The sequence below is a fragment of the Lactuca serriola genome, chromosome 1 (assembly GCF_051521515.1).
Source record: "Lactuca serriola cultivar US96UC23 chromosome 1, Lser_US96UC23_V15, whole genome shotgun sequence".
In the NCBI taxonomy this organism is placed as follows: Eukaryota; Viridiplantae; Streptophyta; class Magnoliopsida; order Asterales; family Asteraceae; genus Lactuca; species Lactuca serriola.
Window position 1 is genome coordinate 8,893,618 of NC_136408.1, and position 144,179 is coordinate 9,037,796.

The window sequence follows — 144,179 nt, forward strand, 5'->3', positions numbered from 1 at the left end:
CACATAATAATCAAGAGGATAATAATAATAATTGATTTTTAGTATATTTTCAATTAATTATTATATATTCGTCAAATCTTTATTTATAGTCGTTTAAGACAATGTACATTTCCTTTGTACACAATTATATCAAATAACACATTTTGTTATGGATATAGTGTCATTTTACGCTTTCTCAATATTTTCATGTACATATATACGACGAGTATTATAATTTATGATTCGTCGAATAACTTATATATTCATGTCAATCTACTTATAATCCAGTGATTTTTATTAATATTAATTAGTATATCACAACAATGTATAATTATATCATTTATAGCATTCTAATATAACTTATATAATTTATTAATGCTTTATACCTTTTAAATTGTTATTTTCATAACTCTTAACCAATAATAAAGTATGATATCATTTTATGTATAAGACTTGAAAATCATCAAACTTTAAATAGACGCTCATGTATTCTCCCCCAAATATTAAAACAGTAAAAGAGGGGCCGTAGAAACTCACATTCGATGCGTGATCTCGATCTAGGCTCGGTTTGTGAAGCTTGTCGTGAGGAACCGTAATTTACACCTTCATGAATTTGGAACAAACCATCGGGACTATTTTAATTAAAGTAAAAGAGAATCGGGTTTGATTTGTAGTTTAATTAAACAAAATGATAGTTTTGGTGAATCAAAACAAATGAGAGGGAGCTTTGGTGTATTTTAGCAACTGTAGGGCTGTTTTGGGAAATAATTTAACAAATGGGGGTTGTTTAGTAAATTCCTTAACCATAAGAGATCGGTTTTGATAAATCTTTTTAAATGTGTTTATTTTGGCACCACTCAACATTTGTAGGGGCTGATATGGCTATTTATTATAAACAAAGGATTTTAGGGCTTTTGTGCCCTCATCTTGCCCGATCGATCAAAAGAAAGAATCAGACGCGAGGAAGCAGCGCAAACGACACATACACACGTCTTCAGCGGCTCATCCGTCAAGCGAAGGGAAAAGAGATTGAAGGCGGCAGCAGGTGGCTCGGTGGAGGAGGCCAATCGCAAAGAGGAGGGAGAAGGGGTAGCCTATCTCCGGCAAACCTTCTCAGGGCTCTTTCTCGTCGCCGGCAGTAGGAACACAAATGGGCAACAACAACAACGGCTTGCGGCGGTGGAGCAGGAGTCGAAGTGGCTGTCGTCGGCGCCTTCTCCTTTTCTGGTCCGATTCGGTAACATACACAGCCAAAAGGAAAGAGATAGAAGGAATGGTGGTTGTGTGGGGATGCTCGACGAAGCAAGGGAGAGGGAGAGTCGAAATCTGAAATTGGTGGTGGCGGAGCAAAGTGGCAGGGGGCGTTCTCCGATGAAACCTTGTGGGTTCTTTTCTCGCTACAGGTTAGTCTAATGGGCAAAGCAATAGGAACAATAGGGTGTGTTTGGTTTGCTTCCATTGACAGGAAAGAGATGGAGGAAGAAAACGGGGATGCTGCCCCCTCTTGGTCTTCGCTGGAAACAGCTACCACCACCTGTGGTTTTTCTTTGAGTAGTCAATCACGAAGAAGAAAGAAACGAGAAGAGGCTGATGGCCTCTTTTTGATCTTGACAGCCACGATCTATGAACAAGAAAAGAGGAGGTGTGTGTTTGGCTGCTAGATGTGCTAGATGTTATGTTGACAGGAAAACCAAAGAGAATGGGTGTTGATGTTTTAGAGTGAATCTATGGTGCTTGTCTATTGATCATCCATAACCCACAAAAGATCTTATCATTGTATGTATTAATTTTAGCATTGAGTGTTGGTTTTGTTTGGGTGTGATTTTGGTCAAAGTGAATCTTGAAAGCAACATACTTGCATTATTGTACTTTGGGGTAAATTTAGAAGCAAGGTGTTGCTCAAATCATTCTATGTATTGGTGTATATGTATTGGTGCATGTATTACATGTATGTGTATAAACATGTATTTTGTATATTATTGAGTGATAGTGGTAGAAAATATAAATATAGATGTTATAGTTGTTTTGTTGGAAGTTTATATTCAACTATGCATGACTCAAAGTGTCAAAAGTACAATGTCATATTTGTAATATTTAAAATGATGATATTTTCTATCTTTCTCGATTTGTGTGCCCTCGATCCGGATATCAAATGATTTTTCTGAAAATGAAAAATGATAATCTCGGATATATGGTTTCCAAAAAGTCCGATGGAACTTAAATCCGATAAGTAGAACTCTAAGAAAATCCGTTTAAAGTTCCGCGATTTATAGAATTGGATTCGACAGATCTTTACGAATCTGTTTTCGGTTGATTTTAAAAATATTATAAAAATATAATAAAATAATAGACCATAGTCCGAATTCAAACACATGATCAAAAACATTTTACGAGACTCGTAACTGTTGTAAACGAAACAGTACGCGGTTCGTTTCAAGAAAATTAGATAAATATTGATTTTTATAACTTTAAAGAGTCGTAACTTTCTCATACGACTTCTGTTTTGGTCATTCTTTATATCCACGAAATTAGGAGAACATAACCTATTCAAATATCTTATCCATTTCTCTCAAGTAGATCTGATGCAAAAATTTATTTTTAACGCCACAAATAAATATTAAAATTTTTGGTGATTTTCAATCGATCTTCAACGATAGATACTTTGAATACAATACCTTTAATATATATTATAAATATAAATTTACACAATTGGTCATTAATGTCTAGGGGTTCGTGGTGGTTTGACCGCCGAACACTGACCGATTTTTACCAATTGTTACATTTTACCCAGAAACTGACCCATCCAAACTAGGAAATCGACCTATAATTAAAACCGACAAGTCACCCCAAGAAACCAACCCATCCAAACCGCGAAACCAACCCATACTTGATTGTGTTTTGGTTGTAATAGACTATTTTGGCTTTGGCTATAACTTGTAATAAACTATTTGGTTGTAAGACTCATGTTTTTTGAAGTATCTTTTTTAACAGCGGTAATTTTATATAAAAACTAGCAAGAAGCTAGAAAAGAACAATTACATAAGTAAAGTAGTAGAAGTTGGATTATGCAACCAAGAAGACCACCCAAACTTTGCTTTCCTACACCAATTAGAAATCGAAAAAAATGCCCTATGAACAATATCGTCAAAAAATATTTGGTTTCCTAGGAAGACTCTTGCCGAAAACCAAATTATTGTGGAAGTTCCATAAAGACCAAAAAGTAGTAAAAATCACCGCTTGAAAGACCTTCTGTTGACCATCCCTCAAAGAAAGCAAAGCTGACTAGGAAAGAAGAGATTACACTATAATCTGAGATGGAGTCTGAACACCCCACCAAATAGCAATACGCGACCATATGTCAATCAACTCACTACATCTAGAAAAAAGATGGTCAATTGTCTCAACATGACAATTACACACAGGACACAAGATGGAGTCCACCGTGATTCCTCTTTGAGAAAGTCTCTCTCGAGTGGGGATACTATGTAACCGAATTCTCCAAATAAGAATATTAATTTTGATGGGAATCCAATTATTCCATCGAGTCTTTGCCCCTCCCGAAAACAACATACCACCATCTAGAGAGGATCTAGCAGACGAAACCGAAAAAATATCTGAGACATTAAGGACCTAACCCAATCTATCCAGACGTGACTCCAAGTGAAGATCCTGTATCATGGAAATAAAATTATCCCATTGCGCCTGCTCGACACCACCTCTAGGAGCACGTCTAAAATTCTCTAAATTCCAACCAATGTCAACCCGGTCTCTAACTGAACAATAACGATGGTTATCAAGGGCATAAATTCAATGGAAAATAAGTGATAGGGGCGAATCTCCCGTCCACACATCATGCCAAAACGAAGTAAATCGCCCATCTCCGACTATAAAAGGACACATAGGCTGAAGATCAAGACCTTTATCCTGAAGCTGACCCATCATACGAACAATACCATTCCAAGGATCACAATAAGATCTTTTAGGTATCAAAGATCTAAAACCACCATTTGTACCATAAATAGATTTGATCAAAGCGAACCCATAATAAATTGGGGGAATGATAAAATCGCCACCACCACCGGAAAACCATAGCTCTATTATAAGAGAACAAACTACCAACATCTAACCCACCCTCTCCTCTAGATGCAAGGACTCTATCCCATCAAACCCAATGCATACGTCTCTCATCTAAGTCTGCACCCCACAAAAATTTGCCCTCAAAGCCTCCAAAGAGGAAATCACAGAAAGAAGAGTCATGAACATCGACTTCAAATAATTTCCGAGAGATCCCAAAACAGACTTGACCAAAGTAAGACGACCACCAATGGAGAGATTCTTAGCCTTACAGCCCGATAATCCACTCCTAAACCAATCTAGCAAAGGATCCCAAGCAGAGATCCTGTACATATTCTGACCAATTGTGATACCTAGATGAATGAAAGGAGGCATAATTGGATTACAACCAATCATATATGCCATCTCAACGACCTGATCATATAGAACCCCAACTCCAATCAATTTACTTTTATGTAAATTGATTCTAAGACCCGAATCCATATAAAAACATTTGAGAATTTGGTGTTTTTTGAAGTAATTAACTTCTTTCTTATTTATGGAAAATAGGTTTAAACCCAAAACCCATGGGTTTAAACCTAGAACCCGTGAGTGTATGGGTTGAACCCAGGAAACCGGAAAACTGTCCAAACCGGCCTCAAAACCCAAGAAACCGAATCGATAAAAACCGATCCTATTTGGTTATGAAAACCATAAACCGACCATTTATGGGTTGGATTGAATTTGGGTCCAAAAATCCAAACCGATCAATGCACAACCCTAAAGAAAAGCTTATGTCTAATGTCAAATTTATACAATAATCCATCGCTTATGAAGTCATATACTGCTTAATGCCATTGAGTGGCTACCATTAAGGCACTAACCCTCCTTTAGTCCTTTACAAAGAAATACTATTAATATACCGTTGGAAGAATTTATTTTTTGGTTGAGAAAAGGGAAAATGACTCTTGAGGGTAATTAACTTTTGCGTTTGTACTCATTTGGTCCCTTTCCTTTTTTTTGTATTCAATATACCATCGAACTTGTTGTTTGTGTTCACCATAACCCTTTTGACCGGCTTTTGACCTGTGATAGCCGGTCAAAGGGTTATGGTGAACACAAACAACAAGTTTGATGGTATATCGAGTACAAAAAAAAGGAAAAAGACCAAATGAGAACAAATGCAACAGTTGGTTACCCTCCTGATTCATATTCCCTTTACTCATTTACAGCAAATCCCACGTCATCTCCTACTAATATTAATGACTTTATGAGATTCATTCTTGCTTCTCTTCAAAACATAACCCACGAAAGAACATTATTCATACATGTACAACTTTGTAATGCACTTGAATATTTATTAGGGGAATCTTGACTAAGCATGCGCATTTCATGACTACATTTACATTTCCAATCAAATGATTTATCGTATCATGGATTCTAGACAAGTCTACAAACGAGTGGAATCACAAGTGCTGTGATTTTTTAGTTTACTTAGCTTTAAGATCGAACTCATGGGATAAGATAAAACATCAATATGTATAATATCATGCTGCTTTTGTAGACACATCACCATAATATACATTGAGGTAAACGTTTATGCTGATAAATATACCTCTCATACACAGTCATATCCTTTTATAGAGAGGTGTTGACAGCTAACCACAGTAAGCATAACATAGACCATGTTTTAACAAGGTTACCCCTTTGAAACACTCTTCATATACGTTATAGCCAAAGAAGGTTGCAGTCTTTGATAATTTTTCAACTTTAATTTCATTTAACTTTTCGGGGAAAATGACTCAGGAGGGTAACCAACTGTTGAGTTCGTTGTCATTTGGTCTTTTTTTTTGTACTCAATATATCATCGAACTTGTTGTTTGTGTTCATCATAACCCTTTGACCAACTATCACATGTCAAAAGCTGGTCAAAAAGGTTATGGTGAACGCAAACAATAAGTTCGATGGTATATTGAATAAAAAAAAAATAGACCAAATAAATACAAACACAAAAGTTAATTACCCTCAATAGTCATTTTTCCTTGATAAAATTATGTTTGAAAGCTTGAAGACAATAAACATGAAGACTACGTAGACAAAAATACTTATATTATAACAAAGTATAAGTTATTTATCAACAAACTAATATTGCAATGCCAATACAAACTTAATACGCAAATCGACAAAATTATGGTCAAACACTCGTCGGAAAGTATATCACGTCTTACAACAAAAAACGTTGAGAAATACCTTCTTTGCTAGGTAAAAAGTAAAACGCTTTTGTCGGCTTAAAGTATATTTTGTAGGGATCTTGCTAAGATATTGTAGTCCTCTAAAAATGTCACTTTTGTTAAATACATTCCATTTTTTAAAATCATTTTGGTAAATTTTTTCTAAAAATATGTTTGTCCACATATTAAAATTAACTATTTAACTTTAGATGATAAATATCATATAATCAAATTTAAAACACACATACAAACAACTTTTAATTAAAATCCGCTATTTTTGTTAGCCCTAGAAGTTTTTGTAAGTCCATTTGATATATAAAAAGTATAAACACATGCTTACCAAACATCTTGCCAAGAAAATAGGGTTTATAAAAGAAAACAAATCATTTTCTAACCCTAAATATACACTTTACAATTACATCCCTTTCAAGTTCAACATCAATATCCATTACACGCGTCTCCTTCGAATTCGAACCGACTGCTGGTGCAATAAGACCTGCTCCCACCGGCCGCTGCTATACTTCAACCTTATGATGGACCCAAAGTTCTCCGGGAACCCAGTCCCCACTTCACCATATTATGGTTGTGGTCGGACGGATATTGATCAGATGCCGGAGACACCCAACCGTGGGAACCACCACCGCCGGGCCATGTCGGAGACATTCTTCCGGTTCCCAGACGAAGACATCCTACTCGACGACGTCGTTGCTGACTTCAACTTCGCAAATATAGACCTCCCCTCGTTGTCCTGCGACGCTCCTGTCCCCACCACCACCGAAGATTCTTCATCGAAGTCGGAGAGAGAGTCCAACGACGTCAACGCTAGTAAATTGACGGCGAGGAAGCCGTTGGGGTACAGTTCCCATCTCAGAAGTCTCTCTGTGGGGTCTGATTTCTTTGATGGGCTTGGATTGAGCTCTCCGGCTGAGCCGGAAAAACTCGGCGTCGGTGTTGGTGCGTATCGTCATAGGCACAGTAATTCGATGGACGGGTCTGCTGCGACTTCGTTTGAAGGGGATTCCGTGTTGATGATGCTGGATAATTCGAAGAAAGCACTCGCACCTGATAAATTAGCTGAACTTTCTTTAATCGACCCCAAGAGAGCTAAAAGGTTGGTCTTTTCTCTTACTTCATTCTGGATTCTTTGTGCCATTTTGTTATGTTAAATTCTTCGATTGAATGCCTAAAAGGGCGTCTGATGTGGGTTTTGAGAATCATCACTGGATATTGAATAATCATAGTAAGGAAATAGGGTTTTGGGTGGATTTTGGGAATTACTTCCAAAAAGATAGAAAATACATAATCTTGTATATGTGGATTGTGATGTTTTGTAGGATTCTTGCGAATAGACAATCTGCTGCTCGATCAAAGGAGAGGAAAACAAGATATACCAGCGAATTGGAAAGGAAAGTGCAGACCCTCCAAACCGAAGCAACAACCCTTTCTGCAGAAGTCGCAAAGCTGCAGGTTACATGTTCAGCTTTGAATTTGCTTTATATATATGTGTTGTGTGTATGTTGATATATTAGTTAGTGTAAAACATTTGAGAGTGTTGGTTGATGTCACAATTTTGGGGATGCAAGACATATACCATCTTAGATATTTGGTAAAGTCATAAGGACAAGTTTTGAGATAAATGATGACATTATCAATAATTGCTAATCATATATTAGTATTATAGTTGATACATCTAGAATGCTCTAGAGATGAATTGACAATGACCTTTTCATGTGATTTAGCGGGATACAAGTGGCTTAACATCCGAAAACAAGGAGCTCAAACTCCGCTTAGAAGCAATGGAACAACATGCCCACCTTAGAGACGGTATATATTTTAATTTTTTAATATGTTTTCTTTGGAACTTCATTGATATCTGTCACTGTCTCTGTCAATATCTATTGTGTCCAGTCTACTGACACTGTCACTGTCACTGTCTTAGCTTTGAACGAAGCATTGAGAGAGGAAGTCCATCGTCTTAAACGTGAGGCAGGCCAACTGCCACTCAATAACGGGATGAACTATAACACATCATTGCCGCCTCAATACATGTCACACCGCCAACCACTTCATCACTTTGGTCAGCAGCCACAGCCACAGCCACAAAAGACGCAAATGCCCAGTTCAAATACCAATGGCAGGCTCAAACCTAGCTTCATGGACCTCAATTAAATGGTAAAAAACACAAAGCATGGTAACTTCTATCATCTTGTAGATAAGTAGTATTGAATATGGGATTATGTACAAGTATTTATTATAAGTAAAGTTTGGGAGGTTAGTCTTTGTACATAGCTTCTCTATTTATTTCTTCTGCAAATTGTTTGTGTATGTGAGTTTTATCCATCTTATGGCGATGCTATTGTTATAGGATGGATATTAATTTATAGAGATTTTATAGCTTCGGAATGTAAATGTTATGATGTAATGCTCATGTTAGTATACTCGTATGAATCGTATTATGTTCAATAAAGATTGCTAACTTTGTTTTTTTACAAGGTCAAAATCAACTTATATATATATTATGTAGATGGACCGAATAGTTCTCAAGACCCAGTTTGTGCATAAGATGATGCCCTTATATTGCATTTGTATTATTAGTAGCTTAATTTCAAGGTCATAAAAGGGGCAAATAATATATACACAGATTCGTCTTCTTTGTCTTTGGATGACACGAGAGATTTGGCACATATAAACTCGATGTTTTGAGGCTTGGTATCTAACACTGGCCTCACTTTATAGGATACCTTCAATCATTAAAAAAAAAATCTGTTTGCACACATGTACTCATTTCTGTAGTCTTAAATCTATACATTTTGTTTCAAACGAGAATTAACCCTTTAACTTTTAGTTGGACACATATCTATGAACTTCTATTCAATCGTATCATTTTATCTAGAATTTTCATTTGTCCGGCTTATTTGTTTTAAGATGACTTTAAGTTCAATGAATTGATGACATGATGTCAAGAATATGACACGACCATAATATTATTTTAATGCAAAAGGTATGGAAACTTGATCCATTGTTAGATCTAGTCAAATGTTTGCGTAGATTTAGCATTTGTTATGCATTTGGAAGAACATATATCATGGGTATCAACAATTTGGTCCATTTTCACTTTTTAGATCTAAAGTTAAATGATTGCACACTTTTATCCACAATTTGGCCCATTTTCACTTTTTAGATCCAAAGTTAAATGCTTACACACTTTTAGCACTTGTCCATTTCCATCTTTTAGTTACCAACTTGCTTCTCAAACAAACAATCCTTATTATTACGTAGGTGCATAAATGAACCGATGGAAAAGAACAATGGTTTGACCATATTCGTTTGTTAAAAACCGAACACGAAAAGATTAACGAACGAGTCTTCTTGTTTTGTCCTTTCGTTTTACATATTACTTTGTTCATTATGACCATTAAGACGCTAAGAAAACACACACACACACACACACACACACACACACACACATATATATATATATATATATATATATATATATATATATATATATATATATATATATAGAGAGAGAGAGAGAGAGAGAGAGCTAGGTTCAAATGTGGATTGACATTTATTGTGTGGACGTGTGGATAATGTTGTTATGTGAGAATTCCAAAGAAAATATGTTCTTTGATAATATGAATACGTTCAATCTTATATAATTATTTTAATTATTAAGTATTTTCACTAATTGAATCGTCTATAAAGTTATTATACATTTTTTTTTAATTATTCTCATTCTGTCAGAATATTATCAGGATGTTTATTTAATCGTATTCTTTAAGAATTAAAATAAATAAAAAACAATGAATGAGAACAAAATTGAATTAGAATTTGTGAGAATCCATTAAAATTACAATAGTTCTGTGAGATTGAACGTATTCACATTACTAAACAACATATTCTCTTAGTAATTTTCATAAAATAACATTATCCACACATCCACACAATAGTTGTTCATCCACATTATAACCTAGCGCTCTCTCTCTCTGTCTCTCTCTCTCTCTCTCTCTCTCTCTATATATATATATATATATATATATATATATATATATATATATATATATATATATATATAGCAGTTTTAAATTTAAAATCTAACAAACGTAACTACTAATACGCCTATAGGTAGTGTACCAAGTCAGATTTTAGTATAGAAAAGTAAGTCGGGTGTCGATCTCAGGAAACAAATTTAGCTAATAAATTAACTACTAAAAAATAACCTAAGAAAACAACTAAAGTAGGGTTTTTTTTATCTGATTTTGCAAGTTCATATTAACTTAATTTACTCAAATAACTTAAAATTAAAGCAAACAACTAACTAAAGACGACTGTAATCAAGAGAATAAAAGCACTTCCATTTAGCTTTTAATCCCTTTCCTTCTATAGTTAATTTCAAGACATGGATTAATTTAAGTTGGTTACCAGTATAAAAGTTATTAGAAGTCTTGGTCCGATCTCCTAATATTTTCACTAATTTATGAACTACTATGCAATGGTCTTACACAAGTGGATATTAAATTGATTATTAAGATTATTGGGCTATGTAAGATATAGATAAGATTAATTATCTATGATCTAGACAAATAACTAAACACAATTATGATCAAATTATGTTTTCTAGCACAGTTAAATTAACTATCTTTATTACCTACTAGGTGAATGTCCGCACCTTGCGCAGAAACACGTATATAGTTGAAGTATTCACAAATATATGTTTTATTAAATATAATAATAACGTTGTTGCTAAATTTGATATTAATTCATATACTAAGTTGATATTATATATTGATTATTTTGAATTATATGATAATATATACAACTATTAAAATTGCATAATTTCAATCGTTTTAAAATTTATGTACTTAATGTTTTAATTTCTATCATTGTAATTTTTTAAAAATCAAACATTATTTTTTGTTTTTAAAGGTAACAATATGATCATTTATATAGAGTTATTTTTAACTATTTTTATGGTAAATTATATTAGCTTATTTGAAAACTTTTAATGATTATAAAAATATCTTTAGGAAATATTTTAGTTAAATTGAGATTACAATTTAGTTTTTGTATTTAGCACTACAATTTATCACTTTTAACTATTCACAAAATATTCTTTGGGTTTTTTAAGAGGAATTGAAATTTATATTTAAGCTGACCATGTAATCTTATATTTAAATTAACAATTTAAGTATTTTATCCAAACTGTTCAAAAGTTGTAGCTTTAACTGATAATGGTTAAATACAACAACATATTAAATATAATATATTAAGTATAATATGTTAAAAGTTAAAGACATAACTTTATAAGTAGAAGTAAAAATATTATTTTTAATATTAAAATTTAGGTTATTTATGATTACACTTTAGGTTTGATATTTATTTAACCTTATTAAGCAACTTATAATCATTATTAGAAAGAAACTGAAAAGTCATGGGAGTTTCAAATGAATGTGATGAATGAAAAATAGTTGGGAGTTTCAAATTGATGTGGTTAAAGGAAAAATGTTTCCTTTATAGTATAGTATGATATGATATGATATGATGATTTTATGATTTGGTCAATCACTAGCTCTAGCAATTTAAGATTCATAAACAACTAGGTAAACAAGTTCATGTCATTAAAGTGATCATTCAGCTACACTAAACTTGAAGATGTAAGCAACAAAGATTGAAACTATTAACATGCTAGGATTTAATATATCAAACACAAGCTAAACCAACTTCATAAATCCATGAAAAGTAGAAACTAATATATAGTATTAGGGTTCATCATTAATAAATGAAAGCCTAATGATTTAGCTCATAATCGTAGAAGAAAAACACATAAACACATAGGAAATTAAGCTAGACATGATTAAATCTAAGCAAAGCGAATGAATGATGTGAAATCATGCTACAATCTGTCACACCCCCAAACCAGAACGGCGGAAACGTTCGGGGGCGGATGACGTCATGCTCAATATCATAACCATAGTGAAGAAAGTGAAACACAACCATCATAGATATAATTTAAAAAGATTACATTGTTTCCAAAATACATGTTCCAAAAATACATGTTCCAAAAATACATGTTTTCCAATTAAATTACATATGATGATAAAATGTAGCAAAATAATCTACGTCTTAGCATCTTGACTTCAGAAATCTTGCGGTTACCTGTATTACTGATTACCTGAGAACACAAGTTGTTTTGAAAAGAGAGTATCAGCATAAAGCTGGTGGTTCATAAGTATTTTATAAAAATGAATGTTGTTTCCTTAACGTTTGTTACAAGTTTGTTTCCAGAAGTTCCAATATTTTCTAAAAGATTTGTTGTAAACTGAAATGAAACAAGGCTTAGTATGTGTAAGTAAATCGTCATACTTATGTGTGTGTTTTATATTTAAATAGAACTCATTTGTATAAAGCCTTAGAATCTCCGTGAACTATATGATGTGTTAATATTCCAGGTGAGATGTTATAATCATACTAAAGACTAGATGGCCTTGAATGCGACGTTCTTCAGGCATCGAAAAGTTATGACACTTTTCACCACAGACCTGTCGGTCTAGCTGTTGCAAGCAACTCAGGTGCGGGTTTGTCAGACCCGGTATAGATCTATACACAACTATCACGTTCTCCCCCCAGGAGATTCTGATTGTAACTAAAGGACTTTTCTGTGGTACTTAGAGTACCCAGAAGGAGAATGTCTCACAAATATTCATTAACGAATTCACATAGTGTGTAGTGATAAATTTGTTTTGTAAATCGATAATGTTATTGTTTTCTTTGTTAAATGGAGTGTTCAAAACTATACCTATTATAGTTTATCAAAAGTGTTATATGATGGTATGAAACTTTGTTACGCATGTATATGTATTTCAAATAAAGGACATTGGAAATACTAAGTGTAAATCTTACACACCTTGCTCAACATGTTACAAGGTGTGAATAACTCTTAAATATGTATTTGACAGTCTTACCCTTAACTGTCACTGTTTTTTAGCATTGCGTAAGTCAAAAACTGAATCCACAAACTCTGAGTATTTGGAAAAAGTGTCTACTGTGTTCATAAATTTTCCCATAATTTTTGGTGGTCTCAAACTAGTGTGAAAATGTTCATTTTCACAACCTGGTCTGATTTTGTTGCTGCAGTGACATGCAGTTTTGTAAAAAATCACCATAAATTTTAGAAAAATCGTATGGAGATGTGAAAGTAGTCATTTTAAAGGTATAAACCTGAAATACTTGCATATTATACAGTTTTGAAAAATATTAAGTTTAAGTTGGGTAAAACAGTTCTTGAACAGGTCACAATTTTTCTGTCGTAAGCTGTCAAGTTGAGTTTTGAATATGTTTTGGTGTTTTAACTTGTATTTCCCCCATGAAATCTGAAGAAAACTAGAAAATGTAAGGGTATGAACTCACCTTGAGTGATGACTTGAAGAGTGGAAGGTTGAAGTTAAGGAATATCAAGTCAAGAGCACTTGGTGAACACGTGAAGACTTGGATGATCCTAAGAACGATTTTTGGCGTTAAGATATGAGTCAATGATCCAAGAGTGTTATGAAATTATGGAATAACACTTGAGTTTAGATGGAATACTTACCAAAAAGTGCATTAGCAACTCAAAAACACTTGCACAAGGTGGTGGAAAGTAGAGAGAAAGAAGCTTTCTTGAGGTGATATGAGAAGTGTGTATGTTTGAAATGAGCAAGTAAATCAAGAAATCCTCCAGGGATTTCTTTATATAGAAGGTTGCTGGAGCAACTTGTGAGTTTGAAGTGATGTGTGCATTTGTTTGTGTGATGTGGATAAGGTGGCAAATGAGAGGGTAACACATGGAAGGCAAGTGGGCACACTTGATCCACTTGTGGGGTAGAATACTCCTCTTATTATAAAATAATGATTTTTAATTAATAATCTTTGAAAAATAAATAAAACATGAGTTCTGGGGGTTAAAAATGGTAAAAATATGAATTTGGTGAAAAAATCCCATCAAAAACGTCAAAAACGGGCTTAGGAAGCGAATGTGGTTGAAAATCGGACAATAGGGACCAAACCTGCGAGGTTCGACTCTAAGAGGATGAGAACCGAGAGAAGGGAAGAAGGAACCGAGAGGGAAGGAGAAGGACCGAAGGTGCAAGGGGGAGGGCCGAAGGTCAGGTCTCGGTCCGAAGTAGCTGGGGAACCAAAATAGACCGAACCCTCGGTCCATTTCGGCTGAGAGGGTTTCGGTTCTGATGCATGTTCGGTCCGAGAATGGGAGGTTCGCTGCTGACAGGTTCGCTTCTGACAAGTTCGCTTCTGACAAGTTCGGCTCCTAAGAGGTTCGGTTCCAAACAGGGGTTTCGGTTCCTAAGAGGTTCGGCTCCTAACAAGGGTTTCGGTTCTATTTAGCTGTTTTTCGATATAACTCACAGTTTCGAGCGGTTTTTGGCCAAGTTAAGGGTTGGGATGACTATAAAAAGTTGAGAGAGATTTGGGAGAGATTTCACATACTTGGAGAGATTTGGGAGAGATTTCACATTCTTGGAGAGATTTGGGAGAGATTTCACATACTTGGAGAGATTTGGGAGAGATTTCACATACTTGGAGAGATTTGGGAGAGATTTAACCTTAGCCATTATTATCGTATAATCTCGTAATGCAAGGTTCGTGAACCCCGTTATGCTTCGTTTATGATTGTTTTAAGTCCCCGAAAGGGTCCTTAGTCGTGTTTTGATGCATTTAACTCCCATTGTAGGGTTTTTACATTGATAACACATAGATTCTTCGAGACACTTGAATCCTTGACATACAAATGCACATTTTTATACATAGAATAAGTTTTAACATTCAAGTACAAATTAAGTTGACCGGTTTTGACTTGTTGACCTTGACTTGAATTTGACGGTTGTCACATTATCCCCCCGTTAGAAGGAATTTCGTCTCGAAATTTGCATTTTGAGTGGGACTTCAAGGGTTGGGGAATAGATGTGGGTACTTTTGTTTCATTTGGTCCTCACGTTACCAAGTGAATTTGGGTCCTCGCTTGGCGTTCCACCGGACCTTTACGATGGGAATGCGGCTTTGTTTCGTCGATTTGACCTCTCGGTCCATGATTTCAACAGGTTCCTCTACAAAGTGGAGGTTCTCGTTGATCTCAATTTCTTCCAAAGAAATGACGAGGGTCTCATCAGACAAACATTTGTTCAGTTTTGACACATGAAAGGTAGGATGGGCGTGGTTGAGTTCCTGTGGTAATCGTAGCTTGTATGCCACCGGGCCAATCCTGCGCGAGGATTTCAAATGGCCCAATATACCTTGGATTTAATTTCCCACGTTTCCCAAAACGTATTAATCCCTTCCAAGGTGATACTTGTAGAAGTACTCAATCCCCAACTTGGAACTCCAAAGGTTTTCGTCTCTTATCCGCGTAGCTCTTTTGTCGGTCTTGCGAAGCCTTCATTCGCTCTCGAATTTGGACGATCTTCTCGGTTGTTTCCCTTATGATCTCCGGACCAGTGAGTGCGCTGTTAGGGACTTGCCCTTTTGCTAGTTGCGTATCGCCCACCTCAGCCCAACACAGGGGTGATCTGCACTTACGGCCATAGAGGGCTTCGAACGGAGCAACCTTAATGCTAGTGTGATAACTATTATTGTAGGAAAACTGAATAAGAGGTAAATGAGTATCCCAAGCTTTACCAAAGTCTATCGCACAAGCTCTTAGCATGTCCTCTAACGTTTGAATGGTTCTTTCACTCTGTTCGTCCGTTTGTGGGTGGTAGGCTGTGCTCATGTCCAGTCTAGTCCCCATCACTTTTCGTAGTGACTGCTAGAATCGTGATGTGAATCTACAATCTCTATCGGAGATAAAGGATATCGGTACTCCGTGAAGGCACACTATTTCTCTAATGTAGATCCTTGTCAGCTTCTCCATTTTGTTTGTCTCTTTTATTGGTATGAAGTGTGCGGATTTGGTTAATCTGTCGACGATTACCCAGATGGTGTCAAGTCTACCTGTGGTCTTAGGTAACTTGGTAATGAAATCCATCGTAATCCGATCCCACTTCCACTCGGGTATCTCTGGTTGTTGAAGTAGTCCCGACGGCTTTTGATATTCTACCTTAACCTTAGCGCAAGTCAGGCACTTGCCCACAAAGGTAGCTATTTCAGCTTTCATGTTCGGCCACCAATACATCTTCTTGAGGTCTAAGTACATCTTGTCTGAGCCGGGATGCACAGAGTAGCGAGTTTCATGAGCTTCGTCCATGACAACGTCCCTGAATCCACCAAATTTTGGTGTCCAGATTCGGTTCATGAGACAACAAACTCCGTCATCCTTAACTTCAAGATTTTTGTCCATTCCTCTCAATGCTTCACCTGTCACGTTCTCTGGCTCCAAGGCTTCTTCCTGAGCTTCCTTGATTTGTGCGGATAGGTGTGAGTGGATGGTCATGGTTAATGCCTTTACTCGGCGGCCCGAGTACTCCTTTCTGCTTAAAGCGTCTGCAACCACGTTGGCTTTCCCGGGTTGATAACGAATTTCGCATTCGTAATCATTTAGTAATTCTACCCATCGTCTTTGTCTCATCTTGAATTCTTTCTGATTGAGGATATGCTGGAGGCTGTTGTGATCGGTGAAGACGGTGCACCTGGTGCTGTAAAGGTAATGTCTCCAGACTTTTAGGGCGAAAACTACTGCTCCCAATTCAAGGTCGTGCGTCGTGTAGTTTACCTCGTGCATCTTCAGTTGTCTTCAGGCATAGGCAATGATTTTTCCTTGTTGCATTAACACACACCCTAGACCTTGGTTTGATGCATCGCGGTAAACCACAAAGTCTTCGGTTCCATCCGGTAGGGACAAGATCGGAGCACTGCACAGAGTTCGTTTTAGTGTTTGGAATGCAGGCTCTTGCTTATCTCCCTAGATGAACGCCGCTCCTTTTTAAGTCAGGGTGGTGAAGGGTTTGCGATTTTGGAGAAGTTTCGGATGAATCTTCGGTACTAACCGGCGAGTCCTAAAAATTGTCGGATCCCCGTGGGTGTTCTTGATGCTGCCCAGCTTTCAATCACCTTGATCTTTGAAGGGTAAACATGGATTCCTTCCTTTCTAACTACATGTCCGAGGAAATTCACCTCTCGAATCCAGAAATCGCACTTTGAGAATTTTGCGTACAATTTCTCCGCCCTCAGCGTCTCCAGGACTCGGCGTAAATGTTGGTTGTATTCTTCCTTACTTCGGGAGTAGACTAGTATATCATCGATGAAAACTATTACGAACTTGTCTAAGTAAGGTCGACACAACCGATTCATCGGGTCCATAAACGATGCAGGTGCATTTGTTAAGCCGAAATGCATCACTACAAATTCGTAGTGACCATAGCGCGTTCTAAACGTTGTCTTGGGAATATCCTCCTCTTGAACTCGTAGTTGATGGTATCCAGATCTAAGATCAATCTTCGAGAAGAAACTCGCTCCTTGTAGTTGGTCAAAGAGGTCATCGATTCGAGGAAAAGGGTATCGGTTTTCGATAGTGAGTTTGTTTAATTCGTGGTAGTCAATGCATATACAGAACGATCTGTCCTTCTTCTTAACGAACAAAACCGGTGCTCCCCAAGGCGAGAAGCTTGGTCTAATGAATCCTTTGCTCAGTAGTTCGTTCAGTTGAGTTGACAGTTCCTGCATCTCGGCTAGAGCTAGACGGTATGGCGATTTGGCTACGGGGGTAGCTCCGGGAATTAAGTCGATTCAGAATTCGACTTGTCGAGGAGGGGGCACTCCTGGAAGGTCTTCCGGGAATATATCGGGGAAATTGCAGACCTCCGGAATGTCCTTGATGTCTTTTATTCCTTGACCCTTATCTACAACATGGGCTAGGAAGGCATTGTACTCCTTGCGGAGATACTTTTGAGCCTTGATACAAGAGATGATCTGAAAGTTTGAGCTAGGTTTGTCGCCATAAACGACGAGAGCTTCGCCACTTGGCAAATTAAGGCGAACGACCTTTTCGTGACATAGGATTTCAGCATGGTAAGGGCATAACCAATCCATGCCAATGATAACATCAAAACGTTTTATGGTGACCAACATAAGATCGATTTGGAAATAGTGGTTGTTTAAGGTGAGGGTACACCCGGTGTAAATATCGTTAGTGTTCTCTGTTTTCCCGTTAGCCATTTCTACGGTGAATATGTCTTTTAGTGTTTGTGGTGTTTGATTAAGCAAGCGTTTAAATTGGTGTCTCAAGAAGCTTTTCTCCGTGCCATTATCGAAAAGAATGCATGCGTAGGTATTGTTGAGGGGAAGCGCACCGGTAACCACAGTTGGATCTGCGACGGCTTCCTCATGACCTATCGCCAGAACTCTGCCAACTTCGCCGGGGTTAGGGTTTCTTGCCTATGGGCAGTTACGTTTGAGGTGTCCTGCTTCTCCACATCCATAGCAGGTTTGGCTTGCTCCGACGTTGGCAGCTTGTGCGTTCGGTTGGGCTGGAGTTCTATAGAATCGGGCGATGTGCCCCTTTTTGTTACAGTTGGTGCAATGCATTTCACGACATGCACCGTTGTGGTGGTAGCTGCATTTGTTGCACTTGGGCAGGTTCCCGGCGTATTGCCTTATCGGAGTGCGGTTGGCAGTGGTTGTAACGGCGTGCACTGCAACCACTTGTTGTTTCTTAGCAGGGTCTTGATTAGGTTGGCCCTTTTTCTTATTCTAGAATTTTCTGTTGTTTTTCCCCCTTTTGCTTGCTCGGAGGTGGTCGTTATAGTGCCATGGTTGGCGTTATGGTCGATGAGTTGTTGTGCCACATCTTGGCACTGTCAAAGGTAGTTCGCTTTAAGGCCAATACGTGTCCTTGGAGTTGCTGTGATAATCCCCATATGTATCTTTCCACCTTCTTGCTTTCAGTAGGAACCATCTCGGGACACAGCATGGCTAGATCGTTGAACCTTGAGGTGTACGACAGGATGTCAGAGCCTGTCATTTTAAGACCCCAAAATTCTTCTTCCAGCTTCTATATCTCACCCCTGGGGCAGTACTCCTTCATTAACATGGTTTTTAGATCTTCCAATGTTATCGCATTAGCCACCGGGAGCATTAGTGCCTTGACGTGATCCTTCCACCAGGTGAGGGATCTTTCGGAGAATGTACATGAAGCAAATTTGACCTCGCTTGCTTCAGGGCATGTGCCTATTTCAAAAATGGTCTCGGTTTTCTCGAACCATTATAGCAACGCTATGACACCTCCGCTTCCGTTGAAGGTTTTGGGCTTGGCGTTAGTAAAGTCTTTGTAGGTACACTCTCTCGAGCGTCCCTGGCCGTCCCCGTTATTAGAATTCAAGGCACCACTGCCTGCACCTCCTGAATTTGTTGGGTTGATTTGGGCTATCACAGCTGCCACTGTGGCTGCCACCGCAGCCTGGAACATGGTTGGGTCGAACTGAGGAGGTGGTGGTGGGGGTGGTGCAGTCTCAGCTGCGTCGCCGCGTCTAGGATTTCTACGAGGTGTCATTTTCTGCCATAATCAAGAATGAAAAGACAATAAGTCTTTGATACAAGTCGAGTGTTAAACTAAACATTATTAGTTCTTTATATGCATCATGATTCCGACTTGTAAGAATGTTGTAAGAACTCATTCATACTAGAAGTCTATAAACAATGAAATATAGACTTTATGAATTTTGATAGTATTGATTCTCATTAAATGTCTGTGATAGTATCCATACCGGGTCCAACCAACAATCACTTGATGTATAATATTTACATGTAATTAAGATTAAATAAACTTTTGAATCTAATGGGTTTGCCCTGGGCCCACAACCAAACAAGGAACAGGATCCAAGGCGGAACCACCATTTCTAGGTCGACATGGTCTCAATTACATATAACTTTGATTTATACCTCGGGTGATCGTAGGTTGGTCACCAATAAATTTTTATCTGAAAACAATTCGTGTTATGAATTTGATGTAGTGTTCCCAATAAAATAATTAGCGCGTCAATATCATTGATATAACTTAGTATACAATACTTGGGAAAATTTGACCCTATAAGGGTCTAGGCTACATCAATGTATGGAAAATTTTTGACCGCCTAACAGACCCCAGAAGTGTAAACACTTAACTCGCGGGATCGGACATAGAATACTAGAAAATAATAGTAATATTTATCCGCAAACTAGATTAAACTGGAACGAGCAGTGCAATACTACTTGCAATGGTTGAAGCTCTGCTGATCACGAAATGAAGACACGAAGTTCCTCATTTTGGCTCTGGATTCAGCCGCCTAGCGTTCTGCGTCTATCATACGTCCTTCTAGAGCGGCTCAGTGTTCTCGGAGTTCTTGTACTTCAGCTCGGGTCGCAGCCATCTACCATCGAAGAAGCTCGATGCGGTCTCGAGTTCGATCGTGGTCATCATCCAACCAGCGAATACGAACGGAGTTGACTTGGCTGGTGGCACCAACTTCCATGAGATGTCAGGTGTGTACCCTAGTTTGCTCCTCGTGGCGTGCGACACGGTGAACCATGATAGGAAGGGCTCTGTCAGCTGACCCTCCTTGGATGAGGTCATAAAAACCTCGTTCCATACCATAGGGAGGTCGTTGACCTTGCTCTCTGCTCCATCGATGTATAGTTTCGGCCCATTGGGATGTCAACTCTTGGAAGTGTTGTGGAAGGATAGGGGCAGGGTGTGGGTTGTAAACTTTGGGTTATGAGTCGGTTCCATCTGAGGCTTCTTCCTCTTCACCATCTACAGATTCTTCCTCTTCCATGGGTTCTTCATCCTCCATGGGTTCCTCATCCTCCATGGGTTCCTCTTCAGAATCTTCCTCCGGGTCTTCCACAATCCAACCAACATTCCTTTGGTTGGGAAAGTAGGGATCACCCGGCAAGTGAAATCCTGCCATCGCGCTTATACGGGAATAGGGATAAGAAGGATATCACGAGAAATTTTGCTATAAGAAATTTGTTATCGTAATTATATAATGTGATTATTTATGTTAAAATATTCCTATAGTATTTTTTATGTTTGATTCTCAAGTTTGTTGGTAAGTTGAAGACTTGTTGCTCATCATGATCCTTCTTCGGCATACGTTGGTCATACCTTGGCTAAATATAGTTGATCAGGCTATATTCATCCAAGATTTGACTACATACTCCAAAGCTGGATCATGATGTCCAACTTGACTCAGTACTTTTATGTTATTGCCATTGTGATACTGAACTAGTGAGTGCGATTGTACGAATACTTTTATAAGAATATAACTTCTATTTTTAAAGTATTTTTGAAAAGCTACGTCAGAGAATTTTTTTGACCCGTTGTATTTATAGTATGTATATCTTACGTGGTTCGATATACTTAGTTCACTATAAACAAATCTCTTATACCAATCTGTCACACCCCCAAACCAGAACGACGGAAACGTTCGGGGGCGGATGACGTCATGCTCAATATCATAACCATAGTGAAGAAAGTGAAACAGAACCATCATAGATATAATTTAAAAATATTACATTGTTTCCAAAATACATGTTCCAAAAATACATGTTTTCCAATTAAATTACATATGATGATAAAATGTAGCAAAAGAATCTACGCCTTAGCGTCTTGACTTCAGAAATCTTGCGGTTACCTGTATTACTGATTACCTGAGAACACAAGTTGTTTTGAAAAGAGAGTATCAGCATAAAGCTGGTGGTTCATAAGTATTTTATAAAAATAAATGTTGTTTCCTTAACGTTTGTTACAAGTTTGTTTCCAGAAAATCCAATATTTTCTAAAAGATTTGTTGTAAACTGAAATGAAACAAGGCTTAGTATGTGTAAGTAAATCGTCATACTTATGTGTGTGTTTTATATTTAAATAGAACTCCTTTGTATAAAGCCTTAGAATCTCCGTGAACTATATGTTGTGTTAATATTCCAGGTGAGATGTTGTAATCATACTAAAGACTAGATGGCCTTGAATGCGACGTTCTTCAGGCGTCGAAAAGTTATGACACTTGTCACCACAGACCTGCCGGTCTAGCTGTTGCAAGCAGCTCAGGTGCGGGTTTGTTAGACCCGGTATAGATCTATACACAACTATCACGTTCTCCCCCCAGGAGATTCTGATTGTAACTAAAGGACTTTTCTGTGGTACTTAGAGTACCCAGAAGGAGAATGTCTCACAAATATTCATTAACGAATTCACATAGTGTGTAGTGATAAATTCGTTTTGTAAATCGATAATGTTATTGTTTTCTTTGTTAAATGGAGTGTTCAAAACTATACCTATTATAGTTTATCAAAAGTGTTATATGATGGTATGAAACTTTGTTACGCATGTATATGTATTTCAAATAAAGGACATTGGAAATACTAAGTGTAAATCTTACACACCTTGCTCAACATGTTACAAGGTGTGAATAACTCTTAAATATGTATTTGACAGTCTTACCCTTAACTGTCACTGTTTTTTTAGCATTGCGTAAGTCAAAAACTGAATCCACAAACTCTGAGTATTTGGAAAAAGTGTCTACTGTGTTCATAAATTTTCCCATAATTTTTGGTGGTCTCAAACTAGTGTGAAAATGTTCATTTTCACAACCTGGTCTGATTTTGTTGCTGCAGTGACATGCAGTTTTGTAAAAAATCACCATAAATTTTAGAAAAATCGTATGGAGATGTGAAAGTAGTCATTTTAAAGGTATAAACCTGAAATACTTGCATATTATACAGTTTTGAAAAATATTAAGTTTAAGTTGGGTAAAACAGTTCTTGAACAGGTCACAATTTTTCTGTCGTAAGCTGTCAAGTTGAGTTTTGAATATGTTTTGGTGTTTTAACTTGTATTTCCCCCATGAAATCTGAAGAAAACTAGAAAATGTAAGGGTATGAACTCACCTTGAGTGATGACTTGAAGAGTGGAAGGTTGAAGTTAAGGAATATCAAGTCAAGAGCACTTGGTGAACACGTGAAGACTTGGATGATCCTAAGAACGATTTTTGGCGTTAAGATATGAGTCAATGATCCAAGAGTGTTATGAAATTATGGAATAACACTTGAGTTTAGATGGAATACTTACCAAAAAGTGCATTAGCAACTCAAAAACACTTGCACAAGGTGGTGGAAAGTAGAGAGAAAGAAGCTTTCTTGAGGTGATATGAGAAGTGTGTATGTTTGAAATGAGCAAGTAAATCAAGAAATCCTCCAGGGATTTCTTTATATAGAAGGTTGCTGGAGCAACTTGTGAGTTTGAAGTGATGTGTGCATTTGTTTGTGTGATGTGGATAAGGTGGAAAATGAGAGGGTAACACATGGAAGGCAAGTGGGCACACTTGATCCACTTGTGGGGTAGAATACTCCTCTTATTATAAAATAATGATTTTTAATTAATAATCTTTGAAAAATAAATAAAACATGAGTTCTGGGGGTTAAAAATGGTAAAAATATGAATTTGGTGAAAAAATCCCATCAAAAACGTCAAAAACGGGCTTAGGAAGCGAATGTGGTTGAAAATCGGACAATAGGGACCAAATCTGCGAGGTTCGGCTCTAAGAGGATGAGAACCGAGAGAAGGGAAGAAGGAACCGAGAGGGAAGGAGAAGGACCGAAGGTGCAAGGGGGAGGGCCGAAGGTCAGGTCTCGGTCCGAAGTAGCTGGGGAACCAAAATAGACCGAACCCTCGGTCCATTTCGGCTGAGAGGGTTTCGGTTGTGATGCATGTTCGGTCCGAGAATGGGAGGTTTGCTTCTGATAAGTTCGGCTCCTAAGAGGTTGGGTTCCTAAGAGGGGTTTCGATTCCTAAGAGGGGTTTCAGTTCTATTTTGCGGTTTTTCGATATAACTCACTGTTTCGAGCGGTTTTTGGCCAAGTTAAGGGTCGGGATGACTATAAAAAGTTGAGAGAGATTTGGGAGAGATTTCACATACTTGGAGAGATTAGGGAGAGATTTCACTTAATTGGAGAGATTTCACATTCTTTGAGAGATTTGGGAGGGATTTCACATACTTGGAGAGATTTTGGAGAGATTTAACCTTAGCCATTATTCTCGTATAATCTCGTAATGCATGGTTTGTGAACCACGTTATGCTTCGTTTATGATTGTTTTAAGTCCCCGAAAGGGTCCTTAGTTGTGTTTTGATGCGTTTAACTCCCATTTTAGGGTTTTTACATTGATAACACATAGATTCTTCGAGACACTTGAATCCTTGACATACAAATGCACATTTTTATACATAGAATAAGTTTTAACATTCAAGTACAAATTAAGTTGACCAGTTTTGACTTATTGACCTTGACTTGAATTTGTTGTTGTCACACAATCTCTTAATTTCCAATCTTCTTATGCCTTCTAAGGGTCTTAACAAGGTATTTTCTGTTCTTCAATCGCAACTCGCTGCCTAATTTTGTCTTTCTATCCAATGTTCGGGATATTTATAGTTTCCTAATTCTTATCGCCACGACGTGGCAAATAGGTGCCACATTGTGGGAGTAATGGTAATCCTGTATATGTTAGTTAATCTGTGCTTTTCCATAGAATATTCTTGAACTAATACGTGTTTACGTAGTGACCAAGTAAGGGTCACATCGTGAGTTTGGATTAGTGCAGAAATTGAGAATCTTATGAATGCCACGTCTTGGGATTTGTAACTCCACGTCGTGGGAACTTCTTTTTGCACAATTTCTCTTCATTTTTCTCCTAGTTTTAGCTCCGTTCCTCCAAGTCTCTAGCTTTTTTCGATTTCAGTCTTTTTATTCAAGAATGTCTTTTTTTGGCTGCAACATACAATTTAACTTAATAAGTACAAAATATATTTGCAGTTTACCAAAATATAGCTTAAATATATTAAAATAATGCCTAAAAATGTGTATAAATATGGTAATATTAAAATATCACACACGTGTCTTTTGCTTGTCCTCAAGCAAAAACTTGTTTTTATATCACATGGAACTTTGTCTACCAATACAAAACAATCCGAATTGAACCCACTAATTACACACTACCTCAATGTATGTATCTGTGTCTAAATCCTAATTACCTTTCAATCCATGAATACCTACGATCCTCATAATCACTTCCACTTATTTTGAACGACATTTATTTTAAGCATCCCTCCGAATCTATCCCCAAAAAATTTCTTAACCTCAAGGTAATTTTTGGTTAAGTTTTAAAGCATACATATAGTAAAATAACATAGAAAGAAACATTATAATAAATAATGAGCCTTTGAATTTTGGCAAGTTTGTCTTATTATGCACTTTCTTCATATTAATTCTTCAATATTTGCAACTTTTGAACTTCTCTTCATGATTCTTGATCTTCATACTTTGTAATCTTTTATTCACTCAAACTTTTGCAACTTGTTTTTTCTTTACTATTTTCATAACACTTTTTTTCACTCAAAACTAAAAATCCTAAAAAGAAAAATATATGCTTAAGCAGAAGAGCTTAATTTCACCGTTATTGGTTAAAAATATTAGTCTAAAGTGCAATGACTACATAAGCGTTCATGTATATATTTTTGGTACATGATGTTAAACTTTTTATGTCCCTCAAACTACACAAGTTTGCGTTTTTATCTCACGATTTCACTAAGATTGGGAGGCCACAAATACACTATAACATATTGGTTCAACTAAATGTTAGAGTTCTCATCGAATCATCCCGCATAACACTAGCAAACTACCCCATATACAATAATATCAAAATTAAAAAATGATTATATTTATTAAACTATTTTTGCAAGCCAAAATAATAATTTTTTTTCTAATTTCTAGCATTTTTTCTAATTACTTTTATGCTTGAAAATCCTTTTTCGACCCCTACCCATCACTTATACAATACCCTCATTGTATGCATAAAACAATTAAAAGCACATAAAATGCAAATAAAATGGAGAAAAAGGAACAAACTTCTATGGGGTAGTAGACATGAGACCAAATTTGATTATTGTGGGCAAGCATAAACAACTAGGTTTTGCTGGAACTGGACTCCGACTGCTGCTCGTGAATGTGCCGGATAAAAATGAACCGAAGACTTGCGTCTTCGAAAAGTGTGGTACAAGAAACTTCAAAATAATGCATTGCACTTCAGTCACGACATGAAATAGTAAGCATCGCGTCATGATAACGAATATTAGAAATCCTGATCGCAATCATAAGAAATGTCATGACGTAAAAGTAAGGGTACCACGTCGTGGTTACTGGGATTCTTCAAAATTAACTTCGCGATAGAGTAAAATGTCACGGCGTGGGAAAGTATACGCCACATCATGATTACTGGAGGATCACAAATTACTTTCCTAGCCAAAATGTTATGTATGGATTTGTAACTCTTTTCACTTCTTGATGGCTATAGACCCATTCTAGACCTCTCTTGTGTAACTTCTCACTAGTTCTCCATCTCACTTGAATAGCGCCCCATATTTATCAAAAGTTATGGTCTTCAATTGTAAACTCCAAACTCTCATGGCTTTTTTTCTCTTGATATTTAAATAACTTTGCAATCAACAAAAATAAACAAAAATCCTAGGTTGAAATAAGAAAAAGAAACATCATACCATTCAGTTACATGTTTAAAATAAAAGCAAACCAAATAAAACACACCAAAATTAATAAAACCAAAAATTAAAAAAACTAAAGAAAAACTGAAAAGGATAGTCAATCATTTGTTATCATCTCCCTGTGCTCTACTAGTCCTTGCTCTAAAATTATTGAGCTCCCAAAGTTATTCCCAAGTAGGTATATAAGCCAAATGAGGCGACATGTTGGTTGGGCGTTCGATGTGGAAGTGTGAATATATCCCATTCAAGGATTGCCCTAAATAGCTCACTCCCCCCACATAGGTTATCAAGTTAAGTACCCACACGGTTTTGAAACGGGTCGGTTGTAACTCCTCCCATAGGTATATATTGGGGTTGTGGTTGTGCTCTATCATCTCATGGCCTCACATTTCTTCTTCCTCTTGGCCTTGGTTGTTCCTCTGCACCTTCAATCGGTACTTCTTCATTATCTGTCGGTATGCCATAAGTCCCCCATAAGTTCACCACCACACATGTAGTTTCCAAAAATTAAGTGGCAAGGTCAGTGCCTTGAGGCGTATCATCGTGCTAACCAAACCCATATGCAAAATTCCATAAGAACATGCTAAATGGGTCACCAAATGTCCTCCTGTGATAGGACTCTCAGATTGTGAGTTTACTATCGTCTCTCCCCCCCCCTCCCCCCAAAAAAAATCTTGCTAGCATATAAGGAATGTCGCAGAACACTCTAGACACAATGAGGCTCCATAGAAAAAAACAGTTTCTAGGAAGGCACCTTATTACCATGCTTCTTATGATTTATACTGAAAGTGATTAGGTGATGCAAAAAGTAGTGAAGGATCTTATGTGGCTTTCTCGAGCATCCTTTGAATCATAAGGATAACTGGTAACCAATCTCCAAAACCTAACATAGTCGGTTCCCGCGGTAAAATCTCTAACACAATTTTATAAAAAAAGGGAAAGAATTGAGATTATCTTTCATCTTGTAACATTCGAATTTATAAGGTATGAATTTTATAAAATTAATTTTATAGTTTGAAAATATGGTTGGCTACGACGCAGTGAAGCTATCACCACGACGTGGCAATTTGTTTAGGAACCACATATCGAGAATGAGTGCCACGGTGTGGCGATAGTATGGACACGACATGGCATCTGTTTTGGCCCAAGCCCATGATCTTTTAGGGTTTCCTTCGTAGTTAAACCCCGTTAGCTTGAATCTAGGGTTCCTTATCTGTAACATCCTGTTTTGAGAAGTCTCTTATTTTCGGATTTTGAATAATAAATGGATCAAGTAATGCCTTGGGCTTAAAGGGAATAAGATTAAGCCCTACTGAATGTTTTTAATATTGGTTATGAGATCCAAGTTGTAATGCTCGCAAGATAGGGCTAGATGATTAAAGAACAATAGGATAATTAATAGTCTCATCATAATTATACATTATCAAAGAAGGATTATTTAGGGAAAATAATAGTATTCGTTAAAACGAGAGAGTGCATATAAAAAAAGTCCAAATCTGACTTCATCAGAGGAAGTTATGATTTTTCGAAGTTTCGGTGCAACAGTATACAACTCAGAAACCGAAATAGAGATCGGTTGATTGTTAGGAAAAACAATCTAAATGAGAGTTGAAGATCTCATCCCTATAGTTTCATCGATATAAAGACAGTCGATAACGGATATCATATGAGAAAGTTATGAATTTTTGACAGACTTTAACAGTCTAAGCCTGTTAAAAATATAGCATTAAAAATAAAGTCAAAATTAGCCGACAGAGTCTAAACAAAAGTTGTAAATCTCATCGAGAGCTTTCTAGGGATATAAATAACGTCTATAATGGAGCTCGTATTAAGAAGATACGATTTTTGAAGTTCTCCAAGAAGCGTCACGCGCAGATGGGTTGCACTGCGCGCATCTTCTAGAAGGTAAGGCATGGACCACCATATTTGTGACACGTGGCAGAAAAATGGGAGAAAAAAGTCTCAGGTGTGCGCGGCACACACACTGGGCACGACGCGCAATTGTGCTATAAATAGACTTTGGCTGATCATTTGCTTCCTCACTCTCCGTCCTCCTCTCTACCAATTTTCTCTTGATTTTAGCTCATTTCCCTTAGTTTTAGCCTTCGGCGAAGCCCTGCAACACCCCCGAGTACTCATCTGAGTAATTGCCTTCAAGTAGGAGATACCGAGTCAAAATTATCCCCGCATAATTCCCAGCTTTTCGCTAAAAAGCTCTATAAGTAAAGCTACACTCTATCTTTTCAATGTAACTTATATTTATGGTCATAAGTCGTTATTATGAACCTATAAATAAGATTTATCAGTAATTACATGTTGTTATACTGATTGATCTACTTACGGTAGTGATGTTTAGGCTGGATTTAGTGAGGTGTTTATAATGGTCTTTCCAAACCGCATACTATGTATACCAAACAGATCCTACCTCCGATATGATCCTACCTGGTTATTCCTTATTTAGATATTGATGTAGAGATTGAGAGTATTGAGGAATCTAGAATACAATTATTATAGTCGTCAAGATTATGAAGCTAAACTAAGGCTTGGTACTTTATACGTCTAGGTTCTCGTTGGAAGTACGAAGCAAAGCGTTGTCGAAATCGCCAGTTACCCATTTTATCAAGTGAGTGCATAGTCCCTTCATGAACATGATTTAATACGAATATTAAATTAAAATATTAATTATCTACTAGAAGTTTTATGTGAATTATGTGCTTATTGCCTGGATTATATGCTAGGATTGTAACATCCCGAGAATTCAAGTATTTCTAAAATCATCCATTGGTTTTAATGTATGTTATTTTGGCCTTTGGATTGGAAAAAAGTAGTCATGGGAAGCCCAAGTGGCAAGTTTGTAATTTCGGGGCCAGGATGAGTACGCTAAGCGTACGTATGGGTATGCTGGGCGTACACGTATGTATGATGGGCATACTCGTGTTTGAAGGAAACCCTAAGTTTTAGGGTTTGTGGGGTATTTAAGCATCCTTATGGCTCATTTAGCCCCACCTTTTCAGCCTCCAAAGTCTTAGAGACGTTCTTGCAAAACCCTAGCCTCCTAGAGTGAGATTGAGATCCCTAAGGTGTGTTCTTGTTGTTTTAGAGGAATGAGAAGTGCATCAAGAAGCTTGGAAGCTTGAAGCAAGGATTAGATCTTGAATTTTGGCTCTCTTCTCCACCATCTAAAGGTATAAAGTCCACACCTTTATGGTTTTATTTGTTAGATCTCATGTTTGGGTCTTTTTATGTTTCTTTTTGGTCCCAAATACTCCATCTTGAGCATGAAATGTCCTGGATGTTTTGAGTCGCCCTTTCAGACCTTTGGAGGGGTCCTTAGTCACAAAAATGAGGTCCCAATGGCTAGAAGTGTCCCATGCATTTGGAAAAGGGATCTTAATAGATCAAGTCCTTGGATTAAGAACTTATGGACGTGTAAAGTCATAAAGTTGGAGACTTTATGACTCTAGGGTGCATTTGGACCACAAATATGTAGTTTGGGTTTAAGTGCTTAAGCCATTAAGCACATAATAAGACTATTGGATCTGCGAGGGTACGCCGCGCGTAGGGGGGAGTACGCCCCGCGTACTCCCCCCTATCCACCCCAATATGGGTCAATGAGAGGCTCGGTGTATGCCGTGTGTACCGTAGGAGTATGCCCTATGTACGACCGTCTATTGGATTTTGGAATTTGGGATTCAAGTTTTGGGCCAACTTTTGACCTTGAATGCTTGGGCCTTTATTGGACTATCTGAGTATGAGTGTTTTGGTGCAAGTTAAGGGTTGGACCTTAGGATAAGGCCCAACAAGGAGTTTGGGCCCAATTTGGAAAATTGGCCATTTATGAGTCTTGAATAATTTTGGGCTTTTGGATCAAGAATTGGGCCTAGGTGTTGGTCTAATTAGGGAAAGGGTAAAATGGCCATTTACCCCAAGTATGGTTTATTAGTCAAGGATGGTAATCCAATTATTAATTGGATGTTTATTTGTTGTGATAGATCAAGGATTTTAGTGAGCCAACAGCCGGAGGTTTTTAGTGTGATTCGTTAGTGTGAGGTGAGTTGTCTTCACTATAATCCCGGTTCGAAGGCACCAATGTCGGCCCTTTCGATTGTTATACTGGTTTATTGTATCCTTTCCATGTTGTAGTGATTTGTTAGATCGACATACTAGTAGATAGGATGTGATATGTTGTAGTGATCCGCTAGACCTGTATGACTGCATGTATATGCTAGCTATGTTTGATTATGTTATATGTGGATATGTGAAGGATGGTTGGGTTGAGGCAGTCCTGCTGTGTGCGAAAGGACAACAGACCATGGGCGGCCTGGAAAGACTAAAGGCCTGTGAGGCGGACCAGTCAGGCCGAAGGCTCGGGGTGGCAGTCCAGACATGATGAATGTTCTGTATGCATGTTGTTGCTGTGATATCTATGATTATGTGTTGTGGTGGTATTTTGGGGAAACTCACTAAGCATTGGGCTTACAGTTTTGGGTTATGTTTCAGGTACCTCAGATGATCGTGGGAAGGCAAAGGCTTGATTGTACACCTCCTCATTTTTTGTTACATGATTTTGGGTTTACTCTGATATTGCACTTGTTTTGAAAACTATTTGTAACAATGATGATTTTTGGATTGTTTTAAAAATTTTAAATTTTTCATGAATTTTATGGATGTTACAAGTTGGTATCAGAGCCTTGGTTTGAGTGAATTGGAGGAACACTCGTGTGAATCCAGTCTCAAACTAAGGAAATAGATTTTTAAAATAATTTTCAAATGGTTTTCAAAATAATAGAGGAGGATGCAAGGTGTACGATCAGTCGGAGCCAGTAAGTGACCCCAAATTACCAGACAAGTTATTTGAGATTATGTTATGTTATGATTAGAACAACATGCTAGTGATAGGATAGGGATCCTCAGGAATCGTATGATAGAATTGCTTGATATTTGATGCCTTATCTCTTATAGAGTACCCTATTTATTGTTGTATGACTCTTTCGTGTGGGAACTAGCTATTGAATGAATGTGCTAAGTCGCATACTGCATGGGTTAAATGGTCTTGGGGGTAGGGGAATTGGTCCTGCTACGTAGCTCTTGTTTGAGTCCAACAGTTGTGGGATTGAATCCTTTAGACTAAGATTGTTTAAGCCATGTAGTATGTAACGTCCCAAAATTCAAGACTAAAAATTTCTTTTAATAAAGTATCACTTAAAGTAAAATCATCATTTCAAAACATAAACAGAGTATTAGTTTTCAAAACACATGTTCATTATCAGAGTAAAACATCCCCAGGCTGACTAATCTATGGTGTGTGTCATGCGATCATCCCGAGCTCCATCATCCGCTACCGGAAGTACCTGAAACCAAAACTGAAAGCCGTAAGCACGAAGCTTAGTGATTTTCCCAGATACCACATACCATACAAACCATTCATATCCAATAGCTATACATAACCGACTTATCCATAATCAAATAAGGTGCTATGTGCCAAACATAGTCTTGCCATTATGCCACGGGCCGCGCGTAGTCTTCCTGGTCAAGCTTGGGCCGCTCCCTGGGTCTTACAGACAAGTGCCAAGGGCCACCCCCTGGTCTTACAGACATGTGCCAAGGGCCATCCCCTGGTCTTTTATGCAAGTATCACAAAGACAACCGTACATACTACTCTACTTAGCTAAATAGCATACAGTGTGCCAAAAGCCACCTCCTGGTCTTTCATATATAATAGCATACAATGCGCCAGGAGCCACCTCCTGGTCTTTCATACATATTGCCTAGGGCTAACCCCCGGGTCTTCCTGTCATCCATAATAACATACTGTGTGCCAGGAGCCACCCTCTGGTCTTTCATGCATATTGCCTAGGGCTAACCCCCGGGTCTTCCTATCATACATAATAACATACTGTGTGCCAGGAGCCGCTCCTGGTCTTTCATGCATATTCTAAATGGGCTGGCATTGGTGCCTTAGACCCATACAAACAGTGAGGAAACTCACCTCGCACTGCTGAACTCTGCTGATAATCCTCTGGCTGCTGACCGACAACTCTCTGAACTCCTGCTCCACTAGCTCCCCAAGCTACCAATATCAATGCAACCCTTAGTCTAACTATCTCCCGAAAGTCAACTAAGTCAACTCAGGTCAAAGTCAAAGTCCTGGTCAAAGTCAACCTTCCAGGTCAACCCTACTCGTCGAGTCACCATACTGACTCGTCGAGTTCATAAGTCCAGAGTCCTTCCACTCGCGACTCTACTCACCGAGTCAGTCCATGACTCGCCGAGTCTACCGATTTCCGAGTCCTGATCTGTCCAACTCACCGAGTCTCTAATCGACTCACTGATTCGAGTCTAAACTCGAAGGGTTTGGGGTTTCGCGACTTGACTCGCCGAGTCCAAGAACAGACTCGCCGAGTCCAAGACAATATTCATCCAACTCGCCGAGTTGTTCTTCCAACTCGCCGAGTTCATGCCCAACTTCATCCTACTCGACGAGCCGTTCATCCCACTCGTCGAGTTCCTCCTCATCTTCAAGCTGCTCGCCGAGTCCACTCAAAGGACTCGCCGAGTCCATCCGGTCCTTCATACATGCAGAGGACTTTTGAGTCATGCAGGGACTCAAATCTGTAGATCTACCCTTCCCAAGCCTATTCCTCACGTAAAGTTGCAAACTTTACGTGTAGAGAAAGAGATCTAAGCAAAATACACCATAAACTTAGGGTTTAAGGCCAAGGGGCTTCAACATTAACTCAAGGGCTGATACTTTATGCTTCTCTAGTCCATAACACACTTGGATCTGAAGTAGCAACTCAGATCCGGCTTCTAACTCAAATGGGTGTCAAACCATGGCTTAAAAGCCCCAAATCTCACAACCATGGAAGACCTAAAGGAGAGAGGGACGACTTATTACCTTCAATATCTCAGAAAGGCTCCACAAACTCCAGATCTATATTCCATTCTTGCTCCTCCAAGTTCCCTGTTCCTTCTCCAAGCTTTAATGCACCTTCCAAGGCAAAAAAAATGGCTCAATCAAAGGTTATGACGGCTAGGGTTTGGTATCCATGGATGAAGAGGCAGTAAGGGAACCCTAGGAAGAAGATTAAGACGTTTATATAGGCTCTAAGTCCCGAATTTAGGGTTTTCCACGCACAGACCATACTCGCAGAGTCACCTTGGCCTACTCGCCGAGTCGGTCACTTACTCCTTGACCCGGATCCCGCTCGGACTCGCCGAGTCCCCCCTATGGACTCGCCGAGTCGACCCCTAAACTTAGGGTTTTCTTTCCTTTCTTGGCCTTCAAAACTTTGGGTGTTACATAGTATGTGATAGTATTCATGTTATAGTTATGTGGAACTAATGGTAGGTCGTATAGCAGTTGGTGGTAGGATGAGTTATGTGGGGGTCAGTCGGCCAGTCACGATATGTGTAGCTTTCCTCTAGGTAGTGAGGTTAGAGAGCATGAGTATGCTAGGGTGCAGTATATTGTTAGGGTTGCTGTGATGATCCTCTGGGACAACTACGATTAGGTGTGGAAGGTAGTATGGGCTCGTACTACTGAAAGCACATGACCCGTACGTGTAGCAAGGAAGTCGCAACCCCTAGGGCTTTGTTGGGAGTTGGTTTCCCATTTTGATATGTGTGTTATCTGATATATATCCCTGGAGTATTTTCAGTATGGTGACTACGAGTCGATTTGAGATCGGATCCGGATCGGGATCAGGAGCTGGCAGGCAGATTCGATCAGATGAGTTGGATGCTAGGATTAGAAAGATTCTCCATGGGGAGGTTGTGGCCATCGTCCGAGATCACATACCAGAGTTATTTGGGTCTATTAAGACCGCAATGATGAAGTTCTTTGATGACAGATATGCAGTCGTTGTTGAGACTGCTACTGCTACTGCCTCCGCAGCCGTGACAGCTGCAGGTGTTGGACCAGGTCGGGTTTTTCAGTGTCGGGACTTCGATAATACGAAGCCCCTAACTTTCGATGGAGTTTAGGACCCGATCATAGCCATGAGGTGGCTATTTGATGTTATGGGATGCTTTTTCACCTGCTCTTGCCCAGCTGACCAGAAGGCCAGGTGTGCTCTGAACCTCTTGAGGTCCAGAGAGAAGGATTGGTGGAGACTTGTTACGGGATTGTATTCTGCTGAGCAGAGGGCTTCGATATCTTGGGAGCAGTTCATGGGGATGTTTCATACTCGATATTTGCCGCGGTAGAGCATGAGAGGTTGGCCCATGAGGTTTTGGATATGAGGCAAGGTACGGAGTCGGTGATGGAGATCACTAGGATGTTTACTGAGAGGGCTATGTTTTGCCTTGAGTTTGCTTCGGAGCAAGCTCAGATGACCCGTTACTTTGAGCATGCTCAAAACGGATATCAGGCAGTTTGTTTCCACCCAGCGATATGATTCCTTGCTGGAGTTGCAGGAGGCCGCCAGGCAGTGCGAGCTTGAGATATATCTTCAGTTGAGAGAGTAGAGACCAGCCCCGACACAGTCGCATCCGATGCTAAAGCGGTTCAAGGTTGCTAATTCTAGATCTGGGGTACAGCGAGGCCACACTTGTGGGAAGTGTTGTGCTAGGTTAAGAAAATTATGCTTGCCAAGTAACTACTACACCAAGGGCTTCCTTCTCCTTCAAAAATCACCAAAAAGTACCAAGAATGAGCTCACAACTTCAATGGAGGCTAGGGTTAGGGTTTATGAGTTTGAGAGGGTGATGGAGGCCGAAACCCTAGCCTTAATGTTCTTTATAAAGGGTCTAAAGCCAAAAATTAGGGGTTTTCATGAAAAACATCTACCACGCCATGGCACCTATGGCCACGTTGTGACGGGTCATTTAATTCCCATGGTCCAAAACATCTGCCACATCTTGGTGATGCTCCACCACGCCGTGGTCACCCTAATTTACAACATTTTTATGCAAAATGATATGTTTTGCATATCCATATATGTTTAGACATGAAATTGCTTTTAAATTTATGTTTGACACAAAATAACAACATAGTATGTCAATTTAAGTTTTATATGAAAACTGGACATAAAATGCCTTTGGTTAAATGAAACGTGGCATAGAGTATAAATACATGTATATTTGATAAAAAATATATGTTTTATGTGTTTTTATAAAAGATTTGTATAAAAATGGTCAAAACATGATTTCTATATAAAAGAGTTATGATTTTTTTTTATAAAAATGGGGTTTATACAAAGAGTGGCCCAAAGATGTGTTATCTGGGTTTTTATATAAAATAATGACAAACTATGTTAATAATTTTTTTTATATAAAAACAGAACGTGTTTAATGCTTGTTACTATGATGTATATGGATATATTCACATTTTTTTTTGCTAAAATGTGTATTATATATGTATATATTAAAGTGTTTAGCAAAAATTTAGTAAATAACAAATTTTGTACATGAAACAATAATTAATTTGATCACATATTTATATATTGATAATTATATAAGTATGTATTTTAGAATTTATATATATATATATATATATATATATATATATATAGGTTTACAAGGGTATAACATGTTGTACTTACACTTTTATAATTCATTAGTCTAAACACACTATTAATTATAAAAACACACATATTCAAAGTTATAAATAAAACTCTTTTTACTTGTATGTATTTTACAAGGGTTAACATGTTGCATTTTATACTTTAGTAATTCATGAGTCTAAACACACTTTTGATTGTAAAAACATACACAATCAAATCCTATAAAGCTCACCAACATTATTTTTGATGTATTGTTTTCAAACATATGTATCTTTAGGAACATAGGAGCTGGATGACACACCATGCGTATCGTGGTGAATAATACATTTCTTGTTTAAATGGTTGGCCGATCCGTTAGGCCTTTTGTTTCATTTGACTTACGTTTGTAGAACTTGTTCTAGTATTTATCGTCTTTAGATCGAAGACAATGTATTCTCCGCACCAAATTTATGGAAGAATGTAATGTTTGTATTATTCAATATATATTGTTTAACTGTGATCCAACGTTTACGTTGCAACTCCGATGTTTCCGCCGACGGTTGGGGTGTGACAATTATCGATTCCTAGCCAACAATTTCAACAAGCAATCGATTCCCACACAACAATTTTCATTATTGATTTCAACAATAAATCATTGATTTCCACAATAAATCATTGATTTCCACAAGAAATCGTTGATTTCAACAAGGAACAAAATACATACCTAAAGAAGCATCGAGCTCAACTGTGAGACGGTGTCACCAAAGGTGTGAAGGGTGAGATAACCAAATAGGAGCAATATGGAGGAGTGAAGTGTTGGTTGTAAGGAGAGAAAGAAGAGGGACATTTTTCTGTAAGGGGAGAGAGAAAAGGGTCGTTCGTGTGCGGGGCCGACAATGGGGTCGGTGGTGTTGTGCAAGGGAGACGATGAGAGGTGGTGGTCGACGATGGGAGGAGATGGTAGGCGCCGGAGTTGGTCGGAAGAGGGAGGAGACTGGAGGGATGAAGAAGGTGAGTATGTTTGATGGACGCATATGAGGGAAAAAAAGAGAATGACACGTTTCTTTTCTATTCAGATATAGGCTGAAGTCGAAAAGTTTAAGAGACTTTTGGAAAAGTAAGAGGTTTTAATTCATATGCTACCAAACACTCTTAATTTGAAGAATTAAATGATTACATCTTAATTTTTCAATTAAGAGGCTACCTAACAAGCCCTACATACTAGTTTTATGTTATTTTAGCATTTCATAAACGATAGGACCAAGTAAACAAAAAATAAATAAAATAAGAATTTTAATCTCTTGATGCTCTCTACCTCCCAATGTTTTTCTTTACCCTCCCGTTCCCCTAAGCCCCTATACCTACCACTTACATCCTACTTCGAACAACCTCAATAGAAAAACGCCACACACGTAACATATTTAGTTACCATTCATAACACTTCAACTAATTTACCAAATCTGATATCTATCATCTTCGGTGATGGATATTTGTGTATGGTAGATCTTTAACCAATATCACAGTGAAGACATATGTTTTGGTATACGTTTTCGTACAATACCATGATTTGCAGACAAGAACAACATCATCCTTACTAGTTTTCACGTTGTGATGTTAAGAAATCCAAAACGTTTTCAAAAACTTGATATGTGTATGGAACAAAATACACTATAGCACTGGCGACTGAGTTTATTGACTTACTAGCTATTCTATCGTCATCGTCAACGTCGTCTTCAGACATTTTCGATCACTATTTTTCATATAACCTTGAATTTAAATATGGAATAAGTTGTATCTAATAAAATGATGAAATATTTCTTTCTTTTTTTTTTTTTTTTTTTTTTAAATTAGAGAGTGAATCAAAACATGACATTAATGGTTTGAGGTTTTATTTCTCATCAATATAATGAGATTTATGATTGTTTATATACGAAATCTTATAGCTTCCCACAAGAATAAAACATAGACACACCGAAAGACTTTATTAGTAAATGTTTGATTTTTCTTTATGATGTATACATATCATATCATCATATCGAGAGTGTTATCACATCAACACCAAATAAACTCCACTTCTGCACCGCTTTATATAGGGATACTCACCGCTCCACATAACCACATCACTTTTATTTTTTATTTGGTTAATAAGAGTCAAATTTACTATAATTAAAAAATACAAGAAAGTTACGTGATAAAACTAAAAAGTACATTTTGTAAAAAGAAAGGTGTGGGTGGGTAAGATTTTTTTTTATTTTTAATTGGTAAAATAATGAAGTAATTATAAAGAAAAGGAAAAACTAGTATAAATCAATCATTTTAAGAATTTTCAAAAATTTATGGACCAAAGTGTCATAAAAACTCTATTTTAGACCAATTGTGTAAGTATAATGTTTTTTGGAATTCTACAAACCCATAAGGAGTATTTTTGAAATTTTGTCTAATTTAATTTAAAATCATATATTCTTGTAAAATATACCTTAATAAACGTTTTATATTTAGATGGAAAAATAGTGTCATAGTCAAAAATAATAATATATAAGACCTTTAAAAATGTTAAGGGAGGCATAATCCCGTGCCTGGTATACATTTCTGTATATGCAGCGTAGCAGATGTACAAGTAAAGTATAAAAAAAATCCACCCGACCATCACCGCCACCACCACCACCACCGGCGCCTCCGCAACCAACCCACTCTCTCAATCATCACGTATGCTTATTATATGTTCTAATAATATTTGATTCCAGCTTACTTTTTATTTGAGCACAAAAGAGTATCTTTTAATTTTATTTTGGGTCTGTACCCAGTTACGATCTGCTCCGCTGCTCTCCGCCGCCGTCGAAATGGAGAACATCTTTTCACAGCTCCCACAAGATATAATTCACCAGATCTTCTCCCGAATCTCTCTTCAGCAAGTCATCGTCTGCCGCTCCGTTTCCAAGATCCTTAACACCACACTTTCATCCCCTTCCTTCACGCATCTCCTTGCCACCACTTCCCCTTTCCCTCTACTCGCCCTCCGCCCTCCCCATCGCTACCACCACCTCTCTCCGTCCCCCGTCCTCCACCTCTTCGATCCAACCGAAAGTAAATGGCTTCATTTCTCGCTCTCCTTCCTCCCTTTCCCCTCTGCACATCCAATCGCATCGGCCTCCTCTCTGGGCCTCTTATACCTCTGGGCCGATTCCCCTTCCCCCGATTCCAATAAATCGCTTGTCGTTTGCAACCCGTTAACTCGACAATACAAAACCCTCCCGCAACTCGGTTCGGCGTGGTCGCGACACGGTTCCGTTCTGGTCGACTCAGTCAACAATCGAGTCATCGTTCTTAACGAACTCGCTGCTCTCTACTATTCAAACTCAACCGATTCATGGCTCAAATTCTCTTCCAACTTACCATCAAAACCCAGAAGTCCGATCCTCGTTAACGACTCGATTATCGCTTTATGCGACGTCGGATCTCCATGGCGAAGTCAGTGGAAGCTTTTTACCTCTACGATTCAAAATCTTCAAACATCTCAACCATGGAATACCCTTGAAAAATACGAATGGGGGGATGTGTTTGACATCCTGAAACGACCCCGCTTGTTGAAAGGATTTGGGAATATGATCTTGATGATTGGCGGATTGAAGTCGTCCTTTTCACTCAATGCTTCATGTTCCACTATTCTGATTTTGAAATTGGATTTGTGTACATTGGAATGGGGTGAAGCTGGGAGAATGCCTCTTGAAATGTTCAGATGTTTTCAAGAATCAAGCAAGTTTAAGGTGTTCGGAGGTGGGAATAAGGTTTGTTTTTCTGCAAAAAGGGTTGGGCGATTGGCTTTGTGGGAATCAAACGAGAAAGGGAAGGAGGAATGGAGGTGGATTGATGGTGTTCCAGGTAATGGTGATGGGTTGTATCGTGGCTTCTTGTTTGATGCTAGGCTTGATGCTTCACCTTAAATCTTAATGGAGGTCTGCAATTTCCCTTTTTGCATTACTTCAAACTTTTTCGACATTATTGACATTGCAGTTCAATAATATTATGATTATCTATTTTCAGTTGTTTAATTATCACTACTGATGCTAAATTTGCTTCTTTTCATACACGCTTTCATTAAATCTTGTGGCATTTAATGCATAAATTGATCATGAAGCCTTTTATCTAAAGCTTGTGTCTTTGTTGTTGATGCTTTACAAAGGGGGTGTTTGGATCAAGCAGTTAGTTGCTCATAGCTAGAAATAGTTAGATAACTTTAAGGATTTGTTAAGCCAATTCCTTACTTTTGACACTAAATAATCAGAGTTTCAACACACATTCCAACACCCTTAATGAAAAGTGAAACTAGTTGCATACAATTGCTGTAGCATGTTCTTGTTCATGTGTGAATTTAGGTCCCGATTTTGGACGACTTTAAGGATTTGTTGAGTTAGATCTTAAATTTGATTGATACATGTTGAAATTAATGAGGTGTTTGGTTCATTGGATTCCATGGGATTTGGCCAGAATTGGAATACAAATTCAATTACTGCATTTGATTGGAAATGAGTACGGAAGACATTCACAAAATCCTCTGACAAATGGATTTCAACATTCCATCCTAAAACTCATGATATTCGATTCCTAGAATTTCCTTCCTCTTGAAAATACTCAAATACCCTTTTAACTCTAGAATTTTACAAGTAAAAGCTTCTTGCCTCTCCATATTTTTCTTCCTTAATTTTCAAATCTTTCAAATTCCAATTCCTTTTAGAGATTCCAATTCATTCCAAAACCTTGTGTGAACCAAACACCTGTTTGGAAACTATAAGCAAAAGAACCATGTAGGGACTTCAAATGATCTTATTAGATATTCGTTTTCCCTTTTATGTGTATGGCATGAGTAGATATCAAGATCTTTTTTTTTTTTTGGTGAATATTATGATTTTGGGGTGGCTTCTTGCTACCGACCATATATTTTTCCAAGATTTTGGGCAGCGGAATTGGGTTGGTTGTACAGGTGTGGGTATAACAATCACGGATCCTAAAATAATGCACCCCTTTTCTTGTACATGTGGGGGTGGGGGTGGGGGATATATTGATCTCGTTTTTTATGTTTTTATAAAAAGTAAAAGAAAATAACTATAAATTTACTTCATGGATAACCAAGAGTAAAATTGCAACAAATTTATGTCTACATGCTAAAACTATATATGGAGACCAATTGAACTTATTACAAAGTTTCAACGGGCTCTAAATGATGCTCGTATTCCACATATATGGCATATATTTAAATAATATATACCAAAAACGTGAACTTAAGCGAATATGTGACGAATCTAAAAATTGAACAATAGCATTCTAGAATGTTGTCATCTTTTGGTATGAACATCATTCAAAAACGCCAATAAATTAGGTTCATGTTGGTAGTTTCATTGTTAATCTTTTAGAAAATAGTCACCTTTGCTTTTATAAAGACATTAATTATTAAAAGTTGAGATCCATATTAAAACTTGTTATCATACGCCATTGATCATACATACAAGAATAAGTTTAATTGGTAGGTAATTGGTGTTAATTGTATTATGCATACAAATTTTAGATTTTTATGGAACTCATGGCAACTAGTATCCAAGTGGCATGTTTATTCTTATCATTTCCCCGAACTTACGATTCGTGAGTGCTTTGCATAAGTCTTAAAACTAGGGACAAAACAAATTCCTTAAAAGTCTTCATATGGGTCAACATCATGGATAACCATTTTGGGGTATCGTAGATCTTCAAAAATCTCCAAACTTTTGTTTTGTTTTGTTTTTCTTTTTTAATTTTTATAAAATTATAAGATAAAAAAAAATATACAAATTTCATGTATGGTATTTACAATTTTAAAGAAAAGAAAATACAAACAAAATGGAAACTAATCTAAGTATTTATAGAAAACCTTGAGACGTCGAGATGAGGGGCAGTGTTCTCCTCAAATTTACATTTAAATCCACCAAATGGTTCCCCAACTATAATTTTTGTTTTGAACCGACCATCTGGTTCGGCCACCTCCTCGATTGGTATCAGAGCCATAGAATTTTTCTTGGCCGGAGAAACCTTATTCTTGAATTTAAATTTACATTTAAACTTAATACGTTTTCAACAAAATTTTTATATTTCTAATAATAATAGTCGTTTGTATTTCTATTAAATCTTTGTTGAAAACGTTGTATTAAGTTTAAATGTAAATTTAAATTCAAGAATAAGGTTTCTCCGGCCAAGAAAAATTCTATGACTCTGATACCAATCGAGGGGGTGGCCGAACCAGATGGTCGGTTCAAAACAAAAATTATAGTTGGGGAACCATTTGGTGGATTTACATGTAAATTTGAGGGGAACACTGCCCCCCTCATCTCGACGTTTCAAGGTTTTCTGTGGAACTTGGCACAATCTTATCGAGTCTCTCTCATTTTAGCACCTTCTTGACTGATATGAGCGATGTTTGGGAGGAGGTGGCGCTCAGCATTGCCGACACCACTCTTCATATCCTAATTACAAAAAGGCACCAACTTACAATGTACAGACATACCAAGCAACCAAACACACAATCATTATACGGCATGGGGCCTCTTTAAAGTGTAGGAGTCGACGTGGACAAGGATGTTCACACGTGAACACCACCCTCAAGGGTCGTAGATGGACCGGGGTATTCTAGGACTGTTACCGGAAGAAATTCGAAGCAAAATGGATTGTTGGTGTTTAAACAGTCACAAAATGACTATTTACCCTTATTAATCATCAAAATATCGTATTTACCCAACCTAATTTCTAAATATCATATTTCTCCAAACTCATTATTTTTAATATTTGATAATCTTCTTGTATATTTTAAAATCTTTATAATTATATATAAAACTTACTTAACCGTAATGCCCCTAGCTCTTATATGGATGGAATTTACTGTTTCACACCAAATTCTGCATATCCATGGCTATGGATGCTTCTTTGTAACCCTCATAGTACCCACCAACCAATCTTCTTCCTCAATACGTACAACTTAGGTGCATCTCTTTCTGATGGATCATGCATCCAAAGCAAAATTGCCATTTGTGACATAATTTTCAAAAGTCAAACCTAATATAATGCAAATTTAGAATTCACTTTGATACTTTTGTTGTTTATTTCAATTTTTCCAGCCTACAAGATTGAAGGGTAATCTCCAATTGTCCATCCATATCTATAACTAGATTATTCCTCTAGCCTACAAGATTGAAGGGTTATCACGTTTACACTCAAAGACAACGATCCAATTGAGTTTAAAATGCAACGAACGTTGATAAACCATTCATAGGGAAAATGACTTAAAAGCCCAATGAAGTTTTCAAACCGTTCAAAAAACCCCAATCATATTTTGTCTGTTCAAAAAAACCCAACAAACTTAACATTTTGTCTAAAAAGCCCAACGAAGCTACACTTTCCTGAGAGTCAAATAAGAGAAACAGATGACGTGGCTTATTACCGTATCAGAAAAGTGACTTGTTAGGCCAACGAAGTTTCCAAAACGTTTAAAAAAATCCAATCATGTTTTGACCGTTCAAAAAAAACCCAACGAACTTAAACAAAACAATATTGGGATTTTTTTTGTACGGTTTGGAACTTTGTTGGACTTTTTAGACAAAATGTTAAGTTCGTTGGATTTTTTTGAACAGACAAAACATGATTGGGGTTTTTTGAACAGTTTGAAAACTTCATTGGACTTTTAAGTCATTTTCCCACCATTCATATGCATGAATGTGTCCCATGTTAAGACATAATCTTGCTTCTGACTTGTTAAAGCATCTGAGCAATGATTGTGATTTTATTTTTTATTTTTTATTTATTTTGTATGTATGGAACCCCGATTTAGATGTCAAATTTTGGTACTTTGATGTGCAATTTTCTTGAAGTATCTTTGTCCGTAGGCAGTATATTGTAACGTGTTACAGGTAGGCATAATTTGGTGTCATCTAGTTTATTTCATTGTTACTAATGTTGTTGATTTCGATTTCGTCAATACTTCTTTTTGTTAGTACTTCCATTAACACCTTCTTTGCAAAGTGTTCGAAGGAAACAAAATCCGTTTTGTATAGCATGTCTACTTGCTTGTTTTTGAATGTGGTATTTTTTGTATCCGGAACATTTTTAGCCTACTGTTAGTTTCAAACGAGGTTTAGGTATTGTTGAATACGAGGCTCCTTTACTTTGTGTGTCACCGACACCTGATTAGCAACAAAAATTGAGTCATAGGATTTCTACACCTATTTCTGTTGTCAATCTTAAACTTGTTGTTAACCTCATTCAAATTCTTTGTTCAAAGTACAAAAGTCAAATTTCAAGACACAAGTGCCCTTATCACCTTTTGGGCTAGCCAACTAGTACAGCTTCTAGGCCTTCCTTGCGAGAAGCATCATCGATGTATAGTGTCTACTGTTGTATTGATCATTTTTTTAATGTCAATTAATTCATTGTTTGACGCTTATCCTTAGTGAGGTTGTTTCTTTAGGAAGTTGGCCATGTATTATCATTTAAGGCATCGTGTTGCCTATATCAATGATAATGAGAACTACTATGAAGTGTGTCTGAAAGTATCGAGGGAATTGATTTTTCTGGTGACCTTGCTATAAATTGTCTTAATGCTGTCAACTTTCCTACCAGCCTTTGCATATCTTTTAGCTGGTTTGATATTGGCATTTCTTGGTGGTCATTCATCCTGGTTAGACGTGGTTGAATTCCTTATTTGGTGATAAAATATCTAATGAATTGCCCTTCGTCCACCCTTAGTGAGCATTTTGTTGGATTAATTTTCATTTGAGCAATTCATAGTGTGGTGAAACGTTTCCTTGATATCTTACTATACGCATGTCGTCCGATCTATACTTCTATGTTTTGCCCAAATCTTTAAGTACCTTGTCAACTAGTCATTGGCATGTTGCTTTGGCGTTCTTAAGACTGAAAGACATTCTCAAGTAAGAGAATGTGTCATGATTTGTTAAAATTTATTATTTTCTTCGTCTTTTCTATGTAAATGAGCTTCAAATTATATATCCACGATCTGTGTAGAATAGATTATTTTCTTCATTTTACCGAATGAGATTCTCAAATCTCAAGTAAGAGAATGTACAATGATCTATGTGGAATACATTATTTTTTTCATCTTTTCTATGTAAATGAGCTCCAAATTATATAACCATATTTTAAATTATTATAAAATACTTATGAGTCCCTATATCAGTTTTATAACAGATTCTATGACCATATTTTAATTTATTATAAAACTAGTTGTGATACCCGTATATTATACGGGTTGGTTAAAACAAAATGTTAAAGATGAACAATTAAACAGGAAGTTTATTTGAATTTGAAATATGAAATAAATCAAAATTATAACAAAAAAACATGCAAAAAATAAATTAATTAAAATTATGTGTTTAGTTGTCTAATCCATATACTAAACGAGTTAATTGTAACAAAATATTAAATACAAAAGTTTAAATTGTAAAATGATTTGAAATTAAAAATTAAAATTAATAGTCATTATGATAGGTTTAATTTATGGAAACTAAATTAATGATATATTGAAAATGAAAAATGAAGTAAATGACAAATGTAAAGTAAATATATCTTATTATTATAATAAAATAACATGTGATAAAATTATTTTTATTTATTATGGTAGATATATACTTTTAGTAATAACTCGTTACAAATCAACTTTAATCTATAAAACGATGACAAATTGATTTTTTTTTTATAGATCGTAAGAGTTTCATTGCAATATATAAATTGATGGAAAAAATAAACATACTTATATGAATATACATTTAATCACAACATTACAATATTGATAAAGTCCATAAAACAAACTTGTCCTGTCCGTGATTTATTTTAAAGTTTTTGCCAATATTATGTGCTGTAAAGATTCATTTCACACCTCAACCATTTATTTTATTTGAATTAAATCCAAAATTAAGTTAAATTAATCTGATTAAGACAACTACCCTTATACTTCTAAGATAGCCTATCAAAACTCCCATATGTCAGCGAATTAAAAACCAGGAAGTCTTTCGTTTACGTTTTATATGCAGCGATAAAAGCATATAAAATGGAACAGGTTCACTTAATTTTATATAATTGATACAAATGTTTAAAATTTTAAAATTCACTTCCCAAAACTAAGAAATGAATTTACAATTTGAGACCATTTGTTTGTTCTGATTTATTTATTTATTTGCTTAGTCCTCTATAATTTTGTATTTTTGTTATTTGTAAGATTTTTTTTTTAAAATAAAGGTCTTATAATTACCAAGTAAAACAATTTATTATATAAAAAGACGTACATGCCTATTTTTTTCACATGTTGTTCGTTTGACATTTCAATCATTGTACGATGACAATTAAAATTTCCTTGTTGATAGTATTATATGTACATACCTATTTTTTTCACATGTTACATTAAATAGATCAAGTTGCTTTTTTCTTTTATACTTTTAGCTTAAAAATCAAAATTGTGTTATAAATTTGGTCAGCATTTTAAATTTTGCTACCAATTAGTTCTAACTCTTTGTTTGTTTGCTTGCTTTTTTTTTGTTTTTTGTTTTTTGTTTTTTTTTTCAAATTCGCTCAAAGATTTTATTTCATTTTTAAAAGTTCACTTTTTTCTTTACAAATTTTTTATAAACTTTTAAGGTCATTTTAAAAACCCATGGACTTTTTAATACTTTTTTAGAAATTTTTTTACAATATTTTTATATTCGCATTACAACTTTTAGAAATTTTCTTTTATATGTTTATACAACTTTTTTTAACTTTTTATTTTTTCATTTTTTACACTTTTTGTAGATTTTCTTTAAAACTTTTTCTACACCATTTTTTGAACATATATTACAATTTTTTTTTAAGAAAATCTTACTTATGTTTTCATGTTTAATACATTTTTTTAATAATTTTTTACAAAAAAAAAAAAAAAAACCAAGAATGTTGGTAACCAATACGTTTGATAACCAACATGTTTGGTTGATAGTACCATATCAATTGTGTAATCATATTACGGTAATGGTACTAAGTTTTCAATACCACAGTAGTACCATACCAATCAATTCAATATATATATATATATATATATATATATATATATATTGTATATTTAAAATGTTCTTATGTTTGATGTTTATGATTGATGAACTTTGATATTAACATTTACTGTATTAATAAAGTTTAAAGATTTAAACTTATATTGACATGTGCAAATTTCCACTACCGCTTTAACTTATAAATTCATGATAGTAATTAATAAAATCATTTTGGATTGAATTTCAGTCTCAACCATTATAAATTTTTATTCACAAAACCCTTATTTAAGTTTCATAATGCTTCAAAATACGAAAATCATCATCCACAAAACTTCCATAAATGTTGGTATATATCATTACCAATATGTACCAATCGAATTTATTGGTAGCCTAACAAATTGGTACCGATTATACTTAGTACGGTAGTGGTAGTAAAATTTTTATACAAACTGTAATTGATACGGTACACGATTTAATGAAAAAATGACTGGTATCGTATCAATGTCACCCCTAAAAAAAGGTACACTAACATGTAAAGCAACAAATGAAAAACATCAAAGAACTATAAAAAAAAAGTATAAAAATATAAAAAATAATTCAAAATTTGTAACACAAGCTTAAAAAGGCTATAAAATAATGTAATTTACGGCATAAAATTACATAAAAATGGTATAAAAATGTACAAAAAAAACCTTAAAAACGTAATAAAAAATTAAAGAAAAGTTACAAAAATTGATTTTTTTTTTGTTTGTTTGGAAAACTCCTTAAAAAGTTATAAAAATGGTTAATTTGTAAGAGGTAAAAATCAAAAATTATCAGTTCGTTTACATTTCTATTTAATAAATTGAGTTTGTTGATAAATTAAAGACAATCATTTACAAAGAAATGTTAAACCTTTTTTTTTTAATCCTTATTGGGGTTTGGTTCAATCTTATATATATTATGTCCCTTTATTTTGTTTCCGACATTGGCCGTTATTATGGTATCTTTTTTTTTGTTACGATTTTCGTCGGATGTTAAAAACTATAATACCAATTATGATTATTGGTTTGTATTTTTAGATTATTATTTTTCTTTTACCTGATTTTTTTTGTTAAGGCTCACTTTCTTATCATACCCATCAAGTTTCCTCTTCATATTATTACACCTGACTACAACCCATCATTTTTACCTAAGACAACAACCATGAGTCATTTTCGACATCGTAAACCACCTGTCAAAATCAATATAAACCTATAATCAAAGCCAAACTAAAATTAAAAAAAAAATCAAAAACTAAACCTAATCAAACCAAAATAAAAAACAAAACTTGAAAGAAATATAAAATCAATCGTGAAAACAAAATCAAACCAAAACCTAAAATCAAAACAATCATATGAAATCCCTAAATCGAACCCGAAAAAAACTTTAAATCTACATATTAACCTTAAAATAAGGTTTGGTTCAATCTATGTGTTCGTCCCTATATTTTGTTTCCCACTTCGACCATCATTGTGCTATCTTTTTTATTAAGATTGTCTTCTGTGACGGATATAAAAATACTATAATGTAATTTCTGATTATTAGTTTGTACTTTTGAGTTTTTATTATTTCTTTACTTGTATGATTTTTTTTTGTTCGGGTTCACATTCTTATCATTTCCACCAACTTTTCTCAGCTTCATATTATTAGATCAGATGACAGTTCATCATGTTCATCTCCGACAACCATAAGTCATCCCCAATAACCACTAGGCAAAAGCAATATTTAACATGTAACCAAAAGCAAGCTAAAATCAAAATCAATACAAATCTATAGTCAAAACTAAAACTAAAATCAAAACCAAACAACTAAATCTAATCAAACCAAAATAAAAAACAAAACATGAAAGAAACATAAATCAATATAGAAATCAAAATCAAACCTAATTAAACCAAAAACCAAAACAAAAATTAATATTATAATCACAATCAGTAATATGAAATCCCTAAATTGAACCTAAAATAAACTTGAAATTCCCAAATTAAACCTAAAATAAGGTATAACAATGACAAAGAAAAAACGTAATAAAAATATCATATTGATGATCCGAGTGACAAAAAAGTTAAAAATGAAACATATATATTAGACTGAACTACAAGGATGATTTATGTAATTTATTATAATTTTAATAAAAAAATAATTATCAAATGCGTTTGATTATAAGTTAAAGCATCAATTTATTTGGTCACTATCAAACAAAACTATAATAAGAAAATAATATAAAATTTATATATTATTTACATGTTTGTCCTTGAAAAATGAAGCATAGTTGCCCAATGTTGTTGGAGATTCGTACAATCTTTGATTCAAAAATTGAAGCAGTCAATTATCGACTTATAGTGCGTGCACGTTAGTAAAAACCAAACAATTTGCAACTATTTAATTGATCCACACGATTTATATTATGATTTAGAATTTTTGTCACAACAATTTTCTACTAAATAAATATATTCTTTAATAGTTAATACTTTAATATTTTTTTTATAAAGTTATCTAATTATCCTTATTTATCAAAATATATGATACAACTTCTCATCATTTTTGAAACACGCATCATGTTAATCAGAAACATTTTAGGAATAATGACATTAGGCTCTACAAACCTTTGGTCTTTGTTTTAAAATGTTTTTTCATGTTTATTTTTGATATCGTGGATATCAATCAAGTCAAAAGTCGTTTACAAAAACTGGTAAAGTTGTAGGAGGTCATAAGCCATGAGATATGCCTCTAAGGTATGGTGTGTTATGCTTATGTGAGATATGCTATAACATATGAACACTACATTCCTCATATGTTATGATGATGTGTAATGAATGCTTGTTAAGCCCTTAACATAGTTTAACGTCTCTCTTTTATACACATTATTTTTATATTAAAAATTTGGAATGTTTTGAGTGATGGAGTGGTAAGTATTTTTCAGAATAAATAGTTGTGAAATAGTGTGGTGACCTTGTGCTAAGTTGACAACTTTTTTTGTATTATGGTGTTATAAGTACACCACAATACCACATGATCTAAGAAGAAAATGGATTTCTTTTTTGACAATTTAAAAACTTAGATTAGCGCAATTTAAATTTAAATTTAAATTACTAGATGGTAACATTCCTGAAATTTGGATGATCAGTTGTAAAAGTCTTTTTCTATAATATTTTATAATAAAATATAATATAATAAGATTGCCATGAATAATGCATTCCCCTTTATGAAAAATGAAAATAAAAACCCGAGACACTCCTACCCACGCCATTTTCAACTCTTTCTCTCTCACACATACACACCATAAACACACAGTGACGACAACATTCAGCAGGGCCCTTTCTCTTTCTCTCGCTCTCAAAAAGCCTGCCATTTTTCCAAAAGTATTTTCAAAACAGGTCTTTCTACCCCCTCACTACTCCAAATTTACAAGCATACCCCTCTCTTCTAGATTCCTTCAAAGATCCCCGGTCAACCTCTGCTTTCTCCGGCGACGATGTTGCCGGACCATTTTCTCTCTCGGAACTTGATATTGCTTGTAGATATGTAGTAAACAATTATACATTGAAACAGGTATATAGATACACACATATACAATACAACATATATATACATATAGGTATACGTACAGAACAGAACAGAGATAGTGATGGATTTGGTTGAAGGAGTCGGTGAGAGTTCTTCGCCGCCTCGGAGTTTTGGAAGTTTTAGCGGTAATGAAATAGTGAATGATGTGTATAATCGGTTAGTGGAGATTGGCAACGAAGAGGCTATTAATCATCCTGAATTTCGGGATCAGTTGGAAGCTCACTTCAACCGGTTTCCTGCGAGGTATATGTGCACACGGATATAAGTTTGTTATAAATTTGTATCAATTTCGAGACGTTTATTTTTGCTAGTTCTCATCTTCCATCATGCTTTAAAAATGTTATTTCTGACACTCTTAATGCATCAGTTATGCTCTGGATATCAACTTGGATAGGGTTGAAGATGTGCTGCTACATCAAAAGCTTCTTGTGTTGGCAAAGGATCTTGTAAATCGACCTGTCTTTCATGTTCGTCTTTTAGAGGTAATGGTTTTAGTTTGAAGATTCAACCTACGCATCATCAACTTCTCTTTTGAGTGTTAGAAAAACTTGATATCCCTCATCTGTCATATCAAAAATAAAAAATAAACATGTTTAGCATGCTCCAGCAAGTGCTCTTGAATGTTGATGCAATGGATTCATATTCTCTAGTAATTAATGATCCATCTGCTAGAATACGAAAGCTCAATGCTGGAGAACATGTAGTATAAAACTATCTTGAAACGTCGTGATCTTCGATCTCAAGTTTTGTTAGAAAAAGCATGTGAAGACTTTCAAAAGCTAGGTCATGTTGTAGTTTTGGATGGACAAAAATATGCAATGATGCAACCCAATCCCAATTGAAATCTGAACAATTCGCACTCAGTGCTCTCCTATCTACTATTACCTATTACATGTACTGAATTGGATAAACCTGCAAATCAAGTTTATCGACCATAAAGTATTATCTTTATTTCCATATTTAGAAAGATGTGTACTCAGTTCTTAAGCTAATTTGACTGCAAATTGGTATCCAAGTGTATGCTTCATGGATCTTCATCACAACCAAATTAAAAGATATCCTTGCTGAAATCTGCCTTATGTTTATTTTATGTTCTCTAACCTGAATCTTGTGTGCGTGTGCATTATATATTTCTTAATTGTTACAATTCCTAAAATTGTGGATTGCAGAACTTTTGGACTAGAGCAGATGTTGATGACTGTGAGCAACAAGAATTAACACCAACAGATGCTAGGTATATTAGCAAAATACAGAATTAACATTTATGTGTTTCTGCAATTCCTTCCTCTCTTTCAAATGTGGAACCCCATACTGTCATTTCATAGGTGTGCTGCTATTTTTTTTTTTGTTACATATTTCACTTATTCTCCACAGTGACAGGGATCAAGAGGTGGGTTTTGAACCTTGCTCTCAACTTGAGGACCTGAATTTGGAGGTTGGAAGAAATTCTGCTGATAAGGAGGAGGAGAACCTAGGAGAGTCTTCCAGAAGGTACTACAAGTCACCAAGTATATAAGCAAAGAATTAATACTGGTGTAATTTCAGTCTCTTTTGCTCTTATTTATATGCGTAAACCCTAAAACTATTTTCCCATTTGTAACTCCACATGGGAATCTATACAAGTCTTCGTGTAGTAGGTTTAGATAAAGGCATGATTCAGTTGTAACTGATCACTAAAATTGTTGGAATGTTGACAATTCTCTTGTGGGTTGTCTCTTTTTTCCCCTATTAGGTCCTGTGAGGGTAAAGTGGCTGAATGAGTAATTATGTCTCTCTGGATGACGTGTCGTAGACATAAGGCTGTTTTTTTATAGGCTGAATAAACCGTCTGAACGAGACTAAATGACCATTTTACCCTTACATTCCAAAAAGAAAAAAAAAATCATCATTTTTTATGTGAGGAGTTGGGAAGAAAAAAGAAGAGAAAATAGGTAAAGGTTAGTGTCGTGATACATTAAGCCAGGTTTTTGGCCTAACCCATTAAGTCATTATGTCCAGATTAAGTAAAAAAAAAGATATAGCCACGTATAACTTGTCTAGATTAAGTGCTTAACCCATTAAGCCCATTATGTTAAAAAGAAACAGCCCCTTAGTCATACATGAGAGCATGACACTATACTGAAATTTAGGAAGAATTGTGTGAGGTCTTGTTGAAATTAAAGGAAAAATGAGATAGAAAAGTTTTCTATCTCATTTTTCCTTTAATTTCAACAAGTCTCCACACAATTCTCCCTTAATTTCAGTATAGTGTCATGCACTCGTGTATGACTATGGGGCTGTTTCTTTATAATAAAAGGCATGTTGTTGATGTTCTTCAGGTTAAATTGGGAAAAGAGTAACTTATCTGTCTAACTAAGTAGCATATATGACTACACTGCTTTAATCCTATCTGTCAACAAGCTTTCTTTTGTTTTTGTTGTTGTTAGATAAGATTCATAGATGTTTGTTGATATGAGGGGAATAAATTAGCATGACATGAATGTTTGCAGAGTGGATGTTCCAGATATGCCAATTCATGAAGTCATATTTTCTGCTATCGACAAGCCTAAGCTCCTCAGTCAGGTATCCTGGAATCTTCCTTTCTTGGACATGTCCATATTTTTATTTTTCTAGTATTTGATTCATTTCTGATGAAAATTCCTACCCAATTCAAAGTTGCCATTTTTTAAAAATCTCTCATATGTTCAGATAACCAAGAGTAATTTTGGGCTTTGACGACCTTTTATTTTATTATGTTTAATATTTTTATTTTTCTAAATAAAAGATCCATTAGAACTATACATTATATTCCATTCCTATAGGCTAATCATGGAATGTGTTAATCATGGAATGTAACAACACATTCCATTACCTTGCCTATTTCATTACTGTCTCCATTCCATTAACATGCTACTAAATGAAAAGGTCCAGCTGTCATCAGATAATGGTGTTTGTACCATTGTCAAAATGTCAACACTTAACAGTTTGCAGTAATTTAGTTTGATATTTAAAACACAATCCTAACCTATCTTCCTCTCTCCTAGCTTTCCGCTTTGCTTTCTGACATAGAGCTCAACATCCGTGAAGCACATGTGTTTTCAACAATAGATGGCTATTCTTTGGATGTATTTGTGGTAGATGGATGGCCTTTTCAGGTTCTTCTTCTTCTTCTTCTTCTTCTTCTTCTAACATCAAAATACTCATATATGACTGTTTCTGATTCTGCAACCTTGTGGTCAGGAATCAATTGCTTTACACGAAGCCATGGAGAAAGCAATTTCTAGAAGCGAGGTAAAATCTTTTTCCATTTACTATGATTTTCATCACATGGTGTTTTTTAAGGGTATTAGGGTCTTATTTTAAGACAAAAACATATGCACAAACTGGATTACCTTGTAGGGTTCATGGTCTGGTTCTTCTTCAGATTCTATATCAGCTGTACAGAAAGCTTTAGCCACTGAAGCCCATTTTGGAGATGATGCAGAAATAGACAGAGCATCATTGAAGATTGGAGAAAAGATTGCATCTGGATCTTGTGGAGATTTGTACGTGTACACTGTTTTTTCCAATTGCATTCCTAATTCTTACAAGTATATCTTAATATCAGTTATTTTGTTTGTTGAAATTAAGATTCCATGGAGAGTACCTTGGTGAGCATGTTGCTGTCAAGATTCTTAGATCTGAACATATAAATGATGAAACATTGGGGAATGAATTCGCTCATGAAGTAGCCATGCTCAGGTAACTTTACTTTAAAAACCTGTAAATTAAAACCTTATTAATTCAACAACTAATAAACAAAGCATTATGTGTGTGAAGGGAGGTTCAGCATGCCAATGTGGTTCGTTTTATTGGTGCATGCATGAAGAAACCTCCTTTGTGCATAATAACAGGTAGAAAACTTCCATTAGCTAATATATTATATATTTTGATTGTTTGGTAAATCTTAAAACATTTTTGGTGATTGTTTATTACTTTATGCAGAATACATGCCTGGAGGGAGCCTTTATGAGTACTTACATAAAAACCATAAGACGTTGAAGCTTTCAGAGATAGTGAAGTTTGCTATAGATGTCTGCAAAGGAATGGAGTACTTGCACAGCAGCAACATAATTCATAGGGATCTCAAGACTGCAAATTTGCTCATGGACACTCAAAATGTAAAAACTAGAAAGGCATTAATTACACTTTGACTTATTAGCTTGTTAACTTTTTTTAAATTTAATTTAACATTTAAATTTAGGTTGTGAAGGTGGCAGATTTTGGGGTTGCCCGGTTTCTGAGTCAAGGGGGAGTTATGACAGCGGAGACTGGAACATACAGATGGATGGCTCCTGAGGTTTTTTTTGTTTCTTCCTCTTTACATATAATATTTGAATATTTATATTTGTTTTTTCAGTGATAAACCCAAACTAAACTCTAAATTTAGCATGATGAATGGAGCCTACTTATGTATTGTCGTGGTTTGCAGGTTATAAATCATCAGCAATATGATGAAAAGGCGGATGTTTTCAGTTTTGCGATTGTTTTATGGGAGCTTGTGACAGGCAAGGTAATAATTTTACTTATTATTATTGTTGTAGATATAGAGTTAAGAATGATATGAATATGAGGTTGTACTTGTAGGTTCCTTATGAGAAGATGACACCATTGCAAGCAGCCTTGGGAGTAAGACAGGTCAGCATTTGGATTTGGATATATGATATATGAGAGAGAGAGAGAGAGAGAGAGAATGCATAAAGAAAGAAACAATTTAAGTATTGCAGGGGGTTCGACCAGATGTTCCGAGAGATACACACCCAGAGCTGAAGGAGTTGATGCAGAGATGTTGGGACTTTGATCCCCGTAACCGCCTTTCCTTCTCTCAAATCCGACTTCAACTTGAAGGCTTACTCCTGGAAATTCAGGTAAACCAAATTTGGCCTTGATGGATTTTGGTTGGAAAATGAAGTACACTTCCCAACCCAAATCACATTATAACTTTCATACTACAACACAATATCCATGTGGTTGTGGTTGTGGTTGTGTTTGTTAAGCGGGACAAGCTTTCTAGGGTGACTTTATTAATTATTGGTTGGTTCTTGATTCACAGGATGAAGCCAAAACACCAAATGGCATTGGCACCTAGACATAAGACATTTGAGTGAGTGGCTACTAATTTGTATATATGTGGGGGGTTAATTAGATCCATCGTGTTTACAATCCCACCAGCCTATAAATTATAAACAACTTTAGTCTATACTCTATACTCTATAGGAGAGGAGATGAAACTTAATTACGTGACCCAAAATTAGTAATTAGTGTACATAAATAATGTCATCATGTGTTTGTATAAAAAAAGACCCAGTCAAGCTTTAAACGAGACTATTGGACCCAAAAATCACCCCTTCAAAGTCGTCGGTCAAACTGGTAAAAAAAAATCATGTGATTTTTGTCTTAATTAGAAATGCGGAACTATGTACGGATGTATCAAGTCCTCTATATTTGATAGATTTTGTATTTGTACCCACAAATGTTCAGCTGTTTTGATTTACTTTGGAATTTATGTGCTTCTTCAAACCGTTTATTGGACCAATTGAATAAGACTGAAACAATTAGTCAATTATGTTCTTTTCTTTTTATTTTGAAATTATAAATATTTTCCATACTACTGATAAGATGGTGTATGGTTATGTTTGACGGAAAAATTAGCTATTAGTTGATAACTAAAAAGCTATTTGCAAATGCTATCGGATAAAAAAAAATTGTAGAATTTTGAGTTTTTTTTTTATTCAAAATTTTTTAATTTTTTTTTATAATCAATAAAGGGTAGGATTAAAAATAAGCTCAATAAGATCATTGAAACACTAGTTTAAGCAACTTTTTAAAAAGTTAGCTTATAAGCTACTCTTTAATTTGCCAAACATATCAACCAAAAATGTTCTACAAATAAGTACGTATAAGCTAGTTGTGGTGTGTCAAAAATAACTTAAATCAACTAATAAACTAATTACAATTGTACGTCTTGAAAATTGAATTTACTTATTGATTTTTCCTTGATATTCATACTTTTAAAAGTATTTTATGGATGACCTGGCTGGGGAAGAGGGTGTTGGAGCTTCACTTCGACTCCAACAAGGATAGGACTTCGGTTTGCAGAGTTGGGAAGAAGAGACGGAATAGGATGCTGCATGGGGGAGAAGAGAAGAGAGACTCTACGATCAAAGATGGGAAGAAGAGATGGAATGGGGTGCTGCATGGGGGAGAAGATGTAACATCCATAAAAATCATGTTAAATTTAAACTTTTTAAAACATTTCAAAACCAATAATTATTATAAAACTTGTTTTCAAAATGATTTAGTGTCAGAGTATACCAGAATCAAATCATAAGAATATAAGGAGGTGCACGATCATGCCTTCGCCTTCCCGTGATCATCAGATGTACCTGAAACAAAATCAACTGTAATTCTGAACATTAGTGAGTTCCCCCAAAATACCAATGCCATACAGATATAACCATATCATATAAACAACAACATGCATAATGAGCCATCAGCCTGACTAGACCACCTCGCAGGCCATCAGTCTATCTAGACCGCTCTCCGAGCCATCGACACGTCTGGACCGCCTCGTGGGCCTTCAACCTATCCGGATCGCTCGCCAGGCCTTCGGTCTGACTAGTATGCCCTCGTGGGTCTGCAGTCTATCCGGTACGCCCTGAGTATGTTGGCCTAAGCACAAAGCAAGTCCGCTTCAACCCAATCCCCAATCAAAAAAAAAAACATGTGCACATAAATATCATACGCTAGCTAGCATGTACAGATAGTCATACAGATCTAACAGATCACTAACATGACAACCATCCTATAACTAGGATACCGATCTAACCGATCACTAACATAGCAATCATCCTATAATCAGGATACTGATCTAACAGATCACTATCATAGAATAATCCTATAACCAAGATACCGATCTAACATATCACTAACATAGCAACCATCCTATAACCAGGATACAAATCATAAAGGGTCGGCCTTGGTGCCTTAGACCCTGTTGATATAGTGAGAAGAACTCACCTCACACTGCTGAAGTCCCGCAGACAAAACCCTAGTTGTTGGATGACAGCTTCTCGAACTGTCAACATTAAAACACCACCCAGTTAATTGGGTTCCAATATATAACCATAAGTCCATGCTTGGGGTAAAAGACTACTTTACCCCCAACCTAGCTTGATTCAAGCCCAATGCCCAAACTCACACTCCAAAGGCCCAAAAGTCAACCAATGGACCAAAGCCCAGCATATGGCCCAATTTTCCAAATTGGGCCCAAACCCTTCACATGGGCCTTACCTTAAGGCCCAACCATCTATTCCGGTCCAAACACTTGGCTAACTATGGTCCAATATCTCATAATCATCAAGGCCCAATTATGGCCCAAATCCTTCACATGGGCCTTACCCTAAAGCTCATCTAAATATTTTAGTCCATTTACTTGTTCTTGGATAGCCCAATGGAAAGGCCCAACTCAAGGCCCAAGCAAAATTAGGGTTTTCACATAAAATGACGATTAGGGTTAGTGCTCTTACTTAACTCATTAAGGACTTAATCCATTAAGTCCATCACTCTACTAGTCAAACATACAACATAGTCGTGATTAATTCATGATTCTAATCCAATAGTCCAAACTTGCGGGTCCCAACAATTCCAAATTAGCATATACAATATTAGGGTTTTCTAAACCCTAATTAGGGTTTCCAACCCAATCGCGTGCCAATTAGTCAAATGGTTAGGTTTTTAGGTCAATTAGGGCTTCATTAGGTCAATTAAGGTTAAATAAGTCGGGCACCACCCACTACCACCTCGGGTAGTGGTGGTCAATGGCGGCGGCCACCACCTCGTTGTGGTGGTGGTTATGATTTTTGGCTAAAAAGATATCCAAGCATCCCAAAATAACAATCATACACACAAAAGCACACAACCACCCATGGTGGCGGCAGAATGGCGGTGTGAGGTGGCAACCACCACCTCACGGCGGTGACGGGTTGTTTTCTTTGATTATTCCAGCCACGATACAATGATAATCTATACAACAAAGATCCAAAATAAACACACATAATAAAACACACACACACAGCCGCCCTTGTGGCGGCAGGCGGTGGTCGGAGGTGCTAGCCACAACCTCACGGTGGTGGTGGTGGCTCTCTTGTGATTTCTGGCCAAGTAACCACACACATATGCTTTTTTTTGCGAAATAAGCCCACCCACCCACCTGGTGGCTTTCGGCGGCGGAAACAACACGAATGGCGGCGATATCCACGACTAACGGCGGTAACAACAGCGTCTTCGGCGGCAGCCACCATGGCCGGCTGCCATGGTGGTTCTTCATGACTTCTACTCGACAGAAAGTCCATACACACGCGCATCCGCATCACAAACCACGAACATTGCCACCATCTCATCGGAACAGTCCAATAACAGCAGCAAAGCGGCACTACAACAGGCGACAGACAATAACGACTACATCTTCAATGGTTTCGGCGCAGCAGCGGTAACTAGCTGCTGTGGAATGGAGTCGACGACGAGGGCAGCTGGAACAACATCGACGATATCACGGGTGGCTACGGATGGTGACGGAAAAAATGAGAAGGAGAAAGGTTGACCGCGACGACAACAACGGCGCTATACGGTCCGACGATCCAATGATCCGATGTCGCATGAGGCTCTTCGTCGCTGTCGGTGGCTGCACCGACGGTTGGCTTCGATCGGCGACACCGGTTGGCTAGGAGGTGGCGGCCGGACATAGTAGCAATGGGAGTGGCAGTTGGAGGTTAAGGGAGGTATAAGGTGGCGGCTGGTGCTAGGGTTAGGGTTACGGAGGGGGTGACGAATATATACCCCGCCCCATAAGACTTTATCCCATAATGACAGAAATGGCCCCTCCTTCGCTATGTTCTTTCAATTTAAGTCCGAATGTTACCAAATGGCCCCTCCTCTACAAAACCTTTTCAACTTAGGTCCAAAATTTACTCTTTAACCCCTGCTTCCATAAATTCTTTCATGTAAAGTCCAAATGATACCAAATACCCCTGACTTCTGAAAATCTTTACAAAATAAGTCCCAAAATTACACTTTAACACCCCCCCCCCCCCCGAAGGTTCGAATCTTATCATTTGGCCCCCCGAAACCAACACCCCGCTAATTATTATTTGATTTTGGCTACAATAATATAAAATAATAATAAAAATTACTTCTCGGAGATACGGGTTTATTATTTAATTACTCTATTTTAAACGGAATGTTACACACACACACACACACACACACACACAGAGAGAGAGAGAGAGAGAGAGAGAGAGAGAGAGAGAGAGAGAGACTCTACAATCGTCTGCCAAGTTGGGTTGTTCTCGACATATCGAGCTCAAGGCATAGTGTTTGCTGAGCTAATTAAGTCCCCTCCCCATAGCCATATAAATATATTGGAATAATCGAATATTCGATTTACTCTTGAATTTGGAGAATTTAATCAGCCTTCTACGTACATCACTACATGTTTTTATACATCATTTCTATTATATTTATTTAATGATATTACTTTTGTGAAGATAGTTCTACACATTTTCTAAGAATAATTAGTTTTCCTTAAATAAACTATAAATATTAATTATTTATATTTTTAGTTGAACAAAAGTTACATGTGTACGTATATCTATTCCATTGGACGTTTTGTTGGATATCTATGATTGTATTACATGTCAACTGGGCTATTTAAATGCCACATCATCATTTAATCGTTTAAAATTAAGACAAGTGATCCATACACATTAATTTTTCTTCTTACACAACAATTTATGTTTGATAGAATTGTATAATATAACATTTTAAAGTACAAATTGTTGTGTATGGAGAAAATTTGTTATGTATGAATTAACTCCAAATATTAATAGGCGGGAGTAGGGGTGTTATTTGGTCGGTTTTTTCAGTTTAATCGGTTCGGTTTTTTCAGTTTTTTTACATCTTAAAAGTAACCATAACCAAACCAAATAAGACTCGGTTTAATCGGTTTGGGTAAATTACATGGATGGTCCCTGTGATTTAGGGTAATCTACATGCTTGGTCCCTAAATACTTTTTTTTAACTCGGACCGTCCCTATTATATGTTTTTGTTGCACGTTTGGTCACTGACACGTTTAAAAAGACTGTATTGCCCTTGTATATTTCTTTTTTTAATTAAATTAATGTTTATTGATTATTTTATTTATTATAGAAATCCTCCTTAATAAATAAAGGTTTTTTTTTTGCCACATGTCAATCTTTTATAAGTTTTGACACTTGTCATTTTGTGGTATTTTTGAATAAATGTTTTTTTCTATTTTTCATTTTCTCATTTTTTTTATTTTTCTTAATTAACACATCATATTTACACCTTAATTAATAATTGCCTTAATTAAAAATAACCAATAAATTACAATATTACAACTCATATACTATTTAATGTGTTTCCTTTTAAATTTCAAATTTAAATAAATTTTTGCATAAACATTTATATATTTTTTTTGTTTTATCCAACCCGTATAACATACGGTCTCACAACAACTAGTTGTTTAATAAAAGGCGGGTCCCACCAACCCACCCACAACCTATGTAATATGTACTTTATGAAACTTTTATCTTTTCTTCATTCATCCATGGTTCAGTGAAAGAACCCTCCACTCATCGACAACCCTTTCTTCACCATCATTTCTCTCTTCCATGCTTTACTTGTCGGAAAATGCCACAGTCGGCAACTACCCTCCATCTCTTTCCTTTCTTTTTCGCCGACAAACATCTAGCACCAGATATAAGTCCATCTGTCTTTCACATGTGAAGATGGATTATTTGATGAAGATGTAAGCTTCCATGGAAACTCAACATCACCTTCATCGTTCTCTCCTGTCAAGTAGGTGTCATGGATATTTCCGATGACCCAAAACCTGACGAACATAAAGAATGTGAAAACTTGATTTGGGGATTTTGGTTTTTTTCACAAGCCAATTTTATTGAATCTGTCTTTCTTTTGGGTTTCTATGTACCTGAAGTTTCTCAAATCCATCTTCATTCTTAATCAAGGTGAAAATCTATAGGATTTTGAATGTGAAAAGTTCTTGATTTGGTGATGGTGGAACAAGAAATCAGAACAAAAAAATGATGGAACAAGAAATCAGAACGAAAAAATGAGGGCTTTTTTTTTACATCTGATGGATTCGTTTCTAAAGGAAGAAATCAATTTGATGTGAAAAGTTAAGCGGCGTTTTTGCAACCGGTTTGGATTCGATTAGGAAGCAATAACTCGGTTGAAGATTATTACAAGCGTTGGTTTCATCCACCGTTGTGATCGAGGATTAAAATTGTGGAAGAGGATTCATTTTTTGTAAACGATTTCAGATTTTGATTTCAGGTATGAATGTTCATTTATTTGGGTTTTTGTTCATTGACGATGCTTTGATGATTAGCAACTGAAATCGTTTTTAGATGGTGGATATTAGACGATGGTAGCCGGAGATTTCACAGGAGATGGTAACAATTGAAAGGGAATTGGTTGGAACGTGAATGGTGGGTTGGGGTGGGGTGGGGTAAAGGTGAGAGTGGTGGAATCTAGTGTTTTCCAATGGAGTCCAACATTTTCTGGTAGAGTCTGCATTTTTCGGCGACTAAACAAAAGGAGGCACATTTTCCGGCGACTAAAAGGAGGCAGGGGAGGGGAGGAGAGGAGGGTGCAGTGTGGGTCCTTGAATCAAACCATTATATATTTAATTAATACTTTTTCCACATTTAATTAATATTTTTTAATTAATTGATAATTTAAAAAAAAAATAAGTCAGTAAGGGTAAATCAGTCTTTTTAAAACGGATGGGGACCATGCTTGCAACAAAAATATAAAGTAAGGATGGTCCGAGTTAAAAAAAGTCTTCAAAGACCAAGCATGCAGATTACCCTAAACCACAGGGACCATCCGTGTAATTTACCCAATCAGTTTTGGTTAATTCGGTCGGTTTATCGGTTAAATCGAAAATATTTTGCAAGTAAAAATAAATATTAAACTAAAAGAAAAAAAAAACTTACTAAACTTTTACAAATTGAAAAAATTACACTAATACATAACATATTACATTCATTATTTCATAATGTGTTGCCTTGAAGAATCGATATAATACAAGTTATAGAGACATAGTAATATAAATTTAGTTGTATATAAAGATGAGAGAAATGATTGAAAGTTGATTGACATTTAACCAATTAGTTGTTACTTTTTAATACCGTATATAAACAATTATAATTTTATAATGGTTAATAATTAAATAATGAGTTATGAAAGAATTTTTTAGTAACTAATCTATCATTTTAAATATAAAATATTAATTTATAGATATAAATTATAAAATATATATTAATTAAATATCTTATTAGATTTTTTCGGTTTAACCAAAATAATGAAAATTTAACCAAAACCAAACCAAATAAAATATTCTTATTCGGTTAACCAAATAACAAAATAATCTGAATCAGATAAACCAAACATCATTTGGTTCGGTTTGGTAATTTTGTTTCAGTTTTTTATCACACCCCTAGACGGGAGTGACTCTACCGGACAAGATCTAACATAATAGGGTCCATATGAAGGACTAACTATGTCTAGAAAGGGCATGTGGTTTCGAGGCTTTGCCATTCGAATTGATTGTAACTAGAAACAGACATGTGCGTTGCACGTTTTTTTTTATCCTCAACTTTAGCTTTTAATTTAGACACTTGTGGCCCGATGTACACGATTGGTGCGTTACTACTGAGTTCAGGAACAACAGTTGAACTTTTCGTATTATAACAGTTTTTATTTAGATGACATTGGTATAATAATGTATATTATTCGTAAGTACAAAGTTGATTCAAGGAAAACCGGTTATAGAGCAACAGATAACAGGTATTGGCTTCCAACATTTGGTTATACCCTTCCAGACTGATGGTGAGCAGTTGGCACCTGAAGTTGTCCTATTTGCCTGAAATTGTGAAATCAGAATAAAACGTAAATAGTCAAGTTCTAATATTGTGAAAACTATAAGATGGATTGAAGAGTATAAGTATTTATCTTTATTTGTTGTTCCTTTACAAAGTTATTTGATTTTCAAATCAAGGGTTAATACCTGAACTTCACTTTAATAAGAACTCCATCATGTTCATCTGCGGAAACACAAAAATAAAATCAATAAAGTAGCTGATGAATGTATCATAAAATTGCGGGGGTATTTTGGACAAACCCAATACAACCACTCGCAACAACCATTTCTTGAAAATTGTTGATGAATATCTCATTATGGGGGTATTCAGCTTTTCTAAAATTAGAAAATTGTTGATGAATGCCCTCTTTAACCCATCCAAAACAGAAAACGAAACCATGGTTATGAAGTTCAGGTTAATACTTGTTCAGGAACTACTTACATGGGTCCATACGTTTTTTCTGCAATATATTATGATTTTTATGAAACTGTATATCATTGCAGCTCATTTTCGACCAGTCTAGAAAAACAACCAATTCCGACATAGTTAGGATCAATATCAGGTCACGGAAAAAATTAGGGACAAAGTAGACTCAATTTATAAGCTTTGAGAGTTTGCGGATCCTAATTCCGACTCTTGATGATTTTTCTAGAAATTTTCTAAGATGGGAAAAATGGTCAAATGTACAATATTTTCTAGCTTTGGTTATTATGAGTTAAATGTCATCTTAACCCATTAAGTGACAATGAAAATGACTTATAACCTGGAATCACTTGAAATCCAACTCAAATTAAAATGCTTTTATGTGCAAAGCGAAAGTATAATGATGTAAGATGGTTATAGACTTTGGGTTTTTGGCTTGCATCATTGTAACATAAAAAAACAATTTTATACAAACCATATGCTATTATTAACAAAAAAATCCCAAGAAAAATAGCCATTACCTTTCACGAAAAAGGCTAACATCAAGGTAAAGATTATATTTAAAAGTAATTTAACAAAATAACTAACTTTTACTACTTACCTTGACCACCCATTGACCCCATTCAGGTAAAGTAAAATAATCAGACCAGTTTAAGGACAGACGATATGATTTCATCGACATAGGCAATCAACATATTTTTTTTTGAAACGGCTAGGAAGTCAACATACACATTACTCCTTTCATGTGTATTAACAAATCTTAAAAAAATTGACGGTTGTATATACTATACCTTACACCCCATTGTAGAAATCTATCTTTCGTAAGACCAGGAAGCAACTTTTTTGACAGCCCAAATGACTTATGCCTTGGTAATGGGTTTCTTCTTATGTTAACAACATTTAACCCCAGTCTTCAAATCTCAATAGCTCTGAAATCAAAATTGAAAGTAAAAATGAAATATGTTTCATAGATTCACCAGAGATAGATACCAAATGATATTTACTTTCTATTTTCATAAAAGAACTGATAAAAAGGGTTCACCTTTGTTGAACCATGAAATCTTTGTGCCCGACATTTAAATCTCCAATATTATTGTTGAATTTTGTATCTCTGATTAATGTTTCGTACCGAAGGTTGTAAAATTAAGATAGATTTCGATGTACAATGAAGAGAATACAACATTACAAAGGAGAAATAGAAACATAAAATAACCACAATAACATAAACATGTTAACGAATATTCAATCAACCCTAAGAACAATAGCAGCTAGAACATAGAAGGATTCATAAATTCCTTTTCCTTCTTCACCACTAATCCTACATGAAAACAAAATCATTAGAAAACGTCTCAATTAGTAAACAAAATCAACAGGTACGAGAAAATAAAGTTAATAACTTATCAACATACCCTACTTTTGGAATAATATCAACAGATATGAGAGAGAGAGAGTGAGGCGGAGAGTGGAGAAGATGAAAGAAAGAGCGATAACTGAAATGGAAAAAAGGGTGAAGCCCTAAGAACATTAGCAACAAGAACAAAGAAAGGTTCATACATTTCTTCTCCTTCTTCACCAGTTGATACGATGTAGTTGCGGGAAGTGAAGGAGTCAGCAAATGTAGGGGGCTTCCACAATGAGCCAACGATTGCAGGTACGCTTCGACAGTGATCAAATAAGGCAAGGGAGATCTGGTACGGGAGGTAACAGAGGAGGAAGAAGACGGTAAATTTTGGTTGACTCCTGAGAACGACTTCAATAAGAGTAGTATATCCCACTTACAAAGCACAACAATTTCAAAATCCACCAAAACAAATAATCAAATTGTTTTGATTAGCTTACAGACATTCTGAATTGGAGAGACCCACATACCCACAATAGTTGTTCTCTTGATACACTTCTTATATTTGTGGTGATTAACGTAGGCGAGGGGTCCAAGCACGGAGAGGATGCAAAGTGGTAGTGATAGCTAAAGAGAGATGTTCAGCAGTGGTGGTGTATGTGAGAACATATCCGATCAATAAGGTTGACCGGTGGTTTAACTGAGAGATAATGTTCAATTTAGGGCAAAATAGATGAGTAATAGATATTAGGGGTCCAAGCACGGAGAGGATGCAAAGTGGTAGTGATAGCTAAAGAGAGATGTTCAGCAGTGGTGGTGTATGTGAGAACATATCCGATCAATAAGGTTGACCGGTGGTTTAACTGAGAGATAATGTTCAATTTAGGGCAAAATAGATGAGTAATAGATATTGGCGTACAGAAGGAGGTTATCTGGCGTTGGTCTAATCGGAGGTGAAGCAGCGGAGCCAAAAAGAAAAGAGAGAAGGGTTATCGACTGATATCCAAGAAAGGGAGCTTCAAAATGAGAATAGATTTAATAAAGGGAGAAAGATAATGAATGATGTCCATGGGGGTGCGACATCTTATTGGGTGGAAGAGGTGGTGGAAGGAACAATCGGCCATGTATCAGATAAATGGAGAAAAATCTAATCGTCGTGAGCCAAAAGAAGTCGGTGAAGCACAGGCAAATTTACTGTGGCCAAAATTGAAAGTATGTAAAGTTTGTTGGCCAAAGTTTAAGCAAGGAAAAGTATACTGTTCAAACATCCCATGAGCTTTAATATGGGAAAATGGCTTATATGGGTAACTATGTTTCAAAATCGTTTAAAAAATACCATTCAAGTTTGGTGTGTACAAAAAACACCATCCAAGTAAAACATTTGTACAAAAAACACCAACGAAGTACATTCTTTGTTCAAATTTGACCTTGTGGTAACCGATAATTACCGATTAAAAATAAGTACAGGAAAAAAAACAAGAGGAAATGGCTCAAAGGGGTAACTATGTTTCAAAATCGTTCAAAAAACACCATCCAAGTTTGGTATGTTCAAAAAATACCATCCAAGTAAGTTTTTTGTACAAAAAACGCCAACAAACTATATGTTTTGTTCAAATATTACCCACCGGTAACCGGCTCTTACAAGTTAAATGATGGCTTGACTTAACTAATATGACATAGCATAATAAGTATTGACAAAACAATAAATTATATATTCCTCCTTTATAAGAGTTTATAGTCTTGACTGTTCCTTCATTTATTATCCGGTCTACAGAAAGGCATATCTCTTGTCTTTTCCTTGTTATTTTATTGTTTCGTACCATTTCTTTTGCATGTTTCCTGGGATATGGTTCTGATACTTGTGTACGATGTATTCAAATTTATATTCGTTCGTAACAAGTTGTGGTATCTATAACGCCCATTTGGTGATAGATAATGTAGGTTGTGGGGACCGAGTTGTCGGTTTGTGTTGGAGCCCAAGGGCATATCAGTAAGTATCAGTTCGAGCCTTTATGAAGTTTGGTTTTATGTTAGAAAAGTTGTAAGGAAATAGAGAGTTGATAGAAGTGCAGAGCTTCTCGTTTCCTTCCCGTGGATATGAAGAATGACAAAATCGGACTTAGAATGAAGAAGTTATGGCCTTCGAAAGATTGGCGGTTCTTGACCCTAGCCGAGTATGTTGGGCGTACGCTAGGAGTATGCCGGGCATACTGGCTCGACAGTCGAATCCCAAAGGCTTCATCATATGTTGGACGTATGTATGGACTTGTTTAAGTTAGGCCTCGGGACCACCTGATTGTAGCAGGTCATTTTTGGGCTTAAGGCCATGTTGGGGGTTCTTTGGCCTTAGAGGCCTTGTAGTTAGGCTGGGATGCATTTTTGGGCTTTTATGGATTTGGGCCTTAGGGGGAGGGAGGACCATTGAGGCAGGGGTAAAGGGGCACTTTTTGCCTTATGTCAAGAATTAGGGTTTTGGACTTGAGTTCGAGATCATCACTTTAGAAGAAGAAGAGCAATCATAGGAGAAGAAGAAATCATTTATTCATGAAGAAACCCAAAATCGATTTTTAAAGGAGGAATATATCATTTATTGTTTTGTCAATAATTATTATGTCATGTCATAATAGTTAAGTCAAGTCATCATTTAACCTGTAAGAGCCGGTTACCGATAGATAATATTTGAACAAAACATATAGTTTGTTGGTGTTTTTGTACAAAAAAATTACTTGGCTGGTGTTTTTTGAACATACCAAACTTGGATGATGTTTTTTGAACGATTTTGAAACATAGTCACCCATTTGAGTCATTTCCTCTTGTTTTTTTTCTTTACTTATTTTTTACTGATAATTGCCGGTTACCACAAGGTCAAATTTGAACAAAGAATGTACTTCGTTGGTGTTTTTTGTACAAATGCTTTATTTGGATGGTGTTTTTTGGACACACCAAACTTGAATGATATTTTTTGAAAGATTTTGAAACATAGTTACCCATATAAGTCATTTTCCCGCTTTAATATATATATATATATATATATATATATATATATATATATATATATATATTTATACCTTAAAAAGCATTTACAAGATTTTGCTGAATTTTAAGAGGTACAAGCTTTTAAGCATCATATACAATAATTTTATGCATCGGAGAATAATAAATCTTATCCGGTCAAAGACAGATTTTGAATAGGTCTTCTAAGCTTATCTTCAAATTGAATTGGTTAAATATGAAAAAGTCAAATAAGATGATGATGATAATATTTTGAATGGGTCAAAGTTTGACCAAGTGTTCCTCATATCCAATTGAATTGGTAAATACTAAATCTTATCCGGTCAACATTATGAAAAAGTCAAATAAGATAATGATGATAAGATTTTGAATTGGTCAAAGTTTGACCAAGTGTTCCTCATATCCAATTGAATCGGTAAATACTAAATCTTATCCGGTCAACATTTATTAAAAAGTCAAATAAGATGATGATGATAAGATTTTGAATGGGTCAAACTTTGACCAAGTGTTCCTCATATCCAATTGAATCGCTAAATACTGAATCTGTCAATAATAATGAAAAAGTCAAATAAGATGATGATAAGATTTTGAATGGGTCAAAGTTTGACCAAGTGTTCTTCATATCCATTTGAATCGGTCTAATACGATGTACACGTTATAAAACATTTCATATAAACTGGGAGAGGCGCATTGATATAGCATTCGTCTATCATGAATGCCTTGCCATTGACCGTAAAACCTTGAATCGCTACCTCCTCCTTTGTTTTTCTTTCTATTAAAATCGAATAAGCCCAAAAATGTCTTACGTTTAATCCTAGCCCAGGTATAACAAATCTCTATCTGTTCGTCATTTTGTTTAACAAATTTTTTATGTCATTTTGTTAATCCGCACCCGTCGCTTTGCGCGGGTAAACGGCTAGTATATATATATATATATATATATATATATATATATATATATATATATATATATATATATAATACGCATCTTATTCTTTGTCAGTACTTTGAATGTGAGTCTGTCATAAACATGTTTTCTAAGATGTCATACTTAAAAGGATGACAACATTAAATAAATTATATATATATATATATATATATATATATATATATATATATATATATATATATGTATAGACACACACACTAGTGGGTTACCCGTGCCCATGGTCGGTAAATACAGGGACGATTAATAGTTTCTTTTCGATGAAGGCGATTTTTTTTCGGCAGACGGCGAAGACAGTTAATAGTTGTCCATATTTACTATAAACTAGTGAAGGTCCCCGCATTGCGGGGTTTGGAAGACTTTACTATTTATCATTTGTTATCTATCTCTTTTTTATACATATGTAACGATAAGTTTAGTAATGTCATTGATAAATAAAGCAGAAGCATGTTCGGGATTGGACGAATACAAAATCAAATACATGAGCAAAACAAACCAATAACTAAAGCTGATGTTAATGGGACAAAAAAAAAGCATTCTTGATCTCTCGTATGTGCAAAAGACAAAAAATCCCTTTTGATAAAGAAACTATAATATCGTGAGAGCAGCTAAAAGGGAACCATCAAAGGCTGAAAGAACAACCTCACCATTCAAAAAGGCTTCGTATAGTTGCCGTTGCAGATTAAAAGATAAAAAGAATTGAAGAACGTAAGTTGACTTTTATAAAATAAAGAATATAAAAACACTTAATGTAAGTACCTAAGAAGTGGATAATTTTAAGCACACAATCATCTCAATCTTTTTAGAAGTCTTAGCAGTGTTTGTAGATATTACATCACATAAACATACTTAATCAGTACTCATATTTAAAGGAAAGGGTCGTAATTCCATTTCATCATCATTCCAAAAAAGAGAGGCAATTGTAAATGTTTGTTCCATCTTAAGGAGGTATAAAGTCTCCAAATTTATGAGTTTTTATGATAGATCTAGTTCATGCTTAAGAATTCTCATGTTTTGTCCCCATAACCTTGGTTCTTATGAGTATAAGCTACTCTTGGCCTTTAGGTATCATTTCCAGTCGATTTTGGAGTTGTTAAGACTTAAAAATGAGAGCTTGGTTACTCTTATTTCCCCATGCATGAATTTTTTGACAATGGATGGATTTTTGGTATAGCATTCCGTTTAAAATTAAGTAATTAAATAATAAACCCTAAACCCCAAGATGTAAATTTATATTTTATATTAGCCCTAAAAATCCATAATATTTAGCGAGGTGTTGGTTTCGAGGAGCCAAATGACATGATTTGGATTTTCGGGGGTTAAAGTGTATTTTCGGGATTTATTTTGTAAAGATTTTCAGAAGTCAGGGGGTGTTTGGTAATTATTGGACTTAAATTGAAAGGATTTTGGAATGTTGAGAGTTAAATGGTAACTTATTGGACTTGAATTGTAATGAATTATTAAATATGGGGGTTATTTGGTAAATAATGGATTTAAGTTGAAAAGAATTTGGAGGGAGGGGATGGAAGTGTAATTATGAACTAAGTTTTAAAATTGACGGGCATAAACCCGTCACCCTCATTTTTAGCCTTCATATATAAGTATCATATAAACCCTAACGCTAATCACATCATTCCCAGCCGCCACCTTATCACCCCTCATCCCTAGCCGCCGCTGTCAACCACATCGTCGCCGGATACCGTCGTTGCACCGCTGACGTTGAAGCCGGAAGCTACCAAGTAAAGGGTTGTCGTCGTTGTTGCTTCAGGTGTTGTTGAGGAAGAGGATCGACGACAGACGTCGTAGTCACTGCTGCGACGGACGCGACCACCTCCTTGCCGCAAACGATGTCCTCCCTTCTCCGCTTTCGTTCAGGCCGCTGCTAGCTGTCGCCGCCACCACCAAACAACCCTTATGTTGCTCCGGTCATCATCCATCACCAGCTGCCGCCGCAAGGAAGCTGAGTTGTGTATGTGTTCAACGGGTGCTCATGCTTCGTGTACGTGTGTATCACTGCTGCAATCTTGACTTGTGTGTGTGTGTCTTGGCTGGCTGAAGTCGGAGACAACCACCATGGCAGCCAACCATGGTGGCTGCCATCATTTCTACTTTTCGGCCACCATTAGTCACCATGTGTGGGTGGCTGTGTGTGTATATATTGGTGCGTGTGTGTGCATTTTCTTAATGAGGACATGTTGTATGGACATTTTGGCTAGAAAAACCAAAGGAAAAACCACCACCAGCACCGCATGCCGCCACTCTGCCGCTACCAGCCGCCATTTCGGGTGGTTGTGTGTATATGTGTGTGTTTTTGGACGGATATTTGAATTGATTTTTCACTGTTTTGGCCTAAAATCATAACCACCACCACCGTGAGGTGGTGGCTCCGCCTTGAACCACCGTTGACCACCACCACCTGGGGTGTCAATGGGTGGTGCCCAGCTCATTAAACACTAATTAACCTAATTGGCTAGTATGTGGGTTAGAAACCCTAATTAGGGTTTAGAAAACCCTAATGTCATGAAACCCTAATTTTAGAATTGATCAGGACCCGCACTGAAACTATTTACTAGACTTAAAATATTAATTAATAATCCTTGCAATTAACTTAAGACAATATTTGAATTAATGGATTAAGTCCTTAATGGGTTAAGTAAGAACACTTAACCCTAATCGCCATTTTATGTGAAAAACCCTAATTAGGTTTGGGTTCTTGTTGGGCCATTTCTTGGACTAAGTTGGTTTGGGCCTTCGTGGGCCAAATGGGAACAAGTTTATGGACTAAGTAAATTATTAGGCTTTAGGATAAGGCCCATTGGAATGGCTTGGGCCTAACTTAGAAAATTAGGCCATAGGTGGGCCATAATTGGGCCTTGATGATTATAAGATGTTGGACCATCAGATTACCAAGTGTTTGGACTAAAATAAATGGTTAGGCCTAAAGTTAAGACCATGTAGAAGTTTGGGCCCAATTTGGAAAATTGGGCCATATGTTGGTCCTTGGTTGATTATTTGGCTATTGGGCCTTCAGAGTGTGAGTTTGGGCCTTGGTTTTGAATCAAGCTAGGTTGGGGGTAAAGTAGTCTTTTCACCCCAAGCATGGACTTATGGTCATGAATTGGAACCCAATTATTAATTGGGTGTTGTTTTGATGTTGACAGTTCGGGAATCTGTCATCCATCAGCTAGAGTTTTATCGGCGGGACTTCAGCAGTGCGAGGTGAGTCTCCTCACCATACCAATGGGTCGAAGGCACCAAGGCCGACCCATTTTGTGATATGTAGTACACTAGTTGATGTAGTGATATGTAGGATGCTAGTTGGTTATATGCTATGTGGTATGTTAGTTGTTTATGTGATATTTGCATGAAAGACCATGGGAAGAGCCCATGGCACTTGGATGTAAGACCATGTGGGGGAGCTCATGGATTTCCAGGTAAAGACTATGGGGGAGCCCATGATACTTGGATGTCAGACCATGTGGGGGAGCCCATGGCTTTCCAGGTAAAGACCATGGGAGGATCCCTTGGCACGTAGGTGTAAGACCACGTGGGGGAGCCCATGGAATCCTAGATTAAGACCATGGGAGGAGCCCACATCATCCTTATATGTTTATATGTATGGCTTATGTGATTTGTATGTCTTATGTGATTGATATGGTTTATGTGGTTATGTAGATTATGTGGATTATGTGAATTATGTAGGGTATGCTCTGGGGAACTCACTAAGCTTCGTGCTTACAGTTTTGTTTATGGTTTCAGGTATCATCGATTTGGAAAGGGAGGGTCTGGCTTGATCGCAACGCACACCCGTGTTTTCCGCAATATGTGCTTTTGGGATGAACTTTGATAAATGTTTTTAATTAGCAACATTTTTGGAATTTGGATTAAATGATATCTGTGTTTTGACTATAATAAAAATGAAATTTTTACCCTTGATTTTTGGGTCGTTACATTTGGACCTAGAGTTTGGTTTGGTGTCCTTAAGATACATGCAAATGGATAAAGTCATTGTAGCACCTGGTTCTTGGTACGTATTCTGTTATTAAATCTTCATTTTTTTTTGCATATTAGCCTTGGACTCAGCGAGTCGAAGGACTAACTCGCCGAGTAGAAGTGGGATGAGGCGCGGAGTTTAAGCTGCGGACTCGGCGAGTCGGGTCCCGGACTCGGCGAGTAGCCGCTGTTTGGACAAAAACCTTAATCCAGAGGTTTGCACCCTATTTAAACGACCTTATGCAGCCTTCATTCCCCCTTTATGCTCCCAAACACTTCTCATAGCAAACCCTAGCCGTTTTTGAGGAAATCCAAGGCTTTTGAGTGATTCTTGTGAGTTTTGACCTCAAGGAAGAAGGAAGAGCTTAGAAGGATCAAGTAGAGACTGAAGGATTCGAGTTTGGTTCACCATTTGCAGCCTACAGAAGGTATAAAGTCTGAACCTTGCTCATTTATTTGTTAGATCCCTCTTTGGGGTGATTTAGGGCTTTTATAAGCCATTTTTGGTGGCCAACCATGTTTGCAAACATGGTTGGGGGTTTGAGCTTCTGGATCATGTCTTTATTGGAGTCACAAGACAGATTTGGGTTGCTTTTGCACTCAAGGAAGGCCCCATGCAACAAAAGAACCATTTTAGAGCCTTTTAAGCTCAAAAGTCCCATGCATGCATGTAAAGTTTGTAACTTTACGTGCTTGATCGAGTTTAGGGGTCTAGATCTATCCTTTAGTCAAGTGTTGTACATCAGAAATCGAAGTTTTAAGGAGGGGATGTGACCGAATCGGCGAGTCCATTCCTGGACTCGACGAGTCCAAGGGTTTTGGTCCCATATCAGTGAGGGTCAAAAGGACCAGATGAGTGTGGAAGGGTTTTAGGGAATCTCGGGGAGTGACCCAACGTTCTGGACTAAGCAAATTGTTCTGGAAATTCATGGTACTTGGCGAGTGCATGAACGGACTCGGCGGTTGCAAGGCAATCTTCATAGAACTCGGCGAGTTGTTCATCAACTCGGCGAGTCGAGGACAGAATGTGTTCATAGGATGAAGAGTAACTCGACGAGTTGTTCATACAACTCGGTGAGTCAAGGCAGGACATGAGTATCAGTTGATAATGAACTCGACGAGTTGTTCATACAACTCGGCGAGTCGGATGAGGATTCAGTCGGTGTTCATTTAGAAGGAAAACTCGTCGAGTCATTGCCTAACTTGACGAGTAGAGACGGGTATGAGGTCTAATGGAAGGATAGGGACTCGGCGAGTTAGCGAGCCAACTCGGCGAGTCAGGTCAACTAGAAGTTGACTTTGACTTTGACTTGGTCAAGGGGGAAATGGTCATTTTACCCTAAGAGTAGATGTTAGTTTCTGACTAAGTGTTTTGTGGGAATTTTAGCCAGAGGATTTTCGGAGCAGCAGCAGTCGAAGGATTCCCGCACAGTTCGGTAGCTGCTACGAGGTGAGTTACCTTCCAGTAGCGGTGGGTCTACAGCCACAATGCTGGCCCACCAGTAGGGTTCGTATGTTAGATGATTGTCTTTGTGATATCGTCTAGGTTTGCTACTACCTGATATGTTATACGCTAGCATGATATGTTGTATGTGATAGTAGTAGAGTTCGGTTGTTAGGACCGAAGGGTAGTCAGACACCCCAGATACGTCTGACAGTATGTGATGATATGTTTGCATGCTGGCTTGTTATGTTATATGCGATAGAGGTAGTAGGAGGGGACCATTCCCCGAGGTTCGGTTGTTAGGACCGATGGTTAGTCAGCACCCCAGAATGGATCGACACGGGTAGGTCAGCGCCCCAGAATGGCTTGACACGGGAAGGACGGCACCCCAGAATGGCCGCATGGGTAGGCCGGCACCCCAGAATGGCCATACCGGGTAGGTCGGGCACCCCAGAAATGTCTGGCAGTATGTATGCGATATTATTGTATGGTATGTGGTATGATGAGGGAACTTACTAAGGTTTGTGCTTACAGTTTTCAGCGAAGGAGAAGGAGCCGGCGCGGTAGCGGCACATCATACACACACACTTTGGTTTTCCGCATTATGAGATATTCGGGGATTGTACTCTGACATTATTACTATTTTCATGTTTTGGGTATTTAGACACAAGATATGTTTATTGAAATGATATGATCGTATGACGTTTTACTACAAATGTTTTACAAACTACTTAATTTAAATGAAATTTTTGGACGTGAAATTTGGGTCGTTACAGTCATAGACTTTATCCATTAAGACGTTCATCTAGCTTAGATTTGGAAGTTTGGTGGTATAATCTTTTGTATTAAGAACTTAATGAGAAAAGTGTTCACCAGTGTAGTATGCATGACATAATTAGTGTAGTATGCATGGAATAATTATGGCTACACAACACGTAGCCTTGTTTTGTCCCGTAAAAGCCACTTAGTGCTCTACGCAGGGCGTAACCTGAGTGTTGACTTTTGACCTTTTGGCCGTTGACTTTGACCAATTTTGACTTTAGGTCAAATGGAGTGATTTTAGTAGTAGACTAAGGCTTGGTCCCTGTTTGTTGTATAGGTGACATGTAGAGCCAATATTTAGAGCAGTATCCGTTTAGCTATCTTTCAAAATTTGAGGTGAGTTTTCCTCACTGTAGTCGTGGTTCGAAGGCACCAGTTTCGGCCCACTAGTTTATGTATTCTGGTATATAGTCGTGGTTCGAAGGCACCAGTAGCGCCTCACAATTCTGTATAATCTAGTTTACTAGCGAGAAATCAGTATAAAACAGTAATTATCCTTGAATAAATGTACTTTATACTTCTAAGAAAACAAATAACATAAACTAAATTTGTCATAGTTTATATATATTCATTTATGAAATCTGATTAAGTAGAGACTGCCTAGAGGGTTATCCCAAACTATACCCATTATAGTTTATTAGAGCTGATATGGAAAATGCTTTGTAAAAACCTTTTTGAAAGCTATGAAGTTGTATTTCCCAAATAGAAGTTTCCCTTATGTTCAACATATTACAACAAGAGACAAAATATCTGAATATGTTATTAAACGTGGAAATCGTTGGACTGCATTAATAAGTTTAAAACTTTAACAAAATACTTAGCGTTTGGCTTGTATTCCCCCCTGAAAACATTAAAAACAAGGAAAATATAGGGGTATGAACTCACCTCGGGTGATTTGAATGAAGGATCGATACGGAATGCAGGATGTTCAAGTGAAGCCTTGAACACGATTTGATCCTAATCAACAAGTAATGACACATAAAGGAGTTAAATGATGGTATTTCACCACTAGATGTGATGAAGAACCACTTTGGGAACTTGAGACAACTTGCACTTAGTGTTAGAACCTTGAAGGATTGCATGAGGGGAGTGTATGGCCACCCTTAAGGTGTGTACGACCATGGGTGTGCGGCCGTACACTCATGATGGAAGGTGCCTTTGAGGTGTTTTCAAGGTGCATACTTGCATCCATGAAGTGTCCTAGGCCCATACTTGGTTGTAGTACAAGTTTAGGGTCTTAGAAATGGGTTTGTGGTCCTATGGTGTGTGTGTGTGTATGGTCGTAAAACTGTGTGTGCTGTCTCACACACGAGTGTGCTTCCGCACTCCTTCAAAGAGATGAAGAACATGATGAAATTTTTATGATCCAAGGCCTAGATAAAGAGGTTCTTCATGTATAACAAGTTAAAGGATGGATTACTCACGTTTTTGAAGCTTTGGAAGGTTCAAAGTTGGAGAAACTTAAGAGGAAATGATGTTGTGTGCTGCCAAGGTACTAAAGGAATGAAAGGAAGGGGGCTACCCTTTATATAGGAGTGTGAGTGCTGTCAAAAGTGAGTGTGCTGCCAAGGGAGTGGGTGTGCAGCCGCACACCTGTGTGTACGGCCGTACACTCCTCCAAGAGGTGTGTATGACCCAATTTTCTCACTATTCAACACTCCGACTCATTCCTAAACTCAACCTTGGTTATATACAAGCTTAGAACACCTAAATGACCCCTTGAATAGCACTAGAAATCGACAAAACAAGTTGAATATTGATTTAATTGATTAATTGTACAAGATTGAAGTTCCGGGTTGTCACAGTATAAGGGTTAAAGCGCTACGTTTATGCCCTCAGAAGTACCGAACCATGTTCTATACCGAACATGGTTTAGCACCGAACCATGTTTGAATACCGGACCATGAAGAATAACGACTAAAGTCCAACATGGCATCACCACAGTCCCCAAAGGACATGGGAACTTAAAAATAGTTAGACTGTATAGTGATAAGTGACTGATAAATCCTTATACTTACGAAGAACAACTGTTGAACGACTGATAAGTACATCGATATGTACCTTCGGGCATACAACCATAAATGTGACAAGATGACGAACCTGCTCGATATAGGAAGAGGTTGACACATTTTCATCTCGACTACAAATAGGTAATCGAATCCACTATTAGAGGTACACAATCATAATCACATTACAATCTATCTCATTCTTAACATACTACGATCCATTACACTTTCGATAGTCCTTCACAAGGTCTTTTCTGACTTTATCATTGGAGCGTTAGCCCGTGATCCCCTCCCGATCAATTAGCTTACAAGTTGTTTGATGTCTTCAGGTTACTTACATTATGAAGGAATCGACTAACCTTATAAAAGATGGAAGCCGAACCCGGGGGTGCAATGGTGCATCACACTCATAGGAAAAACATGACAAGAATGACAAAATTTTATGTTGCGCCTATGTGGTACTAAATTTTAGTAAGCAAAAATGATATGACACCACACCTTTTAGCCTAATATTTTATTTATAAGAAATTAAATATCAACCTACTTTTATTCCTACAAATCCTCCTACTCAATATTAGTATACTAAAATATCATTTAATTTCATTAAATGAGCATTAAATGTTACACATGTCACTACTCAATTGGGTAGAGGGGTTTTATTAAATGTTACACATGTCACTATTCAATTGGGTAGAGGGGTTTGTAGGAACAAAAAGTAGGAGAATATTTAATTTCTCTTTTTTTTTAATTAATAATTCAAAGTTTCATAATTAAATAATAAAAAAAGAGAATATTTTAAAAGACTAAACCCCAATCAAATTCAACTTATAATAGTTATATTTTGAAAAACAAAACATACCTTAGTGGTTAACCGGAAAAAATTTTATTTCTACCGTTAAACTGAAAATTACCAATTACCATACTACAATTAGGTAGTGCAAAACATGATAATCAGCTTTCGAATAACAGATTTTGATATACAAATGTCAAATTGGATATTCGAAATTCTACTTAATTTAATTAACTTGTTATAGTATCTATAAGTATTGATCATTAAAATCAAGGTTCTAAATACTATGAGGTGTGGGCTTGACAGCAAGGTTAAAGTTAAGCTATGACGTTTTTCAAGTCGTGACTATTTTATATAAATTAAAAAAGATAAATCATATAATTATTAAATGTTATCAAATATATCAAGTTTTTAGAACCTGAGAACCGTAACCCTCATATGAAGAGGAACCAGCAGAAGGCCTACTCCTACTCTGTCGTCCTCCTCCTGCGATGCTTCCCTTCTCCTACATATACAATTCATTCAACATAAAATCATCAACTATTTCTATTTCCATTTCCATTTCCCAAATACATAAATACCACTTACAAACTCAAACAAATACATATTATATTTATACCACCATCAACATTCTATGCATATGCAACAATACTTTTTTTTTTAATTTCTATATGTATTATCACCTCCTACTTCCATTTCTTTTTATTATACTTTCATCTCTGTTCTTATTAACCCATTATTATACTTTGGAAAAATTATCCAATTATACCAGTGTACTTTCAGTTTTTTATTACTGTATTTATTTAGACATCGTACTTTCAGTGTAATTATAGCAGTGAAACTTGCTTTTTTTTTAAACAGAAAACTAACCTACTCCTAAACACCACCTATGTCTCCTAGTGAGACTTGAATCATGACCTCTCATTTCAAAGAATCACTCCTTATCGCTAGGCCAGTGAAACTTGCTTTGTATTTGGATGTCAATTGTCACTGCTATTTCTAAGACCCAACCCTCACATTATCCAAACAAATCAATACCATCCTACTTACTACACCATTATACTTTTTATTTTTCTTGGTAAGCGTTTGTTATATTTAAAAAAATCTACCCAGTTATAGCACAATACTTTTATATTATTAGGACATTATACTTGGAAATATCTACTTAATTATAGCAGTAAAAAATGCTTTGCATTTGGATGGCATTGCTAAAATTGAGTAGATTTTTAAACTAAAATCCTGAAATAAGAAGAAATGAAAGCAGGATGTTATAATAAACAAAGTAACTTCAAACATATTATCTATCTATCAGATAACAAAATAGCTTTCAAATTTTATGATATCGTGGGTTGTGAAGATCCATAAGCTGATGGTTTGGAACTGAACAAAGATGGATAATTCATTCCTCCAAAATGAGATGAAATTGATGTCTCAACCGACCCTACTGAATCTGGAGAAGAAGATCCAGAAGACCTCCCGTCATCCTACAAATAAACATATGATATATATATATATATATATATATATATATATATATATATATATATATATATATATATATATATTACACCAAATTGCACAATCATAAATAGATGCATTGAACTCTTACATCAACTTCTGCAGTCTCCAAAAGAGTTTTTGCCCACATATCATCATAACTCATTGAAGGTCTTGAAATAATGTTCTCGTCATCAACATCAGGTGCATCAGTCCCAGCACCAGCAAGAAACTCATTAACCTTCCAAAACCAAATTATATATCATCAACACCTTAACAACTTCCATCATTTATTTCTTTCCTCCCAAGTGTCCCCTTCATTTTCTCAAATATTTTTTAAAAATAGATAACACTTAATGGGGATTTTTTTTCTTAAGAAAAAAAATCACTTTTCACCCTATTCATTGCAGGAGCATTGCTTCCCCACAAGCCATCATCAGCAAGACCTGTTGCCCAAGCATTTACTAGATCATCATCAAGATTATTGTTAGACTCCACAGCTGCTGGTTTTATGGACTCATATAATAGTTCAGAAATCCATGTAGACACAACAACATCTCTCATGCCACTTGATGCAGTAATATTATGCCAGTTCCGGTATGGCGGTATATGTCAATCAGTTTTGCACTATTAATTGGTAGATTGTAAACAAACACAATGAATAAGCTTATTCTACATTCAATATAAAAAAAAATACAATTGCTGATGATGATATTGATGCAGTAATATATTACCTTGTTGGCCCTAGAGGTAGATACTTTGTTCTTGGAACATAACAGAATAATGAAACAAGATCTAGAAGCCTTTCCTGCGTCTCATATAGCTTCTTTAGTTCTTCATCACTCCATTCTTTTTTCGCATTATCATTGTTACGCATTTCCCTGCAAACTCAAGTACAAAAAAAACATTCATTACAAATTTTTTATACAGCCATTTTCAGAATACTAAGAAAACATAATGACTCAAACATATTCACTTGTTCTTCAATACTTATTGTGGCTAATAATGTTACACGAAAAGGACAGTATTATAATACCTCTTTGATAGAATTGCGAATTTCAATTATACCACCAACATCCTGCCAGCCTCCATGTCCTTCTTCAGAAGCAGATTTAGTAATATCACGCATAGCAATAGGCAGAAACCCTTTCATTGCTTGTAAAAATCATCCTTAGTCAAATTAGGGTTTTTCTCGCTCCCAAAAGTCAACCCACGTGACACAAACCGACCAATTGCAGCATGAACTGACCTATCCACCAGGATTTCCTGCAAAAGTTGATTATATGTTTACCACTTTCACTCTGTCTTACAAACTTATTTAGTAGTTTATATACATGCAGATGCAGGAGATATGGAAAAAGGACAAAATACCAGATCATATGCATCATATCCATCACATGAGGAAGCTATATCTAACAAAACATCATCAGAACAGGACAAAGAACGTTTTTGAATCTCATATTTAAGTAAAGCACCACGTTCAGCAGCTGCAGGAGCAGCCAGTTGGACATGAAAGTCAAACCCGCCTAGAATTAAAGGTATTCAAATCATGAACTCATAATATAAATGTATACAAAAACTTAACACATATTTACTTTCACAAGTTAAGCAACTCACCAGAGGAACTTAAGGTTTGTGGAATACTGGTTAGGGTCTGCACACATGCTATGAATGCAATGGGACCAATTCCACATGAATGCTTCCTCTTTACCTGGTAATTGTAATGCATAAATAAACTTATTAGTTAGCATTAGCAAGCTCAGATAAGATAGATCTACCACAAAACATGCAATGCAACTATACCTCATATTCATCCAAGATGCCTATGAGAAATTCCATGAGCAAAGTAGAAGAAAGTGAAGAGTGATTGTCTTATGAGGCATTGGGTGATGCTATAATGCTATCAAGATCATCAAGTACCACAAGGGAAGGAGCATGATCCAAGGCTTCAGATATGTAACTAGAGATGGCGTTTTCAAGGTTTAATCAAAATTTGTGACACTGCCATGGTTGTAATGGTGAGGTTATTTAGTATATAACCCATTAGTCATTAGATACTATGAAATGAATACACACCTTCTGGGAGGAGCAAACCATAAGCAACATGTCTCCAAAGTACTCAAAGCTCTTTCTTTTCACGCTCACAATCTTCAAGCTATACCCTTTTCACCACGTTGATGACACTCATACCCTTTTCAACATAAAACAAGATGAATTTTGCAATTCAACAACTAAAATTGAGAATCTTCACCAACACAACCATCAATAATGTTGACACTCATTGCATTTGCATAGACCTTTTAGGTTGTATGGTAGGAAAGAATTTTGCCCACAAATTACCTCGACGCGTGCTGTTGAAATCGGGAAACTGCGAGGGAAAACTTTAGATCTCCTTTCTCCTTTAGGGTTTTAGTTAAGAAAGTTGTGAACTTTCTTTCTTTAGGTTTATTCGAGGGGTTTATGTCATTTTTGGTTGCTTAACTTTTGGTTTTGTGCTTATTGGTCACTTAACTCTTTTTATGTTTTTAAAAGGTCATCAAACTTTTGACTTTTTGCTCATTTAGTCCCTTAACTTCTGGTTTGGTCACTTAACTTTTAGATTTGTGCTAATTTAGTCACCTAACTTTTAAAATTGTGCTCATTTAGTCACTAAACTTTAGAAAAAATTTAAAAATTTAATGACTAAATGAACATAATTTTAAAAGTTGGGTGACTAAATGTGACCAAATCAAAAGTTAAGTGACTAAATGAGCACAAAGCCAAAAGTTTGATGACATTTTAAAACTTAAAAAGAGTTAAGTGACCAAATGAGCACAAAACCAAAAGTTAAGTGACCAAAAATGACCTAAACCCTTATTTTATTTCTCATTTTCTGAATCTTTTTTATTTGTGGAAATTGTTTTAATACAAAAAAACAAAACAAAACAAAATTTTGATTTATAGTAAAGTGACAAAAGAAACATCAAAGATTGTATGTTTATACTATACACATTTTTTTTTCTTTTTTTGTTACACAATCAACAAAGTCGTATCCTTCAATCGAAGGACACGATCCAAACACATTTCTTTTTTCTTTTTTTCACCTCAAACTTGTAATTTTTTTGTCAGTACAACTACATTCTCAAAATCAACGATGTGGTACCCTTCCAACTTCTTCTTCTCTGGAGCTTTCATTTCTTTAAACCCCCATTTCTTCCATGTTTTTTTTCGTTCCTTCAAGACTTGGTAAAATTACTTTGTGGATATCTGTATCCCTCAAGAAAACTTCAACATTGTCAAGAAGCGTTTTGCATAACTCTTTCTTTTGATGTGTTGATCTGGTTGCAACAAAAGGGATCTCAGCAAATTGGCAGCCATGAACTCGAATAACAATAACCGATAAAACTTTGTCATTCTTCCCTTCCATTTCAATAGTTGCAATCAAAAAACCTAGAAGACGATGATCTTTAACAGATCCCGTCGTTATTGCATTAATAAGGCTCTTTTCGGCCCATGAATGTGTGTTTTTTCCAAAAAAACTTATAAAGCAGCTTCCGAGCACTTCTCCATCTCTGTGTTATATCACGATCTTCTGAAGGTTCCCATATACCCCATTTGTACCCATCAAGTTTTGCAGGCCATGAATGTTGATTGACTCGATTCTTTATATTCAGCATGATGAATCGGCAGATATTGTTGAACACGAATCTTTATATGGGAAACAACAATACTTTTATTAAGACAATTAAGAAGAACTTACACTTTGTGAGACTACTACACAATTTTCTTTCTTTGAGGCTTTCTTGGATACTTGGATGTTGGGATCGTTTGGAGCAAATGAGATCCACACCTATTTATAGGTGTTTCCACCTCCTTATAGGAAGTTTCTAGATCTACATACATTCATGACTATTCTAGAACTATCTACCATATTCTATATCTATTACAAGCTTTTATATGTTTCTAGAATGTTCTATAATGTCCTAGATAAATATAGACATTCTTGTGTCTTCCATAGTGTTCTAGAATGTTTCATAGCCTTCCAGGGTCTTCCATCTCGTTCTAGAGTATTCTAGAATCTTCCGGCATCTTCTAGAATCCTCCATAGTATTCCTTAATGTTCTAGAATCTTCCAATAGAACTTCTTCTAGACAACATGATTCTATTGGGCTAGTGATGACCTTCAACACTCCCCCTCAACACTAGCCCCTATTCGTTGTACCATGTTGAGCTGATAATTAAAGCCCTCATATTTTTTTAGTACTTAACTCTTTTTGAACTCCATATGCTACTTGGTCATTAATCTTTATATGTCTCATATTGACTTCTTCCTTGAGAATTTTTTTACTTCCACATGCTTTGTTTTTCCTCAGTTGATGCAACCGTTGCTTCGTATATTGTTACCATAGTTGACAACGACATACGTGGTTGCCTTTTGTTGCACCATAATATTGTTCTTGACCCCGTTGAACTCTCTTATATAGTTTCTTATACCTCACTTTGGTAAACTTGTAAGCATGTGGGTTGTCCCTTTTACTAGCTTTGGAAAATTTATGTAATATTAAAATGTTACGATGTAATACCTTATTGATATGCTCATCTCGTTTAGATGTTGCTCCGTTGAGAGATTCTACTTTTGTCTTACGAATCAATGTGTTTTTCTTCTTATCTAGTTTCTCCATCACATGTTCCACTTTTTGTCTCAAATGCAACTTTTTATGCAACTCTGGTGACATCATGTTCTTATTCTCCTTCGAAACATCTATCTTCGAATGAACAGCTTCCTCCTTCAAGGTTGTCTTAAACTTTGTCTCACTCTTCTTTAGACCTTTGTCGAGTTGCATAGTTGATAGGATTCGAGAACCAATCCTTTTTCTATTTAAGGTTACAATGTGGATTATTGAACCCTTAGTGATATGCATGGTGTCATCTCTCTCAAATGACCAGGGTCGTACGTTCTCTAGGAAATCCATTCCTAATACCATACGATAGTCATCCATATTCACCACTGTCAAGTCTATGGTGCCTTCCCATTCTGCAATCTTAAGAGGTACTCCATATGCAAAACCAAGGATAGGCTTGGATAAAGAGTTGACGACATTCAACTGGCCTAGATTTTTGGTGTATTTGATGCCCAACTTCCTAGCTTCATCTTCAGCAAGGAAATTATGAGATGCACCTGTATCTACCAATGCCTTCGTGTATCCTCCATTTATCCTGACCTCTATGAACATTAGCCTTCCTATTTTAGTCTTATTCTCTTCTATAGCAAATAGTGCCTCAACATCCCATTCATCCTCTGCTTCCTTTTTGGAAGTTACTACATTGTTTTCAACATACTTTTTCTTTGACCAACAATCCTTGGACATGCAGCCCCACTTTCCACAGTTGCTGCAGTTGCCTGCGAACCTCCTCCCCCGAGAACTCTTATTGCCGGTCTTTTGAGATCTCCATGGTTGTGAGGTTCTTGGCTAACTCTTCCCTTTGTCAGCATTTTTGTATCCTTCTTTAGAAGGTGGCTTGAAATTCCTCCAACTTTTACTTATGTAGAGTGCTTCATCTTCACTTTTCAACGTGATGCCTCCCATTTGCTTAGCCATAGCTTCTTGGTTGGCCAACAAATTCTCAAACTCTACAAGTGATGGTTGAACGGGCCATCCTTGTACAGCAGTAACAAAGCTTCTATATTCCAGCCTCAATCCATGGATGATGATCCTCTTCATTCGAGCTTCTGCAATGACAAATTGCGGATCTAGTTCAGTAATCTCCCGACATATCGACTTGACCTTGTGAAAATATCGAGTAATCGTCATGTCACGTTGTGAGATTGATAATAGCTCGTTCTCCAAAAGTTGTAGTCTCGTATCATTCTTCTTTGCGAAAAGCGTCACGAACATGTCCCAAGCTTCTTTCGGTGTGTTCTTGTCCCGAATATACTCCAACATCTCTTCTTCAATTGTGGTCTTCAAGGCAAACATTGCTTTGCCGGCTTTGATTTTCCATTTGCACAAAGCACCGTTAACATCTTCCTCTGATGGCGTAGTTTCGCTTCCGCCAACGACCTCCCATAGATATTGTCCTTGTAAGTATGACTTCATACATGTTTACCACGTTTTGTAGTTGTTGTTGTTGAGTTTCTTGATTCCTCCGACAACTTGGAGATCACCCATCGTGTTGGCAGTACCTCGGTAATACCAAACAAGCTAGTTTCGACACTAAACTTGTAGAGTCACAAACTACTCACGATACAACGAGAATCACTCGTTCTCACTATCAAGAAACCTTGCTCTGATAGCAGATTGTTGAACACGACTCTTTATATGGGAAACAACAATACTTTTATTAAGACACTTAAGAAGAACTTACACTTTGTGAGACTACGACACACTTTGCTTTCTTGGATACTTGGATGTTGGGGTCGTTTGGAGCAAATGAGCTCCACACCTATTTATAGGTGTTTCCACCTACTTACAGGAAGTTTCTAGATCTACATACATTCATGACTATTCTAGAACTATCTACCATATTCTATATCTATTACAAGCTTTTATATGTTTCTAGCGTGTTCTATAATGTCCTAGATAAGTATAGACATTCTTGTGTCTTCCATAGTGTTCTATAATGTTCCATAGCCTTACAGGGCCTTCCATCTCGTTCTAGAGTATTCTAGAATCTTCTGGCATCTTCTAGACTCCTCCATAGTATTCCATAATGTTCTAGAATCTTCCAGATCATTCTAGAACATGCTAACTTCTTCTGGACAATAACATAATTCTATTGGGCTAGTGATGACCTTCAACAGATATCTGAATAGTGAACATCCTAACATGGGGGTTTATGATCAGCTTCCGGCAGGGAAGATGAAATTGTCTTCTGCATCCTACACATATTAGTTTATCATTGGAAGTGAAATCTATTTCTTTACAAAAGAAACACATGCAAGCGTTACAACGGAAACCAACTTTATCAGCGACATAGTTGGTGGGCAAGTTAAACCAGCAAGCATCGCCTGTTTGTGTTTCAACGTTTTTAGGTGACGAATTTTTATCCGATGATCCTTCACCGACTTCTAACGGCAAAGAAGGGTTGGCATGCAAACAGACATCCCTTAGTGAATGATAACCAACTCCACGAGGCGAACGATAGACTAACGAGAACTTCCAACCTAGGGCTAATAAATGCTGCTTCGTAAGTTGAACTAACTCTTTGGTTTTTTTACTTTGGACGCTGCCCTGGATTCAATGAGTGTAGTACATGTTGAATGCTTCATGATTGAGTTTCGGTTTAACAGCAAGTTCATCTTCCATATTTCTGAGAAGGAAATTCGATAACACAGTGGAGCTTCAACAGAAAAACAAGAGACTCGAATCAAGAGATGAACAGGTTGAACATCAGAAGAAGTTAGGGTTATGGCCTTTATGGGGAAGAACCAGCGGGGTTTAAACATAAATCATAATGGATTGAACTTGAAATGGTACGGAAAATGAACGATATACAGGGTTTGTTTAAACTTCGCGCTTCTTTAGTGTGCGTTTTGCAAGTGTTTGTGTGTATGAGAGAGAGCCCTCTGTTTATTTATTAATTATTAAAATTAAAATAGATAAATATATATTAAATTAAAAAATAAAAGAAAAATAAAAAATGAATACATTAGGGACATTATAGTCATTTCAATTTACTGAGGGGCCAAAGTCGCATCGAAAAAATCAAGGTTTGAACCAAACCTCAGAAAAAAAAAATGCATACCATAGGAACCATTTTTACAGTTTTTAGGTTGGTAGGGAGTGGAATGGAAATAATGTTGAGAAAATTGCAAAAATAGTCATTGTAGTTGGCAAAATAATGTGGTTTTTGTCTAAAAAGTTTTGGTAGTGTACCAATGGTCCAAAATTGGATATTTTTATTGTTTTTGGTCCTCTATCAACATAAAAAGACTATTATACCCCTTATATTTGTTTTTTAGTTATTTTATATTTATTTGACTGTTTTTAATTAAATGAAAATAGTAAAGGGGTTGTCCCTTCTGTCTCTATATACGATCCCCTTCTACCACCTCTTCCCTTTCCAGTATTTCAATTCCACCACCACCTGCCTCCCATGGCTGGATCTCGATAACAAAACTAGGCAACAAGTAGTATTTATGTCTTCCTTCGCTGGAGTTATGGTTTGCTAAACAAATTCGTTGTCGGAGCCAGAGTTTGTATATCAGAGCTAGGGTTTGCAAAACAAAAATGGTGAACACATGCACAACCACCACATGTGTCTACCTCCATTCCTAACAAGTCACACAAACTTTGTTTGCTATCTTTCCTAATTTAGTGTGAGTGTCGATTTCATGAGTTTTTGCCATGGATTTAAAAATGTGTGTGTGTGTTGATTTCAAGCTTGTTTGTCAACCGTTGATGGAGGACGCCAATCATCATTACAATAGTTGAAGACGGGTGGAGGTGGCAACAAAAAAGGCAGAAGAATGCAGGTGGCGATGGAGAAGGTAGGCGGCAACGACCACAATTATCGAATTTCTCTCATACTTCGTCGTCGCTCACACCTACTGTGGTGAACAGATCCGACAAAATTTCTGCAAACCCTAACTTTGATCTCCGCTACGACATCATCACCTTTATCCGTTGTTGGTGGTTCTAATGGATGGGAGTATTACATCGGTGGCCGGTGACGACCGAATTACTAACGAGAGCTAGAGAAGCCGTTGACGACTGGATTACTAGCGAGAGCTAGATAAGCCAATCTCTATAATAGAATAGAGAATATATAGTTTAAAGGAGAGACAATGGGAGGTGGGGTGAGAAATTGGTAGTTTAAGCGGTGGGAAGTGGGTTGTTGTCATCGGCGGAGGCAAGGGCGACGTTGGAGGTTCAGTCTAGCGAGAAAGTATAGAAGAATGTAGACCAAGAGAGTGAGAGTGGTGGAGACTAGGGACGATGACTTAGGTGGGGTGATTGAGATTTTTTTTGGGGGTTTCTTTAATTAAAAAGAATAAGAAAGCATAAGAAAATAGATAAAAAGAAATTAAAATACTTATAAGGGCATATTTGTCATTTTAGGTTGGGTGTGGACCAAAACCACACACAAATATCAACCATAGGGACTAAAACCACAATATGTATCCAAAATCGAACCACTGATGCACCACCAAACCTTTTTGGACCAAAACCACGTAATTTTCCCAACCACATGGATTATTTTTGCAATATTGTCAATAATGTTAAAATAGATAAAACTGCAAGATTGGTCCTTGTGGTATTCAAAAAACTTTGGATAGGGTCCAAAAAGTTTCCAACTTGCATGGAAGGTCCAAAATCAAGGTTTTATGTTTTTTTGGTTCCTGATACACTTGAAAAGTCGATTTTACTCTTTTCATTTCTTTTTTCTATTCCCTTTATTTATTTTGGTATGTAAATAAAATAAAATCTTACCCATCTCTCTCTCTCTCTCGAGATCTCTCGATCGACACATCAGAGAAAAAACACCAACACCCTCACCCCCCGTTTTTCTTTTTCCCCTGTTGTCATCTACCCCATCTCTTTAGCTCTCATAAAGGTATATGAAGCCCTATCTTTTCTTTGTGTAATCCCAACAATTGAGAGAAAGAAGGTACATCATACGCTGATCATATTCTCTTCATCCCCTTATCTTTGAATCACTTGAGACCAGTTAAGACGACCTGATCTTGAAATTTGATTCACAGAAGGTGTGGTGGTGGTTGGTGTTGATGTTGATGAAGACGACCGTCACCAACTTTGATTTTGTTAACAATCCATTTCTCTTCCAAATCGAGAAGATGTTTCCTGTAACAAGGTTCTTCATCAGGTTCATCAACTCAGAAAACCCCTTTAATTTCCAAATTGATCAATGGAACCCATTGATTTAAGAATCGAAAGACTCCCTAAATGATCGCTTTGTTAAAACAATGTTGACTTGGCCTCTGGCCAATTTGCACCTGAATTGGAGGCTTTTTGCCATATTTCTTACATGTATCAATGATTTAGAGGTGCTTGAAAACTTCGGTTTTGTTTTTTTCTAGGATTGCGTTTTCTGGGTTTTGAGGCTCTTAAAAGCATCGATGAACACACAATCAAAGCTTATATTAGTTCAAAGTTTGGTTTAATTCTTTTGAGTTTTCTGTTGTGTCTTGAAATTTCATTAACTGATTGGATTAAAGGGAGGGTAACAAGTTCACGGATTCAAAGTGTAGTTTCCTGCAACAAGTTCATAGCTCTCTTTCACTGTTTTGATTTGCAGGTGTCCGTGTCTATCATTGTTTGTATGTGTATGTATGTTGAAGAAGATGAACACGAAAAACGAATTCAGTTTCAGTGCTTTGAGAATATGAAAACGACCCACATTTTAATTTTTTTGGACAAAGCTTTGAAGATGGGGGGGGGGGGGGGGGGGTTCTATAGATTTGTTCCAACTTCTTTTTGTGTTCATGGTCATCCTCAACCTCCATCTTAGTCAGTATCCAGATTTCCATCTTTGATTTTTTCTTCGAAGATTTTGATTTTCTCCAGCTTCAGTTAGGACTAGATGACAATGTGGTTTGGATTTTTTATTTTAATACTCGGTTTAAACCCGTTGGAACCACGGTTCAAAAAGAAAAAACACAATGCATAATTGATATATTAAAATGATTTTTTATACAATATTGGATAATATAGCATCATATTTTGACTTTATTTCTTTATTACAAAAATACTAATCAAGGAGTAAACATTAATTTAGGGGTTAATACAATAAATAACAATGTACTACCATTTATTTGTGTATATAAAAAATATAAAAGTATCATACTATTAGAAAACAAAAAATAAAGTTCATTGTTGTTTCACCAAAAACAAATGCAATATACTTAAAATAAATAACAAATGCCACTAAATACAATATATTTAAAATAAATAACAAGTGCAATATACTTAAAATAAATAAAAATGCAACAGAAAAAAATGAAGTCTAATAAATAACAATCTACTACCATTTTTTATTTGATCATCATCTTCTAAAAAATAATGCTCTTTGTCACCACAATCTTTATTTACTTGTCAACAGATTGAATCGATATAAAAAACTATAAATATCGTCATTCCTCCATTGACCACAAGTCCATCACCCTTTTTAACTCATGATACAAAAAAATTTGAACTAAACAAAAAAACATTGCATTTGAAAAATGGTTTCAAATTTATAACATAAGATAATTATATTAGCCATACAACCTTCCTTTGTGAATTCAATGAAAACTTAAGAGCCTGTTTTCATGGTGCAAGTACGACAACCCTTGGTCAGTAGTGAAGAACCATACTGATATATCTAATGAAAAAAAAATATCATCACAAGTAGAGCATTATGTTTTTTCCATTTCTTATGAAATAAATAGCTAACAAATTAAGTTATACCACTACTTTGAAGGGTGAAAGACATCCATGCTCAACACCAAGCACCCTAAAGCGCTCAGTATCAACTATTTTAGTTTAGGGTTTACGTTAGTGTTTAAAATCAAGCAAAAATGAGAAAACGTAGTAATGCTATAACCGTTTAATCGTAAAATTATTTTTTACCTAATAAAGAAATTGGATGCCGAGAATTGTAATCTGATTTAATAAACATGAATTAACGAAAACATGGAGAGAAAAAATGGAAACATTAAGCGAGAAAGGGAGTCCAAGCTAGGGTTACGAGAAGAGGCGGGTAGAGATTGGGAAGCGAGAAAAATAGATGGCAACACACTTGGACTGAAGAGAGATACAACACACTTTTGTGTGTAATGTTTGTTCCGTAGGGATTGTATGAGGGAAAAAAGTTCCGTAATGACCATTTTAGAAAAAACTGTAAAGATAAAGGACCATTCGTGTAATTTACTCTAATGTTAAAGTATTTTTATTGATTTATTTTGTGCTTTATATTTATCCATTTTTATATAATTTTATTTTGAAAAATTCATATATACTTTTTATTATAATGTCCTAAAGAACAAAATATAGGTACCGTTACAACTAGATAGATTTTTAAATGTATGCCATTTTAATAAAAAACTTGAAAATACAATATTATTTATAAAAAAAAAGTTAAAATAAAATATATAAATATACAAATAAACTATATGATAATTATTATCTTATACGTTAATATTGAGCAAAGTTATTTCTTTTGAAATATTGATATGATCAACAACAAAAACTATTAGCATTAACAATATTAAATCCCATTTTTTTTTTACGAAACAATAAATGAATTGATAATTGTTATTGAACCAATACATAAATGGTAGGTAGAAGATACATTTGATGTGGTGACTTGTGATCCACGTCCTGTTAGTTGAAACTTGAGATCATATGTACCTCATCATCCACATCAATGCTCATATATGTCATTAAATGTGTTCATCAACACTTACACTTCAACTCACCAACCATCCATTCGACATTTTTAGAGATATAAGTTTTTAAGTCTTTTGAAATTATCAATTGGGAGTACGTTGTACTTTTATATAAATGCATAAAAATGGACGAAATATCTAAATATGTCGTAATAATAACAAAATTGATTAATTTCATATCTCATTGGTCCATCAAACAACAAATATAAAAACGTACAAGAGAAATCCGGCTAAATATATACATATAAGGGCCAAAGCCCGTTGGGCTAACTAGACACGAACCATGTATAATACATACGTTAACAAACATAAGTTACAAACCAAACTGTCCTCATACTTTTCGGTCATTAGAATGGCTAATAGTGTCACTTGGCATTAAAACGTATGCCAAAAAGATAAAATTCTCAAGCTTGAATATTATGCATGGGTTAAATTCTCAAGCTTCATTGGTGCAAATCAAACATTTATTTTTCTGTCCGTCACGTGTTCGATAAAATATCTAAATGAGTTTTCAAGTGTTACAGCCATTTTAGAACTCAAGAAGATGTATAGTCTCTTCCCAATGTGGCTTTTCATTGTGCACTCCAATCTTTTGTTGGAGTGTCACATTTTACTTTGGATTTCTGTTTCTCATTCTGAGCCTCCCTTTGAGGCTTTAATAAGATTTGTTTGTTTGTTTATGGTGTCTTCTCATGCATATGCGAGCGGAATTTGTTTGTGTCCTTTTCGGGGGGTTTCATTGTTGCCCGAACGATAAAGTTGGCGGTAAAGGGATCTCTCGTATGATTTCTCATATCAAGAGTTTGCACCTGTCTACGGATAAGTGTAGAGCTGTGTTGCGAGAGACTATTTCTGTAGACCTTGAACTGTTTATGTCAGCGACAACAACATTGAATGAGTTTGGTCAATGAATATGTGGATATTGTATGAGTCTGCATGCCCTAAGCTGCTCATGTCGCCACTCATATAGCCAAACATGGTTTTCTGTTCAAAACGGTGAATGTTGTTAGACGTTAGAAACTAAAAGCTCCAAAATACTCTCCGCAAAACACGAATCCATCTTTATGTATATTATTAAAAGGTAATTTTGTCTTTTAGTCAAAGAGCTAAAAGTGCAAATATTCATGCATCATATACAAATTTTATTTTTTAGTTATAACCCTTATACTTTTATGAATTATTCAAAAAAATCCAAGTTACAAAATAGTACCTAAGCTCTTAAAAGTGATACTTACAATGCATAAGGTACAACTTTATTTTACAGTAATGGCCCTTACATTTTCATGGATTATCCAAAAACCATCCAACTTATAAAAATATCTCCAAACTCTTTTCAAATTTACTTATAATGCACATTGTACAACTCTTTTTACAACTATGGACCCTACATTCTTACGGATTATTCTATATATATATCCAATTTACAAAAATAGTCCATAAACGCTACTCAACTCTTGATAAATCACTAAATGCCAATTTCTTTTAATCTTTTATTGTTTTTTTAAAAGTTGTGATATGATGTACTAATTTAAACAATTCACATGCTTAATAAGTAAGAAAATAACACATAAAAATTTACGACAAAGTGAAGGCTCAAATACTAGTTTTTTATACAAAAGTAAGGTGTTGTTTGTTTTTTCGAAGCGAAAATTCATGAAGTCTGTGGACCACCTCTGCAATCCTTTGTAGCAGAAGAGGTGGAACAAACAGCTGCAACTTATAATAAAAAACATGTTTGTTTTTTAACATCTACAAACCGTTGCAGTAAACTACAATTTAAATAAACTAATTTTATAACTGAAAATAGTTCTCATCACCAAAATTTTAACAATTCTAGTTTTAAAACAATAAAAGAATATTAAAAAGAATATGTAAAAAAACAAAAATATAAAACTTAAAAAAAAACTTACAAAAATATAAAAGAAGATAACGGTTTTATTCTAGAAAAAAACTAATTTTAAAAAACATTAAAAAGGAAAATAATAAAAAAAAAGAAAGTATTGAAAACGATGTCTACAAAGTTCGTAAAAAATTACATACGTTAAAAAAGATGCAACTGAAACTGAAAATATTATTAACAGAAATGGTAGAAAAGTTAAAAAATCAATTTATTTTTATTTTTATTTTTATTTTTTTTAAGAAATCAAGTTTAAAAAATTTGTGGAATCTATAAAAAGAAATTTTGTCAAATCCGTAAATAAAAGTTTTAAGAAATCAAAGCTGTAAAAAAAAAAGTTATACCAAAATTTTAGAAAAAACATTTGGAAAAAATAAAAGATGAAGAGGTTTAAAGAGCCAAGTCAAGTGTTGCGTTATGCAACACACGCACATAGATTTTGTAGCCTGAAGCCCTTCCAAAAACAAACTACTGCGAGAGGAAAAATACTATGCGTGTGCTGCGCCGCGCAATAGAAAATGGTTTGAAGAAGCACTTAAGAGTTTTAATATAATTTTTTTTTAAGTTTTAAAAATGTTTTTCATGTTTTATGGCAACCAAAAATAAAAATGCTAGCATTAATTTTTAATAATAAAAAGATGAAAAGAAAAAGCTAGGCGTTGGAAATAGAAATTCTCCTCATTATTATTATTTTTCCACTCTCTCTCTCTCTCTCTCTCTGTGGCGGAATTCTTCTCTTTTGCCATCTTTGACTCTGAACCTTCTCGGACGCCACCCCCTTCTTCAATTCGGTTCTTTCCTCTGCCGGAGCCGCCACCGGTAATTCGTTTCAAACATCTTTGGTCTCTTCACCGTTTTCTAGATACTAGCCGGCGTGAGCATCTGAAGTTCCCCTATTTCTCCTAAACGGTGGTTGAAGACTTCAAAGAGAACTGAAATGCTTTGATTTTTAACTGATCATCTAGGCGGTTTGTAGATCTGAGGGGAGGAGTTGGTGCTTTCTAGGGTTTTGAAAGGAGTTTTGTATATTTTTATTGTGCTGTTACGACTATTTTTGTTAGTACTTGTTTTATGAGGGTTACGTGTGAAGTGAAACGTTGATGGTAGTGGACGGAAGAAAGTGTGTGATTTCGATTGATAATGACCGGAGATTACAGCGGCGTCTGGTGGCGGTGCTGGTGGTGGTCCGGTGAATTCGTCACATGGAATGGCAGATCTTGTTAGCTACGGTAACGCCGATCGTGACATTGAGCAGGTATATCTTATCAACTCTCTAATACATCTTATGCTAAGATACATATTATTTATTATAATGGAAGTCTTGGCATATTTTTTGGAATAAATAGAAAAATCTAGGGCTTATTAAGAAATATAATGGGCAAAAATTTCATCGGCACCTTGAACGTTGACAAAGAAGCTTGGCTCTGTTTGATGGTGCTGGGGAAGTAGTTAGGTTTATAAGTTTCTAGTTTATGTCCTGTGCAAGAACTAAATTTTCAAGATGAGCATTTAGGGTGTACCATTCCTTTATTGGCATAACTTAAAATGGCAATATCTCCCATGGAACCTAAGGTCTTAGCCTCTTAGGTTACATTCTTCATGTGCCACCATGAGGACAACATGTCCTGAATGCAGTAATGGAAGGAGGAAGTTTGTGTAAGGATGACATGAATTCTTCTGGATGTATCATGTATAAGATACCTAACTTTTGTTGGGGATATATGAATTTTATGATTCCCATAGTAGTCATGGCACATGGAGCAAAAAATGTCTCTAACTAAAAGTCTAAACTAGAAATTAAGTCATGGTGTGTGGGGCATACCTGCCATTTGGCAAACAAAATAAGTTAAAATGTAAGTACAGGGAAATAGATCTAGTATGAAGGGACATAATAAATTGGATAAGTTTTATTGAGTGATTAACATGAAAATCACAAAATTCATACTAGGTTAAGAAACAAAAAGGTGTAATCTTTTTATTACAAACGAATGAGCATTAGTGAATAAATAAAAGTGACTATCTATCACCCAATTAGGGAAGTATTGTTGATTGAACAATTATTCTGTTTTCACATAATTCTGTAACTGTCAATTCCACCTTTCTTATTTAGTCTAACCTTTTTCAGGCATTAATTGCTCTGAAGAAGGGCGCACAGTTACTTAAATATGGTCGCAAGGGGAAGCCCAAATTTTGTCCATTTAGACTTTCCCATGTGAGTTTTTCAAGTTGTTATTTTCATTGTACTGACAACTACATATCAATTCTTTTTTTTTTTTTTTTTTTGCTTAATTGCTTCAATTTGAATCTTTAGGATGAATTATCTCTAATTTGGATTTCGGGTAGTGGTGAAAGGAGCTTGAAATTAGCCTCAGTTTCTAGAATTATTCCTGGACAAAGAACTGTGAGACATCCACAATCTTTTTAAGCATGGATTACATATCATAATGCCTTTTGGTTTCTTGCATATGTTCGATAAGTGGATCTTTTGAGTAATGTTTTTCTTAATGATCTATCACCAGGCTGTTTTCCGGCGTTATTTGCGTCCTGAAAAAGACTATCTTTCATTTTCTCTCGTATACAACAACGGGAAACGATCTCTTGATTTGGTGAGTAATTTACTGTTGTCAAATGAATGATGAATCAGGTAATTTGTTTTTTTAGATTAAGTGGACCTAATTCTCTTATAATTTAGATCTGCAAGGACAAAGTCGAGGCTGAAGTGTGGATAGCAGGCCTCAAAGCACTGATTTCATCTTGGCAAGGAGGGCGTTCCAAAATTGATGGATGGAGTGACGGAGGCCTTTACCTTGATGTATGTTTTCCTCCCATTTCTTATCAAGCTAACATTACCATAAATTATCTGAAGAGTTTCTGTAAATTATAGGGTTAAGTGCGTATATATGCACAATGTTTCACCTTCTTCCCAATCAATGCAAGAAACTGTTTTTTTATTCAAAATATGCAATGGCGTTTCAATTTAGGACTAGGAGTCAAAAGATGCAAATTTGCTGCATAATTTGGTAAAAAGGTGAAACTTTGCTGCTGCATAATATGTTAAAAGAAGTGAAGAACTGTTACATATTTTTGTAAAGAGTTGAAACATTGTGTTGCACATTTATGTCATCGAATGAAACGTGATTTGCATATTTCGTCCACAGTATGAAATTCTATTGCATAAATATGCGTTAAACCTAACTTGATATTTTAAATTGTCGCTAAAAAACAATATTTTTTCATTTTGGTATGACTATCAGTTCTTAATGTAAAACGCTTCATCCGTACAAAATCCACTTACATGGTATTTAAGTTAATTATTCTTCTAGCATAATGATAAAAAACATAAATATATTTGCTATCTTTAAGGCATATTCTTGGATATTGTTTCTTATTGGTGTTATTTATGGTCAATTGATTTCAGGATAACAAAGATCTAGCATCAAACAGTGCAAGCGACAGTTCAGTTACTCCAGACGTTTCTGTTAGTTCAAGTTCAAACCCAACTACTTCTCCCAAAACTTCTTCCAATTTTGAAAGGTCGCATGCAGTTTTGGAGCAAACAAACATGCAACTAAAAGGTTCAAGTTCCGATACTTTTAGGGTTAGTGTCTCTAGTGCACCAAGTACATCCAGTCATGGGTCGGGCCCAGATGACTGTGATGCTTTAGGTGACGTGTACATATGGGGTGAAGTAATATGCGAAAATGTCATCAAACTAGGCCCAGATCGAACCATAAACCCTTCAAACACAAGAACTGATGTCCTTCTCCCAAAACCCTTAGAATCCAATGTCGTTTTAGATGTTAATCATATCGCCTGTGGGGTCCGCCACGCTGCCCTAGTAACCCGCCAAGGCGAACTCTTCACATGGGGCGAGGAATCGGGCGGGCGGCTTGGTCACGGGGTCGGGAAAGACGTGACCCAACCGCGGTTAGTCGAATCTTTAACTGTCTCAAACATCGATTTTGTCGCGTGTGGTGAGTTTCACACATGTGCAGTTACTTCCTCTGGTGAGCTTTACACATGGGGTGACGGGACCCACAATGTCGGGCTTCTCGGGCACGGGACAGATGTCAGTCATTGGATACCAAAACGAATCTCCGGTCCACTCGAAGGGCTTCAAGTTTCTTCGGTCACATGCGGGCCATGGCACACCGCTTTAATTACATCCACCGGGCAGCTTTTTACATTTGGTGATGGGACTTTTGGCGTTTTAGGGCACGGTGACCGGGAAAACGTGTCCTACCCGAAAGAAGTCGACTCGCTTTCCGGTTTGCGAACGGTGGCTGTTGCATGTGGTGTCTGGCACACGGCGGCTGTGGTCGATGTTATTGTAACTCAATCCGGTTCCAATGTTTCTTCCGGAAAGCTTTTCACGTGGGGTGACGGGGACAAAAACCGCCTTGGACATGGCGATAAAGAACCGCGTCTCAAACCGACATGTGTCCCGGCTCTCATCGATTACAATTTCAACAAAGTTGCTTGCGGTCATAGTTTGACCGTTGGTTTGACCACATCCGGACAAGTTTACACAATGGGAAGCACGGTGTACGGTCAACTCGGGAACCCGCAATGTGACGGGAAGCTACCGTGTTTGGTCGAGGGTAAACTCGTCATTTCATCCGTTGATGAAATCGCTTGTGGTGCGTATCATGTTGCGGTGTTGACTTCGAAAAACGAGGTTTTTACATGGGGGAAAGGGGCGAACGGAAGGTTGGGCCATGGAGATATTGAAGACCGTAAAACACCGACTCTTGTTGAATCTTTAAAGGACAGACATGTAAAATACATATCTTGTGGTTCAAATTATACTGCAGCTATTTGTGTTCATAAATGGGTGTCTGGTGCTGAACAATCTCAGTGTTCATCTTGTAGACAGGCTTTCGGGTTCACTAGAAAGAGACACAATTGTTACAACTGTGGACTTGTCCACTGCCATTCATGTAGTTCAAAAAAAGCACCACGAGCTGCTCTGGCTCCAAACCCTGGAAAACCGTATCGCGTGTGTGATTCCTGTTTTACAAAGTTAAGTAAAATGGCGGAAAGTGGAATCAATAGTAGACGGAATGTGAAACCCCGGCTTTCGGGAGAGAACAAGGACAGGCTTGATAAGGCGGATTTGAGATTAGCAAAATCGGGGGTGGTGTCTAATCAAGATTTGATTAAGCTTTTGGATAATAAAGCGGCTAAGCAAGGGAAGAAAGGCGACACATTTCTTGGTAGATCATCTCAGGCTCCATTGATGCAGCTTAAAGATGTTGTGTTGTATGGTGATTTCCGGCGTGCGATTCCGAAACCGGTTGTGACTCAGTCGAGTGTTAGTTCCCGGTCTGTGTCACCGTTCTCGAGGAAAGCGAGCCCGCCACGTTCTGCAACACCGGTTCCTACAACTTCGGGGCTTTCGTTTTCTAAAGGTGTTTCTGATAGTTTGAAGAAAACAAATGACCTCTTGAATCAAGAAGTTCTTAAGTTGCGTGCGCAGGTATGTTTCAATAGGGCGTGCTAATTTGTGTTTTGTTTGAGTAATAAAAGAGTTGAATGCAAAACATTAGCAACATACTTTCCTTGATATGTTTATTATAACATCCTACTTTTGTTTCTTTCTATTACAGCATTGTACTTCGAAAAGTCTACCCAATTGTAGGTTATAAATTATAACAATACATATCATCCAACTACAAAGCAATTTTATTGCTAGAATTTTGAAAGTATAATGTACTAATATGAAAACCTTTGAAAGTAGAAAAGAGGATGCTACAAATAAATGCAAGTGTGTTAGTTATTTCTTGTCAATTAATCTCATAGATGAGCATTTATGTGTGGGTCTATTGTTGTTAAGGTTGAGAGCTTGATGCGAGAATGTGATATGCAAGAAGTAGAGCTTGAGAAATCAAGAAAGAAATCTCAGGAGGCCATGGTGTTGGCTGCAGAGGAATCTGCTAAATGTAAAGCTGCAAAAGATGTGATTAAGTCGCTGACAGCTCAGGTGAGAACCAAGTTTGTTTGTAGTCGGGTTGAGCTGCCTGTTTTGTTTGGTTGTATATAAAAATTAATATATGTATGCAGCTGAAGGATATGGCAGAGAGATTGCCAGCTGGATCGTATGACTTTGAGAGCATACGGGTAAAGTCAGCAAGTGTGTTGGAGCAAAATGGTGATGCCAATGATATTTGGACACCAAATGATAAAGTTGAGAATGAATATCCAAATGGAGCAATGCATTTGGTGTCCAAGGATATATTGTCAGCACAAGAAGATGGAAATAACAGTTTGAGTCCTCCTCCTGTTCCTGTTCCTGTTCCCAGTGAGACAACAGCAACAGCAACAGCTGGTGGTAGTAATCAACAACAACAAGTGGAGGCTGAATGGATCGAACAGTATGAGCCTGGTGTGTACATAACCCTAGTGGCTCTCCGTGATGGAACTAGAGATCTCAAAAGAGTCCGCTTCAGGTATGCTATATTATTCTTAATAAAATACCCTACCGCCTACTTACACTTTCTTACCCATAATACAGCAATTATTTCCCATATTGCTTATGATGATGGGTAAAAAATAAAAAGGTTGTATTTATAATTATATTTACAGTCGAAGGAGATTTGGGGAGCATCAAGCGGAGACATGGTGGTCGGAAAACCGTGAACAAGTGTACGAAAGATACAACGTTCGTGGATCATCATCAAGTAGTAAGTCATCTGTTTCTTCAGCACCAACTGCCGGCCCTCGCAGGTCAGCTGGATCTCCCAAGTATTAGATCACCACCACTTCTACCGGTGTAATTGTTTCATGCATCATGGATGTTAGCAAAAGATAGCGTATGTGTCACCCCAATTTTTTAGTTTTTATTTCGTATAATATATAAATATTATTTTTGTAATTTATATCTAGTGGGGGGGTGCAAAAATTGATTTCACTCAAACACTTGCTGTTACCATGCGTGTCGTGCTTTAGCCTACCTTCTTTTTCCAGGTGAACCAGACTGTCATAAATTGCAAATTAGTAGATTAGGTAGGTGTCTATTTAGGGCATGTTTGTTAAAATAGCCGGACAAGTAAGTAGGTGTTGGTTTAAGTTTTTGAAAGATGAAAAATTACTCAAAAGATAACAACTATAAGCTATTTGAATTACCTTTTAAATCATTTGTTCTAAAATACAAGTTTTAAGTTCATATTTCCATATACAAATTTTCTTTAATTATAGTTTCTTTTAAAAAAAAAGTCAACCGCTAAAAGATTTTAGAAGTTCATTGCGGGTTGATCCTTGAGCCCGTTTAATTTTTTAGATTAAACAATTAAACATATATTTATAAGAAAAAAAGAGAGTAAGGACTAATAAGTAAAGATATAGAGTACTCCTAAACATATATTTATAAGAAAAAAAGAGAGTAAGGACTAATAAGTAAAGATATAGAGTACTCCTGTTTACAACTAAAACAAATCCAACTATCCATTAAATAAATAGTTTTTCTTTTTCACTTCAACGAGTATGTTCATTGCAGGTATACAGGACGACCTTAGCAAACCAATTCAAACCACTTTTTTATTCTATAAGTAGTAATAGACTTTAAGATTATTTTTTATTCTACTAATATTTATTAGAAAAATTAAAAAATATTTTATTTAGTTCTATTAATTTTTCTTAACCTTAAATATAAAACTAAAAAAAAATTATATTTATAAAACAAACTTAATAAAATAGATAAACAAAGTTACAATCAAAACATGAAATACAAGATTATAGATATGGAAGATGCAAACCACATACTTATCCATTAATTTCAAATTTTTGCCATATATGCTCAATAAAATTGTTTTTTAGAATGTTATGAGCTTATCTATTGCGAAGTTGGCCATATTGGTCATATAACTGGATAGATCTGCAATTCGTTGAGTGAAATATTTTAAATTTTGATCGTTATCTTCAATATATGTTCTTCGTCTCCGGTTAGTAGGCCTATCATTTAGAAATTCGGATGGATCATAATAGTGAAGGTATGTACAACGTTAATCCTCCATAATCACATTATGAATGATAATACATGCGATCATAATTTTCTCCATCATATCCTTGTCCCACAAAATACATAGGTTTTGAAGAAATGCAAAACGAGCTTGTAGAACTCCAAATGCTCATTCAACATCTTTCTAGCGGACTCTTGATGTTTAGCAAACAACTTGTGTTTTCGAAATTGAAGGGAAGTTATTGACTTGACAAAAACAACTCATGAGGGATATATGTCATCAGTGAGATAATATGCCATATTATTTTCCCAACCATTCATGATATAACTCACGTTTGGTGCCCGACCTGCTAGGACATCATCAAAAATAGGAGACCAATGGAGGACGTTAAAGTCATTGCACGTACCTGGTGTTCCAAAGAAGGCATGCTATATCCATAAATCATACGGCGCAACGACTTCCAAAATGATTGTTTACCGCTTCTACCTGTATATTGTCCAACCCAAGCAGTGAGACAATTTTTCCATGTCTAGTGCATACAATCAATGCTTCCTATCATACCTGGAAATCCACGTTTCTCCCCCACATGAAGTAGTCTTGCCGAATCAGCTTCATTTGGCATTCTAAGATACTTTTCACCGAAACATGAAATCACACCTTCTACGAACTTTATTACAACATCCCTTGTTACAATTTCACTCATTCTCATATATTCATCTTGTGCATCTGCTGATGTCCCATACACCAAGACCCGCATAGCTGCCTTGCATTTCTGCAATTTTTCCTAAGCCGTTTAAAACGACCTCTCATTTGATCTTCGCTCCTGCTATTTAGTTAGTTTTTTTTTTTGGATTTTCAACCTGAGCGGCATCTTACAGTTGCTTTATTTGTGCCCACAATGATGTTTTTTTTCTGGTTTTTTCCACGCTCCTTATCTTCACTAGCAAACACTATGCTGACATTAAAGTGACATTTTCTGCAACATCTCATTTATTTCCTCGTGGATGTTTTTTAATATTTTGTGATGTTTGAAAATTATTTGTGAGAAGATTTTGGTTGGGATTTAAAAAAAATGGAGAGTTTTCAAAATACTAAGCATAAAACAATTTTGAAAGTCTAAGATTTATATAAAAATTTGGAAGCTCACCATTCATATTTAGAAAATACAAATAAAAAGGGATTAAAATACGAAATGAGGATTGGATATAAAGATATATGATATCATACTCTTTTTATGGGTAAAAGAATTTATGATTTTCAGTATTTTTTTTTTTGAAATGGATAATGTTAAATTTTCTTAACTATACAGTTTTATTCTATAAAAATCTAAGGTTTAATTGGTACGAAGGCACATGGTATAAAATAAAGAAAAGTAATCACAACTAGCTAGTTGATGTTTCCACTGCTGCGTCGGTGGGTTTTGTCCCAATTTCTTAAATTTTTAATATTATTTTCACAACCAACTAGGTTTTTTTGTCACCAATGGGCATGGTTTTAATTCTTTTCATGTGACCCACGAACTTGAATTATACCTACGAACCTTTGAACCCTTCTTACTAAATGGGTTATGCAAGTCGTGTCTATGTTTAACTTATTCAAATTAGGGTTGAGCAATACGACATAAATATTATATGGGTTGTCTTCGGATTGAACTTTTCGACACCAATTTAAATGACAATATTGTAGCCCCTACTCAAAAGGACATGATCCTTGGAGGTTGAATCATTGAATGTCGACCCATTCATCCATATCCTAGTCACCTAGTGGGGTACCGGATGCTAGGCTTGGTTCATCAAATGTCATTATATATTTTAGCAAGTCTTTTAGCTTTTGAAATTTGTCATATTTTTTATTTTATTTTCTGTTTGTTTTTTATTCGTTTTGTATACTTTTGGCTTGATTCTTATTTTGGTTGATTTTTGACAAAATTATACAATTGGCCCATGTTGCTTACCGGAACTTAGTTAACTGGCTAAAATTATGAAAACCTTTACGTGTTTGTCTATATGATTTTAGCTGTTTTATGTGGTTGGTTTTTGGCCTATGTAGAAAGTTTTTTTTTACTCCTTTTATTTTATATTTGATTTTTATATATACTTAATTAATTAAAAATAAAAATAAAAATGGGTCTCTCTCCCTCTAGACCCCCACCCACATTCTCACTTTTCCTTTCCCCACAAGTTTTTGGTTACGTGATCTCTATATGACTCTCCCATTTCAAGTCTTAAAACATAATTTGAGTTCAGCTCATGAAGATAAAAATACAACACTATTCTTTCCAACCTAATAGTCACTTTTAAAAATTCTATAAAATCCTTGAATTCTATCTTTTAAAATCAATATCACTTATTGTTTTTATTTGAGCACGTAAATATACCAACGGATTGGAACTTGAAGATATATCATTATGTCAAAAACAAAATTATATGTTTACAATTAAACACATATTGCCTAACGATGAAATTCTACTTAAAATGTAAAGCCTACTTATAACTTATAAGAATGACCAAAAAGAATAAAAGTTGTATGATAAAACTTTATAACTTTTTTTTTTTTTTTTTGAGATACCAACGTGGTGGTTTGGTGGAACAAATATGAAACTAGGATTGCTATTTAATTATTATTAACCTATAAATATAAATATAATCCATATTTACACTTCTTTCCCAATATTTAACCTCCTAATTTTGAGCATCAAAGTCAACTTTTATTCTTTTCGATCGTCACCTCCGATATCCAATTTTCATCCACCATTCACCATCTTCAATCCCTTCCCTCTTTCCTCCTCCAATTCTTCACAAATCCATTTTTGCTGTATTGCGACACGAATTCCATCTTCATCTCTATTTTATTATTCGCCATCGCCATCTCTTGTTGGTGTCTCGGTGGGGTCCAAAATTGAGCCCCACATGCAACCCAACCAAGCTCCGATATCGTCACACCATGAACAACCGCCGCCGCCACCGCCTCCACCACCACCACCATGGGCGGTGACGTCGCAATCTACGCCTCATTATCAACAATCAACAATGGTAGTACCACCGCCTCTGCACTACCAAACCTACAACCCTCAGATGTTTCCTGGTCAATCTCAACCAGGAACGACGGGAGCACTTCCACCACATTTCTATCACATGCAGCCGGGGGCGTCGTCATCAGGAGCACGGTATCCTTATTCCTTGAGTCCCCGGAGATCAAATCCTGGTCATTTGTATCCGGATCATGAACGAGATTGGTCCACCGGTCTTTTCCAGTGTACCTCCAACATCAAAAACTGTACGTAATCGCAAATTTTTTAATCGTATTTTCAAAATTTACATCTTCATTCGGTCATATGAAATCGTTTGATCGATTTCACCCCCAAATTTCAGGTTTCGTTACGACGCTTTGTCCGTGCATTACGTTTGGGGAGATCGCTGAGATTTTGACGGAAGGACATACGCGTAAGTCACTTGAACATTTGCTTGTCGTTCAACAATTATTCAATCGGAGATTTAAAATTACTGATTCAATCGAAACTTGCAATTAGTTCATTGTTTGAACCCCAAACCACCACCACTGACCACCGTGCAAAACACCTTTTGTTTTCGTTTTCGGTTATGTGAGTATCATTAGATGTATAGAAATTTACAATTACTGTTTTCATGGGGATCATGTCTATACATAAATAATCCATGAGCTCAGATTCATAGCTCACAACCCATGTTTGATTCTGTTACATTCTACTGTTTGATTGAAATTATGTTTGAACTTTGAAGTTAACTTCTCTTTCACCATGGAAATGGATGCAGCTTGGTATGAACCAGCGACATTGTGTGCGTGTTTAGGAGCAGCGAGCTTTGTTTTCATATTCATGTTGTGGTTGACTTTCCCTTACACTTGTCTATATCGTGTTAAAATGAGAAAAAAATACAAGTTAAAAGGAAGCCTACTTGAAGATTGTTTGATCAATGCATTTTGCGGATGGTGTGCCTTATGTCAACAGTATCGGGAGCTTGATCATCAAGGCTTCAACGTTTCAATCGGTACTTGGATCTCATTCCTTCTCCCCACATATACACAATTCAATTATTGATTACTCCTTAATTTTGTAAAATGTGGTTTGATAAAAGGCAAAATGAAAGAATCTTGTGCACACGAATCGATGTTATTAGTTTTAAGGTATGGATGACAATTGATAAATAATATACTACTATTATTTTTGTGAAAAAAATATATAGGATGGCATGAAAACAAGAGGAGGGAAAGTCAAGCAGTGGCAGTATTTCGATTGATACCACCAGAGGAGCAAGAGATGTCAAGATGAAGATTATAAAAAGGGAATTATTGTAATGTAATTTTTTCAAATTAAAAATGATCATTACAAACCACCGAATTTGATTGCCATGCCATTTCTTTGTATATTATTGGATAACGGTTGTAGTTTTATGAAAACAACAGTTTAATTAAAAGAATGTATGTAAATATGTTTTTGTCTGTAGAAAAGTGGACGATTAAAAAAACATTTTTAGTCAATTGTCGTTGAAAATGGTTAAACTCTAGAATAAGCATTGCCTGATAAAACATATGTTTGAATTTTGATGGGGTGAAATCAGAAATGTAGGTCAAAACTTTGGAAATTGGAGGGTTACATGCAATGAATTCAACTTCAGTTTTAGCCAAAATAAGGCCATATATAATATACGACCTTCTCGTATACATACGATGAACGAGTTCGTAGACTAGGTGGCCACGAACAACGACCGTGCACACCATCTCGGTGTGTCGTTGTGGGTTGTGGTCGTGACGATTCATGTTGCCCACAACGATTTACAATTTCCACAAAGGTGGTGGTTTCAGAAAAGCCAAATACCTGAATGGATGATGATTGTTAGGTAAAAGTTGGAAACGTTTTTCATGATTTAATGGGTTGCTAAAGTCGTAGTCTTGATCAAATACGTTCGAAGTTTTGCGATATGAGGATTAAATGCCTTGAGTTCAATGAAATTTATAACTTTGTTATAAATAATGTACACGAAGCGGAACCGGTTGTTGTGTCCATACATCAATATGAACACAGGCGGATCCAATGTAGAGCCCGAGATACCCCTAAAAAGATTTCTACCTGCGAAATGGTTTAGATCGAGTGTTATAACAGCTCTCTTCTCAAGCCCTAGCTATGGCGGCCAAGAGAGAACCTCGACTGATCTCGGGCTTTACAATCAAAAGGAAGGAAGTAATCGATATAAGATATTTTGAGTCTTGCAAGTGCTAAAACGGTAAAGAAACCAATGGGTCGTTGCTTGTTGTTTAGAGAAGACAAAGACAAAGTAGTTTCCAAAAAAATCATCTTTAGTCCTTGAAGATGCCTATTCTGAGGGAATCTACCCTCAAACCGAAATTCTTTAGCAAGCTGATTTATAGAATTAGCACAATACCCCCTAGACATATAAATCTTATTTATATTAAATAAATTGATTTATTATTATTATTATTATTATAAACTATAAAAAAAAATAATGACATACCAAAAATCAAAACAGGCATTACACATCTTTTTTGACTCTTAAGGCCGCAATCGATACCGCATTTACCAACAACAACTTGAGTATGACTCATGTGAGATTTTATGAATGATAGTTTGATTTGCAACTGAAAATGTTAAAACTGAAAATGTAATTACTCGTTTTTTCTTATTGAAATTGTGGTTTTTTTTATTGTATATTACGCAATTTTAGTTTTTGAATACCCCTTACTTTGACCTATGATCCGCCACCGAATATAAAGACACAAACCACAAACCGTATACACACCTCAAAATTTGGCTAAAATTGAAGAAATGTCCAAAATTCAATGATTGAAAAAATAAGGTTTAAAAAACTACTTTAAGTTGTTTGTGGTTATATTTTTATGTTTTTTTTTTCTATTTCATTTTATGTTGTTTGTTTTAAATTAATGTAATGTTTTTTTAATTGAATAAAAAACTTGTTTAAAAAAAAGATATGTTTTATTGTATTTTTGAATTAAATATTTAAATTTAATTAAAAAAATGAGATTGAATGATTTGTTTTTTGGTAGGTATTTCATGATTAGACCATCCGTTATACACACTACTAACTATTATAGTGGTGGGTGCTACGTCATCAGCAAACTCCCTATTACTAACCATGTGATACCTACAACTAAACACACTACTCCACCATATTTTTTTAAATTAAATTCAAATAAAAATAAATAAAAATCATATATTTTTTTAAAAAAATAATAGGTTTCATTAATTTAAAATACCAAATAACATTAATTAAAAAAAATAATAAGAGTAAATTACACGAATGGTCCCTATGGTTTATGGTAATTTGCGTATTTGGTCCATAACTTATTTTTTTAACTCGGAAGGTCCCTATTGTTTGTTTTTGTTACACGTTTGGTCCTTGTCATACATAAAAAGACTATTTTGCCATTGATTTTTTAATTTATTTAAATAAACACAACCCAACCCCACCCTCTCACCTTAACTTACCTACCCCACCATTTTCCCTATTTAAATAATAATCGTTTTAGGTAAGAGAGGGACCAAACGTGTAACAAAAACAAACAATAGGGACCAAGTGCGTAACAAAAACAAAAAGTAAGGACCTTCCAAGTTAATAAAATAAGTTAGGGACCAAACGCGCAAATTACCCCAAACCATAGGGACCATTCGTGTAATTTACTCAAAAAATAAAAATAAACATTAAATTAATTAAAAAAATAAAATAAAAATAACATTAAAAATAAAAATTACATTAATTAAAATAAAAAATAAAAATAACATTAAAAATAAAAAACCTAAAATTATCAAGCTTAACTAAAAAACTATTCTCTATTCCTATGTCGGACTCGAACGAATTCCTTCATCGTGAGAAATAGCTCTAAATCTTCGTCTTCAAGGTCGTCCGCTTTCATTTTCAAGATTTTCATATCGGTTTTTGTTTGAATCACCGATTGTGTTTCTATCATTTTTGTTCTACCCGACTCAACATCTCTGCCTTCGTTTTTTGAACGTGCACATAACGATCAAATTTCTCTCCAAATTGATCCATAACACCAGATCCCGAAACCGTTGAAGCCACTTTTTTTGCTTTATTTCTTTTAACGGGCCGACGAAGAGGTTGCTCGTCTTCAAGATTGAGCGGATCATCGTCGATGTTGAAATCTGTTTGCCCGTTCGATTGTTGAGACGTTGCATCGGGGTTTATTGAACACTTTGAAATGGAAGATTGTGAACTTGCTTCTATTTGCTCTTTCCATTTGAGAGCATCTTTCAAAATTTGCCAATGTTTTCACATACGGGAAAACTTTGCGGGTTGGCGTTATTTTTTCAAATTGGTCCAAAGCCTCCTTGAAAACATCAAAATCATTTGACCCGTTTTTCGTATGTTTAGGAGAATGTTGTAAATTCCTCCAAATTCAGTGCATTTTAGTCGAATATCGCCCCACTTCGAGCTAATTTGGTCGGGATTTCTACTTTCACTCCCCGATAGCTCATAAAACACCGCACAAACTTTCTCCCAAAAACAACTGAACGTTTGACTATCGCCTTAGATTGGGTCTTGGGAAGCCGAAATCCATGCCTCGACTAACTTTTCATCTTCCTCTTTTGTCCATGGGAACCTTTTTTGGGTCGTGTTGGGTCGGACCAATTTTTTTCCTTTTTTCTTTTCACATTGAGGTGGTGGTGAAGGTTGAGTTTCCGAAACAAAATACGACGAATGAGGGGGTTGTGATGGTTGTGGTTGGAATTGTTGTTGTTGGAATTGTTGGAAAACTTGATATTGTTGAATTTGTTGTTGTTGGAAGGATGAGAAAGCTTGATATTATTGATGGAAAAGTGTTGTTTGTTGGATAGGGAACCAGTTTGAAGCAAATTGACAAAACCACCTTGAGGTGATTCCATGGTTGGGAATTGGCGAGAGGTTGTGTCTAACACAAAAGCGTTATCGGGTTTGCGATTTCTAAAGTTTGGGCGGGGGAGGGGGGGGGGGGGTTGGTCGGGATCCATGGATTTGATTGTGAAAATGTTGTGTGTATTTTGTGTATAGAGTAAGAAAAGAATGGTGTAACAAATAATGTTTAGAACGGGATATTTATAGGTGAAAATGGTATATAAAAAAACAATTTTATAAAAATTTTGGCCGTTCAACGACTAGTAAAACTCACCTAAAACTGCCGAATATCTCAAATAAAAGCTCAGACTGTCGATCAAGAAAACCCGTGCGCGCTAGCACCACCAAATAATACCAAATTAATAATTGGTCCACAACCCAAAGCTCCAAATGGGCCCAAGCATCAAAAGGCCCACGTACAGAAAACTAGGGCCCAATAAGGCCCAAATGCCCCAAAACCACATATCATGTCATGACCAACCTTGGTTATGTCGTGAGAGCTTACTCAATCAGATCCCAACTCATTGCGACTCAACATAGTCAACTCAGCCAAGGAAAAGTCAACGGGGCTGCCTTCACGTCGTGAGCCCCAGGCAGATGACCAGAAATGGGACCAACTCTTCTCACGTCGTGAGACCTTGTCTCATCACATCGTGAGAATAGTCTGATGCTAAAAAATCCCACCTAAGTCCTTAATCCATTAAGCCTTCAATCCTATTTCTTTCAGAAGCTAACAAGGACTTCAAAGGCCAATAAAAACGATTACTTAATGGACATGCATGCCCCAAGCATGTCCTAAACCCATCTTAGGTCAAAATGACAAGAAATGGCCCCAAACTCAAACAAGATTCATAAATCACAACCACACTCTGGATCCATACGACTAACTCATTGATCCATAAAGTTGCCAAGTTTATGGACCCCAAGCATGCAATCCAACATAAACAAGAAAAAAAGATCTTAGAACTTAGATCTAGAAATTTGAGCTCATAAAGATCGGATCTTGGATACTTACAATGGTCCAAAATGTGCACAAGATGATGATGATGATGATGAAGCCTTCCTGCTGATCCAACACTCTAGAGCCTCTTCTCTTTCTTCTTCTAGCACCAAAACACTAAAATGGATTAAAAATCACCAAGATGGATTAGGGTTAGGGTTTTCTTAGTTAGGGAAGGTGGAGGCTGAGAAATGAAACCTAAAACCGAGATAAGAGGGCTTAAATACGTAGGAAACCCTAAAACTTCGTGGGCTTCGGCTGCAGAGCTCCTCACATCATGAGATATTATTGCTCACGTCGTAGGCTCAGTCCCGGGTGGAAATCTTCATTTGGCCCTCCTCATGTCGTGAGCCTCCATGCCTCACATCGCGAGTGCCCCTTTCTCACCAAAAATCTAACCTTTTGACCCGCTAAAACTCTAATTCGATTCATCAAGAAAACGGATGTTACAAAAAACAACCCGCATACATCGGGAATCCATCTCATCACGAAAATTGGGTCTTGGGTCCCATCAAACTCTGGTGGCTTTGTGTTGTTGAATTCTCGGTACCAAAATGAATCACCCCCTACGGTCTTACAACATCCACAGCCGCGGTGGCTGTGACAACTACAGCCTCAATGACGGCGGCATAATGCTCGTTGAAAGTATCAATCAACGTTGTCTTAATAAACCCAAACATCTCTGGTATATCCCCTTTGATTGTCGAGGCCACTTCGGCGGCAACGATCCTACGGATCTCATCATCACTAGAAGTCGGCCTCTCGGGGTCGATGGAGCATGAATCTCGGGTAACCACCATACTGAAACACACAAGAAAACCATTAGAAACAGACTAAAGTGCATACACAAACACTTACACACTCATGCTAGGTCCTTAGTTTACTAATATTTCTCCTTGAGCCGCTTATGGATCTGATGCTTTCAGTAGTATGGGCCCAATACTACCTTCCACACCAACCCATATTTATCTCAAGTCGTCCACTCAAGACCCTAAATCACAAGAACTCTATTCCTTAAGAGCATGTATACACCCGCATTATTAGTTCCTCAAAACCAATACTAAACATCCAGGTACTCATTGTAGACTGCTCCTTAGCACCGCTCCCCCTCACAAGATCTTTTCTATCCTTGCCATTTGCTTCACGCATGCCAATCGTACACAATACAGGACTAAATAGACAGTCGAATAAATGATTCTACCTCATGTCCAAAACCAAACAAGGAACAGGAAGAAAGGCTAAATCAAGAATTCTAAGGCTATAAAATCCTAACTATATACAATTATGCGACATACACTAAGCAAGTAGCGAGGATAGATTCAATCTTATAAAAGCAACCTCCTAGGCTAAGGCATCAAAATTCATGCAACCCTATCACACTTTTCCTATAGGATACTTAGCCTATCACAAACATACAGTTCTATCAGTTTATAATACATCAGCTCTACACTACTCATAGAATAATAAAGATATTTTAGGAAACTACTGCTCGAGCTCTGGCTGATTATACACACTGCTTCACCAAGTTTTCTCCCTTGGAATTCTTCGTTTCTTTTTGAAAAGTTTTTTTTTTTTAAAAATCCTCAGATCCTTAGTTTGAGTTTGGAATTACCCTAAAGTTCATCCAAATCCCTCAAACCAGGGCTCTAACACCAAATTGTAACATCCAATTTTTCAAACCAAAATTTTCATTTTTAGTTCCATATAAAAACATTTTTCATAAAAACCACCTCAGAAAAGTCATAATGTTAATTACTTTCCACTTAAAAATATCATAGTGTCCCAAAAATATTCCGTAACCTAATCTCCCGACGAATGTGTACAATCAAGCCTTAGCTTTCCTGCGATCCACAGAAGTACCTGAAACACATTTAATCAACATCTGTAAGTATAAAGCTTAGTAATTTCTTCAAAATACCACATACAACACAACACAAAATAATCAACTATGGGTTATCAGCAACCCTGGAGACTACCCGAAGTCTCAATGGGCAACCAGCACGCCCTGTGGGTTATCAGCAACCCGGGAGACTACCTGAAGTCTCCCAAACACAAACATGTCAATAGCACTCAGACCCAACTGGTCGTCACATACACACACAACACACACATACACACATATATATATATATATATATATATATATATATATATATATATATATACACACACACACTACCACACAGGTAAGAATAAGTTAGGAGACTCACCTAGTGCTGATGATTGATAAAACTCACACCCGAACTGCCGGAACTAGACTCCGCCTAATTAAATACACCAATTAACCTTAATTAATCATTAAGGTATCTTCCACACACACTAATAAACCCACGACAAGTCTCGTCCACACTTAGAGTAAAATATTGTTTTTCCCCTACAAAACCCCTCATAATCCATTTAAGACACGAGTGGTCAAAGTCAATGAAAGTCAATGGTCTCCCATGACCAATATGCTCGGCATACTCACTCTACGTGGGGCGTAGAGCATAAGGCAGGCGGGACAGGCTCAAACCTGGCTACGCTCAGCATACATAATAGATCTCAACAACCTCCTTAAAACGTCTTAGTCGCTAAAACATCCATTACAAACTGAGATCCGGCCCTAAAGAATGTCTTAATCCATAAAGTGTCTGACTTTAAGCCTTTGCATGGCTATTAGGAGCTAAAAACCCTAAAACCGTAGCTATCTACTTCATTAAAACCCCATATCTCTTACATAGAGGAAAGGAAATATCCAAGTTAACATTTCGACGACTTTAGACATCCTAAAATGTCTGAAAGGAAGACATAATGGCTATGGAGTACTCCACACTCACAAAGATCAAAGCTTTGGGACAAAAAGAACCAACATGAAAGGCTAAGGAAGATCTAACTAAATTAGCTCCAAGGTTTGAACTTTATAGCTTGAAAAGATGCACAAGGAGATGAAGTTGCTAGATCTACAAACTGGAATGCACCACCATCACCACTTGAATGATCTTCCTTTTAACACAAAACACTTAAGAATCACTTTCCAAGCTTCAAAAATCCCATGCAAAAGTTAGGGTTCAATTTAGAGTTTGGAGGATACAAAGGCTGGTCATGAGAAGGTCCAATAGGCTTTATGTTGCTTAAATAGTGGCCTCACCCAAAAGATAAGGCTTTTGGAGACAACACGAGTACGCCCGATGTACACATATGTACGACCAACGTACTCGAACATTGACCCGCCGAAGTTGTTGAGTTATGGTCGAAGTAAAACTATGTACACCCCGTGTAAGGGCCTTTTATGCAAACTTTTAAAAACATAAGGACTGAAAGAGGAATTATGTGACATCCCCAAAATCTCGGCCAGAAAAGACCGATTTCATTTATGCTTTTTAAATAATTTCAGAGTAAATCCTTTTGATTTAAAAGAGTTGCGGAATTTGTTCCCAAAACAAATATGATAAAATAATATTTATCAAAGCATTTCATCAAGAGATGCATTTTCATTATATAATCAAAACTCGGGATGTCATGTTCCGATACAGACCATAAAGCATAAACGATAACATTACAAGTCATTCAACAAATATATACATATACAGAGTTGTAAACAAAACAACTCGATGATTCATCCATCTTATGCCCTTGCGCCACTTCCTGTAATACAAATAAAACTGAGTGGGTCAGGCTTGGGAGCCTGGTGAGCATATAGGGTTTTCAACCCACAATAAATAAATTATATTTAATTTCACCAACCAATCACTATCCCGATTACCCATTCCCGTTATCCTCACTTTACGTCCCTAAAACAACATCTATCTCAAGGGACCTAATCTAGGATTTTCATCGGGACAGACATTACTGCTAAGGGGTTTCCTCAACAATAGATATTCTAAAGGCAACCATGAGGGGGATAGAGTACACCGGTGAACACATCGTTCACAACACCTACAGGTTATGAACCTGCTAGCGTTCCACAGGACTGTCTAGAAAGAGTCTGTGGTCGTTATCCATACTCCGCTGAATAACTAGATCAACAACAACAACAACATCGAGGCCTCTCATCTGTTTATTACACACCAACTATCTACCCATGTTCTACCCAACATATTAGTAGATAAAAATATATATTTTCATACACAGTTTAAAACCTGTATAGCATTTTCATTCAATACATATTCCACATGACAGATGAGGCACACCCACATAACACGTATTTCATAGAAAATAAATCATATCTATGAGATAGAAGAGAATGAATATACATTCACACATATAACAACAAAATTATACACATAACACGTATTTCATATAAAATACTTCATAATTATGCGTTAGAAGAAAGTAACTACACACTCACTTGATCAGAAGATGATCGGACAGCACTACGGCTTGTAGAAGTAGTATTCTTCGGCAGATCTGGAAGATCTTCACAAAAACCAGACTCCTCGCGGGCAGAGCTTCGGCTCGGGAATCTTACTTCTCGGGATCTTCAGGACCTCGGGACTTGCTTCGGGGCTCGGGAATGATACCGGGGCTTCGGGATAATTCTTGCACGAAAAACGATGCAAAAACGCGAGAAAAAGGGAAGAAATGAGCAATTGCTCTCGACCTCCTTTTATAGGGGCTGGAACTTCAAATTATGCTGGGCGTAATATGAAATTACGCTGGGCGTAACGACGATAAGGTCGCTGACTCCCCCAAGGATAATATCGGTTAATATATATATAAATAAAATATCGAAAATATTTAATAAACTTCAAAAATTCATATCTTCCTCATACGAAATCCGTTTTCGACGTTCTTTATATCCACGCGTAGGTGAGACTACGATCTACAACTTTCGTTTAGACTCCGTTGGCTAATTTTGAATTTATTTTTAGTAGGCCGGGACAGGAAAATTCCGTTATAAATTCATAACTTCTTCATCCGACGTCCGTTTTCGCCTATCTTTTTATCGTTTTACTCCTATTAACGAGACCTTCGATTCTCATTTAGATTGTTTCGGCTAAAAACCGCTCGATCTCAAATCGAGTATTCGGGCTGCATACTGCTAAGTCGAAACTTCGAAAAATCATAACTTCCTCATACGAAGTCAGATTTGGGCGTTCTTTTTATGCACACTCTCGGTTTAACGAACTCTACGACTTTAGTTTAGATCACTAAGGCTAAATATTGCTCTAACATAAATTTCACTTTTTACGTCATTCAGCGTTGTCGGTTCTGTCGCGAAACTTCGACATGTCATAACTTCTTCGTTATAACTTAGATTTCGGCATTCTTTATATCTTTGGAATCCTTGTTTCGACCACTACATCTTTATGCAAAGATATTGGGATTATCCCACACTTCAAATTTGACGCTTATTTTATTCTTAATTCATTAAATTATAATAATTAAGAAAATAAACACATAATTCACATAATTCACATAATACTCAAATATTTCTTCATTAATACTTCAATAAGAGTTACAAGGGTTAACCTAGACTATTACATCAATGATAATGCCTAGCCTGGAAACGCGGGCGTTACAAATTACCTGGCAACGAGTGTTATAATTTGTAACATCCCGACTCCCAAGTATAATATTTAATTATATTATATTCATTTTGCTAGGGGAAATCGACGAGTTGGAGGCCCCAACTCGCTGAGTAGAGATGGAGATGCCCGCTTGATTTTTAGAGTCTACTCGACGAGTTGGTGGACCCCAACTCGACGAGTAGGAGCCGAGTGTGAAAACCCTAATTTTCAGGGTTTGTTTCCTATTTAAAGGACCTTAAGCCTTCATTTCCACCTCCCTGATCATTTTGACACCCTGAGAGAAACCCTAAACGAGCTGGTATCATCTGTGTGTTTAAGACAGAGAGAGAGAGAGAGAGAGGCTAAACGTGTGTGATTTGGTGCATTCTTGGAAGGGGAATAGAGGACCAAAAGGCTTGGAATGAGAAGAAGGCTTTGGATCCAGTGTTTCTTCTGTACTAGCTACTAACTGGAGATAAAAAGCTATCACCTTGCCTATTGTTTGGTTAGATATCTTCTTTAGGAAGTTTGTGTTCATTTCCATCTTCCTTTTTGAGTCTTTGAGTCATTTGAGCATGACATGAAGTTGAAACTTCATATACGGACTGTATGAGGTCCCTTGAGCATAAAGATCCAAGCTTTATCAAGCTATTGACCAAGTTCCAAACATTAAACCTTCTATAGAGCTTTGTTTTGGCATTTTGAGCCCTAGGTATGGACGTAAAGCTTGTAGCTTTACGTGGATTTTCAGCCTTGGGAGGCTAGATTTAGAGTTTGGGACTTTATCTCTACTTAGAATCGTCTAAATGAGAATTGGACAAGAGGGAATCGACGGGTGCATGAGCCGACTCGATGAGTCAGTTAGGGTTTTCCCCAACAGTCTGGACGCGCTACAACTTAGCTAGTTGATGAGACAACTTGACGAGTTGATTTGGAATTTCCCGATTCTTTTGAGAACAGGAGGAAATCGACAAGCCGCATAGGTGCACTCGACGAGTTGGGTTAACAGGTACTTTTGACTCGAGTGTTGACTTTCGTTGAATTTTAGGGATTGGTCAATTGTGGACTTTGGAGACCATGGAGGGGTAAAATGGTCTTTTCACCCCTTTTTGAGATCTAGTGGAGGAGTTAGCTTAACATCTCAGAGTGGTTATTACAAGTTGCTAATTAGAGATGATTATATTATGTAGGCGGATTCTAGACTGTTCGATGGGTACTAGATATACTTGCTTACTTATGAGGTGAGTCTTCTCACTATACTTACCTGAGTGGTATTACTGTGTGACCGGAAGGGCTTATTTGAGTTATCGGTCGAAGGGTCCTATGTGCTTATACTGAGTTATGTGATATTATGCATTTTGTCTTTGTGATATATGCTATATTATTCTGTGCCCTACTAAGTTAGGACCGGAGGGTCCAACCGAGTTGTGAGACCGAAAGGTCTTCACTGAGATATAGGACCAGAGGGTCCAAACCAAGCTGTGAGATCGAAGGGTTTTCACTAAGACACATGATCAGAGGGTCCACACCGAGCCGTGACACCGGAGGGTCCTCACCGGGACGCATGACCAGAGGGTCCATGTTGAGCTATAGCCATTAAAGGCTTATTATTTGTGTGTGTGATATTTTGGGGAACTCACTAAGCTTCGTGCTTATCGTGTTGTGTGATATGTGTTTCAGGTACTTCTCAGGATTGCGGGAAGACGCCAACTTGATTGTACACACTTGTTCGAGATTATGTTTGAGGATTCTGGGATATTATCAGTCCTTTTGTTGATTTATGTATTGACAACTAATACATTTGTGGTTTTTGAGAAATGTGATATTGATTTTTATGTGGTTTAAGAAGGAAAATTTTGTTTGAAAATTTGGAGTGTTACAAGTTGGTATCAGAGCCTTAGTTTGAGGGATTCAGATGTACTCTCGGGTATGTCTAGAATCAAACTGAGGATTTGAGAAAAAATTTCTAAAAAGAAATGACTTTCTAAAATGAGTAAGGGGTTTAAAGAGAAAACGAGACGGAGTAGTGTGTATAATCAGCCAGAGCCCGAACGGTGATTTCCCAAAATACCATTACTTGTTTATATTATGAGATACTTATAAGATATTATAGCTGTATGCTAGAGGATACGCTAAGTATTTCAGAAATTAGGGCTACAGTTGCCAGATTCATGATGCCTTCGTCTAGGGTATGCTATTGATTGATCTTATCTGTTATTTACTTTGTTTGTGTATTGAGTATGGAGAAACATAGCAGGAATCTTTTAGAGAGAGTTCTGATAATCTATGAGAGATACCTAGATGAGCATTGAAGAATCTAACGAGAGAGTAGTTTGATATTCGTGAGGGATAAAGTACTGTGAATTAGGATCCTAGGAGGAGGACTTGGGACGACTACATGTTTGTGTGGAAGGTAGTATTGGGCCCGTACTACTGAAAGCACCCTATCTGTATGCGACCCAAGTAAGAATCTTAGGATGCTAAGGAGCGTGTAGGGGTGGGTAACCGAGTGTCTGTGTGTGTTGAGCTAGTCTCTGATGATTTTGTGTTTGCGTTTCAGAGACACTATGGTGATTACCCGCAACAACCCCGAGAGCAGTGGTACGAGTGTCAAGGAGATCCGCAGGATCATTCATGAGGAGGTGGCCGCAGCTATCAGAGAGGCCATACTAGATACGTTCGGGTCTATAAAGACCTTATTGTTTGAGACATTCGATGAGCGATACGCTGTTGTCACGGAGGCTGTTGCTGCAGCCACCGCAACCATAGCTGCTGCCAGGCCACAGGGAGGTGACTCGTTGTTGTTCCGTGTTTTCAGCAACATGAAGCCACCAAAGTTTGATGGGACGCAGGACCCGATTGCTGCCATGAGATGGATCTCCGACATTGAGGGGTGTTTATATACGTGTTCATGTCCAGAGCATCTGAGAGTTTGGTTCGCGTTGAACCAGCTTCGCTTGGGAGTGAAGGACTTGTGGAAGTTTGTGACGACTGACTTTACCCCTACAGATCATGTTGCAGTCACTTGGGAGAGGTTCACCAAGTTATTAAGAGATGAGTATGTTCCCTAGGTGGAAAGGGAACGTTTGGCACAAGATTTTCTGTCTCTCAAGAAGAAGACAAAATCAGTGACAAAGATTACGAGGATGTTTCATGAGAAGGCGCTGTTTTGCCCTGAGCACGTGTCTACTAAGCAGTCACGTGTGAGTCAGTATTTGAGCATCTTGAGGAGAGAAATTCAAGAGTTCGTGGTGAACTCGTCTTATCGGAAATTGGCTGAGTTGCAGACCAATTCCAGGAGGAAAGAGATTGAGCTGGAGATTCAGACCAGGGAGGAGCGAGAGCAGCAGGGGAGAGATAGGAGACCAGTGTAGTCGCAGCCGACGACAAAGCGGGCTAAGCCCGCTGATTCGAGAGTTGGAGACTAGAAGGGCCGTACCTGTGGCAAGTGCGGCAAGAGTCATGAGGGGTCTTGCCGAGCGGGGATTTGCTACAAATGTGGCAAGGAGGGGCATATGGAAAGGGACTGTTGTAACGCCTGTAGATCCGGGCTAGTCAAGTTAGAGGCAATAAGTGTCGAAAACGACTTTTCGACAAAAGATTATTTAGAATAAATAATTTGAACCAAGTTTTAGTATATGTCACAAGGTTTTCGTACATATAAAGAACGCCGAAATCTGAGTTATAACGAAGAAGTTATGACCCGTCGAAGTTTCGCAATGGAACCGATAAGCGTAAATAGTGAATTTATGATAGAGCGAGTTTTAGCCTTAGCGATATAAACAAAAATCGTAGAGTATGTTAAACTAAGAACATCGATAAAAAGAACGCCCAAATCTGACTTCATATGAAGAAGTTATGATTTTTCGAAGTTTCGAATTAGCGGTGTACAACCCGAAATTCGAATATTAGATCGAGTGATTTTTAGCCGACACGACCTAAACGAGAATCGAAGATCTCGTTAGGAGTAGCGTAACGAGAAAAATATGGGCGAAAACAAACGTCGAATGAAGAAGTTATGAGGATTTAACGGACCAATCCTGTCCTGGCCTGTTAATAATATAAAATTTAAAATCGAGTCAAAATTATATGACGGAGTCTAAACTAAAGTTGTAGAGTACGTTCCCACCTTCGCGTGGATATAAAGAACGTCGAAAACGGAGATCGTACGCGAAAGTTACAAATTTTTAAAGTTGAGTGTGCAAATTGCGAAATCTGATGCGAGATGGATGACGTGGCCTCATCGCAGCCATCCATCGCCGATCGCATAGCGCCCTTCGGATCACGCCACGTCGCCTCGCTTCGCCTTACGCCCCGCGTCGGAGTTCGGTACGCCCAGTGTACCCTCGGTCCTTATCCTCTTCCGAAGTGCGAGACAGCTGGACGCAGTTGGACCCTATCCGAAGTTACGCCCCGCGTAGCCAAGGATTACGCCCAGCATAGTCCGAGCCCTCGCAGGGTATAAAAAGAGGGCAAGGGTCTCCGCATTTTTCACACCATTTCTCATTCTCTCTCTAGTTTCTTTCTCTCTCTAAGGGTTTTAACCCTCCCCTAAGCCTAGGTGATCCCCTAGCACCCTAAGGAAGCCCTGAGGCTCCCGGAGTCCCGAGAAAAAGGGGTCTTTCGGTTTCGGAAACGCTGCTCCGAGCAAAGCCCGGTTTTCGTTGAAATTCGCTGTAAGTGAGCTACGCTTATGCAATTTTTAATATAGCTTCCAAATAATTATAGTAATGTTATTAGGTCCTTAAAATAATTATTTGGGCTATTATTATGAGTTATATTGAGTGTTATTTAACTCTTATATAATAATAATAATAATAGTCATACTATTAATTTGTCGCGGTTATTGTTAGACTAAACCCTAGTGGTGTTGATACTAGGTTTTATCGAAGGAAATTGTTTTGAGAGTATCGAAGCGCTGTCCGGGTGCTAAGTCACCACCTTTTAGGTGAGTGCATGGTCCCTTTCATCTTACACATAGGTATGAAGTATTCTATATAAATTATGTGTTATGTGTGCGTATTGTCTGAGTACTTGTTGTCTATGCTAGTTGAACGATTTTATACATGTTTTAAAGGATTTAAATTGTATATGTATTTTATATCTATAAAAATGTTGGGGTAAAACATGGGTAGATGTAATAGATGGAATATAAGTTGGACGATGAGTTGAGAGGTGTTATAGACCACGAGGTGAGGGTGAGAGGTGAACGATGTGAGAAGCCTTTTCCCAAACGATGGCTCCGTCATTCAGCAGAGTATGGATGACAACCACGGACTATTCTAGACAGTCCAGTGGAACACTAGCAGGCTCGCAACCTGTAAGTGTTGTGAACGATGTGTTCACTCGGTGTAATCTAAACCTTGGTGATCATGCAGACCTGGTGCCAAAACCCTGGTGACTATGCAGACTTAGTGCATGTTGTATAAATTCTGGCGACTATGCAGACTTAGTGCCTAAACCCCGGTGACGATGGACTTCGTGTCGATTCCTTAGGATGATCCTTAGGAATGTATGAACGAGGAATGGTTGATTCTTAGGGTAGATCCTTAAGAATAAAGAAGATAATGGGGATGGGTAATTGGGTTAACTGTTTGATGATTAAACATAATAATTATATTATTGTGGGTTGAAAACCCTATGTACTCACCAGGTTTCCCAACCTGAACCACTTAGTTTATTTATATCACAGGTGTTGATACGAAGTAACATTACACTGAGAGATTAAAGAGATGTAGATCACTAGTGTAAATAAATGTAAGTTCCGTTAATGCTTATGTTCCTTTATTGACGATGACATCCCAAACGTTCTAAAATTAATAAAATACATTTCTTCGAAAATGGTTTGATAACGTATTTATTGTATTTTTCTGGGAACAAATTCCGCAACATTTTTATGAAAAGAAGTACTCTGGTTTTTATAAAGCATAAAAAAATCAGTCTTTTTTGGCCGTGAAAATAGGGATGTCACAACTGCCCCAAAGTATTTTTGGTTTGCTTTCACTGCAACCAGACGGGCCATAGGAAGGCCGAGTGTCTCCAACTCACTCAGGGATCAGCCTAGGCTTCCGCTCCTACTGTTTTACGTGTTACTGATGGTCGGCCGAGTGCATGGGCTTTTTAACATATGTGATGTTTACGAGAGTTGCCACTGAGAGGCCGAGTTCTATCTCTGATGTTCCGGTAGTGTGTGAGCTCCCAGATGTTTTCCCCGAGAAGTTGCCAGGTGTGCGTCCCGAGAGGCAGGTGGAGTTCCAGATCGATTTGATTCCAGGTGTGGCGCCTATTGCCAAGGCACCTTACCGCCTTGCGCCTTCTGAGATGCAGGAGTTATCCTCGCAGCTCTAGGAACTGCTAGGGAAGGGTTTTATTAGACCGAGTAGCTCACCGTGGGGAGCGCCGATCCTTTTTGTCAAGAAAAAGGATGGTTCACAACGGATGTGTATCGACTACCGGGAGTTGAACAACCTGACGGTCAAGAACCGTTATCCACTACCGAGGATCGATGATTTATTCGATTAGTTGCAGGGGGCATCTTGGTTTTCCAAGATTGATTTGAGATCTGGGTATCATCAGATGAGAGTCCGTGAGGAGGATATTCAGAAGACAACATTCTGAACTCGTTATGGGCATTACCAGTTTGTGGTAATGCCTTTTGGACTCACCGATGCACGTGCAATGTTCATGGACCTCATGAACCGGGTGTGCATGCCCATGTTGGATAGGTCGGTGATCATGTTCATCGACGACATTTTGGTGTACTCGAGGTCTAGGGAGCAACATGAGGAGCACCCGCAGGAGATTCTTGGAGTATTGAGGATGGAGAGGCTTTATGCCAAATTCTCCAAGTGTGATTTCTGGATATGAGATGTCTAGTTGTTGGGACACCTCGTTAATTAGAATGGGATTTTGGTCGACCCAACCAAGATTGAGGAAGTTATGCGATGGGAGGTGCCTAGATCCCCAACCGAGATCAGGAGCTTTCTGAGCCTGGCAGGATACTACCGGAGTTTTATAAGAGATTTCTCTAAGATTGTTGTTCCTCTCACCAGATTGACCAGGAAGGGTGTTACTTTTATTTGGGGGCCCGAGCAGTAGGCCTTTTTCGAGACTCTTCACCAAAGATTGTGCAAAACTCCAGTGTTAGCCCTTCCTGAGGGAGTGGAGGACTTCATAGTATACTATGATGCATCTATATCAGGGATGGGTGTCATGTTGATGCAGAGGGGACACATGATAACATATGCGTCGAGGCAGTTGAAGCCTCACGAGATGAGGTATCCCACCCACAATTTGGAGTTAGGGGTGGTGGTGTTCGCCCTCAAGATTTGGCGCCATTACCTTTATGGTGTCCGGTGTACCATATACACGGAACATAAGAGCCTGAAGTACCTTATGGATCAGCCCAACCTAAATATGAGACATAGGATGAGGTTAGATGTAGTAAAAGATTACGACTGTGAGATTTTGTATCACCCTGGCAAGGCTAATGTGGTAGCCGATGCCCTGAGTCGCAGAGCAGTGAGTGCTCCGATTCGAGACGTGTGCATGAGGATGACGATGATGACCCCAGTCTTAGATACCATCCGAGAGGCCTAAGTGGTGGTCGTGAGACCAGAGAACCATAAGAGAGAGCGGGTGATCGGGCAAATTTATGAGGCTATGACCTTCCTGTTGGATTAGGTGTCTAAGCCCATAACTATTTTGGTATGTACTTGACCTGATTACGAGCATGGTCCTTTTGGGTTGCCTTCACCATAGCAACTGCTAGGATGAACTAAGGAGAAAGAGAATTAATTATGATTTATTTATATATTATATGAATAATATATTAAAAGAGAAATCATATTGTTTTATTAATATTAGTCAAGAATTAATAAGAATTAATTTTGTGGCTAAAAGAGATTAATTAAATAAAGGGGACTGATATTGTAATTATAAGATAGTTACATAAATGGGCTAATGGACTCCATAGAGGTTGGAGTGGACAAAATCTATGGGGAAACCCATAAGAATTCGTCCAAGGCCTCTAATGAGGGAGTCTATGGGCTGCTTAGTGCCTAAGCAGACATATTAGGGTTTCCTTGTTTGATAACCCTAATAGCCTAACTATATAAGAAACCCTAAGGCCCCAAAAACGTGTGGAAGTAATCCCTAAGGGTTCTTACACGTTTTTGGTGCTCCTCCTCCTTCTCCTAAGTCATCTTGTTGCTCATGGTGTTTTTGATTCCATTAGAGGTGCAATATTTGAGGCACTAAGCTTTCAAGAGTCAAGATCAAGGAGATTTGTGATTGTTATTGCTACATAAAAATCAAGGTAAGATCTAAACCCTAATTCATATGTTAATTCGATTATTGTATGCTAGATCTAGGGTTAATGAGCTTTGGATGATTATTGCATGTTCATTAGACAAAGTAGATCCAAAGCTTTAGGGTTTGCATGGACACCATAGGATTGATGTAGTGCTCATATCCCATCAGTGGTATCAGAGACTAGGTTGTTTGTTTGATGTTTTTGATGCTTGTTTAATCATTCATTGCCTGAAAATCGAAGTTTTTGGTCCTCTGCCTGACTGACACGGCGAGTCCAAGGGTCAGAGAGGGGAAACTTCAGGATTTTTTCTGATTTGGCTTCTGAAAGTTACCAAAAACATTTTTTAACACTTAAAATTCGATTTTTTATGTTTGGTATTGATTATCCTAATCCAAATAGTAGATAATTGTCAAAATTGAGATAATTACTTGTTTTTATAAGATAAATATTAATTATTTTTGGTTTTGATTTGAATTATCTTGCAAGTAATTGAAGTAGGTCAAATTTAGATAATCGACAACTATCTGATTAATTGAATTATTTGTAATTTGATCTAGATAGTTTTGAAAAGTTTCAAAACTTGCCCTCAAGTTTTGGAATTTAAAATTTTGATTAAAAGTTTAATTATTAAATTATAAAACCCTAGTATTTTGAAAAGTTCAAATTACACCCTTATGATTTTATTAAATTAATTAAGTGTGTCATTAAAAGAGAGTTAATAAATCCATAATGTAATAGTTTACATTTAACAAAATTAAAAGTATAATTTATCAAATTAAACCACCTAGTAATACACCCTTATACTATATAAAATTAAAAGTCTAATATTATATATGTATGAGTAAAGAACCAGTCTTACTGTTAGTAGGCCTCATTCACGAATCTGGTCTATAAGGGGTGTTTAAGAAAGCGGCCTGTAAAATGACCGCCATTGGGTATCCACTCTTACCCACCACACTCTTGACTAGTAGAGGGTCGTTAGCCGAATGGGTAGCATAAGACACAACCTTTCATTATAAGTATAATGAATACGAAGTAACTAAACGCTTTTATAAATTCTCAAATCTTAGTTACTTTAGGAAAAATGTGGAGTTGGTGCTATTCCCTAAAATTACACTTTGTACCCTTGCTAAGACGTTAGTGGAGCGTGTGTGGTTAACCGACACACTGATTGGGCTCTAAGCAAAGGTGGAAAAGGGCGACTCAATGTTTCTCACAGATCGATGAAGCGTGTGTGGTTAACTGACACATCGATTAGGTAACTGTAATATTAGGGGCAACATGTATATTTGCATGGTTATATACAACTTGTTTGTGATCCTTGGCATCCCAGTCACCAACGAAGGACACACTAGAGATTTAAACATGCCATTGAAAAGTTCAATGAATCTCAAAAGATCTAGGAGTTTCAATTCATTTAGAACTTAATTTTCAGTTTTCATTTTTCATGGTGGAAATTGGTAAATCGTAATTTACCTACCTTCAAATATTTTGCAATTTGGATTACGGCATCCCTCTTCCGAATTGTAAAATATTGTGTTAGGTCCTAGCCTTAATATCTCATTTGGGTGTTTTATTAAGGACTCAATCAACTTACTTGAATTTTCTCCCATTTTGTAAATGTCAAAGTCTTACAACTATGGTCTTCCTGAATCCGTTGGAAAAAGTTTTCCGCTTGAAGATGATGTTTCACGATTGGATTGTGGAAATGGAAATCACTCTTCACTTCCTCTACCTCCTCTAATAATTCTCCCTGACCCACATGTTTGAAGACTTGAAAAGTTCAAGGTCACTCAAGCCCTATCGACGAGAAGACACGAAGATGGAAAGTTGGCATGCGCTCATGTCTTGGATATGAAGTTGCATATTGATAGATTGGGAATGTTGGGTGTCAATGTCTACGAGAAGTTGAGTGTTGACTTGGTTCTTCACTCACTTCCCACTTCATATGGTAAGTTCGTTAGAGAGTACTATATGATGGAGCACGACGTGACCCTCATTGATTTGACTTATTTGATTATTGCTGCTGAATCAGAAATGATTTGGCGCACTAGTCGATCAAATTTGTCTGGTAAATCAATATCCTAACCTTCTACGGGCAATGGCAACATTGGAAGTCTAGAAAAGTATTCTCTACGCAAGAGAAAGGCTGAGTCTGAAATAGTCTCGTGTACTATTCCAGAAGAATCCTTATGTTTCTACTGCCAAAAGAGGGGGCATTGGTTACGAAGCTGCCCTGACTACCTGAGAGATTTAAGAGATGGGAGAGTCAAGATGTACGACTCTTCTTCAGGTACAATAACACTATCTAACTCTATTAAGTTCCTATTTGGAGATTCTAAATACATGATGTGATAAGATTACATTTGGTGTTTTGTAAGACGGAAGAAAAGAAAGGAAGTTTAAAGGAAGAAGCGTGCTGAGTCTGATCGCGAAGATATGGATTTCGATCGCATGATTCGATGATCGGATTTTTGAACTGCTGCTTAGAGTTATGATAGATTGCTTAGGAATATGTAATAGCATAGTTTTCATTTGAATTGCATTGTAAGGAAAAGTTTTTCCGCACCTTTTATAAATAAAATAAATTTTGGTTTTTTGTCTTATTTATATTTCCTTGCAACGGCATGTATGAAAATTGATGTTTATTTCTATTTTAGCAATGTTGAAATGGATGTGATTCTTAGTTATGTTATTTGTGGTAATGTTGAGAATTTACCAAATAAGGAAAGATTATTGTCACCCGAGTTTCAATTGGACGGAAACTTGAAATTATATAACTTGTATTGTATGATGAATGAGAACCTTCGTATTTGGAAAATTAAGACTTATTCCTTGACAGAGAGTCAAGTGAAGGACTAGGAGAACTGGTACACAATGTTGTACACTAGTCAAGTCCACCACAAAGAACAATAAGATTATTCGTCATGATTTAGTAAAAGTCTAGTAAATGTGGTTATGCTTACAAGATTAAGTATAATTCTGAATCTTAAAAAAGTTTCAATGAATGACGGAACGAATAAGAATGTTCGAGTTTCGATAAGTATGCCTGGAGGGACACCGTGAAGGAGGGGAAAGTGTGTTCGAGTTTCGATAAGTATGCCTGGAGGGACCTGGTCCGGTTAAGGCCAGGTGGAGCGTTATGGGAGTATCCTTGGAGCTGAGTTGCTGTAGGCTTCGAGGGCGAAGCCTAATATAAGTGGGGGAGAATTGTAACATCCCGAAATAGCAAGAGTAGAGTTGAAGGGCTAAAAGTGTAATTTGGGAAAGAGTGACTCGGCGAGTCCATGGATGGACTCGGCGAGTAGATTCGCGACTTGGTCGCGTGTTATGTAGCCGACTCGGCGAGTCAATGAGATGGACTCGGCGAGTAGGCGCTGAGTGGAGAAAAACCTAATTCTCGATGTTGAGCCCTATATAAAGAACATTATGTTTCTTCCCCAGCCTCTTTATTTTCCCCTTGAGTTCCAGAAACCCTAAAATCGTGGAGAAGCACCATTGTTGAGTGGATTGGAGCTTGGAGAAGTATTTGTTGAAGGGGTTTTGGGAGATTGGAGGCTTGGAGCAAGGGGCTTTGCTTGGATTCAAATTACATTGCAGTTGGGGCGTCCTTTGGAGGTAATATCTTGTTCTTGGGTTGTTGTTATCTTGTTTCTTCATTTTGGGGTTTGAGGGAAGCTTATCTTGGGTGATATTGGAGTCTAGAGGTTAGATCTGAGGTTGCTACCTCAGATCTGGAATGGAGAAGGGTTGGACTGAAGGAAAGTCCCTGTATTGGGTATTGGATGAAGCTATCTTGTCCCAAACCTTAGCCCTAATGTGTAATATGCATAGATCTCTTTGGATTCACGTAAAGTTTGCCACTTTACGTGATGGATGAGTTGTAGGAAGCTAGATCTATGTTTTGGAGCATTTGCATGGCCTGGAATGCTTCTGAAAGGATTCAGACCGGTGGTACTCGGCGAGTCACATGGGTGTACTCGACGAGTTGCTTGAAGATGAGCTGGAACTCGACGAGTTGGAAGAACAACTCGGCGAGTTGGATGAAGATGGCCTGGAACTCGGCGAGTTGTATGAACAACTCGGCGAGTAGGTTGAAGATAGCCTTCGACTCGGCGAGTCTGTTCTTGGACTCGGTGAGTCTTGTCGAAGAGTTTCAATATTTTCTGGTTGAGTCGAGAATCGGTGAGTCAAGGGATGACTCGGTGAGTTGTGTGCGAGAGGACTCAGAAGTTGTGGGACTCGGCGAGTCTCGGGGTGACTCGGCGAGTTAGGTCGCGGATTGAGTGAAGTTCTGAGTATGGGAACTCGGCGATTCATCGGGTTGACTCGGCGAGTAGGGTCAGTCAGGGGTTGACTTTGACCTTGTCTTTGACCAAGGGTTGACCAGTGGTTTCCAGGGGTATTTTGGTAATTGTTGATTATTGTTTGAGTTTAGTGCATTGGTGGCTGTCCAGAGGTGGAGATAGTATCAGTGATCGGAGCAGCTTGGGTTATCTGTTCAGTCGGCAGTTTCGAGGTGAGTTATCCTCACTATATCTATAGGGTCTACGACACCAAGGCCGACCCCTTTATCGGATGGAAATCCGAGTAGTGTTTGTTGTTATGATATTGCGTAATATGGGCCGGAAGGCATTACGTTATGGGTCGGAAGGCATTATATGTTGTGGGCCGGAAGGCATTACATGTTGTGGGCCGGAAGGCATTGCGATGTGGACCGGAAGGTCATGGCCTGGAAAGGCGTATGCGTGTAATTAGTATGTTGACTGATTCTTATGGTGATGTTATGCTAGTGACCGGTTAGTCCGGTATCTTGGTTAGGGTAATGATATGTTATGTGATATGTTGATCGATTCGCTGACTGTGATCTGTTGAATGATTATATGTTATGTGCAAGGTTGCTTGGTCTGTAGTTTGACCCGATATGTATGGCTATTCTATGATCTGTTATGTCATGTGGGCATTTTATGTTATGGGCCAGAAGACGATATGTTATGGGCCGGAAGGCAATATGTTATGGGCCGGAAGGCGATATGTTTTGGACCGGAAGGTCGTGGCCTGGAAGGGCGTATTTGTGGTTGGTATTTTTGGGGGTATCTCACTAAGCTTTCAGGCTTACAGTTGTGGTTTTATGTTTTCAGGTTCTCAGGAGTCTGTGGCAAGGCAAAGGCGTGATCGTACCGTTCCCCGCGTTGGTGTTTTATGATTTGAACCTGGAAAAAATACTCTGTTAAATAATGTATTGAAAACCTTTTTGTAACAACGTTATTAAAATGAGTGGTTTTTGAAAAGTTTTAATTGTGTTGAAATTTTGGTCGTTCCAAGTTGGTATCAGAGCCTTGGTTTGAGTGAATTGGAGGAACACTCGTGTAACTCCAGTCTCAAATCGAGGAAGGTTTTAAAAGAGAAATTAAAATGGTTTTCAAATTAAGTAAAAGGGGGACGCGGAGGTACGATCAGCCGGAGCCAGTAAGTAACCCCAAATTTACCATTCATGACACTTGTTTTATGGAGCTTTGATAGAACAGCATGCTAGAGTTAGGCTAGGGATCTTTAGGATTTCATGATAATGTTGCCTGATTTGTGATGCCTGTAGCCTAGGGTCCCTTATGGGAGATTCTCAGTGTTCCTCTAGTGGTGAGGGTGGATAGTTGTTATGCATGTTTCTCTAGGGTATTGTGGTAGTACTTCATACAAATATGGGTAGGTGTGGAAGGTAGTATGGGCCCGTACTACTGAAAGCACAGGACCCATACGTGTATCAGGGAAACCATGATCTCTAGGGTTGGGTTGCGAGAGTTGGATCCCAGGATTGTGGGAAGTGTCTGAGATTTGGTATGGTGTTTTTCAGTATGGAGATTCCGAGGCATGATGAGAGTGGATCCGGATCAGGATCGGGAGCTAGAGAGAGAGTTCCGGGTGGATCGGTGCCGTCTGAGGTTATCGATCAGATGAGCACGAGCGAGTTGGATGCGAGGATTCGCGAGATCCTGCATGATGAGGTTGCTACATTGTTCCGGGCTGAGTTGCCGGAACTGTTTGGGTCGATCTAGACCGCCATGGTTGAGTATTTTGATGAGCGCTATGCGACTCTCGCGGAGACGGCTTCCGCGGCGGCTACAGTGGTTGTAGCAACGGCAGGGGGAGGAGCTGATAGGGATTTTCAGTATCGGGACTTCGATAATACGGAGCCCCCCACCTTCGATGGAGTTCAGGACCCGATTGTTGTAATGAGGTGGTTATCGGACGTGGAGGGGTGTTTCTTCACGTGTTTATGCCCTGCTGATCAGAGGGTGAGGTGTGCTCTGAACCTGTTGAGGCTCGGGGCGAAGGATTGGTGGAGATTGACCACGGGGTCATATTCAGATGCGCAGAGGGCTGCGGTATCATGGGATCAGTTCCGAGAGATGTTCATCACTCGCTATGTTCCGCAGGATGAGAGGGAGAGATTGGCTCAAGAGTTTCTCGAGCTGAAGCAGGATTCGGAGTCGGTGACTGAGATCACTAGGATGTTCACTGAGAGGGCGATGTTTTGCCCTGAGTTCGCTTCAGAGCAGGCTTAGATGTCCCGATATCTGAGCACGCTCAAGGAGGATATCAGACAGTTCGTGTCTGCGCAGAGGTGCGAGATCTTGTTGGAGTTGCAGGAGGCCGCCATGCGGCATGAGTTAGAGGTTGAGTTGCAGTTGCGTGAGCTGAGGCAGGCTCCGATGCAGTCGCAGTCGGCGCCGAAACGGTCCAGGACCGTTGATGTTAGAGTGGGGGATCGGAGCGGCCACACTTGTGGGAAGTGTGGGAGGGGTCACGTCGGAGTTTGTTGGTCCGGTGGTGCATGCCGCAAGTGCGGAAAGGAGGGGCACTATGCGCGGGATTGTCGGCAGTCAGTGCCGATTCGGGATTTGAGGATTTGTTATCATTGTCGTCAGGTTGGACATTTGAGGGTCAACTGTCCACAACTTTCTGCAGGACCGGTGCAGGCTCCAGCACCGGCCACTTTGAGGATTTCAGGTGGAGGTCAGGATGGAGCGGAGCCCCCAAGGGCTTAGAGTCGTGCTTTTCAGCTTGCAGCGGAGGAGGTCAGAGCAGTGCCGGGTGCAGCTGCGGGTATCTTTCTTTCTTGTCGCCTTGTGGAATTATGATTATTATGGAGTATCATTTATCTGTTAGTCCCGCTGGAGAGTTTTCTTTTTGGTATCTGTTGTTTCTTGAGGGCTTGGCATGATTATGGGTTTGTGTTTCGGGTTTTCGTTTTGGTATCCGTTGTTCCCTGAAGGTTTGGTATGGTTATATTTTGGTGTTTTGTGCTGGTATCCTTGTGCGGTTTTCGATGCGGTATTCGTCATTTTGCGGGTTGTGGTTTGGTTATGGGTTATTGTTTTGGGGATTTCTTTGGTTATCGTTCGTGAGGGTTATTAGTGGAGATGCGGCATTGGGTTGAATGTCGGGTAGCATCTACATTCATGGAAGGGATAATTGGAGATCGGATTCTCGGTGAGCAGATTGATCAGTGAGGAGATGTGTTTTGCTGAGGGTTGCTTATGCTTGTGGGAAGCAGTCAGTGTGTAAGTGTTCTCCTTGTGCGGGGTTGTTCTGGAAGGTCGTTAATGGCGACCGGTGGTTTTTAGTCAGTGCTTTAAGTGGGGGAGAATTGGAGAATTCTCCGGGAGATCAATGAGTATTTGAGAGTGCTTAGCTGTTGGGATTCAGCAGTGTTCTGTCAGCCCAGAGTATAGGCTGATAGGAGCGAGTGTCGGGCATGCGGGGCGGGATACAGACCTAGGGCATTTGATTGTGGAGGCCTGGAAGCAGGCCGGGATCAAGTTTGAGTGGGTAACCGGGGTTATGTGATCAGAGTATCTGTATGCTTTATGTACGTGATGTGTTGTACTGCATTAATTCTATGGGATTTATGCTATGCATGTTGTAGAGTTGGAACCGGAAGGTTCCCAGAGTTAGAACCTGAGGGTTCACGGAGTTTGGGTGTACGGACCCACAGAGATATAGCCTCGAGTGACTAATATGTGTTATGTGAGTCGGTCCAGTCATACTGGAGACTCTGTCGGTATTGTTGGATCAGTTTGAGATTTCGTATTGTGTATGTTGCAGTGTGATTGCATTGGAAGGTCTGGCCCCGGGTAGTGATCTTTTTTAAGTGAGGTAGTGCATGGGCTTGAGAGTCCCTGCGAGGAGAGTCAGGGTAAGTGTGTTGGATGGTTAGCGGTCACGCTAAGGGTGGTGTAGCGTCGGGTGAGCGCTGTGGCATTTGTCGGAGTGACATTGTGACCGGGTGGATTCCTTGGTAAAGGAAGAGAAAGAGGTAAGAGGCGTGTAACTCCGAGAGGGAGTGCAAGTTCACGGAAGTGAAAGCGGCAGAGCAGAGTTATGATTAGAGCAATTCGAGTATGGTTATTGAGCAGCGTGTTTGCGGCAGTGGATTAGAAGCTCATCCGGTTTGGAATGTCTGCTGAGGTCGCGGAGGGAAATCCGCAAGTGTAGAGCCAAGAGGCTCGGAAGGGATGCAGGGAGAGAGAGAGAGAGAGTCTTGAACTCTTAGTGTGATTCTGATCAGGGTATGGGTTGTATATTAGTGGTTCATCCTGGGGGATGTTTGAGGATATTATCAGTGTGTCAGGTTTTCCAAACCTGAGGGTGTTAGAGCTAGTTCAGCATGTGTATGCGGTTGCAAGGGGAGAACTCGTGAGAGTTGCTCTGAGATTGAGAATGGGTCTCTCAGTCGTTCCGGAATGGATAGAGTGGGATTCGGATCGGGGATCCGATGGTCCTTGGTTTTCTAACCCTTATGGGTCGAGTGATTGTTGAGATTTAAAGCAGAGTTGCATCTTGGGTAATTCTCGGTTATTGAGAATGATAAACAGGGGTACAGTCGATGCCCGGTTCGAGACGGTGGTCAGGACACCGTGAAGGAGGGGAAAGTGTGTTCGAGTTTCGATAAGTATGCCTGGAGGGACCTGGTCCGGTTAAGGCCATGTGGAGCGTTATGGGAGTATCCTTGGAGCTGAGTTGCTGTAGGCTTCGAGGGCGAAGCCTAATATAAGTGGGGGAGAATTGTAACATCCCGAAATAGCAAGAGTAGAGTTGAAGGGCAAAAAGTGTAATTTGGGAAAGAGTGACTCGGCGAGTCCATGGATGGACTCGACGAGTAGAGTCGCGACTTGGTCGCGTGTTCTGTAGCCGACTCGGCGAGTCAATGAGATGGACTCGGCGAGTAGGCGCTGAGTGGAGAAAAACCTAATTCTCGGGGTTGAGCCCTATATAAAGAACATTATGTTTCTTCCCCAGCCTCTTTATTTTCCCCTTGAGTTCCAGAAACCCTAAAATCGTGGAGAAGCACCATTGTTGAGTGGATTGGAGCTTGGAGAAGTATTTGTTGAAGGGGTTTTGGGAGATTGGAGGCTTGGAGCAAGGGGCTTTGCTTGGATTCAAATTACATTGCAGTTGGGGCGTCCTTTGGAGGTAATATCTTGTTCTTGGGTTGTTGTTATCTTGTTTCTTCATTTTGGGGTTTGAGGGAAGCTTATCTTGGGTGATATTGGAGTCTAGAGGTTAGATCTGAGGTTGCTACCTCAGATCTGGAATGGAGAAGGGTTGGACTGAAGGAAAGTCCCTGTATTGGGTATTGGATGAAGCTATCTTGTCCCAAACCTTAGCCCTAATGTGTAATATGCATAGATCTCTTTGGATTCACGTAAAGTTTGCCACTTTACGTGATGGATGAGTTGTAGGAAGCTAGATCTATGTTTTGGAGCATTTGCATGGCCTGGAATGCTTCTGAAAGGATTCAGACCGGTGGTACTCGGCGAGTCACATGGGTGTACTCGACGAGTTGCTTGAAGATGAGCTGGAACTCGACGAGTTGGAAGAACAACTCGGCGAGTTGGATGAAGATGGCCTGGAACTCGGCGAGTTGTATGAACAACTCGGCGAGTAGGTTGAAGATAGCCTTCGACTCGGCGAGTCTGTTCTTGGACTCGGTGAGTCTTGTCGAAGAGTTTCAATATTTTCTGGTTGAGTCGAGAATCGGTGAGTCAAGGGATGACTCGGTGAGTTGTGTGCGAGAGGACTCAGAAGTTGTGGGACTCGGCGAGTTAGGTCGCGGATTGAGTGAAGTTCTGAGTATGGGAACTCGGCGATTCATCGGGTTGACTCGGCGAGTAGGGTCAGTCAGGGGTTGACTTTGACCTTGTCTTTGACCAAGGGTTGACCAGTGGTTTCCAGGGGTATTTTGGTAATTGTTGATTATTGTTTGAGTTTAGTGCATTGGTGGCTGTCCAGAGGTGGAGATAGTATCAGTGATCGGAGCAGCTTGGGTTATCTGTTCAGTCGGCAGTTTCGAGGTGAGTTATCCTCACTATATCTATAGGGTCTACGACACCAAGGCCGACCCCTTTATCGGATGGAAATCCGAGTAGTGTTTGTTGTTATGATATTGCGGAATATGGGCCGGAAGGCATTACGTTATGGGTCGGAAGGCATTATATGTTGTGGGCCGGAAGGCATTACATGTTGTGGGCCGGAAGGCATTGCGATGTGGACCGGAAGGTCATGGCCTGGAAAGGCGTATGTGTGTAATTAGTATGTTGACTGATTCTTATGGTGATGTTATGCTAGTGACCGGTTAGTCCGGTATCTTGGTTAGGGTAATGATATGTTATGTGATCTGTTGATCGATTCGCTGACTGTGATCTGTTGAACGATTATATGTTATGTGCACGGTTGCTTGGTCTGTAGTTTGACCCGATATGTATGGTTATTCTATGATCTGTTATGTCATGTGGGCATTTTATGTTATGGGCCGGAAGGCGATATGTTATGGGCCGGAAGGCAATATGTTATGGGCCGGAAGGCGATATGTTTTGGACCGGAAGGTCGTGGCCTGGAAGGGCGTATATGTGGTTGGTATTTTTGGGGGTATCTCACTAAGCTTTCGGGCTTACAGTTGTGGTTTTATGTTTTCAGGTTCTCAGGAGTCTGTGGCAAGGCAAAGGCGTGATCGTACCGTTCCCCGCGTTGGTGTTTTATGATTTGAACCTGGAAAAAATACTCTGTTAAATAATGTATTGAAAACCTTTTTGTAACAACGTTATTAAAATGAGTGGTTTTTGAAAAGTTTTAATTGTTTTGAAATTTTGGTCGTTACATGATGAGTCATACTTCATTCCAAATTCAAGTCTTTGAGTCATACTCCAAGATTATGACTTGAGTGACACATCTTAAGAAGGTTTTAACACACTCATCAAATGTGGAATAGAAAAATGTTTTTGTTACTCTTGCACGTTTGAAATTAGTAAGTTGTGATGTCTTGAATAAGACAAAGACCAACTAAGACCAATTGTGTGTAGTGTTTGTCTTGATAAGAATCCCCACTAACTCCTAAATATTTATTTGTCAAGAAATGTTTCTTGACAAGAGAATCTTATATGTCAAGAGGTTAGTGGGAGTCTATATGATCTTGAAAAGGTTTCAAGAACAAATCAAGAATAAACCTAGTTAAACACTAGCACACGGCTTGATGTTTGTAACATATCGTGTTGACATATTCTTGTTTTTGTGCCATTCCAGTAAAGTTACTTATGCATATGAGATCTATGAGTTCTCAATAGACTGTATAAAGGCAATCACCTTGTTCAATGAAAGTACATTGACTAGTATAGGTGAGATGCTAAATAACTTGGAAGCAATGGTGGGACCCTTGATGGCAAGAAATCAAGAATGAACAAGTTCTGTCCATAAGAGTTTGGATTTGTCGCAAAAATTATCTTATGATTATGGTTATGAAAAATTCAAATGGATAGGAACACATACACCATAAAATCTAAGTGTCATACGGTTTCTCTCCTTCATGAAATCGATTGTGAGGAAACGTTTTCACTAGGAAGATTTTAAGGAGTTAGCTGTTGTGTAAATTACATTCTCAAATTCGATTATGATTATGGCATCCCTCTTCATAGTTTGAATTGTGAGATTTGACAATTAATTTAAACATTTAAGACTTATTGCTATAAGTTGTAACATCCCAAAATACAGGCCAAAAATTTTATTTTTAAATACATTATTATATAAAACCAACAGTGTAATAAAACATTTGTAATATCATGTCATGTCAAAACCAAAGTGGAAATAATCAAGCATGTTATCATTAACCAATATCATAGTGTAATCCCAAAGATCTCATGTGCGGAAAACCATAGTGTGATGCGCTGCGATCAAGCCAACTCCTTTCCTTTAAACACGAAGTACCTGAAACCAAAACTGAAAATCGTAAGCATGAAGCTTAGTGAGTTCCCCCATCATACCACATACCATACAATCACATATCATACATATATTGTCGGGCATATCTGGGTGCCCGACCTACCCCTTCGGTCCTCTCGACCGGATACTGCGTAGCATATCTGGGTTGTGGACCCCCCCCTTCGGTCCTCTCGACCGGATACTGCGTAGCATATCTGGGGGCTGGCTTGGGGCAGTTAAGTCGTTTAAATTGGGTGCAAACCCCTGAAACTTAGGGTTTCATCCAACAGCTGTGACTCGCCGAGTCGCCAACTTAAACTTGTCCCAGGTCCCGCATCCACTCGGCGAGTCGGACCTATGACTCGCCGAGTCCAAGGCTAAAAGAAGGGAAATACTCAATTAAGATTTACGTACCAGGAACCGGGTGCTACATCACTCTAGCTGACGAATCCTCGTTCTCATTTCAAATCTTACAGTACCACTAAACTCTAATCGTACACAACCCATGCAAAAATACAATACTCTTGAACATGCGATGACCAACCACTTATGCATCTAACAACCGCGACTGACACTACCCTTTTCATGTCACCAGCTCTTCCTTAGCAACGGTAGTGCCTTGAACTCCAAAGTTCATCCATAAACAATTACCGACCATACCTGAACAATGATAAAACCTCTAAACACTGACTTCATTGGAGGACAATCACTCCAACCCTAATCGAGTATCCTCTAAATAATACTCCTGCATAGATTCTGACAAAGATCCGAAATGATAACGGTATGCGCGGAACCCACTCCGCAAGATGCGTCCCTCTTTGGGTTCATCAAGGACCTTTCGGCATGCAGGATCGCATATATGATCCTTGGTAACCCAAACACTAGCAGAAAAACCGACCCGAGGTCTGACTTATCCAAACTCGCTCACAATTCCAAAGCGATGCGTATTCCAAACATCCACCTAATATCATAGAAGATGACATACCCGCAACATTTGGAGGAATACTGACCCCCTCCTGCAGATATGACCAATCCTGCTACCCTGTAGCAGCCTAAACCCTTGGAGTGACAAACTCCCTCGTGTACTTTCTCATATGCGCTGCACTGACTCAGGCCCTGCTGGCCTTTCACCCGATGATCAGAAGTCATGGGTCTCTTCCCGGGACCCTCTACTATACGCACATTGTACGCACCTCTCTTTCCAGGGTGCTCCCAAATCGATCCCGCATCTGCAACTCTTGGAAATCATATCCTTCAGGGTCTGACACCATGTCGCGCGCACTAGCTCGCTTGCCAATGGCTAAGCTGTAACAACTGGAACATCCTCTGTCCCCAAACTGGGTCACACACTCTTCCCTGAAGCTTCTTAGATTCTCCAAGACTCTCACTGATTCGAGTATGGATCCTGTGCTTTCAGTAGTACGGGCCCAATACTACCTTCCACACCTATCCATACTTTCCTCAGCAATCCTCCCGAATCCTCCAAGTCACTTCCTCAAACTGGTACACCCAAGTCTAACTGAGCCTCACTACTAACTCACTGAAACATATTTTAGGCTTCCCTAGGTTCCCGAACTCACCCAGTCCTCAGTTGCTGAAAGATTCCCAGTAATGTCAACTAGCTACCTTATGAATATAGCCACATGCAACAGAGATCAGATAATCCTTCGAGTGAGACCCCATCCCTAGAACGGTTGGACTCAGACAAGAGCTGCGCAATAGGGTCAAGTCCATCACTCTGAGATTATTCGGCCTGTGTCCCATGTGACTTAGCATATTCACTTAGTAGCTAACTCACATCACAAAGAGTCCCACAAAGCACAGAGCAAGCAGCATTCAGACAATGGAAAATCTAACCATCATTATCCAATCAGATCATTCTATCCTCTAATCAAGAATCTGTACATATAATTCAAAGGCTCATACAAGCAGGCATAACCTAAACAGGTTATCCTATCACTGGCTGATCAGTACTAGCATGCAAGTCTACAAGCACATACAATAGGCATATAAGGCATCCTCCTATATCTTTAGCCCTAATCTAGCATGCAGTTCTCATAATCATATCATATCATATCATATCATAACATGTATGGGTATCTTGGGAAAACTTACTTGAGCTCGGCTGATTGCACGCATCACACACTTTGTTCTTCTCAAATTTCTTTTCTCTTTTCAGATTCTTTTCAAACTCCTTTTATAAAATGGTTTTACTTTTGAAAACTTTCATACCAAGCCCTTAGTTTGAGTTCAGACACACCCGAGAGTATGTCTGAATCCCTCAAACCAAGGCTCTGATACCAACTTGAACATCCCAAAATACAGGCCAAAAATTTTATTTTTAAATACATTATTATATAAAACCAACAGTGTAATAAAACATTTGTAATATCATGTCATGTCAAAACCAAAGTGGAAATAATCAAACATGTTATCATAAACCAATATCAGAGTGTAATCCCAAAGATCTCATGTGCGGAAAACCATAGTGTGATGCGCTGCGATCAAGCCAACTCCTTTCCTTTAAACACGAAGTACCTGAAACCAAAACTGAAAATCGTAAGCATGAAGCTTAGTGAGTTCCCCCATCATACCACATATCATACATATATTGTCGGGCATATCTGGGTGCCCGACCTACCCCTTCGGTCCTCTCGACCGGATACTGCGTAGCATATCTGGGTGCTGGACCCCCCCCCCTTCGGTCCTCACGACCGGATACTGACTAGCATATCTGGGTGCTGGTCTCCCCTTCGGTCCTTACGACCGGATACTGCCTAGCATATCTAGGTGCTGGCCTCCCCTTCGGTCCTCACGACCGAATACTGACTAGCATATCTGGGTGTTGGTCTCCCCTTCGGTCCTCACGACCGGATACTGAATAACATATATGGGTGCTGGTCTCCCCTTCGGTCCTTACGACCGGATACTGACTAGCATATCTGGGTGCTGGTCTCCCCTTCGGTCCTTACGACCGGATACTGCCTAGCATATATGGGTGCTGGCCTCCCCTTCGGTCCTCACGACCGGATACTGGGGACTATTTCACCCCCTACTACTACCACATAACACATATCACATAACATCATATCATACTAGCACATAAACATAACACAGGTAGTAGCAACCCTAGATGAATATCACAGAGACAATCATCTATCATACAACTCCTACTGGTGGGCCGGCATTGTGGCCGTAGACCCACCGCTACTGGAAGGTAACTCACCTCACACTGTTGAAGTCCCGAAGACACAATCCCACACTTGCTGAAGTCCCGCAGACTCGACCCAAGCCGCTGGCTGATAGATTCCCGAACTGTCAACACCAAAATAACACCCAATTAATAATTGGGTCCCAATGCATAACCATAAGTACATTCTTTGGGTAATTACTACATTACCCCTAGCTTGGCTTATTCAAGCCCAAGGCCCAAAATCAATTAGGAATCAAAGCCCAACACATGGCCCAATTTTCCAAATTGGGCCTAGGCCTATACATGGTCTCATTCTAAGGCCCAACATCATATACTCATTAAGGCCCAAACCTTGGCCCATCTATGGCCTGATTTTCAAATTGGGCCCAAGCCCCTTACATGGGCCTTACCCCAGGCCCATTAAATTATTCTAGTTCATTGGCTTGACTTTGGATGGCCCATTAATTACCCAATCCTCAAGGCCCAAAAGAAAGGCCCAACAGTAAACCCAAGTGAAATTAGGATTCCACATAAAATGATGATTAGGGTTAAGTTTCCTACTTAACCCATTAAGGACTTAATCCATTAAGTCCATAAATTACCATTTAACCCCTCCTTCTGAGAATCCTTACAAATCAAGTCCAAGATTTACACTTTTAACCCCCGACTTCTAAAAATGTGGCGATTAACTCCTCGAACCCAACACCCTACATGAATAATTATTTATTTTGGGCTACCATTCGTTCATTAACTTATTTATTTAACTAATAAATAAACGGGTGTTACAACTCTCCCCCACTTAAATTAGATTTCTTCCTCGAAATCACTCCTTACTATTTCTTATATGCCAAACCACTTTTAGTAACATGATCACCGTCTTGGGCAGACCCTAGCCTTCCCAGGGTAGCTATGACCAATCTTCGCATGGCCCTAATATCCTCATGTGAACAAATTCCTCTCAACAGGATCACATCTACTTCATCTGAATCTACTATCTCGAGATGATCTGATTCCCCAACAGACCATTCATACTGAATCATTATCGTTGAAACTAGTTTGCTTATCCATCAACTGAATACTCAACTTTAGATAACCTGTGGCTCCCACCAGAAAACTGAATTCACGGACCCAATCATCCCTGGAGATCATTTAGCATAACCCAAGCAATCTATTATTCCGTCTGAACCTGCAACCTAAAACACAAATACTAATACTGCCAATCGCTGAAACTGTCCGAACACTGAACTGCCTGAAGCAGTATGCTGCTATATAGTTGCTTCCCAAAATCTATCGAGACCTTCCTGGTCTCAATTTGTTCACCAATCATCTGAAATACCAGGTTCCAGTCCGGATGCGGAGCCAAAGGACTCCCTATTTAGTCTCCTCACCCGACCACTAAACGAAATCCTTCTCTGGAACTAGTTGCCACTAGTTATCATGTCACTGAGGCTCTAATAACTTTCTGATCTAACTGATCGAGTCCATACGACGAATCCTGACGTCACCAAACCCAAGGCTAAAAGTGATTGCTACCTGTCCAATGGTATCCTTATCTCACACGCAATCTTATACAGTCCATTGCTTTCCTGATCCCATAATTGTAGTGACGCTCCTACAGTCTCGTCATTGGCTCAACCAGACCTAATCTATCTGGGTAATTCCGAAATCCAATCCGTGGATTTCCTTATCTTTACTGCTACACCCGAACTGGTGGGTACTACTATTCCTTTTGCGTCCTAACTACGCGCTCGCACTATCTTATAACCTAGTGAATGCTACGGCTACACCCGCAGACTTACATCACTCAAGTACTATCCGCTAACCTTGTGAATGCTACGGCTACACCCGCAGTCTTACAACACTTCCCATACTAACTGACCACTAGTGAATGCTACGGCTACCCCGTAGTCTTACAACACTTTCCATACTAACTGACCGCTAGTGAATGCTACGGCTACCCCCGTAGTCTTACAACACTTTCCAAACTGGGTCGAATGTGCACTCGACCCAACACACCACTGAACCTGAGTTCTAACCAAAACTCTACCCTGGTTCCCGAAACCGGCTATCACGTGGCCCCACTCTATCAGTACCAAAACCCATTCCCATGATCAAAGCGTTACAGTAACCCACGAAATCATCTACACCCTCTGGCATAGTGAGAATCAGTGCCTCGCACAACCACTGTCTTAGAGTCTCGAAGGCTGCCTGCTACTCAGGTCCCCAACGAAAGGCCACCGACTTCTTGGTCAGTCGAGTCAAAGGAACCACAGTCTCGGAGAAGTCTCGTATAAATCTCCGGTAATTACCCGCTATACCCAATGAATTCTGAATCTCAGATGGAGACCTCGGAATCTCCCACTACATCACGGCCTCTATCTTGGCCGAATCAACTAGAATACCCTTCTGGTTGACAAGGTGGCCAAGAGATTGCACCCCGTGCAACCAGAACTCACATTTGGAGAACTTTATAAAAAGTCTCTCCCCCACTTAGATTCGACTAAGTCTTCACTGCACGCAAGAATTGAAGGATTTCCAATCCTTCCCGCTTCCTGGTATCCCCTTGATGACAACTTGTACTTACCAATGCTAGTGATCCATCACCAATCAAACCTTAAGATCGTCCATCCTCTGAATACTTGAAGAGTACTCTTGAAATCTGATCCAATCTAACACCTCAATCCATCTCCCATGCAGTCAATTGAAGGTCTCAATCTTCACTTGTAACGACCCAATTTTCACGACCAAAAATTTTGTTTTAAAACATTACTTTAGAAAATATTAATAAATAAAAACATTGTTTGATCAAACCATAACACAAAGTGAACCATGTCTAAAAGCCAATTCATACACCCAATCAAAATATCAGACTACAAATCCCAGTGAAGCTCGTAAATGCGGAAACCGGAGAGTGTGTGTGTGACATGCTGCTACCGCGCTGGCTCCTTTCCCCTAGCTGAGGAGGTACCTGAAACCAAAACTGAAAACCGTAAGCACAAAGCTTAGTGAGTTCCCCCATCGTACCACATACCATACGAACACAGAACACACATACTGTCAGGCTATTCTGGGGTGCCTGACTACCTGGTACGGCCGTTCTGGGGTGCCGTCCTACCCGTGTCAAGCCGTTCTGGGGTGCTGACTACCCGTGTCAAGCCATTCTGGGGTGTTGACTACCCGTGTCAAGCCATTCTGGGGTGCTGACTACCCATCGGTCCTAACAACCGATCCTCGGGGACTAGTCCCCTCTTACTACCTTTATCTCATATAACATAACAAGCTAGCATGCAAACGTATCATCACATACTGTCAGACGTATCTGGGGTGTCCGACCTACCCTTCGGTCCTAACAACCGAACTCTACAACTATCACATATACGTATCATGCCAGCATACAACATATCAGGTAGTAGCAAACCTAGATGATATCACAAAGACAATCATCTAACATACAACTCCTACTGGTGGGCCGGCATTGTGGCCGTAGACCCACTGCTACTGGAAGGTAACTCACCTCGAAGTAGCTGCTGATCTGATCGGGAACTGACTGCCTACTGCTGCTGCTGCTGCTCCGGAAATCCTCCGGCTGCAATTCCCACAACATACTCAATCAAACACTGCTCACTGACCTTTGGGTAAAATGACCATT

The 144,179-nt window shown here is 37.7% G+C and overlaps 8 protein-coding genes and 2 long non-coding RNA genes across 14 annotated transcripts; 6 read left to right on the top strand and 4 right to left on the bottom strand.

Moving 5' to 3' along the window:
- The first annotated feature begins 6,654 nt into the window (after nt 1-6,654).
- LOC145095436 (transcription factor VIP1-like) lies at nt 6,655-8,755 on the top strand. The gene is made up of 4 exons (XM_079033332.1): nt 6,655-7,374; nt 7,598-7,730; nt 8,003-8,087; nt 8,203-8,755. Exons 1-4 carry the CDS (start codon nt 6,794-6,796, stop codon nt 8,430-8,432), a joined length of 1,029 nt encoding a protein of 342 aa, XP_078889458.1. The 5' UTR covers nt 6,655-6,793; the 3' UTR covers nt 8,433-8,755.
- A 9,223-nt stretch (nt 8,756-17,978) lies between these two features.
- On the bottom strand, nt 17,979-18,407 carry LOC145051290 (uncharacterized). The gene has a single exon (XM_078999358.1). It carries the CDS (start codon nt 18,405-18,407, stop codon nt 17,979-17,981), a length of 429 nt encoding a protein of 142 aa, XP_078855484.1.
- A 20,419-nt stretch (nt 18,408-38,826) lies between these two features.
- LOC145095496 (F-box family protein) lies at nt 38,827-40,310 on the top strand. Its single transcript, XM_079033381.1, has 2 exons — nt 38,827-38,967; nt 39,066-40,310. The coding sequence occupies exon 2, from the start codon at nt 39,102-39,104 to the stop codon at nt 40,200-40,202; it is 1,101 nt and encodes a 366-aa protein (XP_078889507.1). The 5' UTR covers nt 38,827-38,967; nt 39,066-39,101; the 3' UTR covers nt 40,203-40,310.
- A 10,276-nt stretch (nt 40,311-50,586) lies between these two features.
- LOC145095565 (serine/threonine-protein kinase STY46-like) lies at nt 50,587-56,386 on the top strand. Of its 3 annotated transcripts, none has more exons than XM_079033513.1 (16): nt 50,587-51,137; nt 51,262-51,376; nt 52,064-52,128; nt 52,269-52,385; nt 53,384-53,456; nt 53,918-54,028; nt 54,114-54,164; nt 54,273-54,418; nt 54,504-54,614; nt 54,693-54,766; nt 54,858-55,033; nt 55,126-55,212; nt 55,345-55,425; nt 55,500-55,550; nt 55,640-55,780; nt 55,966-56,386. In XM_079033513.1, the coding sequence occupies exons 1-16, from the start codon at nt 50,956-50,958 to the stop codon at nt 55,999-56,001; spliced, it is 1,617 nt and encodes a 538-aa protein (XP_078889639.1). In that variant the 5' UTR covers nt 50,587-50,955; the 3' UTR covers nt 56,002-56,386. The 3 variants fall into 3 exon arrangements, with proteins under 3 accessions (XP_078889639.1, XP_078889565.1, XP_078889603.1); XM_079033439.1 differs by having other exon boundaries at nt 50,589-51,137; nt 55,117-55,212; XM_079033477.1 differs by having other exon boundaries at nt 50,589-51,137; nt 52,275-52,385; nt 55,117-55,212.
- A 7,328-nt stretch (nt 56,387-63,714) lies between these two features.
- Nucleotides 63,715-66,754, bottom strand: LOC145067411 (uncharacterized). 2 transcript variants are annotated; one of them, XR_013688838.1, is made up of 5 exons: nt 65,859-66,754; nt 65,347-65,622; nt 65,096-65,233; nt 64,028-64,064; nt 63,715-63,883 (listed from the first exon to the last, which is right to left on the bottom strand). It is a non-coding gene; the product is annotated as an uncharacterized LOC145067411 (long non-coding RNA). The 2 variants fall into 2 exon arrangements; XR_013688837.1 differs by having other exon boundaries at nt 65,347-66,754.
- Nucleotides 66,755-79,990: 13,236 nt separating this feature from the next.
- Nucleotides 79,991-80,717, bottom strand: LOC145051301 (uncharacterized). The gene is made up of 3 exons (XM_078999361.1): nt 80,550-80,717; nt 80,266-80,394; nt 79,991-80,140 (listed from the first exon to the last, which is right to left on the bottom strand). The coding sequence occupies exons 1-3, from the start codon at nt 80,715-80,717 to the stop codon at nt 79,991-79,993; spliced, it is 447 nt and encodes a 148-aa protein (XP_078855487.1).
- A 4,886-nt stretch (nt 80,718-85,603) lies between these two features.
- On the bottom strand, nt 85,604-86,230 carry LOC145051314 (uncharacterized). Its single transcript, XM_078999363.1, has one exon. It carries the CDS (start codon nt 86,228-86,230, stop codon nt 85,604-85,606), a length of 627 nt encoding a protein of 208 aa, XP_078855489.1.
- Nucleotides 86,231-89,581: 3,351 nt separating this feature from the next.
- On the top strand, nt 89,582-90,466 carry LOC145067420 (uncharacterized). Its single transcript, XR_013688839.1, has 2 exons — nt 89,582-89,744; nt 89,839-90,466. It is a non-coding gene; the product is annotated as an uncharacterized LOC145067420 (long non-coding RNA).
- A 4,635-nt stretch (nt 90,467-95,101) lies between these two features.
- LOC145095705 (PH, RCC1 and FYVE domains-containing protein 1-like) lies at nt 95,102-101,348 on the top strand. 2 transcript variants are annotated; one of them, XM_079033557.1, is made up of 9 exons: nt 95,102-95,675; nt 96,546-96,632; nt 96,732-96,821; nt 96,940-97,026; nt 97,113-97,232; nt 97,839-99,899; nt 100,257-100,403; nt 100,484-100,869; nt 101,006-101,348. In XM_079033557.1, the coding sequence occupies exons 1-9, from the start codon at nt 95,628-95,630 to the stop codon at nt 101,169-101,171; spliced, it is 3,192 nt and encodes a 1,063-aa protein (XP_078889683.1). In that variant the 5' UTR covers nt 95,102-95,627; the 3' UTR covers nt 101,172-101,348. The 2 variants fall into 2 exon arrangements, with proteins under 2 accessions (XP_078889683.1, XP_078889717.1); XM_079033591.1 differs by lacking the exons at nt 96,546-96,632; nt 96,732-96,821.
- Nucleotides 101,349-105,077: 3,729 nt separating this feature from the next.
- On the top strand, nt 105,078-106,863 carry LOC145067424 (protein PLANT CADMIUM RESISTANCE 2-like). Its single transcript, XM_079014571.1, has 4 exons — nt 105,078-105,654; nt 105,750-105,821; nt 106,170-106,403; nt 106,599-106,863. Exons 1-4 carry the CDS (start codon nt 105,288-105,290, stop codon nt 106,682-106,684), a joined length of 759 nt encoding a protein of 252 aa, XP_078870697.1. The 5' UTR covers nt 105,078-105,287; the 3' UTR covers nt 106,685-106,863.
- The last annotated feature ends 37,316 nt before the right edge of the window (nt 106,864-144,179 follow it).

What these genes read in the sequence shown, in the direction of transcription:
- LOC145095436 (XM_079033332.1), top strand. Translation starts at nt 6,794, where the DNA reads ATGATGGACCCAAAGTTCTCCGGGAACCCAGTCCCCACTTCACCATAT. An exon ending in GACCCCAAGAGAGCTAAAAG is followed by an intron (nt 7,375 to 7,597) that starts GTTGGTCTTTTC and finishes GATGTTTTGTAG; the next exon opens with GATTCTTGCGAATAGACAAT. An exon ending in CAGAAGTCGCAAAGCTGCAG is followed by an intron (nt 7,731 to 8,002) that starts GTTACATGTTCA and finishes CATGTGATTTAG; the next exon opens with CGGGATACAAGTGGCTTAAC.
- LOC145051290 (XM_078999358.1), bottom strand. Translation starts at nt 18,407, where the DNA reads ATGGCTAACGGGAAAACAGAGAACACTAACGATATTTACACCGGGTGT.
- LOC145095496 (XM_079033381.1), top strand. Translation starts at nt 39,102, where the DNA reads ATGGAGAACATCTTTTCACAGCTCCCACAAGATATAATTCACCAGATC.
- LOC145095565 (XM_079033439.1), top strand. Translation starts at nt 50,956, where the DNA reads ATGGATTTGGTTGAAGGAGTCGGTGAGAGTTCTTCGCCGCCTCGGAGT. An exon ending in AGCCTAAGCTCCTCAGTCAG is followed by an intron (nt 53,457 to 53,917) that starts GTATCCTGGAAT and finishes CCTCTCTCCTAG; the next exon opens with CTTTCCGCTTTGCTTTCTGA. An exon ending in CATGAAGTAGCCATGCTCAG is followed by an intron (nt 54,615 to 54,692) that starts GTAACTTTACTT and finishes ATGTGTGTGAAG; the next exon opens with GGAGGTTCAGCATGCCAATG.
- LOC145051301 (XM_078999361.1), bottom strand. Translation starts at nt 80,717, where the DNA reads ATGAGAGATGTTGTTGTGTCTACATGGATTTCTGAACTATTATATGAG. An exon ending in ATGCTCCTGCAATGAATAGG is followed by an intron (nt 80,395 to 80,549) that starts GTGAAAAGTGAT and finishes TGGTTTTGGAAG; the next exon opens with GTTAATGAGTTTCTTGCTGG. An exon ending in TGGAGACTGCAGAAGTTGAT is followed by an intron (nt 80,141 to 80,265) that starts GTAAGAGTTCAA and finishes GTTTATTTGTAG; the next exon opens with GATGACGGGAGGTCTTCTGG.
- LOC145051314 (XM_078999363.1), bottom strand. Translation starts at nt 86,230, where the DNA reads ATGAAGTCATACTTACAAGGACAATATCTATGGGAGGTCGTTGGCGGA.
- LOC145095705 (XM_079033557.1), top strand. Translation starts at nt 95,628, where the DNA reads ATGGCAGATCTTGTTAGCTACGGTAACGCCGATCGTGACATTGAGCAG. An exon ending in ACGGAGGCCTTTACCTTGAT is followed by an intron (nt 97,233 to 97,838) that starts GTATGTTTTCCT and finishes AATTGATTTCAG; the next exon opens with GATAACAAAGATCTAGCATC. An exon ending in TTAAGTCGCTGACAGCTCAG is followed by an intron (nt 100,404 to 100,483) that starts GTGAGAACCAAG and finishes ATATGTATGCAG; the next exon opens with CTGAAGGATATGGCAGAGAG.
- LOC145067424 (XM_079014571.1), top strand. Translation starts at nt 105,288, where the DNA reads ATGCAACCCAACCAAGCTCCGATATCGTCACACCATGAACAACCGCCG. An exon ending in TACCTCCAACATCAAAAACT is followed by an intron (nt 105,655 to 105,749) that starts GTACGTAATCGC and finishes CCCAAATTTCAG; the next exon opens with GTTTCGTTACGACGCTTTGT. An exon ending in TTTGACGGAAGGACATACGC is followed by an intron (nt 105,822 to 106,169) that starts GTAAGTCACTTG and finishes AAATGGATGCAG; the next exon opens with CTTGGTATGAACCAGCGACA.